Genomic DNA, 144,179 nt, shown 5'->3' with positions numbered 1-144,179 from the left:
ATAATAATAATAATAATAATAATAATAATAATAATAATAATAATAATAATAATAATAATAATAATAATAATAATAATAATAATAATAATAATAATAATAATAATAAAATAAAATAAAAAAAAAAAAAAATAATAATAATAATAATAATAATAAAATATAAATAATAATAATAATAATAATAATAATAATAATAATAATAAAATAATAATAATAAATAATAATAATAATAATAATAATAATAATAATAATAATAATAATAATAATAATAATAATAAAATAAATAAACAACAACAATAATAATAATAATAATAATAATAATAATAAATAATAATAATAACAATAATAACAACAATAATAATAATAATAATAAAAATAAAATAATAATAATAATAAAATAACAACAACAACAACAACAACAATAATAATAATAATAATAAAAAAAAAATAATAATAATAATAATAATAATAATAATAATAATAATAATAATAATAATAAATAAAAATAATAATAATAATAATAATAATAATAATAATAATAATAATAATAAAAATAACAACGACGATGACGACAATAATAATAATAATAATAATAATAATAATAATAATAATAATAATAATAATAATAAAATAATAATAAAAAAAAAAAATAATAATAATAATAATAATAATAATAAAATAAAAAAAAAAAAAAAAAAAACAACAAAATAATAATAATAATAATAAAATAAATAATAATAAAAATAACAACGACGACGACGACGATGACGACGACAATAATAACAATAATAATAATAATAATAATAATAATAATAATAATAATAATAATAATAATAATAATAATAATAATAATAAATAATTCAGTAAAATCATAAAATTTAAGATTGACATGTATACGTTTATAGAAAGCAGAAAAACAGTTCAGCATGTTTATAGACTTCAGTATAGACTATAGACAATGCAAGTAGGTAAACAGTTTGGCATGTGTATAAACAACACAGGTCTATTGTACTGTACTACACTGACCGTGCAGAATATACCGTTTCCGATGTACTATACTGTATACATTGGAAACGGTATACAGACACCCTGTACATACGGATTGTTCCATATAACATTGAAATATTCTTTCTACTTGAGTAAGGCTAAACTGTTTGGGTACAACTATAAAATCAATGCCATATGCCAAGATTTACATAGAAAACTTAAATTTGTGTCCATGGTTGTGATTGACTGTCCATAGGTAGATCAGAGAGAGTAGTGTGCTGTAGTGGACGTCTCCCTACAAACTAACTGCGTATAGCCCACCACCTGCTATCACATTCCAATGTGCCGCCTTCCCTAGCAACCAACCAGATGTTACCGTATCTTAGCAACGAAACTATTCACCGGCTATTTCGGTTTTCCCACCATGACTCATAGCGGCTGCCGGGGTATATAGCTCTGTCTTCCCTTGAGATTCAGTCGCAGAACAAAGACAAAACAAGAGATGAAGCGATCTGGTTGAGCCCAGATTCTTTCTACCTCTACTGTATTTCAGTTTCACCACTTTTCCTTCAACTCCTAATAATCTTCTTTCACCTCTTAACTAAAGACTTCTGTATCGTATCGAGATTCAGTCTGACCAATCTTCCTGAACAAGCAACACCTTCTGCCGCTGCCTGGCGACCTGCCTCTCCTCCGCCTGCCTGGCGGTCCTCCTCCCGCCAGCGAGCATGTCCTTCTGAGCTTCCTCACCAACCAACTCTCATTCTGCCCATTTTCCTGAACAAAGCAACATCTCCTCCAGCAAGCTCCACGCTGTTAACATTTCATTCAACCAGAATCCAGCAACAGGCAACATCTTCTCTAACAAGCTCCTGCACATCTACCTCCTTCAACAAGCTACTCACAGCACGTCTCTACCAAGCAGCCCCTCACCACACGGCACCTCCAGCACCAGACTGTCTATCATATAACTTATATATATTATACGCGAAACCACATCAGTTTCTTCCATCCTGAGTGCTAGACAACATTAATATCTCGATACCCCTACAGTGCCTTCAGCTACGACAGTCTACAGTATAATGGCCATATTCTTAGTCCTTTCTCTACTTGTTTAAGTCTCTTCATTGTACTGACATATTTATTTTACCCCGTCTGGTCCCGGAGATTGCTAGGGACTGTCAGTTGGTTGAAACTGTTCAAAGGAGAGCCACCAGACTGGTGCCTGCACTTCGCCACCTCAGCTATCCTGAGATTGGAGCGCCTGAACTTGCTAGCATATACTACAGACGGGCAAGGGGGACCAAATTGAAGTGTATAAGAATCTCATGGGGCGCTATTCAGTAAGTCATCACTTGGAGCTGGGAGGGCCTGCACAAGGGGTACAGCTCGGGCCGCAGGTCCAGAAAACTGTGAGGGCAAACTTTTCGGAGTGAGAGTTGAGAACTCTTGGAACAATCTACCAGAAAGTGTTGTGACGGCACCGGTAGACTCTTCAAGACCAGACTTGACCAACACTGGAGCAGGTTCAGGTACATTCAGGAGCCGGTGCATGCCCAGTATTTGCCAACAGTACGTAACAGAGACGTGACCAGTCGCCCAAGCGGCGAACAGGCCGATCAGTGGTGAAGAGGATAAAAGAAAAGAAGAAAAAGCAGAGGAGGGACGAGTCGAGGAGAAACGGGGACAGGTGTACATGGATTATATCAGGGGGAGGGAGTGGAAACAAGAGGGCCAGCACAGAGCCAGCGGTACATCCCCACACTCTACCTCCCACCTAGAGCAGAGTTGCCAACTTAGCGACTTTGTAGCTAGATCTAGAGCTTTTGTTTTCTAGCGACATTTTAGAGCGATTTGCGACTTGTCGCAAATCTAGAGATATCCACAGAAATCTAGCGACTTTCTGGATACTTTTGGACTGTCCATGAAAACTCAGTTTTCCTAATTTCGAGCCATAATATATAGCAACGGGGTTACAGGGACAATAAATAATAAGAAAAGTTTAATACATTTGAACGGGTCGTGGTACAGAAGGAGGGACACGTCTACTTGATGTCAGCCCGTCCATGGCTAATGTTGCCGTGTCGTCATTTATTTGTCTATTACCTTCGCCTTTGTAGCACCTGGGTAACTTACCTTTTTGTCAGATATGCAATATGAATTTCATTAATACGCTAAATTTTAAAGAATATTAGCAAAACATCTTATAGAATTAATTCTATCAAGCCTGCGTGGTTCCAAACTTCTCGTACGCGTCCACCATGGGTGACCCATAGACTCCATACAGTTGCCCCGCAAGTCGACCTGTGGAGGCATACAGTTACAAGATATCTGCACGAGAACCTGAACCAAGCACTTCACATGCTTCCAGCTCTACAGTTGTTCACACTGCCGACGACTACGAAGAGGACTGGGATGTAATTACTATTGAATAATAGGTAAGTGTGCACATTAAACTTTAAAAAAAATATTATTTTTATTTTTACATAATGCATTTTATTTATACTCCGTCCATTATAGTCGGCATTATGAAAATATTACTTGCATCAAATTACTGAAGGGGGGGAATAATAGCTAGCGACTTTCCATGGAAGATTTAGCGACATTTAGCTACTTTTAGGTACCAGCCTAGCGACATTTGAAAATCCGAGTTGGCAACCCTGCCTAGGAGGAGGCGAGCGCCGTGTAAATACTGTAATGACATTTATATCCACACCCTGCAAAATACAATGTATTTTGCAAATGCTGCAGCTGCTAAGAATGGAGGGGGGCCGGAGTCACTACCAAGAGCAGAGACGTTACCGAGAACAAATTCCGGCTTGAATGTCATGTACACTGACACGTTCTTTGATAAGAGAGAGGAATTTGAAACACTATTGAAGGTACACCAACCCGATATAGTAGGTGTTGTAGAACTGTTGTGCAAGAAAAGGAGAATCAACCCAGAGGAATGTGAGTTTAGCATTGACGGATATGACTTATTTACGAACCTTTCTCAAGTATCTTGCATGAGGGGTGTGGTTATCTATGCAAGGCAAAACCTTAGACCCTGCCAGGTGAGGGTACAGGGAGAAGATATTTTTTGAAAAATTCAAGTGGTGTAAAATTAAATTGAAAGGAGGAGACTTAGGTATTGTCAGGTGTATCTACAGATCCCCAAACTGTGGCCCATTAAATCACAGAAAACAGTGAAGGCAAACTTTTTCGGAGTGAGAGTTGTAAACTCTTTGAACAATCTACCAGAAAGTGTTGTGACAGCACCGAGTGTGAGCTGTTTCAAGACCAGACAGCAGGTTCAGGTACATTCAGGAGCCGGTGCATGCCCGGTGTCGTGCGACAAACCTTCCGTGCGCAAAACCTTCCGGGGTAAATGCTTAAGTAGGGTAAGATTTTGTAATGTTAGGTTAGGTCAGGATTCCTTGGGTTTGATTGGTTCATTTTTTGTGTTCTTACCCCACAATTTCCATCGACTTCAAAGCGCTGCCCACTTTGTGCTTTCATTGTCTTTGATAGTGAGTATGTTTCATATCATCCTTATACTGTAGTCAGTTTGCCCAAGATAAATGGGAAATTCATTCAAAACCTTCCGTTACCGTATTTAATAATATTTTCAGCTCTCACAAATCAACCACAAATCAATCATACATCTTAGATGTCGATAATGAACATCAGTAATTGCTGAGCCCGGAAGGTTTATCGCACCGGAAGATTTGTAGCATGACACCGGTACTTGCCAACAGTGCGTAACAGAGACGTGACCGATCGCCCAAGTGGTTAACGAGCCGATCAGTGGTGAAGAGGAAAAAAGTAAAGGAACTTTAGAGCTTAATAGACAAGGCAGCAATGCTCAAACCTAGCCGCCTCCTTATCATGGAGGACTTTAACTATGGCGACATCGACTGGAGAAACGAGTTCACCACCAAATGACTTGAATAACCCCGCTACTCTTTTTATAGAAACTCCGAGATAATTTTGTTCCAACATGTTAGAGGGGAGCAAACACCCAAGCCACTGGACCACAATCATAACAAACGAGAAGGGTATGGTGGCAGCTACCAAACAGGGAGGTACTACCGGCTGGAGAGATATTGGAAGCATAATGTATTGTCTAATGGTAGACCCTGCTGCCCTATAGCATCACGAAAATTGTGACCAAGTCCAAGTTGCTGATCTGACTTTCTCTCTCATTTACACACAATTGTTTCTCTTAATTTGACAACACAACATACTGTATATCGTTTCTGACTTCTGATCCTTTTTATTTTTTTGTAATTACTTAAGGTTATTATTATTATTATTATTATTATTATTATAACAACAGTGTTGTTATTATTATTATCATCATTATTATTTTATTGTTTTTGTTTTTATTACAAATTTTATTTATCTGAATTATTATTAATAATATTAATATTATTATTATTATACTTTTGCCACCTGGGCCCCTATGTGGGTCGGTGACCTGTGCCCGGGTGGGCTGATCCCCGTAAAAAAAAGAAAAAAAAAGAAAAAAGGAATATTTAGCCCCAGTTGACACCAGCCTCCAGGAATTCAAGGAGACCCCTACACATGAACCATGCGGAAGTCGACAAAGTAAAGAAAAAAAACAGAAATTCAAGGCGTGGATTAGGTCAAACGATGAGCAGGACAGGAGGATGTATGCAAGAGCCAGAAACCGAACAAAGTCAGCGTGTATAAGGACTGAAAAGGAGTTCCAGTGGCTGGTTGCAAGTGAGGTCATGTCAAACCCAAAGGCGTTTTACCGCTATGCAGTCTAAATTAAAAATGCGAGTAGGAGTATAGGACCTGAGGCTTGAAGATGGTAGTTACACAGAATCTGACCAGGATAAAGCTGAGGCATTGAACAGTTTCTTTTCCTCGGTGTTCACAAGAGGATGCGATTAATCTTCCTGCGTTTGAGGACAGACGGTTCGACACAGCACTGACCCACATTGTGTTCACAGAAGAGGTTATAAGAAATAAACTGTCAAAGCTAAAGGTTCATAAGAGTCCCGGCCCTGACATGGTGCATCCTAGAGTGCTAAGAGAGTTGTGCAACGAGCTTGCCGAGCCCCTGAAGATCCTGTTTTGTAAACTCCTGGATGAGTAAAAGGTCCCCATTGATTGGAAAATGGCTTATGCGAGTCCCATCTTCAAGAAGGACGATCGTCACTCCACGAATAACGATACAATTAATTTGAAAAATGCGCAATAGGTACGAAAACAATCTTAACTTTATTACCTTAGTGTTATGTCCAATGTGACAGTCGAACAGATAAGGATAAGTTCAAACTTACCTGTAACTCGGGGAAACCGGAATGTCCTAATACCGAGTGCCTGAGTTTCCCTTATTAATGAAGCAAAATCATGTATACACTACACAAAGCGTCACAAGTTACTACGCCGCAGTCAAGGGCAAAACTGCTGGCTTTGCTTAACGGGGGTTCCACACTTCCATGGAGACCTCAGTGGCCTTGAGCCATAGATGCCGATGTTCACTAGACAATTATCTTTTAAGATTACCCAAAACAAATTATTAAAACACTTTTGAGATGTAAAATCTGTGCACTACACCACATGTTTAGCAGAAATAATTTTAAAATGTATTATTGACAAACTGTTGAAAATTAATACCTAAAATTAGTTTTCCAGTCAATAAAATCGTATGTCAGTTGCATCTGGACAGGGGAATTTCCAAGGTATCTTTCTCCACGCTGGGTGGGTCCGACTAATTACCCAAATGTACCCAAATGTAGTCGCAATGAAGTCAAATAATGGTCCTAGATGAGTAAATCGGACTGCCAATCACTGCCAAATAATAATAGAGAAGTGATTCACAGCCTGAATTACGCTTGTAGGACCATCATTTGACTTCATTGCGGCTACATTTAGGTACATTTTGGTAATTAGTCGGACCGCGCTGGGTTAATAATCTAGGAAAAGATTCTTAACTTTATAATCAATAATGTAGGGGACGGTTCACATTATATTTTCATGACATTGACTTTACTTTCTCTATTTACGTTTTCATTTACTTCATTGACCTTAATTATTAATAGCGGTTTATCCTAAGGATTTTCACTGAAACGTCTGTCTTATTGCCTAAAATGCAAAACCGGTTGCAAGTAACATGAACAACGTTATCCGGCGTTCAAAATGGTGATCCGTCCCAGTTAGTTAGAATCTAACTGTTACATCACTTCTGGAGCTGTTTTTTAAACTTCAGATATACCCTGAACAGAATAGACTTCTCAGAAAAAAAAAATAATAATAATAATAATAATAATAGATATTCAATCAATTTAACCAAAGACAACTGACCAAAAGTCATGAGATTCTTGTTTCCAGTAGAGTCCTTATGCCTGTTTCCAACGTGGAATATATTTAAATTAGGGTCTGATATTGTGTTGTAGTGGATTCCTCCCCTACAAACGCTGTTTATCGCTGAGTAGCCGACCCCGCGAATTCCCCAGTGTATGCCTCGCGGTCTACGTCAACCAGCGCCGCCTTACATGACGGAGGTCAACTATTATGCCACGCCTACCTCCGCTATATAAGACCTGACCTCGTGGTATACCTCTTTCTACCTACAGCCAGTCTTCAAGTAACACCATCTCCACCGCTCCTGCCCGGCGGCCCTCGCTCCCACTAGCGTAGCTATGGGGGGTGGGTGGCCGGGGGGTTGGGGCGGTCCGCCCCAGCGTAGCGTAGCTATGGGGGGGCCAGGGGTTGGGGCGGCACTTTTGGGTCTGCTCATCACCCATATCTGCAGCTACTGGAGACGTTAATCCACCCCTTTGTATCGGCGGCAAGTTAATCCTTGTCGTGTCTGACCTAACACCTGACCCACATCATCACGGCCACGTCATGAGCTGCACCCTTGCTATGCGCCCCCCCCCCCGCCACACACACAACCTGTAACCTGTTGAGGATTAAGGAAACAACTTCAAACAAGTACGCCAGTGAGCTCATGTGGTGTGGGTCAGGTGTTAGGTCAGACACGACGAGGATTAACTTGCCGCCGATACAAAGGGAAGGATTAACGTCTCCAGTAGCTGCAAAACCATGCAGTCTCGGGTCATATCAGTTCATGTACAGCCGACCAATCCACCAGTTACAAGCAATTCACTTCAGTTCTGCACAAGTCTCCATCGTGACAAGACGAGGGGAGGCTAGACGACTTTTAAGTTCTCTTGTGTTTTCGATCCAGTTATTTACTTCGTTGGAAGACATAATACTATAAGGTAAGAAATATTAAAGTATTGGTTAAAAAATATTGATGTGACTTTTGCTGCGGTACTGAGATTAAATATTAAGATTTTGTTTCACAGCATTGCGATTTTATACTAAGACACTATCCTCACTGGGGTACAGACAAAAGCCCCCCCGACAAAAGCCACCCAGACAAAAACCCCCAGACGAAAGCCACCCAGACAAAAGTCCCCTACTTTGATCGGGGTGGCTTTTGTCTGACAACAGTAAGGGCTTTCAAAAGTTACGGACATAATTAAATAGTTGAGGGTAAAATACACTGTTCTTCTCTGTGGTTAATTATTGGTTAGGTTAGGGTTAGGTTAAGTTAAGTTAGGTTAGGTTAGGGTTGTCAGACAAAAGCCGCCCCGATCAAAGTAGGGGGCTTTTGTCTGGGTGGCTTTCGTCAGGGGGGCTTATGTCAGACATCCATTTTCACTGTACTCTGAGTCTGTAATTTTAGATTAAGTTGCTACTTTTTACATTTCCATTGTATTACATTGATACTAGTGTCACTTTTTTTTACTTTTTCCCTATCCTATATGTCGTTTTTGCTTTTTGTTTAACTGTTACTTATAAAGTTTAAGTATGTTTGGTGTGTATTTACAGCATACTATATTTGAGTATGTGAAAGTACAGTAATATTAAAATGGTACACAAACTATTTAATATATATATATATATATATATATATATGAGTGAGTCACTGCAATATCTAATTTTTTGTGGGGGCACGGGGGGGGGCGGCAAACTCAAGGGCCGCCCCGGGCGGCACACACTCTAGCTACGCCACTTGCTCGCTCTACATCACGCTTGTAACCACGCTGCCATTTCCCAGCACCAAGCTGCATTGTACATCCAATATAATATGTATACAGAGAGCACATTGTGAGTTTCCTTTCTCCATCCCATCCAGAGTGTGAACCAATATCTCATAACCCCACAGTGCATCCCAGAGATATTAATAGTATGTAACGAGACCACAGAGTTGACTCTAATAACTTTTCGTTGTCGATCATTAGTGTAATTAGTACTGTAATAAAGTATAAGCACTTGCTGAGGCGGAACATTATATAACATCAACTTTAGATTTCAGAACCGCTAAAATCGTGTTCTGCAGAAGTATGGACGAACAAATGTACCTGATGAGCAGTCGATAGCATATAAGAGTCCTGCACAGTATTAAAAAAAGTCATCGCCATCGCACGAATAATTACAGGCCGGTGAGTTTGGCTTGAATAGTGAGTAATTTACTAGAGTATACCATTGTGTTTTACGGTTTGGTGTAAAAAAAATAAGCCCTAGCGAATAATGCAGATCACAGCAGTTGTTCCTGTCCTATCTAAAAGTCAAGGTGACTTTGTGACTCGCACCACGCACGAGCAGGAAGCGTACGCCGGTATTGTGAGGGTCTCGGTGGCTGGCTTTCTTTGTGTTGTGTTGTGTTGTGTTGTGTTGCGTGTTAAGGTGTTTTGTGTTTGTGCTGTACCATGCTTTGTGGTTTTTGTTTGTGTGATGATTTTGACGTGCTTATTTACAGTCACGTTATTTTTTTTCAGGTTTCATGGTATGGCGCGCTGAATTTTCCTTTAAATAAATAATATTTCATAAATTATTTATAGTTATAGATGTGTAAAACAATTCCCTAGTTTGTCTTCAGTTAACTTTAATATTTCAGTGCAATATATATGCAGCGTCTTCCCGTTTTTTTTTAACTTTAGGCTAATAAGTTTCAAGGTCTTGTTATGTCTGAGCCGCCAACAATACTCCTATAGGAGCGGATCTAGTGGGGTCCTGACCCCCCTTTTCATCAGAAAATTCCAATACCTTTTATTTAATGCAATATTATACTCATGCATTTTGGTATAGTGAAAAGTAGTAACTACTGAACTCAGAATATCTCCTAATATCAAGTGCACATGGCCTCAAAATGCCCATGATATTGGTCGAATTAAAAAAATAAATAAATCTGGGACCTTCGCGCTCCAAAAAAAAAACTCAGTTGGGTGGGCTTGCTGTCCTAAGTTCGATTTCTCCACAGTTCGTATTTTAAATTCTATTGATAACCGAAACTGCGAATTCTTTTAAGCCATAACAATAATGGCACCCAAAACGGTATCGATATTGTATTAACACTACCTCAACCAGTTAATCTGTTAGGAGAAATATGGCGAATGATGAATCCTCCAGTTTGATCCACGACCTGCAATATGGATTAAATTATCCACTTAACTATACGATCTATGTAAATGCATTTACGGTTGAGTTTATGGTGTCCATAATATAAATATGTTTATGAAGTGGCAATTTTACCGGATTTCCGGGTGAATATTAATTTGCACTCATTCATCCTATACTGAAAAGCAGACGAAGGCACATAATACCAATATATTATTTTTGAATACATTATATATGTTCATGAAAACAACATGTCATCAATATTTGTACTGGGAATCTGGGATGAACATACCGAGTTCCAGTTCACTGCATCTTGGGTGTGTATCGCTAGTATTAATCACAGCTGTCATTGTGGATACGAGATGGGATCACAAAGTAAATTGGACCCCCTATATAAATAGATTCGTTTATAAGTACACCTTGCAGTTGGTGTCCACTGGTCAGTGGTAATCCCAGCTGAGATTAGACACCAAGGAGATGAAGCGTCTTCCTTAACAACCCAACATACAGCGTAGCTGCTCTCGTCAAGGTGCTTTATCCGCTGTTGTCAGTGACAGCGTTTGACCTGTTAATGATGGTCTTATCAATTTGAAAAAGTTGACGCTAGCAAGTCGTAAGACTCCAGAATACCACGGTAAATATCCCAAGTAAGATCATGAATTCTTAGAAGTTCATGTTCATCGAATATAACGAAATTACAATAGATATGTGAAGGTTAAGTTGTATGTAAACAATGAAAATTACACATACACACACACACACACATACACACACACACACACATGGTGCATCCTAGATAAGCGTGCTAAGAGAGTTGAGCAACGAGCTTGCTGAGCACGTAAGATTCTGTTTGGTAGATGCTCGGATAAGGAAATGTCCCCAGTGACCTGAAAATTGTTATGTGAATCCTATATCCAAGCAGAACGATCGTCACTCCTCGAATAATTAAAACCAGTGAGCCTGACCAGCATAATGTGTAAAGTAATAAGATAGCATTATAAAAGATGTCATGATGAAACATCTACTACGAAACAACCTTGTAAAGGAATGCTAACGTGGTATTATGCCGGGACGTTCCTGCTTATGTAGCTTTGAAGCTGTGCAGTAATGTACTTTATATCCCTACTGAAACAGTAGCCTGGTCAAAATAATTGCAATAAAGTGCACTGGTTAATTATCGGTGATATTTTGCTTTTATTAAATGGCGTAAAGGTGTAGAGTGTAGACTGTAGTTACCACCATCGCTCTTACTGAAGTACCGAAGGGAGTATATTTTTCTGCAAAATAATCAATGTGTAGCTTCGAAAAATTGTTCCTAGATAAAATTATGTAAAGTTATTGTTATATAACAGTTTATTTAACTAGAAAAATACAGATACAGAGTGGATAATAATAACATAAACATGGGTGAGCCAATTGAGAGCCTAAGGTCTCTTAGTTGGATGTTAATAATCTGCTGACTATATATACAGCATATTGTTTTTATTGAATAAAGTGGTGTTATCGCACAAAAAAATAAGGTGTTTTGTGTTTGTTAGGGAAAGGTTGAGGGCAAATGGAAACAAAGAAATACAAAAATTAACAAAAACTTCAAGAGAAATCCTTGAAATGTTCGGAAAAAGAAAAAGGAGATATGTTGGTCACATAATTAGGGTGAGGGGATAATAACAGACATATTAATGTTGCCCAGGGAAGGCAGAGAGTGGGATGGATAAATGAAATTAAAAATTGTCTCCAGAGGAAAAAAATAAGAGGATTGGTAAAAAAGCGGGCGAGAAAGTTTAGAGTGAAGGACTGTGGTCGCCAAGCCTCAGATATGAAAACGATAATATACTGTAATTGATTGACTGCACAATGGGTTAATGTATTATACGCGACACGACAACACCGTCGCAGAGGATAAAAAATGTAACACTGACTATAGAATCCATGAGCAAATCCAAGGCCAGGGGCTCCTAATGTAAACATATGTTTAGGAATGCCAGTCAATCAAAAATGTACACATAAGCAGTTCATTAAATGAGGTAGTGATCACGTTTAAGATAAATTTAGTTATTTTACATGGCTCAATATTTCGTTATTGAGTATGGATTTTGATTTCACCGTGGAAATTACCGCAAGCCAGTCAAGAGGAAACAATACGTTTCGTGTAGCGATACAGTAGGGTTACGTGATATTATGTTGTCTAGCACTCAGGATGGATGGATGGAAACTCTAGGTGGTGGTTTTCTTATATAAATTATATTATATACAAGACAGTCTGTTGTTTGTTCGTTTTATAAATGACATGCCTGACGTTGTACACTCCTCCGCACAAATGTTTGCCGATGAAGCCAAGTTATTTCGGGAAATCAAGAACCAAGCGGACTGTGAAGAGCTGCAGAAGGACCTCTGTGGGCTCCAAGAATGGTCGAAGAAATGGCTGCTGATATTCAATGTCACGAAGTGTAAGAGGATGCACCTGGGGCGTTCCAACGGTAAGGGGGCGTATCATATGTCCCAACGGGATGAAGAAACTGCACTATTTGAGACTGAATGTGAGAAGGACCTAGGTGTGTATGTGGACAATGAACTGAAGTTCTCGGGCCATTGCGAGAAGAAGGTAAATCAGGCTAATAAATTATTGGGTCTAAAAAGGTCGTTCAGATATCTAGACGGTCCGTCCCTCGTAACGATCTTCAAGAGTGAAGTGCTTCCTCATCTGGAGTACTGTCACCCCGTCTAGTCCCCGAGATATGCTAGGGACTGTCAGTTGGTTGAAAATGTTCAAGGGAGGGCCACCAGACTGGTGCCTGCACTTCGGCACCTCAGCTACCCTGAGAGATTGGAGCGCCTGAACTTGCCTAGCTTATACTAGACGAGCAAGGGGTGACCTAATTGAGGTGTATAAGTATCTCAAGGGGCACTACTCAGTCGTGTGTCCTTACTTGGAGTTGGCGGGCGCTCGCCCCACAAGGGGTCACAGCTCAAGATTGAAGAAGCCGCAGGTCCAGAAAACTGTGAGGGCAAACTTTTTCGGAGTGAGAGTTGTGAACTCTTGGAACAATTTACCAGAAAGTGTTGTGACGGCACCGAGTGTGAGCTCTTTCAAGACCAGACTTGACCAACACTGAAGCAGGTTCAGGTACATTCAGAAGCCGGTGCATGCCCAGTACTTGCCAACAGTGCGTTTGAGACGTGACCGATCGCCTAAGCGGCTAACGAGTCGATCATTTGGTGAAGAGGATAAAAGAAAAGGAAACCAAGCGGCTAACGAGCCGAGCAGTGGTGAAGAGGGTAAAAGTAACAGTAGCGCCAGTTCACACAAATTTTGGAGGCAGTACTTGCTAACAGTACGTAACAGAGGGGTGACAGACCGCCCAAGCGACGAAAATAAAGTACAGCAGTCTCTTAAGACGCCGTCGTTTCGTTAGATAACAGGAGCCAGTTTAAATGGGCGTATAAATTACGTCACATGCAACGTCAACACGTCATCTATGTACTAACTGATATGATTATTCGGATACTACGCTACAAAAACATATAAGATACAGTTCTTGTTTTCAGTGCTTAGAAAAGAAGACAAAGAAACAAAATAATTATAATAATAAAGTAGGTGCGAGGTTATGGGATTTCCCGCCGTCTCGGTAAAAACAATAATTCCCGGGAAGTTACGTTTCAGACAACATCCTGTGCTAGAAACCTTAGAATAAACCTTGTGGCGAGGCGCAGTAAGGTAGAATACTGATAAATTTGGTACCACCTACATAAAACGTAACTCAGTCCCAATAGAACCCTCACCGAGATGCACCAGTTGTTCTTGGCCATGGGTGATGGGTTTAAAGTTGCTAAACAATATAATAAAGCAACTCTTGCTAAGCTTAAATAAATCTCTCTTTATTCTACAGTAAGCTACCTATGACACTTGTCTTGGCTGTATTTTGAGACAACTATTGTCTTATATTTCTTGTGAATTCCATTTCATGAGAGTTAAATCCACTCTTACACGGTTAACTAGCTATGAATAACTGTTGACTGGTTATGCCTGATGGTTCCAGAGAAAACGGCCCTAGTTGAAAACCGCCCAAGTCAGAACGTCTCCTACTAAGACAGCCCTACCTTGTGACTAAAACAGCCCTACGAGTGTACAGTATGTCATATGAATAATATTTGCCACAATGTATGTTACAATATATACATTCATGAGATACCCATTATCAAATGTATTTTAATATAAACATCATCCATGTTACGAGACATGCTAAATTAGACATTTCTATTTTTTAATTATATATATATATATATATATATATATATATATATATATATATATATATATATATATAAACCTTGTCTGACTGGTGTCCTCCCGCACTATAATTTTCAAGGCCTGCTCCTTCCGGCTGTACAGTAAGTCACGCTCCACACACTCAGGACGTGTCAGGACTCCTGACACCCAGCCTCTAAACATTGAGTGAAAACCCTGACCATCTGTTAGTTCGCCAAGTTCATTTAAACAACTGAACATAGTTATAAACACCTATTAAGGTACTTAGGTAAGGTAATATGGATCACGTGGAGAATAGACACCTCGGTTTATTTTACCTGCCGATTAAACACCCTACCGCCAACTAATCTCAAGGTAGAGTAAGGTGTTTTATCACCAGATGAAACAAACTCAGTGATCCTGTGATATTTGTACAAGTTACGATGATAATTACTAAACCACGTATTTTGTTATAATAGACATTTGTCTTAATTGTGGTAAATGAATGACGAGTCTCGTAACATTTAAATGATTTTTTTGTCCAACCAGTGAAAATATTAACATCATCTCTGATAATTATTCAAGCATTATTTTGTAAGTTGGACATCCCGGTTGCCCGTGTTCATTCATTCATTGTAAAGTGGCGACTGAGGTTCACAAACACATCCACAACTTGTGATTGGTGATGCTTGACGTCGTCTGGTAGAACATATGAACGATCTGGGTGGTGGTCGATGGCGTCGGTAGGGCATCGTATACTCGAGTGTTTGTATGACTACAGTTTCCTTAATCATGAAAATTAATATAAACCTAATTGGGTCACAATCCATGATAATTTTGATGAAGAAATAAACAAACGGAATACAAATAAAAGAGGATAAAAACAAAAGCATAGAAAATAAAACTGAAAATTAAGGAGTAGAAATTATCGTCGCCGCGAGCAAGATTTACGCTTCAGCAGTGTGCCGTGACAGGACTTCGGTTATTGGAATCTTTGCGGTCAGACGTTCAATAGGTTCGTACATTATATCCCCGGAACCATACATGTATAGACTCAGTTAAGCAAATATACAAAAATGACAGCCAGAGGATTACAGACGCTCAAGCGTTAATATGTTCTTTTCCTACTTCCCATTCGGGGAAAATTTGAACGATTGGATCTGAGAATGCGGATGTGGACCCGGATAATTCACTGAACTGCGTGTGTTGAATATTTCTCGTAAGTGGAGATATGAAAATGCACCTAATTGGTTGACTTAAACTGAAGCATATTAATAACATCTAAGAAATGCATAAAATTCTCCCTGAGGCTTTACCTTAACTGGATCACCTGAAAATTAGTCCATAGTTTATTTCATCTGATGATTACCACCCTAACACTACCTAGGGAAGTTAGATTAGGTTAGCATTAGGGTGGTTAAATCTTAAAGTGAAATAAGCTGGGGGCTATCTTCAGGGATTGCCTTAACTTACTGTAGTTACGTTTACTTAGCACTAATTACGAGACGGAATTGTAAACTACCCGGTACCGACTTCAAGTTTCAGGTAGTCAGTCTTAGTGTGATTTTAATGCTCTTTTTTTATGTATTCTTTGTGTTAGTTAATTCTCACATCACTAATGGGGAACAAATGCCGTAGGATAATATGTGAATCTGAATAATTAAAATTGCTCAGTGGACTTTGAACCTGTTAGATGTGACTAAACCTGTTTGATGTAGGAGTTGATCCTTAGAGGTTACTCTGAACCTGTTAGATGACACAGTATCAATCATACTGAAAATGCACTAGATTCACCTCATGTTATGGTTCACCATATTTGATAACAGAAAACGCCTGAGATATAAGACATCTAGTTTACAGTTACAACGTAAAAATGTTGTCCATGTATTTACTCTCAATGTGTACAAAATATGACGTAATAATGTACATTGGTCATGCATGGTGTTTCTGTATTAATATTTTTAGAACACTGTAGTTGCTTTTATCTGTACGATATAGTTGATAATCCTGCTGAGCAGCTACTATGGCCTGTTCAAGTGAAACAAATTCTTATAAATAAGGTCGGGAATTGATAAATTGACAGTTTGAAATATGAGGAGCTCCCTGTTAACAAAATTATCTGTGATACTTGTGAATATTGCCACAATAATTTATGCTACCAAGTAAACCACTCAACCTGGTCGTCCTGAGGTGGTGCAACGTGGACAGCCGCTCTGAGACCTGCCGTCTGTAGCACCAGCTTCGAGGTATCGCCGAATCCATCGTGCAGCGGTGTTCCTGTGGACACCAACCTGCCGGCTAATGTCTGACGCCGAACCCTTCGTTATGAAGGGCAATAATAGCTCCTCGTGTTCCCTCTGAGGTTTATAACTGCAACGGAATTTTTATAGTAACTTAGAAGTTTTCTTTGTTGTTCAGCTTAAGCCAGTCAATTAGGAATTAAGCGCGATCTTACATCCCCATTTAAGAGAATAGTTCAGTGTGAACCTGTAAGATCTCGGGGTTACTCAAGGTCAGAAGGTAGCCTCAGGTTTTTGTTGTCACTCCCGATTTGTCCAATGTTTTCCTACTTTGCGTTTACATAATTCCACGTGTATTTATGTAACTGTATATTTCGCTTATTTCTTATAACGAGTGATTTATGCAAAGTCATCAGTCCAGTCCTGACCTCTTAGTTTTAGGGACATTTATCCATACAGGGGGGGGGGGGTTGGAGCTGGGACGGCCGACTAGTGTTATCATCATCGATACAATGGGTATATAAAAACTCAATAATTACAATGTAACTAAAATCTGCAATATCAGTTACCAATAAAGAAAAACAGCAAAGTTACCATCAAGGTACCATTGAAATTACATCTAGTTTCAACAGATATTACAGAAAATGTATTCAGAAACTTACCGAAATAGACGTCACTTAGAAATTGCAAGTGGATGACCAACTAGAGCTGCCATGTATTACTGTTTCGGAAAAAATAACAACCAGAAAGCATGTAATTACTGCTTCTTTCTTTTATTTGCTGGCCGTCAACCCACAGGGGGTCACAGCTCAAGATTGAAGAATCCACAAATCCAGAAAACTGTGAGGGGTGCAGAATTTTTTTTTGCTGACTGTACTTAAGAGCCTTAATTGACAACACAACCGCGTTCAACCCTAACCACCTCTTGTCATGGAGGACTTTAACTATGGTGACATCGACTGGAGAAATGAAACCACACCAAATGACCTAAATAACCCTGCTCTCTTATTGTAGAAACTCTGAAATAAATTTCTATTCCAACAGATTAAAGATCCGACTCATTACTGAGGAGAGCAAACACCCAAGCCACTGGACCTCATCATAACTAACAAGGAGGGTGTGGTGGCCAAGCCGGAACACCTAGCCCCCTTTGGCACCAGTCACCAGGTGACGTTGTCCTTCAGATTTGACAATTACTTGGTTCATGGTAAAATCAGGCCAAGGTTCAAATATTACAAGGGTAATTACGACGGGATGAGTAAGGAGATGAGAGGTATTCACTAGCCTGACTAAGATAAAAACACAAACACTACGCTGAATATCAAAACAAGTAAAGTGAACCATTTCATCGATAAATATATACCCAAGACCAAACCCAGTGTCTCCAGGAATACAAGGAGACCGCTACAAATGAACCATGAGGCGGCCGACACAGTTTAGAAAACTCAGAAATTCGAGACATTGGTTAAAATTTCAATCATAAGCAAGGCAGGGTGATGTACACCAGATCCAGGAACCAACCAAAGTCAGGGTGTAGAAGGGATTGAAAAAAAGTTCGAGAGGAGGATTGCGAGCGAGGTAAAGTCAAACCCAAAGGCGTTTAACCACTACGCAAAGTCGAAATTAAAACGAGTAGGCGTAACGGACTTGAAGCTTGAAGATGGTAGTTAGGCAGATTCTGACCAGGAAAAGGCGAAGGTGTTGCAGATTCTTTTCCTCGGTGTTCACAAGAGAGGATGCGAATAATCTTCCTGCGTTTGATGACAGACGGTTTGACACAGTGCTGACCCACATTATGTTCCCAGAAGAGGTTATAAGAGACAAATTGTCAAAGCTAAATGTTCAGAAGAGTCCCGTCCCTGACATGGTGCATCCCAGAACCCAGAGTGCTTAGAGAGTTGGGCAACGAGCTTGCTCATTCCCTGAAGATCCTGTTCTTTAAACGCCTGGATGAACAAAAGGTCCCCCGTGATTGGAAAATGGTTATGCGAGTCCCATCTTCAAGAAGGACGATCGTCACTCCACGAATAATTATATAGATCAGCGAGCCTGTGTCGAATAAATGGCCGCTAAGATTCAATGTCACGCAATGTAAGAGGATGCACCTGGGTCGTACCAACAGTAAGGAAGCGTACCTTATGTCCAAACAGGACGAAAAAATTGCATTATAAAGATCGAATGCGAAAAAGACGTGGGTGTGTTTGTTGACAATGAACTGAAGTTCTCGGGCCACTGTGAGAAGAAAGTAAACCAGGCAAATAAATTATTGGGTCTTATAAGAAGGTCGTTCAGATATCTAGATGGTCCGTCCCTCGTAACGATCTTCAGGAGTGAGGTTCTTCCCGGCTTGAAGTACTTTCAATTGATTGAAAATGTCCAAAGGAGGGTCACCAGACTGGTGTCTGCACTCCGGCACCTCAGTTATTCAGAGAGATTAGAGCGCCAGCAACTGCCTAGCGTATACTACAGACGGGCAGGGGGTGACCTTATTGAGGTATATAAACATCTCAAGGGGCACTACTCAGTCGAGTGTCTATACCTGGAGCTGGCGGACGCCTGCCCCACGAGGAGTCACAGCTCAAGGTTGAAGAAACCACAAGTCCAGAAAACTGTGAGGACAAACTTTTTCGGAGTGAGAATTGTAATCTCTTGGAACAATCTGCCAGATTGTGATGATGGCACCGAGTGTGAGCTGTGGTGCTTTTTCAAGACCAGACTTGACCAACACTGGGGCAGGTTCAGATATATTCAGGAGCCAGTGCAGGCCCACTACTTGCCAACAGTGTGTAACAAAGACGTAACCGCCCACCAAGCAGCTAACGAGCCGATCAGTGGCGAAAAAGATAAAAGTAAAGGTTTCAATCAGGTTAGGTTAGGTTTGGTCCTAACCCAACCTGACAAAAACATCAGTTTTACAAAACCAAAATTCTCACTCCACAAAATACACAAGCACACAGGTCACAAGAAGGGTACTGCAGGGCAGTGTATTGGGCCCGCTGATTGTTTGCTTCAAATGTTACATGCCTGACACTGTACTCTCCTCCATACAAATGTTTGCGGATGACGCCAAGTTACTTCGGGAAATTAAAAACCAAGCAGACTGTGAAGAGCTGCATTAGGATTTCTGAGCTCCAAGAATGGTCAAAGAAATGGTTACCAAGATTCAATGTCACTAAGTGCAAGAGGATGCACCTGGGACGTACCAATAAGGAGGCGTATCATATGTCCCAACGGGATGAAGATACTGCATTAATTGAGACAATGTGAAAAGGACCTAGGTGTGTATGTTGACAATGAGCCGATGCTCTTGGGCCATTTGCAAGGAAGTGGTAAATTAGGCAACTAAATTATAAGGTCATATAACGATCATGAAGAGTGAAGTGCTTCCCCATCTGGTCCCCGAGATATAATAGGGACTGTCAGTCGATTGAAAATCTCGAGAGGTCGTCCACCAGACTGGTGCCTGCACTATGGCACCTCGGCTACCCTGAGAGATTGGAGCGTCTGAACTTGCCTAGCTTATACTACAGACAGGCAAGGGGGGGACCTAATTGAAGTGTATAAGCATCTCAAGGGGCACTACTAAGTCGAGTGCCCTTACTTGGAGCTGGCGGACGCTCGCCCCACAAAGGATCACAGCTCAAGGTTGAAAAAGCAGCAAGCCCAGAAAACTGTGATAGGGGCATCTTTATTCTGAGGGAGTTGTGAACTCTTGGAACAATCTGCCAGTGTGTGTTGTGACAGCATCAAGTGTGAGCTCTATCAAAACTGGAGCAGTTCTATACATTTAGGAGCCAGTGCATGCCCAGTATCTGCCAACAATGAGTATCAGACGTGACTGATCACCCAAGCAGCTAACGAGCCGATCAGTGGTAAAGGGTTGAACAGAACTTGAGGTTGACTGTACAGTTACCCATAAAATTTCTGTCACCTCTTCTGGTGCTCCACGAACAGAGAGATTCAGTCTCATGAACTCGAAGCAGTAGACACTGAAGCACTGTTCTGTTCATAAATGCTTCGGATTCAAGAGTGAATCTTGGAGCAGCGGAAGAGACAATAGGACTTTTGTGGGTGACTGTACATCCAAAATTAACTACTGTAAGAATACAGTGAAAACAAAAAGTACAGGAATTTACACAAATTTAGCCTCCTAAATATCTGGCTCTTAATTAAAGTACAGTTTACCCATAAAGTGACCTAGATGTTAAGAATAACTGTCTGGCTACCAGAGAAGACATTGCTCACTGGCACTGTCAAAATGCCACCATGTCAGGTCATCTTCATATTGGCCTGTTTCCAGCAAGTTAAGTTTTTATAGTGTCTAGTAACATCTAGCAGGGTGACATTCGCATCATATTTAGTTTGTGTTAGAATTGGAGGAAGCAACTTGATAAGATTTGGGATGGTATATGGAATTAAAAGTGTGGGTTGTGGAGAAGGTTCTGGTTGTTTGTAATCTTGCAGTTCTTACATAGATAGTACAGTTTGCAGTTTGGGCAGTTAGTTTCCCTGTACAGCACACATTTATAGTGCTGAACTTTTGGTAGATACAGTATATTCGAAACCATCTCTGGCATTTAATTATATTTATGCCATGCCAACTTTTGGTTTTTAGGGGGTCCTTGAGTATTTTCAATATATCCTGAGGTTAAGGAAAATATGGGCATATTAACAATCAAAATGGAGTTACTTTAAGTTGCTGTACAAGCTCAGCTTGAAGTTGATATATGATTGTTAAGTTTACGGCAATGAAATGAGCAACATTGTGTCCATTCATTGGGCTTCACTAACTAGTAGCCAAAAATGAATTTTCCGAGATTCTAGGATCATCAGGAGATAACAGTGCTCCCACAGAATGCCATGTAGAGTTGCAGTTTTAGACACGCAATGTTAACTATTTTTCTTAACTTTTGTGATAGAACATTAATATCAATCTGCTTTACTCTAGAAACTTTATAAATTTGTATTTTGTAGCCGATGAATTACTAACTGGGGTAATTATTGCGTGAATTTGTGCAAACTATTGAAATACACCATCACTGAAAAAATTAAATTACAAAATGGTTGGAGGTGTGAAGATATTGATCCAGGAAGACCATTTTTTAGTCTATTTAAGCTGTGCAAATTTGACGAGCATATTCGCTGTTTAAATTTAGGGCTTACTATACTTGCCCTTACATTTTTTTTACCTTTATCCTCATCACCTCTGATCAGCTCATTTGCTGCTTGGGCAATAGGTTGCATCTGACATGCACTGGCTCCCAAATACAACTTAACCTGCTCCAGCCTGGTCTTGAAATGGCTAGCACACCATGCCGTCACAATACTCTTGCAGGTTGTTCCAATACTGTAGTTTACAATTCATTGAAAAAGTTTGCCCTCAGTTTTCTGGACTTTGTGCTTCAACCATGACCTGCGACCCCTTGTGGGGGCGGGTGTCCGCCTTTTCCAGGTTTGGACACTCGGCCGAGTAGCGCCATCAGAGAAGTTAATACACCTCAATTAGGTCGCCCCTTTCGTGTCTAGTATAAGCTAGACAGTTACATGCACCTCAATCTCTTAGGTTAGCCGAGGCACAGTAGTGAAGGCAAGGGTCTGACGGCCCTCCATTGGACATTTTCAATCAACACAGTCCCTAGCCTATCACAGGGACCAGACAGGTGACCTTACTCCAAGCAGGGAAGCACCTCACCTCACTAGATATCCGAAAGACCTCATGTATCCTGGTTTCTTAAAACGATATATACAGTTATCAGTAATCAAAAGCCAAATGAAAGTTTAACACTTGTCATTTACAATCATCTGCCAAGTTCTAAAACAGATTTGCTAGGTCTTGCCATTTCCTCAGATATGTCATGGAAGCCACACATTAATTGGTTGCTAATAAGAGGTCTGTTTAAGGATGTTGGAAGATTCTCAACAATTCCATAATTTTATGAGCATGTCAGCAGTTCAAGTAGAAGTGTTGATGAAATTGGTCGAATCATTAATTTTTGCGACACTGAAGAGGGAAGCCATTCTAGTGGACGAGAGGGTAATGTCACGCCTCCGTTTTTGGCATCGGGCAAGTAGAAAAAACAAAATTAGTCACTCAAAAGACCTGTCAAATGCCAATATATAGTATTGGTGTTAAAGTTGTCAAATAACTTGCACCGACTGCATCAATTAATACATTGCCAATTCATTTTCAATAATCCAAATACCATACTAGTTAGAAGCAAAACACCCATAAAACCACTACCATCGCCATCTGTTGGCCTTGAAGACTACTTTTCAGTGACTATGCTTGCCATTATAATTATACCTATAGATACTGTATATTGAGATTACCATTTAAATTCATGCTTCACCTTTTGAGAGCACTGTCTGACTGCGAACTTGGTTCGCATAGCCTAGTTACCAGGCGAGTTGTGGACTAGCATGTGTCCACAAGATGGCGAACTTGCAGACAGTAGCTGTCCGACAATAGACACTATCTCTCAACTAGCTCTAGTTTGGCACCCAACAAGGATCCAGCTTCATCTATATTAGTCACCAAGTTTATCTTTCCCTCATTTACTTTGGTTATGCAGTCAGAGCAGTAACAACAACGATGTCCCTTTTCTTGTCGATACAAGATGACAATGGACGATCAATTCTAATGTGTGAATCCTTGAAAACAGAACCAAAACTGCTGCACACTATATCCAAACACATTGGACCAAGGTGGCCAGATAGTTTTTTTTTTTGTACTATACAAGATTCATGAGGCCCAATGGCAATAGGATAGCAATGGAAGCAGGGTCATAAGAGAACTTTACTCCTGACATCACCATATTTATGCATTATTTGAAGCACTTCAGTACTCCAATTTGCAAATTCAAGATGTTCCAGACTAGTATGCAGTACTCATAACAGGTAAACTAAAAAAAACTCTTGAATCATAAATATATTGTTTAAACTGCAGTACATTAATTTAAAATAGAGACATGTTATGGCTATTCCAGCAGGCTGTATGGCTTGATACCCTTTATCTTGGCCCTCAGAACCAACACTCCTGGTGGGTACCAGATGGATACCACTACGTAGGTGCCACTGTGTATCTTCACAATAGCAAGTGCATAGGCATCTTTAATTAATATGGTCTGGTACAGTCTGAAGCCCTGAAAAAGAATGTGGGTGTTAATAGCATAACTTTTAAAATCAAAAGCACAGTTGATAATACATAAAAACACCAAGTTTTGTTTGATCTTGGCAGTTCCCACAAATCTCCTAGACCCAAAATGTTCAAGTTTTTTTTTACCTCCAGCATTTCTCAATGGGTTGTTTCTGACTGGAGCAAAGCTCCTGGGAGTAAATTTTTTACCTCGGTATTTCAAAGAATTTGTAGACCCCAGATTATTTCTTACAAATTTGTTTCCGATCCCCGTGTACAGTACTTTATACTTCAACTTGCCTCTGGATGGTGATATTTATACACATGTAAAGTTCCCTTTTCTGAGAGCAGCAACAAGTAGAGTGTGCAGTCTACTATGAAGGTCACTTGGTCCACCACACCAAAGGATGGAAGACATTCAAACTCCTCGAAGTTCTCAGTCTCTTCATTGTATCGGAATATCTGTTGGTTTAATTGGTCATACTTTTACTGTACTAGAATTGCTAAATCAATGGTACCTATTATTAAGGCACTTTCAATTTGACTTCCCATAATTATTGACAGTAAATTAAAAACACTTACCAATACTTTTGTGGTATATTTGAGATTATCTTCAAGTACTGGGAAGTCTGCTGCCTTAAGCTGTGCCAAAGAAATGAAGTTCTCTTCAACAGGTAGAGGAGATTTGATGAAAATTCCAGTCGTAACATAATCAGCGAGGTACTCTCCCTTTAGTTGGAACTGAAAGAAGGCATATATTTAAAAATTTTGTTCAATACACTTTTTATTGCAAATGTCAGTACAAATTCCAAACATGCCCACCTCCCTTTTACCACTCTTCCACACGTAGAGTTCAGAAGTAGCTCTATATGGATCCACCACATTGTCACTTCGGAACTCGTTTGCAACCAACAAGTACCACATTCCCTTTATCTGCAAAATAATCAATAAATTAGTCAGTGCAACTTTTCACATGGAGGTTTTGCATCCACAGTAATTAAATGGAATAGAAAATTTTAATCTACCTTTTTGTGGAAAATTCAACCACCCCAACAATACTGCAAGATCTTCCACTGTATAATCAGCAGCAGTACCGTAAACAAATATTAACAAAGGTGCAGAAACTAAAAACTAAAATTAAGAAAAACAAAAACACCAATGGGCAAAGTCATTCATAGGGCTTCAAATGGAGACAGTCTCCTGGAAAAATAATTAAAACTTTTCCTGTGTATTGTACTGGCCCAGTTCAGAAATTGTTGCATTGGTGTGTTTTGTATTAAACAAATGAAAAGTAAGAATCCTTAAGTTAAATGCCAATAATTGTCAAGAGTAACATTATGTACCAGTAATGAAACCTTTTCCAACCAATTCCCTAAATATTGGTAAGGATGGAGGAGTATTGGAATACTGTACAATAGTTTGAATGGTGGGGCTGAGCTCTTGTATTTGCAATGCAAGGGGTCCAGCTACCTTCCTAGCTACACAAAACCAGTTTTTTTTTTACCATATCAAGTTAATGCCCCCCCATCTGCTTTCTTCAAATAAATCTTGTTTACAGTTTACAATGTTAAGTGGCACAAAAATTCCAGTTAGAAAATCTGTACCTTATTTCACTCAAGTGTACCTAAACAAGGATTAGTGTATTCACGTGTTATTTTAATATAAAAAAGAAAGCTAGTTTCTAATTTTTGCAAAAACAATTTAACAGAATGAAGTAAACTTACCAAAGTCAAATCTAATTTGGAAGCACTGGAGTGGGTTTCCTTAGACCAGGCAACGACCACTTGTCGTAGGGTCAGGTCAACCATTATTGTGTGTATAATTGTTGTTCCCACCACATTTGAGGCTGCAAAATAGTAATATTAGCCAATTTCAATAAATTTTATTGGTTAATAAGTAGTCCTATCAAAAGGATAAACTAATTCAAGCCTAACCTCAATTATCCATGATGCTCAAGACCAAGTCTGAGTTTCAAACTGAATACAGTACAGAATTCTCAATGGCATAAGCAAATCTGACAATGCCAGATTAAAAATAAAAATACTTTTGTTTTTGGTGCATTACTGTCTGCCAAGAATATATGTGTGTGTGTGTGTGTGTGTGTGTAATGGTCAGCATCCTCGGCTCACAAGAGCAGACCCTGGTTCGCTCCCCAGGCAGGGAGGAACTATGGGCAAGTTTCTTTATGCCATTTGCCTCTCTACCCGGCAATACTTGGGAACCAGAATATGAATCCATTTGCGAATTGTGTTGGGGGATGGTTAGCCAGTGCAGTTGGTAGTTGTCCCGTACTTTTGGACTATTCCCGACACTGAGTCATGCAGCTCGTTAACTCGAGGTGTGGTTTGTGTTGGCAACAGCAGCTACACTTTAAATATATTCACGCCCAAGTGGCCCTTGGGCCGGCCATCCTCGCTAAACGAGGGGGCAACCATTACACATATATTGGGACAATACATTAATTACCATATGGTAGTATATCTACAATAAGTTAATTGCTTTTAGACAAAACCTTTATAAAAACTTACCATGGTCAAGGCCAGCCACAGTTACAATGTATGCAATTCCATTATCAACAAACATTCCAGCATCAGTCACTACACCTATGTTTACAGTGGCTGTGATGATATTCATTTGGGGCTTTGTAGTAGTGTCAACTGTGATGAAGGTTGGGATTCCATCTGTACACCTGTAATGAAGAAGTACTGAATATTTCCATGATCATTAATACTCGCCTGTCTCCCCTTAAGCCAAATCTATATTTGTCTATTACCTTTAGTTTTCTCCCACTTAAGCAGGAGATGAAGACAGAAGCCAAGAATGGGTGGAAACTCAGAGGCAAGGGCAAGACCCAACTGTTGGGGTGCATTTACAGGAGGCATGTTACTAGGTACCAGTGCTGACTGGTCTGTCCACTAGCCCCTTATAAGCATTGCATCAATGGCTCCACTAGCCACAAGTAACTCACCCCTAGCAGACTAGTGGACTTCCACTGGACTGAAAATTGGTAGTCTCAACTTTTCAGTCACTAATGGGATGCACATGGGTTAAAGCACCTGCCCTTTTTGTTTCCATGTCAAAAGTTGAAAATTTAAGTGCCATCAGTCTGCCCCTGACTGCATTATATTACAGTAGTACAGTATTTTGATTACTTTGAAATACAAAATTAAAAAGAAAATAAGCAGTTGTCGAATGTATTTATTTCGGTTCCAACACCGACTCGGCGGCTCACGCGCACGCACAGATGCACTCTTGCCCCAACCTGGGGCAACGTGCCCATTGAGCTAGGGTGGGCATGTCCCCCAATTTACTAGAGTATAACAATATGATAAGTGCCGAAAAATCAAACGAGCTGAAAAATAGAGCTTTCAAAAAGTAATTGTTCCTAAATAAATATACTGTACAGTATTTTATATTATAACCTAATATATTAGTGTAATTTGTAGTACAGTAGATAAAAATACTTTGTTTAATGAATTGAAAAAGCAATTCCAGAGAGGCGAGAAAATATTTTAGACCCACAGTAGCCCAGGGTTTACTGGTCAGACTAGTCATGCTGACCTTGTTACTCAGGAAAATTTATTTTTCTTCTATCCTCTTCGCCACAGATCGACTTGTTAGCCACATGGGTGATCAGTCACGTCTGCTACACTTGTTAATGTGTACTGGCTTCAGCATGTATCTGTACCCGAGTTGGTCAAGCTGTAGACTTCCCTTTATTATGGCTTAATTATGGATATCCATTACCTTTTTAGACTGAAAATTTAGCATAATTACCCAACAAACGCTGGCAATTTTTTCTATACAAATTGCTTCTTCCTAAACAGCAGCTAAAGTATGGATATTATCTTCTTCCTACCACTAATAAAAAATTTATGAGACTAGCTAAGTTGCAACCATGTTTTACATGGTTAGGCTGCAGTATGCAGGGGTCCCCAAGTTACAAATGAGTTCCGTTCCAGAGGGCTTTAAGTCGGAACACATACCCTATGTGTAATATATCATAGCCCAAGTCCTTTTATACCTCTTGAATCCCTTAACCGAGAAGAAATTGAATGAAATACAGTACAGTAAAGGAAAGTAAAAATTAAGTTTAACACTTGCATTAAAACCTGGGGCTGGCTGATCTTCCACCCATATTACTAACAATTTTTCCATTTCAATTAACAATCCACTTTGATTTGTTATCACAGTTAACTGCATTGGTGTAGATCCTTTAACATGCACAAGAATTTTCCGTTTTTTTTTTTTTTTCGAAAATTATTCCAACGGTTAACCGACTGAAGCCCAATGCTTTACCAATGACAGAGGGGGTGTTATGCCTTTTTCAGAAGGTTTAATTATATCAACTTCCACTTCCATACAAATTGTTTTCCTTTTCTAGGATGCACTACTACCATTTACATCAGGTTTGCATTTGGGAGCCATGATGAAGGCAGAAAAATTAATGTTAATAAGCAAAAAACAGGTTTGTACTAACACGTTAATTAGGCGAGGGCAAGGTGTACCAACGCTCTTTCAAGACGTGTGGCTGGGCGATGCATTACTCCCCACCTGCCACACCGCCTCGACACTACGCAAACTTTTTCTACATTAATACTACGAACCATTTGTACCTGTCGTATTCTTAAATAACGGACCTTAAGGGACCTCATTAGTATCAGCGGGTGTTCATAAGTTGGAGGTTCACATCTCCGAGAGACCTCCTGTACTATAATTCTTAAGGGGCGTTCGTATATAAAATCTGTTCTAACCAAAATGAAACATTTGAACAAAACCTGATCAGAACATTTGAAACGAGAAAAACTTAAAAATAAATAAATTGAGTAAAACATGTAATGCTCCGACTTGACTTGTGCTCAATAATAGCAGCAAACGCAAAGTATCCTGCTGGATTCCAACAGTAGAGTAACCCAACGTTGTGCCCTTACCAAAAGTCATGTATACATTTAGTTAAAAATACTTTTACAAATGTCACAAATCTGTTATCCTACCTGGTACACATTAATGAAAATTAGTGGGCTGGCAAATTTTATGCGCACTTATCGGATGTGATGCTAGGTAGCCAATCTTCAGTCATTGTAACTACCTATGATTATTTTGCCTAAGCCAAAATTATACTGCATAATGAAAACATTTATATTTTTACTACACAGCTGACATTTAGCTAACACAGACAAACCTTTGTTTTGATTGTTATGCTAGCCTTGATGTTAATTAGCAGCTTTGGTTGACAAAAAAATTTTACATCTTTTTATTTCAAATTCACTTGAATGCCAAGCTGTAGCCTCTAGTATTACTGTTGTGCATACAGGGAACCCCAGGTTATGGGATGGGTTCATTTCCCATGGACGTTCTTAAGTCAGAATTGCACTAGTGTCTGAACACGTGCTATGTGCATACAGTACTTTGAAAACGGTTTAAAATCACACTATATCATAGCTTAAATCCTTATATACATCTAAAATCACTTAAAACTAAACAAGAAATAGAATGACAAAGTACAGTAAATGAAAGTATAAAATAAGTTCAGGCAAATAAAATGCTATAAATTTAAATTCCAATCCCATTCATGTTGGCGGGCTTTCGTAAATCTGACTTTCCAAGTAGGGGGACCCCCTGTATGTGCACATTATTAATAATCAAGAGCAAAGGGGGGGGGGGGGGTTTGCCCACTTTTTTACAGTTAAGCACCTGCCCTCCTGAAAGTCTGCATAGATCTGGCTAGAGAAGCAGGCAGTTGTAATTAGCGGTGCTGGATGTTCCACTCTAAATCCTGTTCAGTTCAGTTTGAAATTGATCATATTAGTCATGTTACTATGTTTACAGGTCCTGATTATTATTTAATACAGTAATCCTCTCCAGATCTTCAACCGCTAGTTCATTTAGAACAGTAGTTGCAGCACCAAGTTGCTCCTTTTTTCAATCCACTTTCCCCCCTCCCCCCACACTCCTTTTCTATTTATTCCTTAAAATTTCAACAAGAAAACTGGTGGACATCATGAGGAGTTACCTGTAAGGCATCCTGGTGCCAACCCTCATTACTCAGATGGTACAGCTATTCCTACAAACTTATTTGCTGGTTTACATTTTCTCAAGTCCATTTTGATGTGCTTACTGAATAGAGCTAATATAATGGCTATAAGGGCCAAAACCTGCTTTTGACATTTTATGGAGAGGAATATAAAAAAGCTGAACAGCAGCACTAAGGGCAGGAGTACAGTATAGGTGCCACATGTCCATAGCCACTACTAAGCTAGTGTTGGCATGCAAAGGCTTGGCTCCTGTGCTTGCATACCAGTGACAAGCCTCATGCAAATACATCCTTATGGTGTGAAACGAGCAGAAATTATCCACACCCTTACACAGTATCCCACCTTATGTAAATGTACAAAGCGAGACAAAATAAATTAAAATGCATATTAATCTCTCAACATCCAATTCAAGTTTTTAGGCTCAAAGCTTAACCAACTTATTCTAGGTTACTTTAAACTTTGTACAGTATTTTCCATTATAAATTTGGTGGATAAAGGTAGACATTTACGCCCGTATTATTGAACAGCATCTTCCCTTTAAGAGGGTCATTGTGTTTCAACCCGACTATTAAACTGAAGGAGTCTTGAGGGACACCACAGTACAGTACTTCACAGGGTGGTGTGGCGGTAAAATTAATTCCAATATTATATATTAATTTTATTGGAATTGGTTAATTTTACCTCCACACCACTAAGTACAGTACTGTGGTGTCCCTCAGGACTCCGTTTAAAAATCGGGTTGAAACACGACGACCCTCTTCAAGGGAAGATGTTCAATAATACGGGCATTAATCTTGTATAGAACTACTGTATTTGTCCCTACTGCAATTACTGTACTGTAAATAGGATTCTCAGCGGAAAGTATGGGAGTTATTCGAGATATGGACACATTGGCAGGTTTTTTTTTTAATGCGTTTTAGATCCTCTATGCCGTGATTTTTAGATTTTATTAAAAAAATATGGGTATCTAGTGTCCTTTAAACTTTAATTTGATATAATTTGGGTATGTTCTAAAACAACAACACTAAAAATTACCTTCTGTTCAAAGTTATCTGAAGCTTCTCTGTAGTATGGTGGAGTATGAAAACTGCACCAGAGGAGTGCAAGGTAGGCTCACCAGCTATCCCAGCATCTTCGTTAACCTTTAAAGATATAGAAATATTTCTTGGACTTCTCGTATTTTCAAGATGTCCATTCTATTGAGAATGAAAATGGATTGTCCACAAAATAAAAAAATTTTAAGCTTAATTATAGGCAAAGAAAAGTACCATTGATTTTAATCATTAAGCTATTAGTTAATAAAGTTCTACAGTGATCCCTGTTAACGCGCGCCTCGGTTAACGATTTACCTTCCACAAGATTCTTAACTTCGGTTAACAAGCAATCCCTCGATTAACGAGTTTTTTACGAGCCGACTTCAACATTTTTTTCGCTTGCATTTGGCGGTCCACCAGCTGTAGTATTAGTCTGCCAATACAGTAATCGGTTTTAGGGCTTAAATTCCTTACTATTTTAGTAAATATCAAGAAGTTTATACTATTCAATAATTTTAAAAGTTTAATATTAACTTTTTTAGTCATTTTAACAATTATTGAACATAATTAAATGTAAAGAAACTAGTTTCTGGAGTGCCATCCAGCTTGTTAACACACCAGACATGAGTTAGTCTCTCTGTTTTCAGTGGATGTAACATCTTGCTTGACTCTTCAACTAAACACTTTTTCTGTGTTTCCAAGCAAATTATTGGTCACTGAAATTTATTTTACATATTGACAATATATAATGCAGTGCAGTGTTGATTTAAAGAAAATCTTGAATTACACCAAGAGAACTAAAATTTTATGGGCGAAATGGTGCCATGGGGTGACTTCTCTAACACCCCAATGCCTTCCCTTCTCCTCCACCCCCATTCTAATTCCCATCATCATCCAGGAGCCTTCTACATACACACCTTAAAGTAAGTGTACTTTCCTACCTTTTTTGTTGAATTTAGGCAATTTTCGGTGAGCTGGAACCAATTACCCAAAAACCCATTGAAACAATGGTTTCAGTTAAAGAGTTTTTCTGTTAACGAGCAACCTGCTGGAAGCGATTGTGCTCGTTAACCGAGGGATCACTGTATTTCAAACCAGAAGTAGTTTATTTATCCTCTAATTGGGACTTCAAACCTGGAAAAAGGAAGTTGCAGGAGTACAACAGAGGCAGGGACCGCCACGACTTCTGACACTAAGATAGCCGAGTGACTCGAGGTTATGGTTCACTCCAAACCACAGATGGCCAGCATGTGGCAGTATAATGAATTCCAGTTTCTCAAGGTAAGCCAGTTCAAATATTCTTTCTGGAAGAGAAAAAAACCAGTTTGCAATAAAGTCCAGAATGTGACATCTAGTTTTATACCTATGTATGTAAATGCCTAGCATTAACTCGCCAGGCCAACATACAGGCAATTAAAACCCCTAATAAATACTTATTACATAATAGGACACGTCACTACCTGGCAGTTAATAGCCATTCTCAAAACACCCTCCACCATACGCATCGCTCCGTCATCTCTTACCCTAGAGCGAGCAGTAAACAAATGTCAACTCAAGGTCGAGACAGGTGGGATGTAGACGTCGCATTCTGGACTTTACAGCTTTTTGTACAATGCAGAATGTGACCTCTAGCCTTGATTACCCAAGCAGAAGATGGTGACATTGCATATTAGGCTCCGCTAGCTTAGTTCCAGATTCTAATTATAAACTTTTTTGGAATACTGTATTTTCCAACATTAGGAACATTTACCAGAAAAAATAAAATGTTCATTAACATACTTCAATTAGGATACTCGCTATTATGATGAAGGTCCTGGTTGTGGAGATTAACTAGGTGGGGGGACCCCAGTACCACCATATGTGAAGCATTTTTCAGAGATCGATGAAAACTGCTAATTTGAAAGGTTGAATATTTCCAAAAGCCCACTTTTAATCTGACTGAGGCTCATATGCCACAAATAGGCCACAGACCCTGCACATTTCCTGGAGTCATGTGCCAAAAATTTCTTGCCAGGGTCTGCTCAACTCACTAACCGAGATGCATATTTTGTCATTTGACCAAGACAATTTCTTCCCATCCTGTGACGAGAATACACATAAGAGCCTCAATCATGGAATCTGGTTAACCATTCTTGAAGATTCTTAACTGAACGCTATATACGAGGAACCCTGGTCTCATCCATTAGCCACTTTATCCCAATGGGTTGTGAGCTTGAAAATCCTTCATATTTTTTATAAGCTCCATACTAAAAAGCATGACCTCTTCCTCAGAAAATACCAATAATGATGGAATTTGAAATCGGCTTGCCAATTCTCATACCTGTTGCTATAAGGAAGACTGCCTTCTGGAGCAATCTGTCCTGGTTCAGATTTATATTTTATTAGGCCCCCATAAGACATTTAGTAACTTTATCGGGAGACCAAGGTGGGGTTCCCATAGGGCGAAGGGGTTTCTGAATGAAAAAGGACGATCTGAGCATTTGATAAATTCTTTGGTTCAAAGTAATATTAAAACCCCACACCAGTGCCAAGATGCATAAATATCAAATACACCCCTGTAAAATAAAATCCTCGTGGCACTTAATATTTCAGCTATTACAACACAAATTAGCAGAGCCTGCTTTGTCTGTTCACAGCCAATTCGCTGGGCAAGAGATGACGGGGGCAGCGTATGATGGAGGATGCAGGAGGGGGTTTTGAGAATTGCAATTAAATGCCAGGTAGCGACATGTCCTCATATTAAGTATCAAGTAATTATTAGACGTTTTAATGGCCTGTATGTTGGCCTGGCAAGTTAATGCTAGACATTTACATTCGTAGGTATAAAGCTAGACATAGCATTCTGGATTGAACAAAAACTGTTCAATGAAAACTTTCCATTTTGTGAAATTCCAACCAATACAATGAAGCCAAGCAAGGTCAACATTACTTTAAAGTTCATAAAAAAAATACATTGGTAGAATGTGCTATATACTGATTAATTGGGAACAAGGTATATGAAGAGGAAGACTGGCAAATGAAGTCAGGAAGAGGAATGAAGAGGAAAACCAAAGCAAAATGATGCCTTAGAAGAGCCTGGCTAATGGGGAACAGTAAGATGCATCCAAGCAGCTGATCAGTGGTGAAGAGGATAAAAGTACTAATGGGGAACAGTAATATGCATCCAAGCAGCTGATCAGTGGTGAAGAGGATAAAAGCTGATCAGTGGTGAATGATAAAAGTACTAATGGGGAACAGTAAGATGCATGATCAGTGGTGAAGAGGATAAAAGTACTAATGCAGCATGCAGCTGATCAGTGGTGAAGAGGATAAAAGTACTAATGGGGACCAGTAAGATGCATCCAAGCAGCTGATCAGTGGTGAAGAGGATAAAAGTACTAATGGGGAACAGTAAGATACATCCAAGCAGCTGATCAGTGGTGAAGAGGATAAAAGTACTAATGGGGAACAGTAAGATACATCCAAGCAGCTGATCAGTGGTGAAGAGGATAAAAGTACTAATGGGGAACAGTAAGATGCATCCAAGCAGCTGATCAGTGGTGAAGAGGATAAAAGTACTAATGGGGAACAGTAAGATACATCCAAGCAGCTGATCAGTGGTGAAGAGGATAAAAGTACTAATGGGGAACAGTAAGATACATCCAAGCAGCTGATCAGTGGTGAAGAGGATAAAAGTACTAATGGGGAACAGTAAGATACATCCACGCAGCTGATCAGTGGTGAAGAGGATAAAAGTAGAGACTGCATGGAATATGTTCGTGTTCACAGGGAGAGTGGGGACAGCTTTAGTGCAGGTCCTTTTGATCTTATGCTCAATAAGTACCCCTTTTAGCCTCAAGTGCTCTAGGTCGTAAGGGTTGGATTTGAAGAATGATATGCTAAATAAATTTCCCTTCAAACTCCAGATGAAGCATGGTTTAGAACATTCCTCTGGGGGCAGAAGTTACAGGATATGGTTTTTCTTGATCTGAGAAACAAACCCCTTTAATATTGTGTAGATACCACTGTACCAATGCATATAAAACAAATTGGGGAATGCAGAATTTTATATTATTGGATAAAAGTAGCCAACTATTTTCAATATAATTTGCATACTTACCAGTGGGAAGGTTGGTCACTCTGAAGGAAGCCAAAAGGGAACGTAATCTATCAATACGCTGATATTGTTCATCTATGATTCTCTTTAGTGGTGACAAATTGTAATTCAGTTCTGACAAGTCAAAACCATTAACTGTGTGGACCACCACCACCGACTTTCTTGCCCTTACCACATACTCAAATGTCTGAAAACATTTAGGATTTGTGGTAAAATTGTTTTAGATAAACTTAACTTGTCAACTCAAATGAGGATTTGACCTTAACAGTATCCATTTTTTTAGAACCATTTTAATGTAGTTAGAAAAACATTCCTAGGTGCTTACTCACCACTACTCCAGCAATGGTCGCATCTTTATCCTTCCTCACTATGGTATTATTAATCTGTAGGATGTCCAGACCATTCAATAGTACTGTCTGTATTTTCCCCAAGACGTGAAGACCACCTGTTAGGATCTTGTGACCAGTTATCTCCTGTGATGCCCTGCCATACTTCACCACCAGGTTCGACACAACCACATCATTAATCTGTTCCACCTCCAAGTCACCTGAGGAAAAAGCATAAACAATTATGAAATACACTACAGTACAGTGGTCCCTCGATTAACGAACGGTCCAATTGACGAAATTTCTGTTAACGAATTAGCTCCCATAAGGATTTTCAATTCCAGTAGCGAAAGCCTTACGAGAAACGCACTTTGTTGTGCGCATCAGCTGATCGGCCAATACAGTAATTGGTTCTATGTTTACATTCGTTTCCAGTGGAGTAAATATCAAGAAAGTTATGCTCTAATATTTTTGCATTTTTTATATTAAAATTATTGGTCTTTCTAATTTAGTTAACATTGACAATATATGCAGTACAGGGAACAGATTTTGTGCACCCATCAGCTGATCGAATCACCCACCAACACTTCAGTTTAACTTTGTTTACAGTGGAGTGAACATCAAGTTTGTTGGTCTAATAATTATGCCTGTTTACATTAAAATTATTGGTCATTCTGAAATTTATTTCACATAATATACAATGCAGAAATTATCTTGAAACATGAAGGCATTAGAACCAATGCACTCTGTAAAGAATATGGCACGTCATCATCAACTGCCTCTACAATCAGCCGTTTGATATGTAAACAAAGCTGACTGGAATATATAACACCTCAAAGCAAGTTAAAATAATATTCTATTGCTTTTTAAATATTATTACAGTATACTGTACATTACTGTATTTAGTTTATATTTAATGTTTTGTTAATTTTATTACTGGTATACAGTACTTTGTATACTTTTTCTGTGAGTTGGAACCAATTACCCAATATCCCATTGAAATAATAAGATTGTTAAACGACTGGGTTCATTAATGGAGGGACCACTGTACAGTTGGTCCTCATATTACGCGGTCCTGCATTCCGCGTTTCACAGTTAACGTGGTGCCTTGCCAGAACCTAACATTTTCACATTCCGCGGTCGTGAACCCCATTACGCGGAGAGCGGCTGGCAAGCCGCGCCATTTTTGGATCCAAACCTCCCGCCATCCGCCATGTTGTGCGCACAAGGTCGCCCAGTCATCAAAACATGACCAGTTCTTCACCCGCCACCCACTACAGCCGGCCCAAGTCAGTGATAGTGATAATTATAGTGAGAATATGGACTTATATGAACTTTGGGGGGTTTGACAAAGAGGCCCTGCAAGCCTCTGTGGTGGATAGTGATACAATTGATACAAGTGATACAGGTGAGGGCCAATAATCTGCCCTCTGCCTCGGAACCAACCGCCCATCCCCGTGTGCCCAGCCATCTTTTCTACTAATGTAAGTGTTAAAAAACCTAATATTATTGACATTTCTCTTAATTATTAATTTTGTGTGCATGCCATCATAAAGTTAAGATAATATTTTTACTACAACATAGTTGTGTGTCGTCAAAAAGTGGAGTTAGAGATCGGCCCGGACTCCATTTCAATTAATCCCACATGTTATGTTATTCACTTTACGCGTTTCTCACTTTCCGCGGTACCCTCCGGGTTACATTAACCGCGTAATATGAGGACCAACTGTACTATGCTTGCAGGCTTTGATTCCTTGCTTGGCACTTAGGTGAAAAACAATGTTTATGGGGATGTGTACCTTCAACTCTGATGGCTTCAAATCTCCAGTTGCCATAGAAAGTTTGGTTTTGATCGAGTGTCATCCTGGTGGTGAACAAGTGTGCCAGATCTACACCATCCACCAAGCCAGACACCTGCAGAACATAACACCAAAATTAACGAATACATGTAACTATTTAATTTCTACCAAACGTAACGTTCATCAAAAAAATTACTTGGGAGGATAACTCAAGAGGCCAGGAGGAGGCAACTACTGACTTCAGCTGTACCAATGGAATTATTTCTACAAGCATAAAGTTTTGATCTGACAAAGCAAAGACGCATCAAATTATAATGGAAGAGTTGACGGTCTGAATTTTTTTTGCAAGATGGCAGATCAATAGATAAAGAAAAACTTAATTCACTATGGTCATGATATTTTTAAAATAAATTGGGACAGTTTCAAAAATAAGGGTTAAAGTTGCTAAAAAGTCAGGTGACTGCAAAGAGCTCAGATTGGTTGTGACACCACTGGTTGGTGCAAGCTTCCCAGCAGGAGGCAGCCAGCTGCAGTTGTCCAACCTTTTCGGTTGCTCGGCTCTGATAAATAGATAATTAATTGTGCTTTACTGTGCAACACAGCAACGCCAATTGGAATATATAAATATTACTAAGCACATACTAATTCAATCGATATTAGTTGCCCATACAACAAATTTCATAGATTAACATTCCAAACAATATTGGTATTTTGGTCATCTGGGGGAACCTCAATATTCTAGCTATGGGATTAAGTACTTTAAACAAGACATTATCTACAGGATTTCTGCATCAAAAATCTTTTTGATAGCACAAGAAAATACAAATCATATGTTAGGTCAGGGCATGATGAGTTATAAGGTTAGCTTAACATACATCGGTAGAGGGGGGAGGGGGTAGCAACTAGAAACTAATGATTTCCGATAGAAATGAAGGTCTAAATCTTTCATAACACATCACAAACCATCAGAAAAAACAGTCTGCATGTCTAAATACAAGGATGACCAAAACTTAAAATTTACCCAATACGTACAGGTATAGCCTATCAAATCTAAACATCAAAATACTTATTGTAGCTAAAGTAAATTTTTATCCATTAATGAATATACATAAATGATATATCCCAGTAGTTCATTAGTGAATCAAAACAATAACTATGCTGTCATGCTAACTAGCACCAGGCATTCTCAAAATGAAGTCCAAACAATGTCATTACAGTACTTCTAAATTTACTCGATCTTCATCTAGTAAGGATATACTCTGGGGAGGAGGGGCAGAAGAAAGTCTACCAGGTAAGAATACATGACAGCCAAGTTGGTGTGAACATGGGAGTTTTTTATGTCCAAAAGAACAAGAATGGAGGAAACTACAGCAGGTCTATTGGCCCATACTGGGCAGTCCCATTTATGCCCAACAAACTATGTTTGAAGCTGCTCTTCAGGATACATTTCTTCACTTCACATTTGTCCATGACTTAGACCATCCTTTCTACTCTCTCCGATTGCAGTGATGAGTTTGAAACTAACGACATCACTGCAAATGGCAGCCCCATATCTAGAGAAATGATCTTTTCGACTATTATAGCAGGACTTTACTTTAATTACAAATTATACATACCGGATCACTCTACGAACATGGCAGAGTGTAATTCTTGTGTTTACCCAGAACTCAATTCATCCATTGCACAGCAAGTACATACTGTATATATAATGTCAGTATTCTTACCATGAGGTTGCCTCTGATGGTAAGGGAACCAGTAAAGATGACATCATTTATTATGTCCCCGCTGGAAAACACCACCAAGTCTGACACCCGCACTCCACCCAGAAATCCTGCAGAAGGAAAGTTTTATTTCTTTTTTATTGCTTATCTTGCAAGTTTAGACAATTTCAGTTCAAATTCTAATACTGCACTGTCCCAAGACATTCATTCCAAGACACCACAGCCCCACCATAGCTAGTAAGAGAACATGCGCACATAGGTTGTGGAGTGTGAAGACTTGCCGGATTCATAAAAAACGAAATGCATGGAACTACAACTTGGGCAGAGAACTCTTAATAATGATCACCAAAATTACCTTGGAGACTACTCTTATCAGCAGCATGTTACATCAGAAATAAGAGAAAATGGCAACATTAGTTGGAACAAAACTGTGTAATGGAAAGCAACAGTTGTCTTAGGCCACCAAAGTCTAGGCCCCCCCCCCAAAAAAAAATAAGAGCAATAAGCCAAACATCCACTAAAACAGGGAAATAGTGAATTAGGGAAATTAGTGACTTGACTAGTGCACCATCAGGTTGCTACAGTGCCAACAGAATATCAAGATACAAATTTTAAGTGTACAGGAATTACAATAATGCATAGTGATGGTGTGGTGAGGTACACAACTACTCCTGGATACTGTAGAAAAGGAGAAAGATCTTGGTTAGGTCATTCACTGATGGATGTGCAACAAGTGGGAGCTCCTTAACTGTATAAATAATTCTGAATTTCTGTATAATCTTACACCATTATCAGTAACACCACCCACCCAACCTCCTTGACGTCGTCCACCTACCTTCTAGTCAAGACCACCTGTACCACCACCCTCACCATTATCCAGATCACCACCACCCTCACCATTATCCGTATCACCACCACCCTCACCATTATCCGTATCACCACCACCCTCACCATTATCCCTATCACCACCACCCTCACCATTATCCCTATCACCACCACCCTCACCATTATCCCTATCACCACCACCCTCACCATTATCCCTATCACCACCACCCTCACCATTATCAAATATCACCACCACCCCTCACCGTATCCATTATCACCACCACCCTCACCATTATCAAGTATCACCACCACCCTCACCATTATCCAAGTATCACCACCCTCCTGCATTATCCGTATCACCACCACCTCACCATTATCCGTATCACCACACCACCATTATCTCACCACCACCCTCACCATTATCCCTACTCACCACCACCCTCACCATTATCCCTATCACCACCACCCTCACCATTATCCCTATCACCACCACCCTCACCATTATCCCTATCACCACCACCCTCACCATTATCCCTATCACCACCACCCTCACCATTATCCCTATCACCACCACCCTCACCATTATCAGTATAAAGACTGTATCCTCACCAGTCACCACAAGATGGTGTGTGTGGAAGCCATGGATGAAGGTCTTGCGGCCTGTGATGATGAAGGTCCCACCTGTAGCCAGGACTGCTCTAGCTGCTATATCAGACACATCTACCCCATTCACCAGCACTCCTCCAGTACCACCAATACCAGACAAGGCTGTTATCACCGTCAGGCTACCCACTGATAATGTCTTCGTGAAGTCCAAGTTGCACTTTATTACCTAAAAATTTATCAATTTACTAGGACAAAACTTTAATTATAAAAAATTGCCTTCCATCCTGTTCATTTCTTATACTGTGCATGTATTTCACACATTTGTACATTGAAACTTGTTATTTTATAACTTATTTACTAATACCAAGTTGTATTACAGTACTGTAGCTTACTGACCGTGTCTACATTGTCGAGGACAGACAGCCTGAAAAGTGCATCAATGTCCACACCATCGATCATTTCCACATGAAGTTGCTGTATGTCTACATCACGAAGGAACTCTACTTCCCCTGTGAATGTTAAAAATTCAGTTACTCATTTAGCATCCATTCAGGATTTATCACTTGACTGATTTTCCACATTTTCTACACTGATAATTTAAAACAATTTACCAACCAGTAATTTCCTGATCAGATGATTTCAGGACGAGTGTGGCGAGGAAGTGCATTATATCCATATTAATGGAATCGGCAAGGATGGATCCACTGGCGGTTGCACTGCCAGTTATTGTCAATTTCCCAATCACCACTGGTAAGTTCAGGCTCGTACCACCTTTCTCACTTTTCCATATTGCATGTTCATTTGCCTGCAGTCATTACATATTGTTGAAACAAGGTACATTTACACTATTCTATCCAGAGAATGTTGAACATTCTTTTCTAATATTCAGAATCTTATAATTAGTTACCATATATGTTATACTGAAATAAAAGATAAAAACTTTTCTATGGAATACACAACCCACCTTAAGTACATCACAGCCATCCAAGACTCCTGTAGTACTGTTGAGTCCTCCAAGGAAGGTTACATTGTTAGCGAATGTGACCGTGCCTCCCACGTACCCAACTTCATTTATCAGCAAGAGGTCAGTCACATCAATGCCATCTATGATGTCAGCTGACACATCAACTGAAAGAGAGAGACTTTATTGGAATAGTCACTGCACATGGCAATAGTGTACAATACTACTGGTAATTCCCAGACAGCTGGTGCAACTTTAAGTTTCCAATGAAAGTAAAGATTTCTAAATGTCATGTTAGTGGGTGGGCCTAAACCAGAATGGGGTTTCAGCTACCTATACCTTCCATAGATTATTATTTTTTCTTAACAGTAATCTTTTTGTTTCTGCTTTCTCTGTTCTGACAGAATAATCCAAGGAATCTTAAACTTCCTAAACAATTAATGGTCCGCTGGATGCCCTTCTTATTGCCAACCAACTTTTACGAAGAGGGAACGGGGTAAGACATACAGGACTTCCAAGTGCCCTTTAGTTGCTCCCTGTGAGTTATAAGTAATCCTAGAAGATTAGCTACCCACTTTTAACAACTCTGGTTGGACCTGGAGACCAAGCTGCAGACAGCTGCTCCCAAAACTGTCCATTAACCGATGTGTTCAAGTCCAGAATTCCAATAGCCAGAATTTAAATTCTTTTACCCCAAAAATGCATTGTGTGGGAAAAAATTTCCAAGGGGTGCATTTTCTAGAAAATTAAGAAAATTTTCCAGATACCAGGGAAAATCTGGGTACGAGATATTTGGGGGGTTAGAGGTAAAAATCAGGGGCATTTTCCAAAAATTAGGGAAAACTATGGGGATGGATTTTTCTGGAAAATTCCAAGAAAAATTCCAGTACCCGGATAAATTCCGAGGATTGGGGATTTTTTTTCAGGTTCACGAGAGGTAAGGCGCAATTTCCGGAGCACCAGAGAAAAGTTTCCCGGTACACATCTTTTTCACACAAGTGCGCTGCCCCAATTGTTCTGGCTAATGGAGAGATCACTTTCACAGTCCGAGGGGAAAGTATAGAAGAAAATCTACAACTTAGGTTATTATTCAGTCAGGGATGTGGTTGACAAACTGGTTAGAACAGCCGAATATGCACGGCAATTAAGGAACAGTGGAATGCTTTTACACAAACCTACATCAACCAAGGTGTGTATACCAAGTAGGAGCTTCTCACTACAAACAAACAAGGAATGCATTATACCATTAGATAAAAGATGCATCAAATCATCAGAAAGACACACAGATGAAGGCAAATATTTTGAAGGCCTCCAGAAAAAGACCGTACAGCAAACAAAAATAAACTTTTAAGAAGTCCAGCTCTTAAAATTCTAATAAGGCATAAAGTAAGATTAATGTTAGCATAGTACAGGTGTGTCAAATGAGTCGGGGAAGAAACAGTGGTAGAGAGACCAAGAGAAAGTTTAAGAATGTCAGTTCCCCTCTCGTGTGTACAGCAAGAGAATAAAGCATCTTCCCAGCTTTGGCTAAAGTATACAGTAGGGTCGGGATATATAGACGATTTTGGTTATATCCGGCTACCAAAATTATCGACATTTTCCTCAAAGTATACACGGATAATTTTTTGTTATTATTCGTAAGGGAAATTGTGCAGAAATATTTCAAATTTATCAAAATTGTCCAATATACAGTAGACTCGCAACTTCCGCGAGGGTTACCCTCCCAAGACCTGTGCAAAGTCAGAAACCCTCCAAAATCACCCTTAAATCACTACATACAGTACATACACACGTACATACACTAGAACTCATAAATCACGACTGTAATGTGATAGTACAGGTGATCAATTTTTATCTCGTGCAAAAAAATACATAACTTTTATATTCAAATTATTAGCTGTCTTGCAAGAAGTCCAGCAAGGCAAATTATATTCTGCTAACTTTAGTCTGTGATATTATACAAGATAAAAACTTTAAGCCTAAAACCACCCAACCCTGGCTGGGAAGATATGGGGGGGATGTTTAACAGTTGGTGCCAAGGTCTAGTGCTTATTTATCTGTCCTTAACCTTTAAGCCCCAGGTTAGGGTGCTAGTGGCAGTAACCCCCACCCAGGGTTAAATCAAGAAAAATCAAATTTCCCAAAAATAATTTTTAACCTTTTAAAATGATAAAACAACAAAATAAGTAAAACTATATATTGACCTTCGAGAAATTTCTCTTGCCGCACAGAGAGAGGGAGGAGGGGGGGAAGGAGAGATAAGGAGACAAAGTTGGTTTGACAGCCGACGCTCATGGTCCCTCGGCACTTGGCAGATATTTTTAGCTCGCCGTTGTGTCCAAATTGGCCAATAATGTATGTATTTACAGATCTTAATACTTATTTGCTATAAATAATTCATTTACAATATTTTATTTGCATAATTTTCATAAAAAAGTGCTTGGCAACACTCGCCAGTCAGTCGCCAGTATGCCTGGCTGTGTTTGTTTTTGGTAGAGCAAGTAATGCATAAAATAATTCCACACAAAAACAATCATAGCAGTTTTACAGTAACACTACCCTACAATACAACTACACAACTTTTATCAACATTACAGTACGAGGTACTTTGATACAACATGATGAAATGGACAAACGATGAAAATGAAACAAACGGTAGGTAATTATGTTCAGGAAGTTTCCCTGTGGCCGAGCATGTGGTGTGAGGCAAATAGTCACACTGGAATCTGATAACCTAAGCTGGGCATTTAAACTGTGGTGGGAATAGGCACGCATTCTGGAACGTCACCCGGGGCCTAAGGGGTTAAGAGCGACTAAATTTCTTATAAAATGTCACTGAACTGACCTGGGAGAATAGAATTAACAGTACTGGAATTCTTGTAAGATAGTGACTAGTTTGAATATAAACATACTATAGTTTGCAATAGACATACAAATTTTAGTTTTAATTTAAAATTTTATTACAACGGGCTAGAATTTTTATCTTGTGCAAAATATTATGTCCGAATTCAAATTATTCGCCATCTTACAAGGATTCCAGCAATGCAGTTTATATTCTGCTAACTTTAGTCTTACCAGAAGTCAGAGAGAAGTTTATTTATTATGACAGCTGGGCCAGAACCAGACAAGGGTTACCTAGTGGTATTTATTTATGTCATAGGGGAAGTTTGTTTTTCTTATAAAATTTAAATAAATTGACTTGGAGAATATAATTAACATTGCTGGAATTCTTATAAGATAGGGATTAATTTGAAAATGAAAAACATGCTATAGTTCACAACAGACATTAAAACTTTAGTACTTAATTAGTACATAGGACAAAAAATTTCTCTTGTGCAAAATATATGAGGTCTATATTCAAATTATTCACCATCTTGCAAGGATTCCAGCAATGTAATTTATTTTCTGCTAACTTTAGACTGCCAGTTTATGTCAAGTTTAGTCACTTTTATTGGCCTCCAGAACCTAACCCTATATTCCCCATTCATTACATATTATAAATGGCAATTTAGTATACAGTATAGCAACATCCTTGGACCCTATCTCGTGATATATCTCGACCCTACTGTATATATAATGAAACCTGACTACCCAACAGTGAATGGCGTCACTGGCAATCCCTTTCCAAGGTTCCACAGGCCTGCCAACTGTTAATGGACTCCACACATGCATGTTGGATAGCTAACTATTCTGTGGGAAGATACTTCATTCTCAAACCTGTACAATATGCATGTTACAGTATTCTCCACTTGGATATGGTTATTCCCCCATTAAAACAATACAATGCAATACAGTACAGTATATACTTCATGAGGCTGTACAATGTACTTACTTGCATTGACACTGTTGCTGAAGGTGTAATGGCTAAACACAGTCTGTTCAGTTGACCTGCTGAGGATGCGCCGAGCCAAGTCGGCAACATTGATGCCATTTATTGTTACTGGATCAAAGTTTCCCCCAATTTTTAGAGCCTGATGGAATGTCTTGACACCTCTGATAATACCATTGTAATCTTGCAGAACCACCTGAAAAAAAATACATGAACTACCAGTACTGCATACTGTATAATATTGCTTAAATAGCTACATTGTCCTTGCTACTCTAAAATAATACTACAGTATATTCAAAATACAGGCATTCCTTGAACTACAGGCATTTGCATCAAGTTTTGATATACTGTATGTTAGAAAATATTACACATTGCCAAGATGCCCAGAATAAAATAATGTGGCAACAATAAATGCCTGAAGTAGCAAAGTAAAAACCAATTTTATCCACAAACCCCTCGAGTAAAATTTATATTCTCAATTTTTTGTTAGAGAGTGTACAAACTTATTACTATACAGGTACTCCTCGACTTACGACCACCCGGACATACAAAGCCGCAGTCGTACAATTTTTTTTCAAATTACGTATTTTCGAGTCCCGACGTTAGTGATCACGTGGTGTACAGACAAAATTTTTGTTTGTAATTTCCTTTAAAATGGCTGGCAAGTGTAAAAGCGAGAGTTCTCGTGGCGAGGAGAAGAAAAATACACGGATTTTAGATTTTTTATGTATTATTTTCGCATTTTTGACTTGCGACCTGGTTGTCCGTCCCTAACCCCATCATGAGTCGGGGACCGACTGTACTGTACAATGTCTGTCTTTGCTACTATTCATCATCCTCCTAGAATGTGATGTCAGGCACCTCAGGGGTCAATATAAAGTGAGAATGTTGAAGCAACAGAGGGGGGACACTTCACTCTTAGGATGGCTCATGCCTCAGCTTATTCACAAAGGTGTCCACAGCATCACAGACGCGCTCACCAAGGATAGCTTTGTTCACAATACCGTGCCTGTTCCAAAATCTGAACAACCATCCAGAGCTGGCCTTAAAATTCCAATGGCCAAGATGTTCAGCAAGATGTTCTGCGGCAGCTTGAATGTCGATACCCTGCACTGGTACACCCTTGGTGCATTGTTGTGTATCATGTGTACACAGCATCTAGGCCAACAAATGGCTGCCTTCTCTTACGAAACCCCTTTGCCTTAGACCCATATGTCAATCTTCTTTGCTATGACCGAGTTTATCCTTGGCATGAACATCATCATAGAAGGTGGACTTCTTGATCCCATACATTCGACTCCTCGCTCATACTCTTCCAACATCTCCAGCTTCACCTCCAATGACAGGTTCTTTTTTGGTGAGAGCACGAGATGTTGGAGTAGAAGCTATCAACACAAAAAGTGTGTAGTAAATCGCTAAAAGTTAGTGTAGCGAGGAGCAGCGCACTGGTGATGCACATGGCAGCGAGACTCTGACCGACGCACATACCACACACACGCATACCATTTAGACAGATTTGAGATTTTCCCGACTTTTTGTAAATTTTACGATATACTATAGAGGGGTGGTTAGAGCACCTTGGAAAGTAGAGAAAAGAGAATTGCGATATAATGACATTCGATTTATCGAGGTTCTACTGTATATTAAAAAATCTGCCTCATTTTTCTTCAGTAACACAAAGAACTTAAGTACAGTATTGGGTTACAAATTTGGTTTCATGGAAAATTTGTCCATAGGATGCTTCTTCAATTACAGTTATGTAATTGAAGTCTTGGAAGACAAGTTTATAGTCAAGAACATTCTTACAGCAAAGAATCGTTTTCATAATCCGTGGGATACAGGTACGCCACTGTTACCATTCATCAAATTACTTCTATATAAGGAGCCATTAAGGTACAGTATTCCAAGGTACTCTGCACCAGTAGTTACACCTCGGGCAACAGCACTTATTTCCTTGCCTTATAAATTTTAAGTTTATTCATTTAACATGCGTCAATTTATATTACGAGATGAGATTCCAATCTTAACATTTTACATTTGTGGAATGATCATTTAGTAAATTTTACAAAATACCAAATATATGAAAGACCTAAAAGATCTGGTCACTAATTTATTTAACTTTTAAAAGAAGCAATTTTCCTTCATAATGGGAGGATTAATTTATACATGGCAGTGATTTACAACACTGTATATACAGTATTAAAGTGTAAACAAATAATGGACTGTTCTAGTAGATTATGTACAGTTAACCCACACTTTACGCGGTCCCACATTCCGCGTTTCCACGTTTACGCTGTGCCCTGCCGGAACCCAGGATGCTCACATTCCGCGGTGCGTGTACCCCTTTACAGGGAGAGCAGCTGGCGAGCCGCGCCATTTTTGGATCCAAACCTCCCGCCATCCGCCATGTTGTGTAAGCTGCGCGAACATGGTGCGCACAAGGTCGCCCAGTCATCAAAACATTACCAGTTCTTCACCCGCCACCCACCACAGCCGGCCCAAGTCAGTGATAGTGATAATTATGGTGAGGATATGGACTTAAATGGACTTTGACAAAGAGGCCCTGCAAGCCTCTGTGGTGGATAGTAATACAATTGATACAAGTGACACAGGTGAGGACCGATAATCTGCCCTCTGCCTCGGAACCAACCGCCCATCCCCATGTGCCCAGCCATTTTTTCTCCTAATGTAAGTGTTAAAAAACCTAATATTATTGATATTTCTCTTAATTATTAATTGTGTGTGCATACCATCATAAAGTTAAGATAATATTTTTACTACAACATACAGTAGTTGTGTGTCGTCAAAAAGTGGAGTTTGGGGATCGGCCCGGACTCCATTTCAATTAATCCCATATGTTATGTTATTCACTGTACGCGTTTCTCACTTTACGCGGTACCCTCCGGGTTACATTAACCGCGTAAAGTGAGGGTTAACTGTACAAATCTTCAATTGCGTAAGTAGGAAATTTTAATAGGTTTCAAAACACATTCGTCAGCTTTTAAACATACAATATTGCAGAGCACTTACAAACTTTGCCATCATTGAAGTTTACTTCCCCATCTCTTTTCACCAGCATTTTAGCCAATAACTTACATTTGTTAGATGTGCAGTCCAGTCATTGTTGTTGACCATGTTAAGCGCAGGTCCCTGGCTGAAGTGGACGCTCTTCACTGTGATGCGTCCAGTCACCACTTGATTTACAGAGGACTTCTTGAGGGCTCGCTCTACTACAGAATTCAAGTTAATTCCATCCACAGTGCCACTGACACCCAGGTACTGAACTGAGGGAACATGATGCAAGTTAAGGAGGCAAATGCCAACTTGCTTAATGTTGCATTAAACATGGATACAGTATTTATCATTATGAAATACTGAATAGTAACCAATGAAGACTTTTAGAGGGAACTTAGTATAGTATACGAGATAGAAATGTCCTTCAGAAGAAAACCATTGTTATTCCTTGGACTAAGGCTTAGAGGTTACTGTATATGCAAGTCTTAGAAAAAAAAAAGGATTCTTACCATTTTCAGAATGTTCTATAAAGTTAGAAAACTGAACACGAATGAACTTCCCACTCAATAAGAATCAAAGCTGCCCAAATTATATATTCAGGTAAGTGGGAAAGCAGGAAACGGATATGCAATCGATTTCTTTTTTTAGCATTTAAAATCCCAAATGATTTAAAAGAATTTGATCTCGACAACCTGAGTCAAGCCATTTTTACCTCCCACACAAGTAATTCTATAGACAGTGGAGGCAAATTCACTTATGTACTGTACAACAAAAGTAGAAGTACCATTAACATCTCCAGTAAACTGGAGATCACCAATGACAGTGGAATTCTCATCATCTAGAACTAGTTGTGATGCTGCTGCTTCAACATCCATGCCATTAATAGTGTCCACCATCAGGTTACTGGATAAGGTTATACCGGTTACTACAACATCATTGCGGAACACCAGATGACCTGTGAAGAATACGAGACATGAATGAAGTCAAAATTCTTTGGGTAATGCATCACTAACATTCAATCTCACTAAAGACCATAGTAAAAACCCTTTTTGAACAAAACACTAAAGTCTATAGTACTATTAGAGCTGGAGCTGGGCCAAAATCATAAATTGTTCTGATCTTTGACCCCCCAGTAAAATGATCAAATAGAAATTCCATGAAAGTCCTGTAAAAATAGCCAAATATAATTATTCATTGGTTGAATTATGGGATAATCCAAAAACCCCAAAGGAGGCACTTATGGTCATTACCCAATAAAACTATCAAACAAATTCAATTTTGTGAAGAATATATGCATTTAGCAAAGTAGATTCCTACAAACTCTTATAAATCTACAGGTTAATAAACATCCAAACAAATACCTTTTAGGGGACTTGCCTTTACTCCTAAGATCTTTAATAAAAGTAAATATAAAACAATGTTACACTACAAGCTAGTCTACCAAAACTCAAATTAGATTGCCCAGAATACAAAGACTGATTTTTGGTTTGCAAGATGGTAAAAACTACCAACCTTTTGTGGCAAAACAAGGAGCATGACAAACCAAGCCATGATTATTACCTCTTCATTTCCAGTAGGGTCCTTTTGCCAACAGCATCTGTTCCCAAGCAGTCACCCATCCTAGTACAGTGCTGACCAGACTTAACTTTGCTTAATTCCACATATTGGATGAAAAGTGGCATTTTCAACAAGGTACTGGCCAGTTCCTTGTTCAAATTACAATAGTTTATGCTGATAAGACCATCATAAATAAAAAATCTCAAGGTTACCAGTATGGGAGAGCGCGTGATCCAGTAACATGAGGTCCGAAGGTATACGCAGTCCATTCAAGAGGCCAGTTAACACCAAGTCGCCAACAACCATAATCGAGCCACTGAAATTCTGAAATCATGGTGTAATGTACTCTATATTCATCACCATCTTTTAATGATGTCAATGTTTCCTAAAATTCTTAAATTTCCATTTTTTTTTTTTTTACTAGTTCACACATTTTCATTACACAAATACCTCCCTCCATAATGTAGAAGGATTCATAAATCCCTTTTTCTTTCACTATTCATACTACAGTACAGTAAAACCATTATCCAGCACTATAATCTTGCACATGTTGGAAACTAGCATATTCGATCTTTAACAAGAAACCAATCTATCTTTGTGGAAAGTACTATCATATTTTAGCTCCATGTGAATTCAGTATAATAAGTGATGTACACCAAGCAATCCATATACCTGCATTTGTTTGTCAATAAGGTACAAGAACACAGTGGCTGAATATCATAGCCAGTAAGGTGAACCAATTGATCCAAAAATTTATACCCAAGACCAAACCCAGTGCCTCCAGGAGTACAGCAATCTCTCCGTTAGCCAGAACAATTGGTGCAGAGCATTTCCGGGAAGGAGAGATTTCTGGGTAACGAGAAGACTCAAAGCCGAAAAAATCCCTCATCCCCGGAATTTTCCAAAACTTCCGGGTAACCGAAAGATGTTCTTGAAAGTTCCAGAAATTGCCCATTACATTATCTCTAGAACCCAGAAAAATATCCCCAATCCAGGAATTTTCAGAATTTTCCGGGTATCGGGTTAATTCTCTGAACTTCCCGGAAAATGTGCCTCTCGGAAAATCGTTCCCAAAGCCTGAATTTACAGGAATATTCCAGCTTTGGACACCATATTCCTAAAAATTTCAATTCTGGCTATCTGAGAGTTCCAGGTTTGAGGGATTCCAGCAACCGAGATATTACTGTACAAGGAGACCACTACACGAACCATGCAGAGGTCAACAAAGTTAAGAAAAATAAAAAATTAGAGATGTGGGTTAGGACAAACAATGAGCATGGCAGATCCAGGAACCAAGCACTGTCAAGGTGTAAAGGGCTGAAAGAGTTCAATAGGTAAATTGCAAGCGAGGTCAAGTCAAACTCGGAGTTATAAGGCTATAAAAAGTCTAAATTAAAAACACGCAGTGTATCAGACCTAAGGCTTGAAGAAGGTAGTACTGAAAATTCTGATCAGGACAAGGCAGAGGCATTGAAGTTTTTTCTTCAGTGTTTACAAGAGTATGTGAACATTCTTCCTGCGTTTGAGGACAGTTTGACAGCACTGACCCACATTGCATTTTCAGAAGAGGTTTCAAGAAAAATTGTCAAAGCTAAAGGTTCACAAGAGTCCTGGCCCTGACATGGTGCATCCCAGTGCCAAGAGAGTTGTGCAATGAGCTTGCAGAGTCCCTGGAGATCCTGCTCTGTAGATGCCTGGATGAGCAAAAAGACTCGAGTGATTGGAAAAGGGCATATGCAAGTCCCATTTTCAAGAAGGGAGTCACTCCACTAATAATTATAGACCAGTGAGCCTGAACCAGCATAGTATGTAATTTGAGCATTATAAGAGATGCCATGATGGAACATTACAAAACAACCTAGTAAAGGATCGCCAACACTTATGTCGGGACGCTCAGGTTTAGCACAATTACTCAAGGTACTGGCTGTTTGGATCCAAACATATTGACAAACAGTCTACCCCATGAAGTGCTGAAAATTAAACTGGAGGGGGCATGGCATTCAAGGAAGTGTCAGAGCGTGGATCTGAGACTTTCTGTACGATCGCACAGTGCGTGGTGATTAATGGTACAAAACCGTCATGTGTACCCATGACAAGCAGGGTACCACATGTATTGGGCTCAGTTTCATAAACGACATGCCAGAAGCTCTAGACGCCATACAAATGTTTGCAGAACTAAGCTTCAAGAATGGTCAAAGAAAAAGCTGCTATGATTCAATGTCACAAAGTGTAAGATGATAAATCTGGGACGTACCAACAGGAAGGTGGCGTATCTTATGTCCCAACGGGACAAAGAAACTGCATTAATAGAGACCAGATGCAAAAAGGACCTGGGTGTGTATGTTGACAATGAACTGAAATTCTCAGGCCATTTTAAGAAGAATCGATCAACTAAATTTTTAGGTCTTACAAGAGAGGTGCTTCCCCACCTGGTTCCCGAGATATGCTTAGGACAGTTTATTGAAAATGTCCAAACGAGGTCCACCATACTGGTGTCTGAACTTCAGCACCTCCACTATCCAGAGATTAGAGCACTTGCAACTGCCCAGCTTACACTAAAGACAAGCAAGGAGAGGGCGGGGACCTAATTGAGATGTATAAACATTTCAAAGGGCACTACTCGGTCGAGTGTCCTTACCTGGAGCTGGCAGATGCCTGCCCCCACAAGGGGTCATGGCTCAAGGTTGTAGAAGCCACAAGCCCAGAAAACTGTGAAGGCAAACTTTGAGTGAAAATTGCCAACGCTTGAAACAACCTGCCAGTGTGTGCTGTGACGACACTCAGTGCGAGCGGCTTCAAGACCAGATTTGACCAGTACTGGAGCAGGTTCAGATACATTCAGGATTCCGTGCAAGCCCAAGCAGCTAGCGAGCCAATCAGTGGTGAAGAGGATAAAAGAAAGGAGTAAAAGTACACTGTATTGTAACTGCTGCATTACCCTGGGTAGAGGAACTTACCTGGCACCTCCCATCCACCCTCCTCAAGTTAGAAGTTTTTACTGTATATTTTGCCTACTTGTGACAACTCATTTCTGATGTGACCAGTACAGTACTGTATGCTAATTTACCAATTTATACAAATAACTTAAAATTAACCCATTCACCGAGACGTCATTAATTACTCGGCATATCCTGTGTGATATTTGATAATTTTTTTTTATAGTATACAAGTACTGTAATGCTTTTTTTTGCCGTGTTCAACTATATACTCTATTCAACTTCGTAGAAAATTAAGTACGTACTTATAAAAGTCATTTTTACCCCTCGGACACACTCGCCAATTTTAAACCACATGATCGTATATGATACAACCGCAGCGATCTGGAAAAGTTTACTGTATCACACATAATACAGGTACTCCCTGGCTTATGACGGGGTTAGGGACCGACATCCAGGTCGTAAGTCGAAATGGTTGGAAGTCGGAAATGCTTAAACATTGAAAATAGAAAATTTGGGTCTTTCTTTTCAGCACCACAAAACTCACTTTTAATCTTGCCAGCCACTTTAAAGTGAATTACAGATGAATATTTTGTCTGTACTGACTTTGGGACTCAAAATACATAATTTTACCACATTTTGGTACACTGAGGCGGTTGTAAGTGCGGGTGGACGCAAGTCGAGTCCGTCGTAAGTTGGGGACTACCTGTACAGACGCAGCAAAAGTGTAAAATGAATGAAACTAAAATATTACACAATTAACCAAAGTAATACTAACCAACGTAAACATGGATGTCAATGTGCGAAGCACAACATGCATCCATACACAATTGCAGTAAAAAAATCCTCCATGAAACAATATAGGAGGCATCTAGCATAGCACAGATGAACTAACCAAATCAGTTTTGAGTAAACGAGACCCAAAGTTTTACAACTACGTACTATATACTACAGATCGGCACTCTTTCTCCCCAAACCACACCTATGTTTTCATGACAAGATCAAAAGATAAAGCCTGGGAAATATTAACACTATAGAGAACAGTTTTTGAAATGGGTGGGAGTTCACCTATGCTATGCTAGATGCCTCATATGACCTCACGGATGAAGGATTCAACTCTTCCGAGACAACACTCATCATATTGACTTTCGAAATTCATCATGCCCATCTAGACATACTTTTTCCCATGTGTACATGTACAGTATTACCCCGCCTAACGCTGTTTCACTTAACGCGTTTTATCATATACACGGTGCCTCGCCAGAGCTGAACTTTCACTTAACACGGATTTTTTCCACATATACGCGGTGAGTGTCCGGCTCGAGAAGCTATTTTTAGATTTGCCCCACCCTGCCTGACTGCCTGTTTTAGCTCATAAAATTCATACAAATTACCGGGCCAGAATATAATTTACATTGCTGGAATTCTTATAATCTGGTGATCATTTTGAATATAAACATCATATTTTTGCATTAGACATACAAATTTTAGATAAAAATTTTTCTCAAATTAACTATGTTATCTTTTGTGCAAAATATATGACATTTATATTCAAAATATTCCTGGTCTTACAAGGAATCCAGCAATGTCAATTATATTATCCTAACTTTAGTTTGAGGTATTATTTATTAAAATTTAGTGGTTATCCCACACATCTCCTTGGGACAGTTGGTGGGGGGTGGGGTGGGGGAGGGAGGGACCGACTGACCATCTGTTACCCTGTGAAGAATTATTTTTTTTTTATTAACTGAAGATATTTGTTTTAGCTCATAAAATTCATACAAATTATCAGGTCTGAATATAATTTACATTGCTGGAATTCTTATAATTTGATGATCATTTTGAATATAAACATCATATTTTTGCATTAGACATACAAATTTTAGATAAAAATTTTTCTCAAATTAACTGTTATCTTTTGTGCAAAATATATGACTTTTATATTCAAAATATTCCTGGTCTTACAGTGAATCCAGCAATGTCAATTATATTATCCTAACTTTAATCGGAGGTATTATTTAATACTAAATGTTAAAAACCCTGGAAGGGAGGATTGGTGGGGGGGAGGGTTGGGACTGACAGCACGGTTGGAAGAGGGGGGGAGGCAAGGTGGGGTACTTTGATTGACAGATAGTGTTGTGAAGATTATTTTTTTTTTTTTTATTAACTGAAGATATTTGTTTTAGCTCATAAAATTCATACAAATTACCCGGTCAGAATATAATTTACATTGCTGGAATTCTTATAATTTGGTGATCATTTTGAATATAAACATATATTTTTCATTAAACATACAAATTTTAGATAAAAAATTTTCTCTAGGTAACTATGTTATCTTTTGTGCAAAATATATGACATTTATATTCAAAATATTTCTGGTCTTACAAGGAATCCAGCAATGTCAATTGTATTATCCTAACTTTAGTTTGAGGTATTTATTAAAATTTAGTGGTTTTCCCCCAAAAATTTCTCTGAGAGGGAAGAGCCAGGGAGTGTAGTGTGAGAGAGGGAGGGAGTCGAGTCCATTATTTGAATGGACATTAACTTGGCGACTGTATTTCTCTTAAGTATTAATTGTGTGCATGTACCATCATAAAATTAAGATGTTATTTTTACTACAACATAGGTATGTGCCTTCAAAAAGTGGAGTTTGGGGGTCAGGCCGGTTTCTATTGGAATTAATCCCATATGTTCTGTTGTTCACTTAAAGCGATTTCACTTAACGCGGGACCCTCTGGGTTCAATTGACCGCGTTAAGTGGGGTACAACTGTACAGTCCCCTTCACTAATGCACTTACAGGGGCTAGTCAGGTTTTGTGCAGTGGCAGCCATGGGGCAAAAATATAATTAATAAATTATGAATTACTATAATATGAATAATAATAAATAATTATAATTAAAAATAATTATGCAACTCAATCCCTCTCCTCGCTAACAGTGAAAACTGGAAGTTAGTAATGTGAATAATTATTTTATCGGGAGTTGAATGAGAAGAACTCCCCGTCATGTATGGTCGTTTGATCTTCAAACAAACATCACATATTTCTGCAAAATTATTATTATTATTGTGGGCCAATACTGTAAGACAAGTTAATGATCACCAAAAACCCAAACGTCTTGCATTCTTCTGCAGAGTAATGACAATATGTTTTCACATGTGCGCACTTACATACACGGTCTTACTTTTTTACCATTTATGGTTAGCTACTCCTATTGTTCCAATTATTAATGTTAAATAACATTACTTAAAACAACCATATTAATTTTTTTTACATTAATTTTACTATAGCTACAACCAGGGTCTCATTTTCTTCAGTTTTATAAGTAGAACCAATCAGTCACTGGTTTAGCAAACATTAACGAAAACCATGCCGTCTCGTCTCCTAGTGTGTTAATATTCTACGTATCATTAATGAATTTTGTTGTTCATTTTGCACACAACATTAATTCAATCAAAAAGATATTCAGTAATAAACAATAATGAATCTTTCGTACACAAGATAAATGACGCTGTTTACACGATTGTGCATGCCTGAACTTTGGCGGGCCGCTCAAACCCTCCGAAATTCGAGTTTCGCCGTCAAAATTTGAAATTGTCTAGTTTTTTTTCCAAATAAAAAATCGCTGAATTAAAAACTCGCAAAATTTGAGAACCTACTGTACAATCTTACTTTTAGTTTTTGTTATCCTCGACGATCATAGCAAGTTGAAGTTACATAAAACCTGAGGAGCTCATAAAACTTTAATGGCCTCGTCATAATCAACCCATACTGTTCAAAGTCCTTTCTCTGCCCTTGATAAAAATGGCTCCGCTCATTCTGAACAGGATGTGACCACCTTTACTTACCAAGCACACAGCCAGATACATAGCTCCAGGCCCCCAAGGCAAAATGACACCCTACTTTTGAAGGACTTTCAACCATATTTCTAGTCTACCTAAGGGTGTGTTTACATCCAACACCAACATTTAGAGGAAGGGTGAAAAATAGTGACATCCATCAAAAAAGATGCTTTAACCCCCTTGTAATGCCGAGCACCTCAATGGAGACCCTGCAATTGTGTGTAAATGAGGCGGCAAGTAGAACCACAACCTGGGACCATCAAAATTTGTCATGCCATATGGCAGCAAGGTCTACCATTAGACAACACATTATGGAATCAAAGTAATACAATATTAAAGCAAAACGATATTAAAACAAACATCAATATGGAATGACCTGTGGAATGTTTATGACAAGCCCCTGAAAATGCACTAGTGAAGGACTGAGTGCAAGAAATTACTATGTTCAGACATTGCAATTTAGTTATTTGTCATTAATGCAACAGTTTACACAAAATACTGCATGCCCAAAATAAATTCGGCACAATCAGATAGTTATTTAGAATTACAGTGAACCCTCGCTTTACGCGGTTTCACTTTACGCGTTTCTACGTTTACGCAGTACCCTGCCAGAACAGGAATTCCCACTTTACACAGTGCATCTGCTCATATACGCGGGTGAAGTATAATTTTTTTTATTTAGCTCATAAAATTCATACAAATTATCAGGCCAGAAGATAATTTACATTGCTGGAATTCTTACAATTTGATGATCATTTTGAATATAAGCATCATAGATTTTGCATTAGACATACAAATTTTAGATCTAATGCAAGTATTTTGTTTACTCAGAAAATATGTTATCTTTTGTGATAAATATATGAAGTGTATATTCAAAATATTCCTGGTCTTGCAAGGAATCCAGCAATGTCAATTATATTATCCTAACTTTAGTCTGAAGTATTATTTATAACAAAATGTAAATATACTGTTATAACCCAATCATTTCTCTGGTAGGGAGGGAAGGTGGGGGTGAGGGGTATGGAGGGAGGGACCCAGGGAGCAGGTGGGAAGAGGGGGGAGGTGGAGTATTTTGATTGACATAGTATTTTGGTAAGTATATTTTGTTTATTTATTGAAGATATTTGTTTTAGCTCATAAAATTCATACAAATTACCCCGCCAGAATATAATTTACATTGCTGGAATTCTTACAATTTGATGATCATTGTGAATATAAACATCATAGATTTTGCATTAGACATACTAATTTTAGATCCAATGTAAGTATTTTGTTTACTCCGAGTAAATATGTTATCTTTTGTGCAAAATATGACATTTATTTTCAAAATATTCCTGGTCTTACAGGGAATCCAGCAATGTCAATTATAATATCCTAACTTTAGTTTGAGGTATTATTTATTACTATACCTTAAAATCTAGTGGTTTTCCCCAAAAAATTTCTGAGAGGGAAGAGCCAGCGAGTGTAGTGTGAGAAGAGGTGGAGGAAGTCGAGTCCATTATTTGAATGGACATTAACTTGGCAACTGTATTTCTCTAAAGTATTAATTGTGTGCATGTACCATCATAAAATTAATGTTATTTTTACTAGAACATAGGTATTGTGTCGGAAAAAGTGGAGTTTGGGGGTCAGCCGGTCTCTATTTCATTTAATCCCATATGTTATGTTGTTCACTTTACGCCTTTCTCGCTTTACGCGGGCCTCAGTGGGTTCAATTGACAGCGTAAAGTGAGGGTTCACTGTATTGTAAACAATTTATTAAAATTACAAAAAACCTACAAAATTAAACTTACCTCCCCAATTTGAAAAATACTAATGCCTTCAAAACAAGGTCATGATCCTCATGTGTTAACCCATCTAATAGACCGTGATACTTCTATAAATATGGACTATATACATTATCTATGCATTACAATCTATTAGACGGGGCTAATACATTCAAACAAACCGCAAGTACCACAGAAAAAATGCAGAAAGATAGGAGTAAACAAAGTGCCAAATGTGAGCTTTGAAGTAGAGCCAGGGAAGTGTGATGTTACCATAGGAGTTCCACATACCTGTAAGTAATTATTGTACTAATTATAGGTGGGGTGACTAAGGAAAAGTTAAGGGTGATGGGCTGGAGCAAGGATTAATAACAGGCAACATTATCTGGAAGATGCAAATTTTTTTTTTTTTGCAGTGAGCACAAACCACAAAATGTGCATTATAAATTTGACAGTATTCCAAGGAAATTTAAGGTACAGTTGCAGAAATGGGTGCCAACACCAGTGGTAATCGGTCTCCAAACGGCATTGTTACAGTATCACCCTGAATGAATGGGTATTGGACATGTAAGGACAGACATGATTAGTGAACAGGTTTGGAGACAAGGGATACTGTGGCGGGTGTAGAAACATTTCCACAACTGTACCATAAATACTGGAAACAGATGGGGCTGTCCAAGTGGCTAACTTTGCCTTATCCTCTTCACTATGGATCAACCTGTCACACTGACAAGTACTGGGCATGCAGTGGTTAGATAATATATAACCTATGCCAGTGTTGGTAAAGTCCAGTCATCAAACAACTCTCACTTGGTGCCATTACACCATTAGCAGATTATTCTAGGAGTTCACAACTCTCCAAGATAGTTTGCACTAATAATTTTCTGAAATTCTGGTTTTTTCAACCTTGGGTGGTGTTCTCTAAAGGGGTAGGTATTTGTTAGTTCCAGGTGTGAACACTCAATTGAGTACAATTTTGTCCTGAGGTGCTTCAATTCGCAGCCATTTTCCATGCTTGCATGGGTTAGCCATGGTTACCTGATGGGATCAGTTGGGTAAACTCGGAATGGGATGCTCTCTGCTCACAATAAACCCAGGGTACCAGCCCAGGAAATGCAGCCAAGATCAGGTGAAAGGCACAGCTCTGGTGATGGTTGCCATCAGACATACTGAAGTAAAGTTTTACAGCTGGATGTCCTTCCTAACACCAACTAACAGGGTGGGAACAGCTGGTAAGGCAGGGTTGCAACTGACAAGTAATCAAAGACTACCTTCCCCACCTGCAGACATTATCTAAAGATACCCGAGGAGCCTGAGTGCAGGCACCAGACGGGTTTGACCGTACCAGTAGTCCAAACGAGGAAGCGCCTCACCTTTGTAGAGCATTAGGAAGGAAAGATAATCTAGGTAGGTAGGTAGGTGTGTGTGTGTGTGTGTGTGTGTGTGTGTGTGTGAGCGGGTGTGTGTGAACATCCCAGCATCCTTGCCTCACCTCGCCAAAATTGAAACTGAAAAATTAAATACTGGAAGATTGAAAAATTTGAGGATTTGGGAATTTTGTTTGGCAAGAATGATAAACATACAGGTACATGAAAAATATGTTAAATATGGGAGGACAGTTTATGGGAGGCCAATTTGACAGCTAGGAAGTATGAAGGAAGGGAATACTACAGACTTGGAGGTAAACGACACTAGCAGTATAGTACATTACTGTACTTTCGACCTTATTCTGGTGAAGCAACGTTGCACGGAGCAATCCCCTAAAATTAAAAGCTTCAAAGTTATCTAATAACCATCTTATGTCTAATATTGGCATTAATAAATTTCAAAGTACAGATTTGTGCCATTTAAATAACATACAAATATAGAGTAAAAATTAAGTAGAAAGGGGCAAGGAGGCCATGAAAAAACTATCTAAATAGTTGGCCTCCCAGGTTTACTGTAACTTACTGGTTCTATCAATAAGTGCAAGTAAATTTACTAGCTATAGTTCAAAAGAACACGCAACTTTATAAATACTGTACCCTGTATGTGAGAATCTAATAACTATCTTGCACCAGGAACTTACAATAAATCCTTCAATGGTTTCTTCACCAAACAACTTCACTACATTCTTGTCCAGCTCGGATACATCCACTCCGTCCACTGTTTTGTAAGCTTCCATTTCCAGGTTACCCTCCACGACAACTGGCCCCTGGAACACCAGTATGTTACCATAAAAACCTACCCAGTACCTTTTTTTAAGTTATGTATTTTCACACCAATCAAATATATTGCATTTTGTCAGTTGCTGCCTTTAGGTTTGCATTAAAAATATTCCGTGTCAAGAAGAAAGTGCATGCTTTGGTTGCTAACCTTAAAGGTGTAATGACCAATGATGTATTGGAACCCAGACGTGTGAAGAAAGTCAGCCATATTATTGCCATTAATAGTAATACCAGTCACTGGACCACTGGAGGAGAATTTAATTTACAATATACATTCCTATGAGATAGAGTAGTGTTTTTATCAAGAGCAAGATCCTATAAAAACTGCCTACTAAAGGAAAACGAAGGTAAAATAATTGTATTGGCTATCTGTTAAGCAAGGGAAATGTTTTAAAAATTTAAAATAACGTTACTGCCAAGTTGGTTATTAAAGTTCTTATTAAAACTCAATGGAAAGCCCTACATGATCATTGTTAAAAATTATTATATTTACCGGAATTCTGCCCGATTAATGTGGAGTCCGACTCCAATATTCTGGTTCACAGAGCGCCTCCAGTAGCGGTCTTCTATAGCATCCAATACTAGACCATTTACAGTTGTAGCCACGACATCACCAGTACACTGAAACATTAAATTTTATACAAATTCTGCCAATTTGTCTAGTCGAGTCTACAATACAGAAGATCCTTGACATTTGCGAGGGATAGCTTCCAAGAAATGTTGCAAATTGGCAAAACTGCAAATAGCAAATTAAAATTCCTTGGTGCACTACCGTATAGTATACAGTGTATATCTATACAAAACAACTGACCAGCCGTGGCAGCACTCTTCCCCTTTTAACTTCGCTTATAAGAGAATTTTGTCAGGGTCATCACAGACTTCTGCTTTTTACATTTCACCCCCACTAGCACTGATACTAGGCAGTCTTTTAGGGGCCGCTTCATACAAACTAAGTTTTGCGAGTACAACACGAGATGCTGCGTGGGGCGACTGTGCTGCGGGAAAATAATTACAAGCTAGCCACCATCTGCTTACCAGGAATAGTTGAAATTGCAAATCGCAAACAGCAAGGGTCTACTGTGTGCATATTTATTGCTCCCAAGTTTCCATCGACATTAATATTAAACCATGTAGATTTCTGAACTACTCTGCTGCATACCAACATCAAGAATAGTTATTCAAGTAGTCGCCGACATGGGGGGTTGTCACTGACGGAGCAGGGTGGTTCCACCCAGCACACCACTGTAGCTGCCAGACACTTCCTCCATGGCGAGAAATTCAATTATGATGCTTGCGAGAGGTGACCGAGTAACTCCAGATGTATGGGCGAGTTCCCAGAACAATCCACTATCTCTTTACGAAAACTAGGCAGGAAAACTAAACCATTGGCGCAAAACAAAACCCGCTTTTAGAGACGATCACTGTCTGACACATAAGATGCATGCATTTATAAACCACTGCCATCACAAGGGTTAATGAGCTCCCAGGAGGCCCTAAAACTGCATTCTGTAGAATGAACGATAATAACTTTAAATCGGCATACGAGTCCTATACAGTCAGCCCCCAGTGTGCGCCCCCCCCCCCTTTTACACTTCAGGATGCCACTTTTTTGTGCATACTCTGGATTCACTTGGTAAGGTTTAACATAGTTGCCACCAGTGGTTGGGAAGTAAACATTTTAAATTGATGAATAATGTACTTTTAACAAAGATGTTCTGCATTTTGTTATTTGGTAGAATTTTACCTATACAACTTTTAACTTCGTGTACAAAAGCTATACAAGACTAATTTCTACACCTTCATTCTTATGGCAATGAACTTTAGCAAAGATTGCAATCTTTAAAATGGTAGCAACTTCCTTTACAAAGGCAGCTAGTGTGCATTAAATTATTGAATGTACAGCAGAGTCGCAATATACTGTACACCCATTCATAAACTTTATGGTATCTCGAAATTACACAATCAAATATTCATAATTTATGGCCGAGTGCCAGCTGCTGCATTGTATACAGTACTGTACGCCCGGATAATTCGCAGATTTTTATTTCGCTCTTTTATTTGCGGATGACACCTTGGATGAACCCAAGAATGTCTGCGGATAATTTTAAAGTTGCCAACATTTTCGCGGCCGGGACAGGGGACCATTCGTTCTAGAGACAGTAATTTCCTTTACCTGTATTGTATATAGGTGTGTGTGTAGACAAAATGGGAAAATCTTCAAATAATCATTGACAAATTTATTAACAATGACGGTCTACCCTCAAGTCTACTCCATGCTTTGTTACTAATAAAGCAAGGAGTAGACTTGAGGGTAGACTCGCATTTTTAATAAATTTGATTCGAGGATTTTCCCATTATTTTCATGCATTTTGTGCGTCTACACAGCCACACAATACAAGTAAAAGAAAGAATTGTCCTAAGGGCAAACACAAAGGGAATATACATTTTGTACACAAGAATTCCCTTATTATTTAGCTTCATTTGGTGCCAAGTTAATAAATATTACAAAAACATAAATCAACTTTCCAGAAAGTTATTGCACTTTAAATTTGCAGTATATACTTAGTTTATACTGTACAGCATGAACAGCTGACCAGCCAGCGCCACCATCCATTGTCGCGTTGCTGATCTGTTTCATCTTGTTACCAAGAGGAGGATTATGAGAAGGGAAGGGGGCAGTTTGTAACAACTACTTTTTTCACAATAAATTTTACTGTATTTTTTTCATGGATGTTAAGTTTTATTAAAGCAGTTATGTAACCATTAACACTTCGCCTCCAAAACCAAATTAATTATGTTTAAATCAACAATTATAATTTGGAATTTAGATCATGAGGTCTTCTGGCACCTAACTCACAAATTACAGCAACTCCAATGTATAGTATTACCTTAGAGGATTCCTAAATCAAAGCACAATACAGTACATACTTTTAGTGGACCATTTAAGTGAACTTCTTCATCAATGATAAGGTTGACCAGGCTGTCTGTTTTGAGATACAGCTGTGAGGGGTCTATGCCATTGACTGTACCTCCATCTTCCATCACCACACCTCTTGCCCCGGTCACCTCCACATCAGTCATGAATGTTACACGACCTGTCAACAAGGCATTAACACCGAATCATTCAACCATTGATATCCTCTACAATCCATAAAATATTCTGGAGTTTTAGGACTTAACTGTTGAACATGACTGAATTAGTTTTGAACACAATACATTTTCAAATTATTTACTGTACAGTAATTAGAATCTAACATGATAAACTTTTCATACAATGAGAAGTCATGGATGGGAAGGCAGATAGAACTAAATTTCATTCCCACCAATAGCAGAGAAAACCTTAATGGAACAAAACGATCTAAGGCTTTACCACTGACAACTACAATACAAGTTTTACAAATCTGGAAGATTAACTGTCTTTTAAAAGATTGCCCACAATGGTTAATTGCAACCAACTTGCCAATTACTTGTATACATGTAAGTTAAGCCAAACAAAAATGGACAGGTGCATGGAAAAACCTGGAACTGTACCAATGAAAGAATGATGTATGATAGCTAAATGATAAAGACATGTTCCATGTAATCTTGAGATTTCCATAAATCAAAGTTAAAACTGAAGGGTAGATGCCCACAGGTTCATCTGTTAATGTAGGATCTTCCTTCCATACTCTACAAAATACAGTACTTCTATTCATATCACTCAATACCTGGCAGTGCTCCATTCAGTCTTAAACCGACATTTACTCTTGCCACACCAAAATTTTAATTACCTCCTATACTCTTCACTTCAGACCATTTTCCACATGCCTGTACAACCTTTATATCCTTACCAATTACTTTAACATTCAATGTCTTTCCAAATGTATTTTTACCATTTCGTGTAGCTCCAAGTTTAAATGCACTTTGTAGTCATTCTATGCCAAGGTTTCCCATCTAATTAAGAAATGGCAAACCATACAAACCTACCTCATCAACAAGTTACTGGTTTTCAATGAAAATTTATTTGAAATAAATGCTCCTTTAAATTACTGCATCCATCAGTCACTCATTCCACTGAGCACATACAAAGTTAGATCCTTCAACACCTAAGTACAGTAATGTAATATTGAAATACCCAAGTCAAGACTATCAAATTTTCCATCAACACCTCTCAAATGGTTATAAAACTAAACTAAAATAATTGAAATGGCATTTTAATCCACGGATACGGTACTTTACCGACCACCTTTGTATTTAATTAATACAAAGTTAACCTTACTAAGTTAACTCACCTGTGATACTCTGCTGTGTATCAACCACCACCACGTCCTCACTCAGATCCAGTCCATTGATGTTATTGCTCCTAACTACATCGGTTACAACTGCATTAACAAAGTAGTAATTTGTCGAGACAAGGTTTGGAGAATCTAGATCCAAGAGGTCATCCCACTCCACACCATTGATGGTGGTGGCCAAGAGGTTCCCAGCCACAGTCAAACTCTCCGTGTACATCACAGGACCTGACAAAAAATGACAGCACTCAACACAAGGGTTTAATATTTTCAATCTTATTCATGCTAAATCTGTAGTCTGATTATATGAATGATTATATAATTTGAATGTTCCCTGACCTAACTTTGTTGAGTTGCAAGAGCTTTTTCCTTTCAATGAACCATTACATGAAAATCCAGTTACTGTCCATCATACCCATGTATTTCAGGAAGAGATGGGCAATGGCCCAGGCAGCAACCCACATTACCCAAGTGAGGAGTCACTAGAGCCAGTGCTCATTCACAAGCATGTGCTCAACAAATTTAATGTAACCATCAAAAAAGTTCCACCAGGTTTGTACAGCACAGTATGCCATATAGCAGCTACAGGTCGAGTTCCAAGTACAGTACAGTATCAAAATATTTAGTAAATTCTGGAGTACTAGTTATGTTCAGCATCAATTATATACAATTATACAGTTGTAGTATCAAGGATCAATACATAAACCTAGAAACATAAAAAATGGTAGGTGGGTATATGCAAAATAATTCCCAACCTCCAGGGTTGGCACAATCAAGGGCATAGAATGGAGGTGGGCAGTAATAAAGTAGTTTGCTACCAAGCTCAAACTATTTTTGAATTTACAATACTTAGAGTATCATTTCAGGCAATTGTTACAATTACTTTACCTTTTTTTTATGTTTTTTTACCTCATTACTTTATTCTGTGGGTCTCAGAAGCAAGAGATTTTATCAAGCAATCAGAACTGTGTGCAACATGCTTCCAGCTAATCAGTCCCAACTATTGAGCATATGCAGTGTTCCTAACCTGTCAAAGCAAATCATCTCTTCCTGCCACATCTTTCATATATACAGTATACCCTTAAAGCCCGCTGGGCTTAAATAAAACAGACCATGAGAAAACAAAATCCTCAAGTTTTCATGCCAGTCCCTGGAGTGTGCACAATACATACATAGCTTTATGCACATGTATAACAATGTATGCACAAGACAATATAATAAATATGAAATGATAAACAATCGTGAAATAACACTATGGACATTAGATCCAGTGATAGTTGTGGTAGTGACAATGCAAAGACAATGCTTCCAAAATGTCAGCTCATCTGGTGCACAGGATGTAAACAATCCCTGTACTGGACAGTACAGAGTGAACATGCCCGGTACCAATAAGTATCTGTAATGTGTATACAGTAGGTACCTATACTTGTATCTTTTTGTATTAAATCGGGTAAATTTTATAAATGCCAAACCTTGGATAATAAGTCAAAAAAGTGATAGCGTGTTGTGGTAGCGAGAACATGATCGCACATAACCAATGATTAGGCTTTGCCCGTACAGTTTGCTATTAAATCAGCAAAAATTATTTTTCCAAAATATACCTTGCTAATTATAGGGTGCTCTGTACGGTCCTGTAATACAGAGTAGTACTGTCCTGTACTGTCCCTGGAACACAGCCTCGGATTTAGTTTATTTTCCATGGCAATCGGCGAGTTTCCGAGGGACACAACCTTTAAAACCACGAGCTTTAAGGGAATACTGTACATGTCTGAGTGAGCACATCTGTATGCAAGCAACTCCAGTGAATAATATACATTTTGCAATCTGCATCCTCAGCAACATGACCAAAAAAACTACTCCCTTTGGCCATATTAGAATGGGATGTTCACATGCAACATATTTGTGGGGACGTATTACAATGAAGTGCTTTTGTGTCTACCCAAACTAACAAGTGGCACCTTACATCAGCTCCTTCAAAATTTAGGAACCTTATTGGTTTTTAAATATTTGGGACAAATAAAGCAGACCATTGAACACTGCACTGTATATACCTATATTTGTTATTAGGATCTTAAACCTACAGGCTATGGGCAGCCACCTGTGAATCAAATTATCTTATTTGTCAAATACTATACAGAATCAGCAATGCATTACAAGCCATACTTTACCCTTTATTTTTTATTGCAATTGTACTTTTACCTTCAGTAATTGTATGTCATAAGTTTGCTACTGGAATTAACAAAAAATAACCCCTACTTTTACTTTGTTTCTGAAGATTAACCACTTTCTCTTAGTAGCTCTTTCCAATACTTTAACAAGATTTCTTCCACTACTACATAGCAACACCATGGGTCCTTGGTCCAAGGTCTATGGGAGGGGATACGAATTCTAAAATCATGGCAAGATACATAATTATGGGGGAGGGATACATGAATACATTCCTCCCAACCATGCAAAGGTTAAGAAAAGTTTCAAGACTTCTCCAGAACTACCCAACTATTAACATTGATGAAGTAAAAACGACAATGGGGCAGTGAAAAAGGTTATAGAAAATTTTTTTTTAGGTTTCAAGGAAGCATAATGCTCTAGCACCTCAATGCATCCATGATCTTTTAAATACTGTACCTTATTACTCTAATATTCACATTGTGTAACATAGTTGGTGAAAGAATGAATGTGCTATAGCCAATTAAATATTTTATATTCTATGGCCATTTTTCCCACACAAGTGCTATGTTACAACAAAGTTCAGTTACTATGGCTTGTGACAACTGACTATACTCTTACCATGTTAACCTGGCCCGTAAGCCATGCCCCTCGTCTATAGCTACAAACAGCAGATTGGTTCTGCGGAGTGTTATACCTCCCCAGACTGCACGCATTTAGAAAGACCTTTTATGATAAATATTTAAAGTGTTCTGATATCTTCTCTGAAGTGCTAATGCCTTAAAATCATTTGCATTTTGATAGTTGATATTTAACATCTAGAAAAAGGTCTGCTTACCAATAATTGTGAACAGTGAATTTTTATTAACCAATCAGCTATTAGTATAGAAGACGGGTGTGGCTGTATGGGCCAGGTTAGCATGGAAATACTATAGGTGTTGTCTTAAGCTCTTCTGCACATCATGCAAAACTACTGTTAATAAAATGTCCAAATCTCATTCTAAGCTTATATAGCGATAACATTGTTATACGGATTACCAAAGTATTACATTATCAAACTTTAATAATTAATATTCAGTCAGTGACTAACAGCTGACAAGGCCATGAGAAGCTGGTTTCCAGTAGGGCCCTCTCAGCAGCATCTGGTGTTAGGGCTAGGTAGTCACCCAGCCAAGTACTAACCAGACAACTGATCAGACTAGAAGCAGCAATTCCAAATGTGGTACTACTGAAAATGATTGTACAGCACTAAACCTACAGGGAAGTATTCCAATAAGCCAGAATCTACATAATTTTAGCATTCTAATTGAAATGTTGAAATCGAGCATGCTGAAAGGAAGGCTTGAACTTCACTCCCATAAATTTAAATTTGTTTACATGTACAGTACTGTATTTTAAGCTTTGTTTTTGGTCATTTTAAAAAATTTCAAGGCTGTTTAAAATTATCTAATGTCAAGCTATTCTCGAGAGTTCCTTTAATATTAGACTGGGAGCCCAGAGGGTTTTATTCTTGTGAAAGACACCAAAATGTTTGGCCTCTTGAGCTGAAGGTACCCTCACCCAACATTACAAAAATGGATTGCTGCCAGATCTGGGGTGTGGCTTTGCCCCTGAAACCACCCTTAAAGTGGATAAAAAGTGGCATTTATTTAATGGAAGAGCACCAAGGATAAATCAGTGTCAAACCTTTCCTTGTGGTCCAGAGAGAAATGACCAATGAAAGCAATTTTAGGAATGGCTTTTCTCCTGCTAGCAACACCCAATTCTTGGACTATACCCATTTTAATGACCACTAATGACAAGAATGTTACCCAGTGCATTGGATGCTGTGTTTAACTAGCAGAGGAGCAGTTCATCTGAGGAAGCATCAAGCACTGACTGGGAAGTCTTACAGGAATTTTTTATCATATTCGCCACCTTATCAGCTGTTTGGGCGCTCTGTCCAGTGTTAGTACAGGAGGAAACTAGGGACTGGGAAACCTGTGGTGTTTGGTAGTGAGGGTCACACTGGATAACACCCTTCTCGACTGTCTGGGCCGAGACTCGAGCCCTTGACATATTGGCGAGATATGCGCGTTACCACTGTACCACCATTGCATCAGCTATGATTTAGTGAAACGGCTTTAGACAGAAATCGCCTACACTTGTACAGATGAAAATTGGGAAACACCAGCTGGACTCAATATGTGCAGTGGATGAGGAACAGGTACAGTATTGCTTACTAAAAATGTCCGTCTGTCCGTCCATTTATTTATTTGTCCGTCCTGTCAGAGTACATATACTGTTTATGTATTCGTGGAAATGGCGATACATGTGGTCATAATTGTGATGGTAGTGATAAAGATACCAGTGGATGGTGATAATGATGGTACTGTAGTTTAATGACAGTATTGCCGATTGGGTTGGAAGGGAACTTTACAAGGTTAGTTATGCAGTTTCGCCCAAACTAGAGCAACGCAAAACTGCATTCCTACTGTATTATCACATTGATACAGTCAAACCACCTTATAACAAAATCCTCTACAGTCTATATTAAGAAAAGACCATCAGTAATAAGGAAATCACTCGATAAAGGAACCCTCTGGTCTGAATTATTTAGCTCGAGAGGTTTCACAGATTGGATTTAGGGCCATCCAAAATACAAGAAAAATAGAAACCATGCACAGCTTTTACATCTTCATATCTCGGCGTGTGACTGGGACAACTATGATGTTAACACTGGAACCCTAGATGGCAAAAACACACTGCAGTTAACAGTGGGAATTTGCAATAAGAATGAAGTTATACCAGAGAACCACCCAGAGACTTAACCTTCAGGTTGAATACACACACCGACTGGACAGAGGAGGCGGTGGTGGAGTTCAAAGATTATTCCTCCTTATCTCACATCTTTGAAATGGTCCCAGTTCAAGCTGACCCCAACCACTGAGGTGATGGAGAACAATCTCCATCAAAAGGGCCACTTTCATATGGCTGCTTCATTCCTTCACCCAAAAGTTGCCACTTCACTGGTTTCATTTCCCAGTTTGTGGCAGATATTACTCAAACTGATCATTCATGGATCTATCTCCAAATCACCAATGAAGAACAATGTGGAACAGGAAACTATGGTGCATTTTCTCAGTGGCAAAGGAAACAAACCAGAAATATGGCAACTTAACATTAGCTCAAAGTATCCCTAAAGGCATACTCCATTCAAGCTCTATAAACTAGCTTTTGATAATCATATTGGTCAGAAACTTCCTTCTTGAGCTAGCCTTCTTCGGAGCCGTGGGAATATTTGTGGCAGATTCAGATATTTAATACCTTCTCAATGAAGCGGGTATCTTGGCCAAGGGGTCATTTACTGGATTCATGTTGGGTAAATTTTACAACAGATGTACCAGAATTCACCATATTATTGCTGCAGTGATGGAATGAACTCTTTAAGTTCCTTTTCAATAACCGACAAGATAACCCTTGGACAAGAAATAAGGTCCAACAGTAACTTAACTGCTAAATATTGTGAAACTTCCTGCAAATGCCTCATTCAAGAATCTCGGATATGAAGACTTCTTCCAAGATGTCATCAACGGACAATATGGAAGCACAGCAGCTTACTGGGCTTGCTATGTATACCTCATTAACTGTATCGAGAGCTGCAATGAGCTGTATGCACCAATGACATTGACCATTACATCCTTGCCCTCCCAGGTGTGATTGAAGAGTACAGTACTTCGCTTTGAACAGCTCCAATTACACAAGGAAGGGTTCTCTTCCTCCACAATCAGAAATTGATCCTCATGCCCGAGAGATACTGGTGCACTCTCCATTCCACATACAAGTAAATGCTAAGCAAGGTGTGCAGTTGACTTTACCTTAAGGCAAACAGTCAACAGGGATGCAGTATCTCCCATGGAAGCCATCTCGGCTTTCAGAAACTGAGCGCCTTCAGAAGTTGGTCAGTCACTCGCTCAACATGGCCCTGTCAGAGCTCCGTCAAATGGTTGGTCTCCAAGCGGGAGGAACCAACAAATCAGCTGAATAAATGGAGAATTCAGCGTGAAAATGCCGACATGGATGCCCTTGCCAAGACCTTCAGCTGCACTTGCACCATATTCTCCAGCTTCCCTTGTTAATGTGTCATCAGGGAAGAAAGCAAAGGATAAATTTCTTTGACACATTGGTACGTGGCAGAAAACTCTATACTGAAATTTGAAGGAGTGTGCAGTCCATAATTCACAATTTCCGGGTAGTGCCAAGAATCAAGATACTTAATTTTGCTGCAGAGAATCTAAACGAGGCAAAATCTACATTACGGAGTAAATAAAGAGGAAAGAGCAAGGGAAGTCTTCGAAAGACTTGGTTGTTACAATAAAGAAAAGATTCTTCGAACTTGCAACACCTACAGTGTGATCCTATTACTGCAGTACCTCTCACTCGGATTCTTTTCTTTTTATCCTCTTCACCACTGCTCGGCTCGTTAGCCGCTTGGGCGATCGGTCACGTCTGTCACACACTGTTGGCAAATACTGGGCATGCACCTGAACCCACTCCAGTGTTGGTCAAGTCATGTCTTGAAAGAGCTCTCACTCAGTGCCGTCACAACACTTTCTGGTAGATTGTTCCAAGAGTTTATAGCCCTTAAAGGTGACAGACAAAGCTATCCTCACAAAAGAACTTTAAAGTAAACAAGTTGTGTTCATGGCCAAGGCCACTATAATTGATGGTGGCAACATCCTCCATGAAACTATCTTGAAACACAGTAAGTCCACAAATGCAACCATGGCCAGTGATCTAAGAGGTTTCACTTGGAGAACAGATCCAAGAGGTATTTTAGTGGATACTCTCGCCTACACCTGCCAATTTGTCACTTACCAGCCAACCCGGCCGCGAGTTCCTCAGACCAAGCCTCGCTTTCGGACTGCGTGGCGATTGGCCAGTTCCCTCTTCACCTCGGCCAATCCGCAGCGCCACTCACTTCAGGAAGACTTGTTTAAATACCCCGAGCCTCGCCATGAAGATTATTCTACTCGACGCTCTCAAACAGACAAGGCCTCTCAAGCTCCTCACCACACATTTTAACATAATTGAAGGTAAGGAAACTAGTTTCTGGCGCACCATCCAGCCTGTTAACACACAAACAGGCGCCTCCCTCTCTCGTGGAGGTAACATATTGCTCGAGGCTCTTCAACTAAACGCTTATTTTCTGCGTTTCCAAGCAAATTATTGGTCATTTTGAAATTTATTTTACATATTGACAATATATAATGCAGTGCAGTGTTGATTTAAAGAAAATAATCTTGAATTACACAGAGAACTAAAATTTTATGGGTGAAATGGCACCATGGGGTGACTTCTCTTCCACCCCAATGCCTTCTCTTCTCTCTTCTCCTCCACCCCCATTCTAATTCCCATCATCATCCAGGAGCCTTCTACATAGACACCTCAAACTAAGTACTTTTCTGCCTTTTTTGTTGAATTTAGGCAATTTTCGGTGAGCTGGAACCAATTACCCAAAAACCCATTGAAACAATGGTTTCGGTTAACGAGTTTTTTGGTTAACGAGCAATGCTGGAACTGATTGTGTTCGTTAACCGAGGGACCACTGTATAGAAAATGCCATGGCGAGTTTCCCTTCTTGCCTCCTTCCTTAGTGCGAGATCTCCTACATTGCCTACACTACAGTATTTGACATGTAGCAGTCCCCATCCATTAAAGATTGCGAGTTAAGAACGCGTGGTTCTGGCAATTGTCAAGTACGGCATTCATCAAGTACAGCATTTGTCATTACAGGGCCTGACCAAGCCCCGAGACAAAGTGGAACAGAGCTCCTCAAAAATGGTGCATTTAAGGAAGAGTTTGCCCATTTCCTTATCGAGGAGTGGAGGATACCTCAATATGGGCCAATCATTGACAAACCATGTACAGCTCACATGGTGGAATGTGCATGGAGATGAAAATGGGGAGGATGAAAGGCAACAAACCTTGGAACCCAATCACCTTCAAGGTCAGCACGAAGCACACTTTGCATTTCAAGTAAAGAACATTCTTACTGGAAATATACTGGGAAGATCTATTAACACAGATGTCATCAGTCTTCTTGGGCTAGTAGGAAGGATGGAAGGGCTCAGTATCATGTACTATGGGTCGGGCAACCACTGGAGATACTCTAATGTGTCTGAAATAGTTACCATTCCAGGAAAAGCATTCGGGACTCACTGAAGCACTGCTAGGGCTTCATGCCATAATGTAGTGATTTTACACAATGCTTTTTTAAGAAGGGCAAAGTGAAGCCCTTTGAGCAGCTTGTAGTAGTGGAAGCTCAGTCCTGTGACGGCATTGCAATCTTACATCTGAGAAAGTTTGTTCCAGGTGTTACTAGCTTTGTCTGCTCACTGTATGGGTTCAAAACTTTCAATATAAATGAGGCAAGATACAATGTCTTCCTATGCACGAGTGGTGATAATGAGAAGGAACCTCTGGCCAAAGTTTTAAGATCAACCTGTCTTTACCCCAGTGCACCAAAACACTTCGTAATCAAATCAAAAGGGTTCAATTTGTGGCAAGGCTTTGGAAAAGGGCTGATCTGACTGGTAAAGAGAATCCCAGACTATGGATGAAAGGAAAATCAAATGTTTGGGAGCCAGACTGGCATCCAGGTAGTTAAGTCCCCAAATCCATCAGACACTAATGGATAATGTGGACAAGTGTTCTGTCAGTGGATGAAGAGGAATCCGACAATACCTGGAGCAAGAACAGTGAAGATTTATAATGTACTCAAGAGAACGTCCAATTGGAGTATTACATTTTAGGTATGTTCAGTACCACGATTATATATTGTTCAGTCAATTTCTTTAGTCAACACGAATAAAAGCGATTCGTTTAATAATCTTTGAGAAAGATAATAGTTCAACGTCTCGGTGAGCTTGTGTTGCAAGACTTGTAATTACGGTTTGAGTGCTTCAAGCTTATTTTCGTCAGTTGTAAAGTAACTAAATAAATTTAATTACTGTACCCCAGTATTCAAATTTTTTTTAATACTTAACTATGGTTTTCCAATACTTTTACTCCAATACAACTGAAAAAAATTTTTACACGTCACCAACAGTTTTTAATGTTTGTGGCAAACTAATATTTTTTTTTAAATTATTAACCATTGTAAAAGAGTTGTGTGGGTGTAAGTTAGTGTGGGTGGAGCTGTGAAAGGTACGGTGTGGGAAACCCTACGCGGTCAGATACCTAGAGGTCTCATGAGGTAACGTCAGTCAGGTCAAAGTTACCATGCCTGGACTTTCCCTTTTGGTCTTGTGTTCATGAGCACCTTAACCACCCACCTCCCTAGCCTACCCTTTTATCCCTCCCCCCCTCTCTGAATCCCCTCTTCTTCTCACCTTTCCTTCAGGGGCTTGGTCTTCCCTCAGACATCAGTTGCTCTTTGCATATACTGGACCTGTACCTAAAATGAATTTCAGAGGCTGCGACTAAAATACTTTATATACAGTAATACCTCCGTTAGTCAGAATCCCTCAAACCCGGAAATCTCCGATATCCGGAATTGAAATGTGCTCGGAAAATCATTCCCAAAGCAGGAATTATCTACAAGTTTCCGGCTTTGGGAACAAATTTTCCTGGGTTGAAGATGGAGCACTTTCTGAAAATATCATTAATAAAGACAAAAGCCAAGGTATTTTAGGGGGCACCTGACCTTACTCGTGTCAGGTGGAGGTAGGGTGGGGGATTAGTGGTCCCGTATTACTGACCTAATGATGGAATGTCAGGTCACCCTTTCTTGGGTGGGGGATTAGTGGCTTTCATGATGTGAAGATGTCTTGAATAAACAAAACCTAAAGTATTTTTAGGGAGATTGTGAGGACTAGAAGTAGAAATGAGCAAAGTTGTAGCCCTTTAACATTATATACTAAACATTGAAAAATGGATCGAGAAAGCAGAAAGGTGCAAGTGATTAGAGACGGAATGGAAAGTAGTAGTAACATGCACCAGTGTTGCCAAGCGATAAGCTCAAGAGCCGATCTTTTAATTTGCCTCCATGCAGTCACACTAGATGCCTGTTGACTTAATTCCCGTGTGTGTGTGTGTGTGTGTGTGTGTGTTTTGACCTTGCCAATCACATTGTAGGATTTGAAGTAGTTTGTTCAGGAGTCAGGTGACATGCCAAGACACTTAAACAGCACACATTAACAGCACTACTAAACCATTCTTATAACATTTTACATTATAATTTCCATTTTAATATTAACGGATACACAACACGACATGGCTACTTTTGCACAACTGGTCAATGAATAAACCAGCACAAGTGATGTCACAAAGCTTCGAACCTTTACTCAAATGTACGAAGTTAATTACTAAAATTATTATGTAGGGCACAAAATAAGTTGTTTATACTCAAATTAATAGCTATCTTGCAAGAACTCTAGCAATGCAAGTTATATTCTTGCAAGTCAATTCTGACATTTTATAAGCATTAATTAATCCTCCATGGTGGGGTGGGGGGGATAAAAGTGATGGCACCACAGGTCGTCTCACGGTCTACTGTACTTTTCTCGATACAATATTGTTTATTTGCTTTTCATTAATTAGTACAGATACATTACTGTAATAATCTGTGCTTATTAATACATGAACATTTCATATACAATACAGTATAGTACTACAGGTGCTCCTCTACTCGAGAACATTCAACTTAAACTTTCAGAGATAAACATCATCACTGAGGGGGACAGGTGTTTAAAGTGGACAAGACTGGATTATTTTGAAGAAAATTCCAGATAAAACAACCAATACCTAAGAGAAGAGCAAGCCAGGCTTTAAGGCTGTATCAAAGGGTATACGTAGCTGTACTAAATATCCATAATCTTTTCATTTTTTTTTACAAGGTTTGGGATCTACAAGGGTAAAGTTGGACTTCCAAACAAGCCTCAGGAACGTAACTTGTTCGTAAATAGAGGAGCACCTGTATGTATATACCTCATAGGTAAAAAAATAATGTCATTCAAGACATTCAGGTCATAAAACCCACTTCTCCCCATCCCAACACTAAGTGACCTGACGTTGCATCAGGTCAGGTTAGCAAAGTGACCCAATATCTCCCACCCAACCTTCATTGCAAGTGCAAGACATTAGTTATGCATTAGTCAATTGAGCGAAGTGTGTAACAGACGTGACGATTGCCCAAGCGACTAACGAGCCAATCAGTGGTGAAGATAAAAGAAACAGTTCCATTCAGACCTGTATCAGCTATTTTTTTATATACAGTGAACCCTCACTTTACGCGGTTAATTCAACCCACGGCGGCCCGCGTAAAGTGAGAAACGCGTAAAATGAACAACATAACATATGGGATTAATTGAAATAGAGACCAGGCCGACCCCCAAACTCCACTTTTTCAGACAATACCAACATTGTAGTAAAAATAACTTCTTAATTTTATGATGGTATGCACACACAATTAATAATTTAGGGAAATGTCAATAATATTAGGTTTTTTAACACTTACATTTGTAGAAAAGATGGCTGGGCACACGGGGATGGGGGTTGGTTCCGAGGCAGAGGGCAGATTATTGGCCCTCACCTGTATCACTATCGACCACAGAGGCTTGCAGGGCCTCTTAGTCAAACCCCTCAAAGTCCATACAAGTCCATATCCTCACTATCATTATCACTGACTTGGGCCGGCTGTGGTGGGTGGCAGGTGAAGAACTCCGTAATGTTTTGATGACTGGGCGACCTTGTGCGCACCCTGCTCGCGCCGCTCTCCGCGTAAAAGGGTACACACCGCGGAAAGTGAGCATTCTGGTTTCGGCAGGGTACCGCATAAACGTGGAAACGCGTTAAGTGGGACCGCGTAAAGCGAGGGTTGACTGTATATTTATTTAACCAAACTTTAAGATAAAGTATTCAGGATTATTTTGATAAAAAATGGTGTAAAGAAATTAGAACTGATTATACTGACTCTGGTATCAACATTTCTTAGGGTTTTTTTTTTTAATTTTTATATAAAAGAACGGAATTCCCATCACTATCAGAAATATTTCGTCTAAGGATGTCTTATTGGAAACATTTTGTAGAGAATTTATGAAGGATCATTATGGTATTAAATTCATCTCGTCACAATTTGCCACGCTTGAGAGGAAAGGGGGAGAAAGTGACAGGGCAACCCATCCCCCACCAAAAAAAAAAGTTCACCTACCACACCATCACCACTCCTACCCCTAACAAGAGAATTAAGACAGCAGACAAGGAGTGAAGGTCTTATTGTGCAAGAAATTTGTGTGTGTGTGTTAAATATCAGCTGTTGGAGAGTGCTTGCCAACACTTATTTCCACTCCATCTCTAATTACCCACCTTTCTGCTTTCTCACTCCATATTTCAAAATGTTATGTAATAGGGATACAACTTTGCTCATTTATACTTATACTTATCACAATCTCTAAAAATACTTTAGGTTTCATGTTTATTCAAGACATCTTCAGGTCACGAGACCCACTAATCCCCCGGCCAAGAAAGGGCGACCCGACATTCCATCAAAAGGTCCGTAATTTGAGACCACTAATCCCACACTCTACCTCCACCTGACATTGTGTCAGGACATGTACACGAGATCCACTAATCCCCCACAGCTCCATGGGAGTGGAAAATACCAGTCAATACTGTAACAGTTTCATTCACACCCATATCATAAATTTTTAATTTTCAAATATTTATTTTACAATTCTTTCAGATAAACTTTTCTGGATTATTATAGTAAAGAAATAGAGTTTCTAACTTAATTAGAACTGCAATTACAGACTCCAGTAGTTTAGACTATATGAAAACATCCCAGCACCCAGAAACAGCCTGGGGAAGTGGGTAAGTGCCTGTGTGCAAGAGGTCTAATTTAGACAAACTTTTCCCAGTAACCGGAGAATATTCTGGGGATAAAGAATCTTTCCGGGTTTGTGAAAGTTATCTGGTTAGCTGGAAATCTCTCATCCCCAGAAGTGCTCTCCACCAATTGTTCCGGCTAATGGGGATATCACGAATTCCATCTCGGATACGAAGCCTATATCTATACATGTGCGAGAGACGCCGTATTTAAAATTCTGCTTAAATAACCAAGTACCACATATGGAGAATTGAAATTGAAAGCATATGTTTTACATTAAGTTAGACAAGTCTACGTACAGATAAAACATTCAAGATCCTTGCGAGTGATGAAAATTTCAGCTGTATTTACTTTTAGTAAAATTGTCTAAGTTCAATGTAAAGTTTGCCAGTTGTAGTGATTTATTCTGAGGTATGCCCTGAGTTTCCAATTGCTACTGAAGTTAGATAATTTTGATTCCCAATCATCAGAGAATCTGATGGTATTCAAATAATTCAGTTTTGTACTTTAGAAAGTAATTAATCTGAAAGACTATGTCCGTCTCTTATCGCCCTATGATCTAACGACAATCTCGGTACACCCTTGTTCAGGCTTTGACGAGGTCGTAAGAAGACGTTATCAGCTTGTGTGACATCAATTTCACTATTGCCCGACAAGCTTGATCCCTGGTTAGATTGTAAAGCAGATTTAAATTGATCTGACCAAGAACACCAATTTCCATCGCCAAATGTACAGCAACAGATTTAAATGAATATGTATGCAAGTGCGTGAATTAATACCTTCGACGTGCCCGAGTTGCCATCTGCCTCGTATAAAACTGCGTGCACGAGAGGGAAAGTCACTTTACAGACACTGGTCATCTCGGGCAAGGTGTGTGTTTTAGCCGATACCCACAGCTACCAAGGAGCAGTAGCTGCCTACCAGCAAGAAATCCAAGGCAGGAGGTCTAATTCAGCAAGATTAAAACCAGGGAGTAACACACCCTGGGAGTTAACCCCAGGAGAGTGGGCTCATCTAGCACCAGTCACTGGAATTTAGTGAGGCTACAGCTGAGAGCATGTTTGAAAACCAGCTGAGTGAGACTGGTGTACTAATCCGTTATATGTGCAAAGGAGTGTTCTTATACATAATTGGGGATTAATTAGCAGAAATATAACTGTCCCAGGTAGAGTGTGGAAACCATAAATATTGCTATTACCAGTACCCATTCGAGTTTATGGGTAAACCAATGTGTACCAACGGAGATGCTGGTACACATTTCTCATTCAATAACAGGATGTTGCAAGTAATGTGGCAATATCACAGCAATTGGCAAGTGTGTAAGTTACCATCTTTGTCAATGACCTATAATAATACCCTTAAAAGAGGTACAAGTATTTAATACTAATAGATCTATTTCGTACTTGTCAAATAGGACCTAGTGGTCCATTCTTGTCCAAGTGTTAGGAAAGTAATCAGTGAACCTAGTTTTTGCTGTTGTGGATATAGGTTCAAATTGTCATTCAAATTTGATTTTAATAAATATCGTTTAGTAGTGCGAGCATCGCCATTCCTTCCATTCTAACAATTGGTTCTCAGAAAATAAGCACTTAACTCACGTGCCCAAGCTAATCTACCACACTACCTAACGTGTAATGATATTACTTATATTCTGCATATAAGCTTGGGTGGTAGCAGTCTACTGTGCAATACAATAATATATCCCTTAGCCGGAATCCCTCAAACCCGGAGCTCTCCAATAGCCGGAATTCCTCCAACCCGGAGCTCTCAGATAGCTGAAAATGAAATTCTCGGAAAATCATTCCCAAAGCTAGAATTTTCCGGAAATATGGGGAAAAGGGGGTGTCTTTCCTGTTTGAGAGATGAAAATCCGGCACATTATCCAGAAATTCAGAGACAAATTTTCCAGTGCAGTAGAATGTCAATTTAACACGAGATAGGTTCCAAGAGAGGTCGCTTTAAACCTATTCGAAGTGTTTCAATGGAATAATTTAGTTTGGTATTTGAGAAACAAAATACGAGAGACATTCTACCCAGATGCACCTCAGCCCATCTCCTAGAATAAACAAAACCTTGCTTTTTGAAAGATTGTTAAAAGAAACTCTTAAATCAATACATTTAGAATTAAGGGATGCAAAACGGTCTGTTTACTGGCTGGGAAGATGGAGGGAGGTGAGGTGATATGTTTGACAGCTGATGCCAAGGTCTAGTGCTTATTTATTTATCTGTCCTTAAGAGTGACCAAGTTTTTCATATAAAAGGTCACTGAACTAATATGGGAGATTATAATTAACTTTGCCGTTATTCTTATAACATGGGGATCAATTTGAATATAAGCATACTATAGCTTGCACTTGACAAATTGTAGTCATCATTTGGTACATTTTGAGTACATGTACAGTACAGCTTTGCCCTTAGGACAGTGTAGCGTGCCCAGAGAAACATTAGGCGCAAAATTTTAAATGATGTGCCACACAGACTCGAGAAAATAGGAATGATTCACTTTTAAATTAAAACGTTGTCCTTAATTGTGGGTGCCGCTTTAAATCAATAATCTTAAATCAATTTGCTTTAAATTGACATTCTACGGTACCAGGAAGACTCCTGGGAAGTTTTTCTGGTTCAAGAGATGATGTAATGAGCCATTTCTGGAACTAGATAATTTTTCTGTTACCCAGAAAATTCCAGGGATGAGGGAATTTTTTCTGGCTTTGAGAGTCGTCTCGTTAACAGGATATCGCTCATTCCCATAAGTGCTTTGCACCAATTGTTTCTCTCCCCCTCCCCCCCCCCCTTTACAGTGTCTTCAGCCCACAAGGCCCAGCATTTTGGCATTTTTCACATGAATAAAACCCTATGGACTCCCACTCTACAGTATATGCTTGACAAGGTTTGAAAATTTGCAGGTTATCAACTGTAAACCAAACTAGACCATGCACTCAGTGTGCAAGTCATTATGCCAATAAAACCAACCTTGTAAGGTGAAATCTCCAGTAGATTTAACAACAGTTGACTCTAGGTTCCTTAAGTTGACACCATTGATGTTGGAAACATCAATATTACCATCCACTTGTACAGAGGCTAGAGAGTAGACTCCAGACAGTGTCTGCTGCTGTGTTGTATCAGTGTACACCACTCTGCTGGTCAGTCTGCTCATGTCCACCTGATAAAACAACATTACTGTCATAGACGAACTTTATGAACTCGTAAATACACTAGCTATAATTTTAATGTACTGGCATCTGCTACAATAAAAGACTTACATTATTCAGAAGACCAGCATTTGCATGTCCAACAATTATCAGGTTATTGAAGTCCTTATGATCATGGAAGGTGACGTTTTTTCCTTTTCTGACTATTGTTGAAGAGTCGATCCCATTGAACAAGATGGGTCTTCTCTCATCCACTGCATGTATGATATTACCAGATACTATGGAGGTATATTTGTGATCTCCTGTCACTTTTTGTTCACCGACACTCTTCCTCATATACTCTGAAATTTGTTAATGCTCTAAATTAGATTAATCATAAACCACACTGAAGTACAAGATTTACTTTATAAACATGACATGGTAAAATATTTTACCTGTGGTGGTGCTACTGTGGTGTATAATACAATTTTATATTCCAGTTACACATGGCAGTTCCTATTGTAGGGAAATCATTTATATATCTTCAAATTCAGCTCAAGTTTAGCATCATAACCGCTATAAATTGCCAACAATAATATCTGCACATGCTCACTGCCCACCCTTTGACAAGGTGGTAAACATAAAATTTGAAAAATTTTCTTGCATAGTTATGATTAGAGCCAATTCGGGCATGAAAAAATAAATTACTTGCCATTTGTACGTATGCCATTGATTGTGCCCGTCGGAAACTGATTGCGTGTGGTGAAGGAGTCCGCCGTTATCTTAGTCACAGCAAATTCAGATGTAATGGTCTGGTCAAGGCCATCTATCATAAACACTTCCACAAAGGATGTCAATGGGATGCCATTCACCTGCATAGACAGTACCAGTATATCAAAGTAATGCAATAAAAATATAAAAGACTCGGGATAAAGAAGGGTTCCATTCCTGGAGGCTATCCATAAACTGGAAGTGACCTATCTATAGGTAATAATTGAACACGCACCATACACAATGTACAATACAGTACAGTATATACAAGTACTATACAGTACAGTTATGGGACCTGGGGGGTTGCCATAGTTTTTTCTGGAATATGAAGAACCAGGCCAAAAAAATGTACAATTGGCTGGAATCAAACCTACTATAAATGCAATTCTAAATTGATGACATTTGTCAGGGTTTATGGAATAGGAATAATTTTGTGCCAAGTCCCTGAAATTAAGAATAGAAGTGCAATAAACAAAACTTTACACTTTGATAAACAGCGGTCCCTCGACTAACTAGTGGTTCACTTTAAGAGAATTCCATTAGCTCCCGTAAGGACTTCAGTTCGACTAACTAGTACAACTTCTATTAACGACAGCCTTACAAAAAACACACTTTGGCGAGTGCATCAGCTGATCTGCCAATAATGAGTTCTATGTTTAAGTTTGTTTCCAGTAGAGTACAGTAAATATTGAAAGTTGTGCTCTAATATTTTAGCATTTTATATTAAAAGTATTGGTAATTCTGAGATTCAGTTAACCCACTATGTACATTAACCAAAACAACTATCTGTAGGTGGGGGTGGATATGCTCAGAAATTTTACGTGTGCCTAGTGACAGCCCTCGTACCAAAATTTATCTTCCATTGTCTAGTATTGTTTCCCACAAAGTATGCACAGATCGTCATCTTGGCTACTGTACAGTATATACAGTTTTGGTGAATGCCTCAGCCGATCGACTCGCCCGCCAAGGCAGCAATGCTTTAGTTTAACTGTTTCCAGTGGAGTAAACAGTTTGTTCTGCTCTTTAATAGTTTTGCATTTTTACATTAAAATTATTGGTCATTCTGAAATTTAGTTAACATTGATAACAGTGCAGAAATTATTAAGAAATATGAAGGCATTAGAACCAATGCACTCTAAATAATATGGCATGTCGTCATCGATTCTACAATCAGCTATCTGTGCTGCCGCTAAGTATACAAAGTCACCGGGAATACTACATACACCAGAACAAGTTAAAATTTTATTTTTTATTTATCTGTTTATTATTGTACAATATACTGTACAGTACATTACTGTATTTTGTTTAGATTTAATGTTTTGTTAATTCTATTACCAGTATACAGTACTTTGTATGTACTTTTTCTGTAAGTTGGAACCAATTCCCCAATATCTCATTGAAATACATTCAGTTAACGACCGACTGTGGAACCAATTGTGTTCGTTAATCAAGGGACCACTGTACAAGGATGGACATAGGTGTTTGCTTGAGATTTTGCCACCCTTTAACTCTTTTCTCCCAAATCTGCATATTCATTTGCCATCTTGCAAACAATTTGCCGTTTAACTCTAACTTAATTGCAGGTTCATGCTTTTAGGTTCCCTAGGATTTTGTTTTTTACTTCAGTATTTTATAGAACTCATGACACTAATAACCATGATCTCTCACCTTCTGTATCTGCAAAACATCTATTTCTAATTTGTCAGCTGTAAGAGTGGAGGCAGTGATAGGGCCGTTTATGGTTTGATCACCCGAGTGGTACAAGAGGTTATCTAAATCTTCAGCCAGGTCTTCTACAGAGGACTGTTAAATTAAAGACATTTTAGGACATCTTTACCTGTTACTATATCTGTACTAATCAATACATTTTATGTAATACAGTATTTCAGTTTAAGTAAAATTTGAAGTATAGTTTTTATACCTTTAAGTCATCTATGTCTGAAAACAACTTTGCCAGTGATCCAGAAGTTGGTACAATGTTGCCAGAGGGCTTAATGTCAACTCTGTTGTTGAAAGTGGTGGTTCCGGTAACAGTGAGACCCCTGCTGAACGTCACTAATCCAGTCCATGTCTGACCAAGAAATAGTAAGAGTTTACTTTTAATTCAGGAATAAGATCCACTTGCATTTATGTTAAATTATAAATAAGCTTACTGACCTGTGGCCCATTAACAGTCATCATGGATCCAGAAATAGTCAGATCCGCAAGGTATGTTATGTTGGGTTTCCTACTATCTAAGAGCATGTCAGCTTTATCCAGGCAATGTAGAAGGTCATCTGCTGTTGTCTCCAATTCAGCTGGAGAAAAAACACAAATTACTTGGAAATCAATTCAAACCTTTCAATATATTCAAGGAACAACAGATGCTGGTTTCATACCTAGTTTCAGTTCTTCCAAGATCAGGCTTCTGGCTTGAAGGCTGATAGCAGTACCATCCACACCAAGGCAGATATAGGTGATAACATAGTCTGGACCCATCTTCATCCCTCGTAGATCCTGAACTGTGTGGCACCCAGTGTCGATTGTAAATGTAGGGAAGTAATGGCCAGTCATGTCATCCGAGTAGAGGGTAATCTTTCCCTGAAGAAATTTTTGCATAAAAAGCAACAATCCACAAACGATGGTCGCCAAAACAGTAATCATTCATAGTAATGGGTGCAATGTTTATTAAATATGTATGCAAGCAACCAAGGCATTGGCAACATTCTAAAGCTCCACTTCCAGTAGTTCTTATTAAGTTTCACAATTTTACTTCAAAATTGTAGCTTGTAGTCTTCCAATACTGAACCATTTAAAATTTAATATAAAAGGCAGACATTTGTTATACCTGTAATTTTTTCACCCAAATATTTTTATATTTTGAGCGACTATTGTACAGTCTCGTTCAGGATTCTTCGAACACTGCTGGAGACAGCTGGCAACTCGAGGCCATAGTATAATATAATACGTAACAAAGCCCAACCATTAAATTAAGCAACGGGGAACTAAGTAACCAATCATCGATCACTTGCATTTATTCATTATATTTACTACATACTATAATAAACTGCCTCGAGTTACCAGCTGCCTCCAGCAGTGCTCAAAGAATCTTGAACGAGACTACATAAACTCTACACCTCCATGGTCTATGTACAGTAGCCAAATCAACTACCTGTGCAGGTGGGGGTTGATATGCTCCCAAATTTTACATTCGACTAGTGACAGCCTTCATATACCAAAACTTATCCATGGTCTCATTGTTTCCCACAAAGTATTCACAGAGTTGTTTTAGCTACTGTACATGCTACACTGTACATCTGCACAGTATGTGTGACGAACCATTTTTAAACATGGCACATTACCATTTTCACCAATCCACTTTAGCCATTTGGTCTATCCAGTGTTACTACTGGAGTAATCTAGATGGTAGTTGTCCATCAAACAAGTGTCACTGGATTTCCGCCCAGGCTATAACCTCACCAACAGCCAGTATTAATACAGTACAGGGGGCCCTCATAAGTGGTTACTAGGGACTAGAAAAAAGCCACGGATAATGAACCCACTTATATAGGGGAATTAATTCCCATAATAATTAATAGGAATATTGTCTAATTGGGACCATCACATTGTAAGCGACACTCCATGTTTAATTTGGTACAGTAGAACATCTATTTAAAGCTATTCAATTAAATATCGATTTAAAGCAACACCCACAATTAAGGACCGCTTTAATTTAAAGTGAATCTTCCCAATATTGCAGGAGTCAATCTGTCAAATCATATTTTAAATTACATCCTGTTACCCACACACTGTCCTAAGGGCAAAGCTGTACTGTACATGTACTCGAAATAATGTACTAAATGATAACTAATATTTGTGTCTAGTGCAAACTATAGCATGTTTATATTTAAATTAATTACCATCTTCTAAGAATCCCAACAATGCAAATTATATTCTCCGACCACATCTGACATTTTATAAGCAAAAACCTACTTTAAAGGACATATATAAACAAATAAATACTTCACTAGACCTTTGGCCCTAACTGTCAAACATTTCACCCCTCTCTTCCCAGCCAGGGTTGGGTGGTTATAGGCTTAGTTTTTATCTTAAACAATATCAGACTAAAGTTTGAATATAATTTGCATTGCTAGAATCATTGCAAGACCAAATAATTTGAATACAGTATAAACATCATATTTTGCACAAGAAAAATTTTAGCCCTTTGTAATAAAATTACTTATTAAAACTAAAATTTAAGTGCAAACTTTATCATATTTATATTTAAACTAATCTCTATCTTGTAAGAATTCCAGCAATGTTAATTATATTCCTGGTCAGTTCGGTGACATTTAATAAGAGAAAAACTTAAGTCACTCTTGAGGACATGTATAAATAAACACTAGACCTTGGCAACAACTGTCAAACATTACCTTACCTTACCTCACCTTGCCTCCCTTCCATCTTCCCAGCCAGTAAACAGACCATTCCGCATCCCTTAATTTCAGGAGTGTCAATTTATGTTTATTCCAGATGGGCCGAGGTGCATCTGGGTAAGCTCTCCATCTTTTTATTATTTTGCATTTCTCTCTAGTACCAAACTAAATTGTTCCATTGAAACCCTTCATTTAGTGCAAATTCGGTTTAAAGAGACCTCTTGGAACGTATCTATATCGACGTTCTACTGTACCTTTGAACATTCTTATATACCTATACCTTAGAAACCTTTAAGACATTTTATTATGCCATTTCATAAACTTAATTTTATACTTATTTAAGGTACTTAAAGTTGTTTGGGGTCCGTGTGTTGTGGTGCAACCTACCTAACCACACTCTCGCATGCTCATTTCAGTGGTTCATCGAGACCCGCTCACCACTTTTACATGTAAATTGTAATTTCGCATCCATCCCATAGCTACTACACTTCCTTTTAGCCACAACACCACCTTGCTTCGGTTTGAAACCAATTGCTACAAAAATAAACCACCAATGTCAAATGCAACAAAGTTGTTAATTATAGTTCTTCGAGCACTTCAAAATAATGCCAGTGGACACATGCAGGTGAGAAGGATGACTAAGAGAATGGGAGGCAGGCAGGAATTTTAATAGCTCAAACGCTTGTGCGACCAAATACGAACGTTTTTCTGCTTTAAAATCCTCTCAACTATGGGGACTTTTTATGTGTATGTCCACAATTATTTGACCACTTAAGTGCAAAACCACATATGAGCACCCCTGTATATTAGTACAGCTCCCATTGTAATAATCAAAATGGACCACTTCGGAACACTTTCCCTGAAAAGCTCAAGGACGAGTAGCTGTGTACCTTGTTAACTAACCAAGACAAGTAACAAGACCCGGTCCACCAACACTCCGTTAGAAACCAAAGGGTGTGAAGGATCCACATTTCGTCCAAACTACTGTAGATGCAATTTCTGAAGACTAGTCCTTTGTATATAATTGGGAACAAGTCTGAGAAAACCCATGTATCCAAAGACTAGCTAAAAACAAGGGAGGTGGCAGTAAAATTTACTCCCAATGCCACTACAGAACTTGTGGCTGAACTCCTGAAATTAATTAAATTTTACAGTAAGGAATTAGTACTTTGAAAATATTACTCCTATATTCTACACAATATTCCTGTATAGGGAATCTCCTAGCCGCACCAAACAAGACCCTGTTAAAGACCATGCAACAGCTGAAGTATTCTCAAGGCACATGCCTTTGATGAAGTAAAGCCCAAAAAGACATCCAAATCTTAATTTTCCCCAAATTAAACTCGCCAAGGTCAACATTTAGCTTTAAGTACTCATTGACTACTCCAGTACTTGGTACAGTATAATCTTACGCACCTTTGCAGCAGTCTAATGGATATATTGTTTACCTCCTGTCCAGGGATCAGTGGTTCAATTCCCGGGGAAGTGAATGTGGTCGAGTGCAGTACCGGCCATACTGCCCCCGTGTATTGACTTCGTATAGTGTGTATGCGTGTGCTGGCCCTAATGAGCAGTCATTCCTATGGGACCCACTTTCACCAGGTAGTAAAAGGAAGTGTCCTCCAGTTTAAGAGTATTTTCTTCACAAGATTATAAGACTGCCAAAACAATTGCCCAGCTAAGACCAAGGCAAACAACAAAGCTAGATACTATTAAAATAAGGAGCACCGCTACCCGAATCCACAGCCAACAAGAAAAATGCTTTCACTAAATCCATCACATGTTCAATCTCGGATAGCAAGTTTACTCCAGGTACTGTACCGTGGTGTGGTGGGGGTTTCCTCTTGTACCAACAAGGAAGGTCATGCATAAGAACTGAATGACTGCCCAAACAGGTAGTAAATTGTCAAGTGGTGGAAAGGTTCAATTACAGACCTTCCATAACCAGCATTCCAATTGTCAAGGAACCCCAGAACACATTTAAAGGACCAAGTTAGTCCTCTATAAAAGGATCTAGGTTAAATCCTTAACAGTCTGGCTAATAAGCACGCACACACACACACACATTGGTGAAGTAATAGACAAGTCAACATTCCTTTAGATATGAATCAAGCAATTCATTACTGAAGACATAACACCTAATTTATTTTTTCCTTTCTACTAACCAGTCAACCCAATTGATTAACTGCCTTCTCATGCACTATCTCACAAGATTTTTCCATTCTTCAAAAAAAAATTAAATCTCAATTTTTAAATTCCCAAATTCTTTAATATTTAAAGTAACCTTATTTCCTTAAAACTATAGTTTATCTTCATACACAAGGCGGTTTAAGGTTAAAATTTGCCTCGGAATACCAAGAAAAACCTACTCCTTGGCTGATGAATATCAAGTTCTCCAAGTTCTCCAGTGTCAAGAAGCCCACAGAGCAGCAAGGCCCAAAGCCCCCTTCAGTCTGTAATGTCTGCCACTCCTTAAGCTGCTGATCTGCCAAGTCAAGAAGACACCATCAACAGGAGATATCATAAGCCAAAGTTTAATATTAATCTAAAGACACTTAACATTATCAGCCTCAAGGTATAATTTAACATTGGTAATTATGTACCCTCATGTTGCATAAAGCTAGGAGAATTGTGGTTTTAATTTGGGTTGAACAAATTAAACAGCCTGAAAATGCATTGCTGTACATTATCTAATACAGTGTTATACTGGCCTAAAATACAAAACACGCAAGATACTTACTGGACCATCGGTAAATCTTTGTGAAGGCATTGGTGTCGATTATAAGAATGTAGTTTGTGCCATCATGATAGTCAACAAAGTGTAGCATTTGCATGACATTGTCAGGGAGCACTTGAATGAGGCTAATGGAGTCTACCAGCATGTCAAACTGATACACTTGCAAACCACCTTCCTGAGCCAAATTATAAATACATACTTTTAGAACAAACGTATAATTCACTGTATAAAATCAAACTCCCAAAATTTTAAACACCTGACATGTTCCCAAACTTAATTCAAATTATTATGGAAAGAAGGGAGGACTACCTTTTGATACTTAAATACAGTATTTCCATTTTTTTAAATTCTAGGATGGAATATAAAATTAAAATTGTGCTACATACATTACATGGTATCCATATTACATAAGAAATGTACTAATGGAACAGAAGTAAAACTATTCAACTTAATATTTGTACCCTTTGGATAAATACTCACTGCCTTACAAGAAAATACATTCCCAATGAAAAAACCTCTATCACTTAAAACTTGTGCCAATGGCTGTGGTTCGAGTAAAAAAAAAAACAGAAGAATTCCATTTCACTTCCCAGGAATAAAGAACTTCTTACGGACCACTTTTTACCTTTTTTACAGTATGTATTTAGGATGGTGTGTGCATGCAAAGGAGTAAAAATAAATGAAAATTCCTAAATATACTGAAAAATAATTTGAAAAAACATGCACAGTACTTAAATGTACTTTAGGGACTAAAATTTTTATCTCTTGCAGAATACAGTACAGTATATGATTACTGTATATTCATATTGGCCATCTTGCAAGGATTCCAGCAATGCAATTTATATTCTGCTAACTTTAGTCTGCCATTTTATAAGAATAAATTCTAGCCTAAACCACCTTCAATCTCGCCGGAAGTGTGGAGGGGGAGGCGATGTATTATGACAGCTGGCGCCAGCCCACCAAGGTTACCTAGTGGTATTTATTTATCTGTCAAGTAGAGGAGTTTTAAGTTTTATAAAATCTCAATGAATGACTTGATAGTAAAGCATACAAGCACCTCACCTGGCATCACACAAGTTTGGAATTTATGTACTGTACAGATATATGTAATGTATTTCATGGGGCAAAGGGATGATCAGGAACGTAACTCCATTTTACGTATTTCTTATGGGGAAAATTGACCCGCTTAACGTTTCGTATAACATCACATTTTCAGGAATGTAACCCCGACGTTAAGCTAGGACTTGCTGCATCTTTCAGGAGGGGTTTAAAGAAATTCTAATTTAACATTCCTGTTGTCTTGCTAGGCCTAATTTTGTCATTTCATTTGAAATATAAAGTTTGTTGCAATATGATTGAACATTATGCCTCATGGGAAGCCTTGTTCATGGTGTCATTATGTTTCAAGGATTGTGAAGACTTTTTTTTACTGTGTACATAGGAACAAACTATGTCCACTTTACCTGGTGCAAGTACTCATCCAACCGGATGGTATCTGGGCACGACGTACTCTTAGCATAAACTACCCGGTATGTAATAATTCACAGCCCCGGTTGGAATAATATGGGTTACCTTAAAGGGTTAAAAATTTCATGTTTGAACAAAACTGTTCATGTGAAGTACCTTAAAGTTTGTACCCTATTAGTAGTTTTGTAAATTTCCAGACTTTACCAAAGTAATGTTTAAAGGAGAACTTCAGATGAAGGGATCTTTCAAAATTATATCTATACAGTCCCAAATTGCTTTCAACTTCACCAAACAGTATGAACCAACATTTTTTTAATTTAGGCTTTATATACACTATTTATATTCCAGCAAAAGTTTATTTGCTTGAGGTAGCCTAGACCACAGAAAATTTTCATAATTTAACTAATGGATCAGTTAAATAAATTTCAAATACAGTACCGATCCAATACTTTAGCACATTTGAATAATGCAAGAAAGTTTTGAATAGGTAACCCCAGACTAAGGTAGTCCAGCCAAGGGAATCTAGATGGCAAGTGTCACTGGCAAGTAGCTTTACAGTAATTATGCATTCTCAAATTAAATACCATCTTAAAATTTAATTCATGTAAATTTGAAATGGATACAGTAGTTTAATTTTGACCTGTAACTACTGAAGTGAAAGTTCTGCCTATCTCCATTTGATGAAAATGCAATCTATTACAGGAATAATGCAAGATTTTTGTATTCTAACTTTGTAGCTCTAAATCATGACAATTTTAGCCTTAAATTTTCTTGGGACCTGACTTACGTTCATGTATACACTAAATTGCCACTGGATATCGTATTTAGGTGCACTTTGTAGCAACAACCAAACATCTGGTACAGTATGTCCATAACCACAGCTGGCCACTACACATACCTGAGGCCCAGAACCAAACACTAAGTAATAGAAGCTCTTGCTGTCTGTGAAGCCAGTAATGTCTTGTACACCCTTCATCTTTAACTGTACATCATCTCGACGGTCAAAATAGTTGTCAATCAGCACGTACAACCTGTTGGGCAACTACACTAAGTAACTCAAGTTTATGTAAAATTAATTTGGGTTATTTCATGCAGACAGCTTTGGAGAACACATTAAAAGTGCAGTACTTAAAAGAATAAGGTAATACAGTAATGTACAGTACCATAAACTGGTACAATATATGGCATTCCTTAGACATTCTAGTCAAGTGTATATTTAAAGTATTTCTAGGAGCTAAAGATAAACTTTCGTCTACAGTGTTACACCCATAATTATGGATATATAAAATGTCAAAAAGGTTTAGAATTTGACCAATCAGAAAACTGGCTTTGATGTAGGTTTTACAATCCATAAAAAATTCTGATATTTGTCATATCTGGGCTCAAAATCAATAAGATACAATTGCCCCAAAAACCTATTTGTTAAAAATAGTAATATCTTACACAACATCAGAATCGACTACAAAGTTGGCCTGGGCTCCCACGGCCAGAAACAGTTGCTTGTTGACCATGAACATGTTAAGTGCTCTCAGCTCCCCTTGGACAGTAATCTCCTGAGTGATGACCCAGCGGCCTGTCTTCATGTTAACACAGGCTATGGTCACTAGACTGCTGGATGCTGACCCAAGTGCCATCCACATTAACCCCATGTTGAAACCACCCTGAAAATATACAGTACAGTATTGCTATTAAGCTTAAGAAACTTGAATACACAAGCAGTCCCCGGATTACATAAGAGATCAGTTCCTATGGACGTTCTGAAGTCAAACATATCCTGGATGCATACCATACTTACAGAATAATGTTTAAAATCCCACTATATCATAGCCTAAGTACTCGTACATCTAAAATCATTTATTTACAAGAAAAATTAAAATGACAGTTAATGAAAGTAAAAAAGTAAGTCCTCGGGTAAACGTAGTAAGAAGTAAGCAGCTATCAAATGGAGGTACTACCACCTGGGAAGATATTGAAAGCATCAGGTGTTGTCCGATGCACCCGGGTTGGCTAATCCCCATTAAAAAAATAAGTTTATGGGACCTTTTTCGTATTGGTGGATGTTCTTAAGTTAGACGTAAGTAACCCAGGAACTTCCTGTACTCTTCTACTCCAATGGGGAGTATCAAAGGGCAGATAAACAATGATGAAAATATAGCAGTGATAGGAAAATTAAAAACATGAAAGGGCTAAAAGTTGAAGAATCCACACAATTTTTATAATGGAGTTGCATGCAGTGTAAATAAGCGAGTGATTAGCCTCGACTTACAATAGACATCCATCACTTCCCTGTACTTTACATGCCAAGTCACTACAGTACTGCACTGTACTCTTGAAAATTCAAACATTTTACTACAAGTTTCAACAGACCCACCGTAATCCTGTCTATCTTGTCAATGGCGATACTCTCCAACCGAAACTTTGCCAAAAGCTTTATTCTGTAATCTAGTCTGGACATTTCTATAACAGACTGCCATCCACTCCTGGTGGAAGTGAAAATAATCATTTTCAGTAAGGCATTGGAGAAGTGTTGGTGTTAATTCATGTTTTGCAGTGTCAACCATTTTTTAAGGAAAAAATACAAGCGTGTTTTACATTAACACACAAGACAGACACAGTTATAGAAGTCAACAGTCTGTTATCAGTGATGGTGTACAGCCTAAGAAAGAACATGAACACCTCTAGGGAACTATTTTCTTGGTTATGCGATAGTTTGGTTCGAATGAGAAAAACTAGACGTTGCATTCTGGACTATCACATTAATGTTTTTGTTTTTAGAAGATTAACACTAAACACAAGCAGACTTTCATACATCTGTGATAGGACAATACAGTAATACATTGTGTACATACCTTGGATAACCCAAAATCCAGTATACTTTTTCTGGTGTTGCGAGTAGCTGACGTCCACTCACTCTCTCCAGGGAGGCGGCATTAAATTCAGTTGGGTTGAAAAAATTGAAGTTATATATCTGGGTCCCAGTAACTGTCACGGATGTCACATCAAGAGCTAAAATGCATAATGTAACTTGCAATTAAACAATTGCCACAACTTAGTCGAAGTAATTTCATAACATGACTGCAATGTTGAAAATGACAAAACTAGGGTGATACTCCAAATAAATATGCATTAGGCAACATTTTATTGGAATACAGCCTCTCCTGCACGTCTATCAAAAGGGCAAGACTCCCAACAATCTCCCAGCAGTATAATGCTTGTCGAATTAAAAACTTCCACCATTACTCATCGAGACATACAGGTATTATGGATTTGAGACCAAGCATAAGCCAAAACAAAGAACCTCCTGGAAATCAGCACCTGACAGCTTTGTCAACTATCCTTTGTTAAATAAAATTACTCTATCCTTAAATATCTTTTGATTAAGTATTAATACTGGTATTTTTGGAACACTATTCTTATTGTACCACCAAAACCATTATATCATTGTCAGATAGAAATTACCATCGCAATAATTATTTGCCTTCAAGACATGATCCTTACTATACGTCCTTGTTTCGCTTTAATAAACAATGTTGTATTGCTTCCCTCACTTGTATTGTATATCAACACTAAAATGTGTATATACACTGTAATCGTATGTCGACACTAAAATATGTATATACTGTACTTATAATATTTGTTAAAAACAAATATCAAATAGTTGTGGTAACATTCTCGTAGGTTCTTGCTAACACCACATTCCGTGTACTATTCCAGATACTAAAGGTTATACAGGACTGAGAAATATACAGTATATATCAGGTGCCACCATGAGTTCAGGTTCTCAATTGGCTCAGCCATGTTTATTACCAATACCAACTATATTAATGGCAAAATAAACTTTCAATATACCCCCCATAATTATTTTCACCAGTGATCAGCTCATTAGCTGCTTGGGCAGTCTGTCACATTGTTGACATATACTGGCTCAAGAATGTATCTACCTACACCAGTGTTGATCAAGTCTCGAATAGGGGCGCCAGTGGGTAAAACGGTACCGCTCTTGCCTCGCAAGCAAGATGTCACGGGTTCGATTCCCGGGCCGGTGGAAAGTTGTTCGGACACACTTCCCAGCCTCCCTTGGTCCCTGTTCACCTAGCAGCAAAGTAGGCACCTGCTGTAAATCGAAATTTGCACATTCATATTCAGGGACAAGTTGTTAGAGCTTCCAATAACTTGCTAGACAAACCAATGACTCGCCAGGCTTCTACGCCCTTAACTCGTGAGACAAAGGCAAGCATGAACTTGGCATGCTTCCCTGTTGGGCACTGTAAACGCTTCGGCACACCACCTTACACAAGGATGTAGGGGGTGAAAAAAAGAGTAACAAGCTCACACTGCTGTCACAATGCTGGCAGATTGTTCCTAAAGTTGAGAACACATCTCCAAAAAGTTTGCCCTGACATTTTCCAAACTTTTTGGTATTCCTTTACCAGGTTGCTTCATAGAGGTTTCATCATGGTATCTTCTAATGCTTTAGTACTTTACAAACTATGCTGGTCAACCTCACCAGTCTATTTACTTTTATCCTCTTCACCACAGATCAGCTTGTTAGCCACTTGGGTGATCGGTCACATCTGTCAAGTACTGGTCATGCACTTACTCCTGAATGTATCAACCTGCCCCAGAACACAGGCAGATTGTTCCACAAGTTCACAATTCTCACTCAGAAAAAGTTACCCCTCAGTTTTCTGGGCTTGCAGCTTCAACCTTGAGCTGTGACCCCTTGTGGGGCACATATCCACCAGCTCCAGGTAACGGCACTTTAATGAGTAGTGCCCTTTGAGATGTTAATACACCTCAATTAGGTCCCCCCCTCGCCTATCTGCAGTATAAGCTAGGCAATTTCAGGCACTAAACTCAGGGTAGCTAAGGAACAATAGAGCAGGCACCAGTCTGGTGGCCCGCCTTTGGACACATACTATCTAGCAACAAATGACGACATGCCGAGTTGTAACATTTCCTGTGTTGAATGTCCAAGTGAATGCTCCAACTCTAAGTACAGTACATTTCTCCGTCCTCTGTTGCTATATGTCAGTACAGTAAATATTTTTAACTCCATTCAGATTGGAAAATTTAATTTATTGGTCTTCATACAACTGAAAACTGTCCATTCGGATCCCCAAAAATGCTACATTTCACAAGTTGACAATATGTCCTCAATCTCAGCCTTTCATATTGTACATTTTATTTAACTTCACACCCACATCAAATACATTAAATTAAATTAAATAAAGGTACAGTACTTCACTCGCCACAGACCGTCCCACCCTCAGTCACATCCTCCATTCACTCCAATTATTTCATTAAACTTAACAGGTTTCTCAAGCCTTATCCAAGCTAAGTATATAACCAAGATATAAGGAATTCTGTGAAGCCATACCTCTCTTGTATCTGTGGGTGTGGGCTGTGAAAGCTTTCTCAAGGTACAGGTCTGCCAAGTCCATGAGGGAAGTCATGAAGGCATCAACATCTGCCAGCGTCTCGAAGGGTTGATCCGGCACAGAGTCCATCTACCGAACAGTACATTAAAATTATAGTAGTGTTCAACCTCTTGTCACGTCTCGCCACCACATTTTGGCGAGAAAAACACTGCCGACACATGGGCGTCAGTCATCCTGGCATCCTCCTCCGAGTCATCTATCGGCCAATTGATACATACGAGGAGTGATCTAATAATTACGCGTACTTTTCTGATGCTGTACTTAAATTCACTGGGAACACCAAATTGTTCACAATAGGAATATCTAGTTAACTTTCATAAAGTATCCCTTGTTGGTACACTGAGCAAACTAAATTGTTGACTAGATTTCCCTCGTACTGTATGTAACATTTTGATATGTTATTCCAAAATACAAACTGTTAGCATACGTGTTATAGAAATCAAAGTTTTAAATGCTTTCCAGATAGGGGTAGGTAATGTTAAGTATAAGTTAGAATCCCAAAATGCTTAAGATTCTGATGAGGCATACAAATCATGTAGGCGACATGTGCCACCATCAACCTGATAGAACGGGCAACTATTTGATTATCTGAATTGTCAAGTGTCCAGTTTTAATACACTAAACAGCTCCTCCGACTTATGATGGGGATAGAGACCCAAATCCAGGTCGTAAGTCGAAATGGTCATGTCGGAAATACTTAAATATTATAGAAAATGTAAAATGGGTGTCATTCGTCTCCGCACCACAAAACTCACTTAAGCTTGCCAACCATTTTAAAGTGAATTGGAAACAAAAATTTTGTCTGTACAGACTTTGGGACTTTAAAATACGTAATTTGACCCAATTTTGATACAACTGAGGCAGGTCGTAAGTTGGGAGGAGCTGTAGTCTATACTATAACAGACGAACAATTAAAGTCAACTAATGTCCAGTATACATCTGTGACGTTGGCAATTTTAACACCAAAGATAAATTCAGCAGTCCTGCTAACTCATTCATCACCTGCAATGAAGGAAACCGTCAAGTTGCTTAGTACAGTACTAATAAACTGTACTAGAAATGGTCAGTGTTGATATTCTATGTGGTGCTGGATAACTTGCTAGGAGTAAAGAAACTTGTCCTGCTCATTAAGATGATATTTATCTACCTCAATACTGTACTGTATACAGGTATAGGAAGCCTAACGAAGACATTAACTAAATTCTTTTGAGTTGCCCCTTACCCTTGGCAAATCTCAAGTTTCCCAATGGGAAGTTTAATTTTCGCTGTTTACAGGGAATGGAGACTCCCAAAATTGAGCCTGTGAGTGGTACCCCATAGAATAAAAATGGCAGGTAAATCTATAGGAAAGAAAATTACACTTTCAACATCTGCTACAAAATATAAAATTTAATGCACTAGCTGGTTTGTATATACAGTAGCACTGTACTCAACGAGAGGTTCTACAAGAAACAGTTCAGGCCACATACCAAGTCTTCAATAGAAGGTAGACCTGGAAGGGCCATGTGAGGAGTGTCAAAATCCACTGCAGTGATGGTTGCGCTGGCAGTGATGATAGTTGCCCACATGAACATCCCCAGCAGGGTTGTCGAGCATACCCTGCCTCGTCTCCTGTACATCTTCTCTGTTGCTGCTCTCCTTGCCTGTGCAGGTATCAATATATTTCTGACAATACAAGTATTAAACAAGGTGAACCTAAATCTGAAGGATTGGGAAGTGATAGCTACCATGAGGGTCATTGACCACTTCCCATCCAGTCTCATGGCATTTGACAAGCCAGTAGGTCAATTGTCATGAAAGAACCAGTCTGTGGAAATGGGAGGAGTCCCCACCAGTATTGAAAACTCCCAGGTCTTCATCCTCCACCTTGGTAAGAAAGTTGCCCTATGGGTTGCAAGAGTTGTCTACCAACAGAGGATGTCGACTAAAGGCATTTTTTATAAAGCATTCCAGATGCAAGGAAGAGCAAATGCGTTACCTGCACAGGACACTTTCAGAGGGAAAAGGAAACGCCTTGATCAGGCTTTTGCAGCAACCCCCAAATAGTGAACAACCAATCGGTGATTTCTTCCTGTGAAAACACGCGGATAAGCCGCTTGGAGAATATTTTTATTAATACTGATGAGTTGGGGGTGTGCAAGGCAATAAAAACCGATAATAAAAATTATATAAACGGTAGTATAGTGGATAGGACCAAAAACAAAGCCCAATGCATGAAAGAATTGAAGATTGCACCTAGTTGATACCTGTTCAAGCTCTGCTGTTGGTGACTTTGGTTTAACAAATTTGATAATTACAGGTTGACAACCCTTTATCCGAAATTCCGAAAACCGAAAAAAAATTGTGGATCAATATTTTTTTTAAACCGGGATTAGCCCATCCAAGCATAGATCACTAACCCACATCAGGGCCTGGGGGGCAAAAAAGTAATAGTAATACTGTATTAATTATTATAATAATACTAGTTATAATAATAATTATTCATAGTAAATAATTTTAATTAAAAAAATACACCAAAATAAAATAATAAAATATAAAATTTATAATAATAATAATGTATTAAAATAATAATAAAGAAAAACAAGAATGAAAAAAGTGAGAAACACAACCTAGACCTATGAATCATCATCATCATCATTATTATTATTATTATTATATTTTCGCCCCCCAGACCCCAATGGGGGTCAGTGACTTGTGCCCAGGTGGGCTAAAAAACTAACCATTCTGAAAACCGAAAAATTCCGAAAAGCCTCTGACCCCAAGGATTTCGGATAAGGAATTGTCAACCTGTACTCAAATATGATTATCACTGATATTACTCAAAAGCTACTTTAAATAAGGGTGAACAAGTGGATTAAAGTTCTCCATGTGCAAATACCAAGGCTTAAACGAACCTGAAATTCGTCGTATTACATGAACAAATGTGAACACAGCCACAAGAATTCTTGTGCTTTTGGAGTCCTTTACAACGAGCCCATGTTTTGGGGTTATTATTTATTGTTTACCGACTTTTTCCTTGGTCTTTCTTTCCATAATTTTCTATACATTTTCTTCACTATTTCTTTCTGTATTGTGTCCAAATAAAAGTTCTAATTTTATTGTTCTCTGAAGACTGTTGTACAACAGTTATTCCCAAGAAGCAGTACAACGTCTTATTATTTAACGACAGTCTGGGAAAGCCAAAGCGTTAGCTATTCCTTGCATCTTAAAATGCCTTAAGTCATCAGTGGACGAGCTCTCTGCACTCAAGACAAGGCGAGCAGCAACACTGATGGCTCACCTGGCACTTATCCTATCTAGTACAATTTGTGACAAAATATTACTATAACTGTAGCAGCTAATACTGAAGCTCATGGGCATGGCAAGAGGAGGGCAGTGGGTGGGAGCAAGGCAGGGCTAGAGTGGTACAGTAGGGGTATTACAGGCAGTTGCTGGGAACCTGCCAAGTTGCCTGGTCGAGCAAGACCAGCGAGGATTTGGGTATGCCATTCTGGAAGATGAATAACCATTTAACTTACTCATCTCAGTTTACAAAGTTTCCCAACAACATTATTCCTAAAATTATATGCACGTCAGTTCAGGTTTCGTGTCCTCCAATAATCTACTACTGAATACTGTATATATCCAGTATTCCTGCTCTGAAATTTATTTATCCAGGAAAACAAGCAAGTATTTCTACACTAGCCTGGACCATAAGCCACACCCCCTCTTCTATACAGTACTAATACCTGTAACAGATTGGTTCATAGAAAATTCAAACCGTGTGTTCACATTTGGTAAGCAGACCTGTTACCTAAAATAACGCAGAGGATTTCAAGGCATTAGCACTTCAGAGAAGATGTTAGAAAATTTTAAAGATTTATCATGGGGGTAGATATAGATGTGCCCTTGTACATGCGCAGTCCGGAGGCAGGTAAATAGCTCGGGGGAACCAATCCGCTATTTGTAGCTATAGACGAGGGGCGTGGCTTACGGGCCAGCTTAGTGTGGAAAGGGTATAGTTGCAGCAGATGCGAGGTGGTTAGCACCAGAAATAATTTATGGAATTTAACCAAATCTCTGCTTTATGATCTTAAGATCTTTGCAGGATATTGAACACGAAAATGTTAACTATAATACACAGAACCTATTAGAACCTGACCTAACCTTTCCTAACTTCCTAACCTGTGCCTTGTCATTTACATTTTCTTATCCAAACACCTAGAAAAAATGAATGAATTATATCCAATACAAACAAAATTCCGATGATAGTCCATTTCTCAAGTAAACAAAAACTGCACACTCTTGGATAGCAAACTTAGTTAACCAAAACATGGGCGCCACGGGAGATCTGACGGAGCTATAATTACGTTTATATACAGCATATTCATATTTTCTAGTTTTCTATGATACCGCTTGTCAATTTATATTACAATAAATAAATTTATATACTGTACTTTAGTTTTTATCAAGTTGAGACAAGAAGATTTTCATCCACTAACACTTCTGGAGCATTTTACCCGTAACATATCAACTAGTATCAGGAAACTACTATAAATGACAAATGTACCAGGGTATCCATGGGGGTGGAGTCCCCAGTTAGGTCAAGTAATTTTAGGTCATTAGAGAGGAAAACAAGTCTTAAAATTGTCAAAACCATAGGAAAAACACATTGCTCAACTCTAGAGCCGTGGTTGGTTGAAACTATAAATTGTCCGTAATTTCACTTCTAGGTGTTTTGTAGGCAGCAAACACAAGTAATAGTTTAATTTCGTTAATTCTTTCCACAGGTGTTCTTTGGATGACAAAGTAATAAAAATGATAAAACAATTCACAGAACCTAATAGAACCTGACCTAGCCAACAAAACCTTTTTCTTAGACAAGGTGCAGAGGCAGAAAACTATTTGATATCCAGTACCAATGGATGCAACTACCTTTAATTAACATGGTGCAATTTTAATTTTTTGTGGACGTGATGAGGAAGTCATTGAAATGCAATATGGTTTCTCCCTCATTCCTCCTCTAGGAATGAATAATAGGTATAGAAACAGTTCATTTATTAACCAATGCTCCTTACAAGGCATTTTAAATAAATCAAAACCTATGTGAATTTCAATTCCAGCAGAAATATTCAGGGAGGTACAGATACACTGTGGAGCTAGTATACTGTACATGCCAACATTGCATAATAAACGCAACTGACCACCCAAGCAGCTACCGAGCCAATCAGTGATGAGGTAAAAGCCATCATTCGTAAATTTAATAGGTTTAAGAACCTATTGAGCAGAAAGGAAAATATAGGGGATTTGTGCATGTATAGACACCCTACTCTGGACACTAATGGCTAAAAAGAAAAGCATTCAAGTAATCTCAGATATGACACTCCATCCTTTGTTGACAATTTAAGCAAGAACAAAATCTAAATTTACAGTATTTTCTCAATTTAGCAAACTAATTTGAGCCACACCCCCTTTCGATCAAATTGAAAATTCCTCTAAATTGCATTTTATATTTTTGTTCTACTTACCAAAGTAGTTCACTAAATCTAGCAAGATTCCATTAAATATAACACTAAATTGAGGATGGATCCAGAAATATCAAAAAGGGGTCCAAGAAGTTTGGGGCAAGGGAACATGGAGAACAGAGAGCCCACCCAGCTGGGGTTAACCCCCCCCCCCCCAGATATTTTTTGGAAATATGATCAATATCATTAGCATTTTGAGGCCATGTGCACATATTAGAAGATATTCTAAGGTCAATAGTGATTATTTTTTACTATAAAAAGTCCAAGTACAATACTGCATTAAGGAAAAAGTATTTGAATTCCCAATGAAAAGTAGGGGTCAGAACCCCCAGGAGCCCTGGAACCGCCTTTGCAAATACGCCACTGGGAGCATAGGGTTTGTTTACATCCTCTGTGTCCCACAAACACTGCATGTGTTGTTCACTGCTACCTCTCGGTCTACCTGTTAGTCAACTAACTACTGTGCTTAGACATGCCAAAATTCTCAAAAGCCTCAAAAAGAGGTGAGGGAGAAAGTCAAAAGTACTCGCTAACAATTTAAAAAATGTTTGGAAATAGAAAAAATTGAAAAACATCCAAGACCCTAGTTTACAGCAAGCCATGAATAGTGTTTCTAACGATTCTATGTAAGCATGCATGCATGCGTGCATGTCCAAAATTTTGCCGTAAGTGCGAATATATTAATTTATCTATTCAGCAGACTAGTTCACTAAATCATGTGAAAAATAAAAATAAATTTCTACCACTAAATCGAGAATTCGTCATATCAGATTCTGTTAAATCGAGAGTATACCAATTGTTTACAACTGGAAGAGAACATGCCGAAACGCCAGAATTAAATTTATGTACAAAACAGACTATTTTAGCGTCGCAGGGTAAGATAAGGGTTTTTATCCCACAATTTCCCTCCTCCATGCCCTGCTCACTACAGTGGATTTACAGTCAGAAAGTGAAAAATTTTAAAAGAAAAGTTTTTTTATTACCATCATCCAAAGAATGTGAAACAATTAAAGAAGTCCAACAAGTTAACCGTATGCTCCACAATTACCTTCGCATTCTAAGACAATAAGCGTATAGAATTTAAATCCTTCAGTCAACACCAAAACTCATTGACAGGATGGTTCTCAAAGCTTCATACAGATCAACTCATTGCACAAGTAAACTAAAGGTGGAACAAATTCAAAAACACAGTCCATCGAGACCACTTCAACCATTTCTTTCGAACGCCAAGACAGTGGACATTAATATATTGGAAAAATCTTGGGTAGCCAGATACCCTTCTTTCACAAGAATTATTTAGGTTTAGGGTATTTAGGACAAATAAGCAATGTTCTTTGTGTGGCTCTGGGCTATGTATACAATGCATGATAAAATTACTCCAGTATATTTGTTAGCCACCAATATCACAGCTCAATGCATATAGAAAACCCAAAGTCTAGTAATATTTTATGAATTAAACTAAAGGGAACCTACCCTAACCCTCTGTTCAGTTAATATGCAATATTTGCCAACACTTCTATATCAAGTCATACGGAGAAACAAAACTAATTTATTCTATGTAGTTAACTTCGGAAATGTAATTTTTTTTTTAATAATTTATTCAAGAAGACTACCAACAAAATTAGTTCAATGTGGGCAGGGTTTTGAAGCAGATGAAGAAATGGGGTAAAATACAAAAAATAAATAATTAGAAACCTTACCTAACCAACTCATTTGTAAAAAGGTCAAGAATCACTTTCTAGTTTGAGTCTCTCGTCTGAACACCGTTTGGGATTTTTATAGATTAGGACAGGTTGGGTAAGGTTTTTTTTTTCGTATTTTAACCCCATATTTTCCCTCTAACTCAAAGCCCTGCCCACTTTGAACAATTAATATGGTTGGAAACGGTATAGAAGAAATTTAGTTGATTTTTCCCGGTCTCCATACAAGACCCAAATAAAAGTAAGTGTTAACTACAACTAAATATTAACCCAGGTTTTAATTTTTTTTCTAAAAAAATACCCGGTAACTGACAAACTCAGACAAATAACCGGGAAAACTACAGGGCAAAAATACACTCAAAACAAATATTAAATATAGTTTTAAAATTAGTCTACGATATTAGCTGTACAGGACTATGGTCACCAAACCTGGGATATGAAAATTGTACTCTTTAAGGACTGATTATATTAGCCGTGTTATACACTCAGCCGAGATCCCCACCCGTCTTCACAAACTGTTCACGTTAAATGGAGGAGGAACTCTGCTACACAGGGAACTGTATTATTATCACTGTTCTCTCTTTAGTTTATCCCACAAATATGAGGATTTCCTTATACTTGAAACCTAACACCTCTCGCCTACACTGCTTACCTTGATAGAAGCTAAAATGCGGACCCCTCGAAGAATGACACACGAGATGTAGTGAAGGGGGTTCACACTGGCCGCCACGTATTTATCAGCTCGGTGGCGTTTTCTGTGTCCAGCAAACATCACCAGCCAATCAACGCTTGCCATTCTTTACGGCATTTAATAAACAGCTGTTGGACTAAAACGGTAGTTAGAGTAATGCACGACATTAACTATTTCTAGTGAGACTGCAAGTGATTTTAAAGATTTGCCTAAGAATAGACAAGATATGTAAAAAAAACAAAAAAACAAAGTTATATCCTCAATATTCGGAAACAGTACGAATACGATTTTTTTTAATATACAGCATACTGTATAAATAAACTGAAACGAAAGCGTTATATTTTCTTTCGATTTTTAACATAAGAGTGACTGACACATGCAACAATTTACAGCACAAAATAACCCAATATTTTGTATGGTGCTACCGCCTGGGATGAATAGGAAGCACCTGCACTTATTGCTAAATGAAAACAGCCTTCAAGATCTAGCAATAACCGCAGTAAAAACTTATCGACTGTCATTAAGTAACGATGTACTGTAGTTGAATGTATATTTTTCCATGCTACAAATGTGAAAAGGATCGTACAAAATACTTTTAATCAATTTATTATCTTATATCAAGATAATCAAAACAAGACTGAACTTCAGTAACAACTGTTGCAAGGAATCTTAAGTTACTCAGGAGATGCCGAGTTTGTTTTTGACATGTATGCAACATCTGCAAGTTCTGATGTAATCAACAAGAGACAACAACGATGATTTTTTTATTTCAAAATAATCAATGTGTTTCTTTGAGAATTTATTACAGGATAAGTAAAGTTGGGTGTCATTAACCTACTGACTATATGTTTACTTTTTACTTTTACTTTTTAAATTGTTTTTATTGAATAATCTGGTGTTATCGCACAATATTGTGGGGTATGAAATTGTTTGGTGTTCACTCAGGATGGAATGGAGAAAGGAAACTCACAATGTGCTCTCATGTATACATGTTGTATTGGATGTACAATGCAGCTTGGTGCTGGGAAGGCAGCATGGTTACAAGCGTGATGTAGAGAGAGCTGGTTGGTGAGGATGCTCAGAGGAGGACAGCTTGTGGGTCGCCATGCTCGCCGGCGGGAGAGAGGACTGCCAGGCAGGCGGAGGAGGAGCGAGGGCCGCCAGGCAGGTGGAGGAGGAGCGAGGGCCGCCAAGCAGCGGCGGAGGAGGTGTGTTGCTGGCTGCGGCTGTAGGTAGAAAGAGACAGGTCGATACGATACGAAGTCTTTAGTTAAGAGGTGAAAGAAGATTATTAGGAGTTGAAGGAAAAGTGGTGAAACTGAAATACAGTAGGAGTAGAAAGAATCTGGGCTCAACCAGATCGCTTCATCTTTCTTATTGGTGTTTTGTCTTTGTTCTGCTCCCTTGGGTCGTCAGACCTTTGTATTAATATTGGTTTATTTATATAATGCTGCTTATTATTATTATTTGTTATTGTTGGAGTTAGTGAGCCACGAGGTCAGGTCTTAAATAGCGGGGGTAGGCGTGGCTTAGTAGTTGACCCCGCTCCGTGATGTATGGCGGCGCTGGTTGACCTAGACCACGAGGCATACACTGGGGAATTGGTGGGGTCGGCTACTCAGCGACAAACAGCGTTTGTAGGGGAGTAATCCACTACAATATCATCTAAGACACAATGGGATTGATTGATTGATTATGGTAATTACATCCTTGGCGATACTGTAGTGGAGGCCTCCCCTATGCGGTTCAGTTCTGGTGCCCCTATTATAGAATGGATATCAATTCACTAGAGTCGGTGCAGCGAAGAATGACAAAAATGATTCCGGGACTTAGAAACCTTCCATATCAGGATAGGTTAAAGAAACTTAACTTACATTCCCTAGAAAGACGAAGAGTGCGGGGAGATATGACAGAAGTATTTAAGTGGGTGAAAGGAATCAATAAAGGGGATATAGATAAAGTTCTTATAATATCCGAGCAGGATAGGACTCGGAGCAACGGATTCAAGTTGGATAAGTTTAGGTTTAGGAGGGAGATAGGAAGAAACTGGTTCACAAATAGGGTGGTGGACGAGTGGAACAAGCTTAGCAACTTTGTAGTAAGTGCGGGAACTTTGGAAAGTTTCAAAAGGAGGCTGGATAGATTCATGGATGATAGAGAGTGGTAGTAACTCTCGACAGGAGCTGCCATGCACAGGCCAACCGGCCTATTGCAGACTCCTTATTTTCTTATGTTCTTATGTAAACGCCGTGTGTCACTGACTGGCCGACCCCCCGCGAATCTGCCGGCGTATCCATCGTGGTCAAGGTCAGGTAACCAGCGACGCCGAACAAAGCGGGGGCCTTCCATCAAGCCACGCCTACCGCGGTTATATAAGACTTCACCTGACCTTTATCGCCCTCTTTCTACTTACCGCCACCAACAAGCAACATTCCTCACCAGCTCCATACACACCCCCCCTCAGAAAGCTCCTCGCCCTACAGGAACTCTGAGCAAGCTTCGCCCGACTTCGTATCTCTTTAACACTGTGCTGTGCAACAATATACATACGAGAAACATTGTGATTTTCTATTTCTACCTCAATCCTGAGTGTTGGATATATTTCATGTACGTACGTTGTGAGGCCAAATAAGAGACCCTGACAACCTGCCACGACAGTACGCTACAATACAACATCTTAGGTCATATGCAAGGTAAAAAACAAAACAAAATAAATAGCATAAAACTTTCGTTAAAACCATTTAAACGTTAATAGACAAAACTCAAAGCTTATGTAGAAGGCCGGCTTCCTCCACATGTCATGGTCACGTTTGTTCACTTGGTCCGTTCTACACATAATTATTCATATTATGCTACAGTGCCCACAAAACATGTGAAACGTTTTAGTTCCCCAGTAGAGACGTCCGTCCTCTATCCATTTCAGGATGTCGTAGTTCCTCCGTTTCGTTTTGGGTACTCGCTCAGTAACTCGGGTATTTTTTTTTAACTAACTCGGGATGTTCAGGGAATTTGAAATTGCGAGTGAATGAATTTATTTTACAGTCAATTCGGTACACTCACAGTAATATAAAAGAGTCTAGATGTATTGAGTATATGTTGGAGGTATCTTGTATCTAATATGTAGAGTATTTTGTGTTAAGAGATGTGTTGAGAACTCTGTTTACCAGCTGTAAACCTTATGTACCGTTTGTTTTTACGCGGCGTCCGTTCGAAATTGAAGTTACTCTGTTTTGATTTTGAACATCAGAGAACCCGATTGAAACATAGTAAGTGTTGTCAGTCTTGTATTAAGGAAGTTAGATAATTATCTGAAATGTAAACACAAACATACTCACCCAAATAAAACCGGGGCGGGTCGGGTTGTGGGGTACAAGATGTTGGTTCACACTCAGGATGGGATGGAGAAAGGAAACTCACAATGTGCTCTCTGTATACATATTGTATTGGATGTACAATGCAGCTTGGTGCTGGGAAGGCAGCATGGTTACAAGCAGGGCCGGCTTAAGACTTTCGTAGGCCTTAGGCACCTCCAAGATATGGGGCCCCATTTGACAGCATATTCACTAACAAGCTCTTGAACCTGGACAATAAGGTCATGAACCTGGACAACGAGGTCAAAAACCTGGACAACAAGGTCATGAACCTGAACAACAAGGTAATGAACCTAGACAACAAGGTCATGAACCTAGACAACAAGGTAATGAACCTAGACAACAAGGTCATGAACCTGGACAACAAGGTAATGAACCTAGACAACAAGGTCATGAACCTAGACAACAAGGTCATGAACCTAGACAACAAGGTCATGAACCTGGACAACAAGGTCATGAACCTAGACAAAAAGGTCATGAACCTGGACAACAAGGTCATGAACCTAGACAACAAGGTCTTGAACCTGGACAACAAGGTTATGAACCTAGACAACAAGGTTATGAACCTGGACAACAAGGTTATGAACCTAGACAACAAGGTTATGAACCTGGACAACAGGGTCATGAACCTGGACAACAAGGTTATGAACCTAGACAACAAGGTTATGAACCTGGACAACAGGGTCATGAACCTGGACAACAAGGTTATGAACCTAGACAACAAGGTCATGAACCTAGACAACAAGGTAATGAACCTAGACAACAAGGTCATGAACTTGGACAACAAGGTCATGAACCTGGACAACAAGGTCAGTAACCTGGACAACAAGGTCATGATTTGGACAAGGTCCCAAACCTGCACAACAAGGTCATGAACCTGGATAACAGGGTCATGAACCTGGACAACAGGGTCATGAACCTGGACAACAAGGTCATGAACCTGGATAACAGAGTCATGAACCTGGACAACAAGGTCATGAACCTAGACAACAAGGTCATGATTTGGACAAGGTCCCAAACCTGCACAACAAGGTCATGAACCTGGATAACAGGGTCATGAACCTGGACAACAGGGTCATGAACCTGGACAACAGGGTCATGAACCTGGACAACAATGTCATGATTTGGACAAGGTCCCAAACCTTGGGGTACAAGCCAAACAGGGTCAAGGAACCTGGACAACAGGGTCATGAACTCGACAACAAGGTCATGAACCTGGACAAGGTCAGTGATTTGGACAAGGTCCCAAACCTGCACAACAACAGGGTCATGAACTGACAACAAGGTCATGAACTCCTAGACAACAAGGTCATGAATCCTGGGACAACAGGGCCGTGAACCTGGACAACAAGGTCATGAACCTGACAACAAGGTCATGAACTCAGACAACAAGGTCATGAACCTGAAAACAAGGTCATGAACCTGGACAACAAGGTCATGAACCTGGACAACAAGGTCATGATTTGGACAAGGTCCCAAACCTGCACAAGCTCATGAACCTGATAACAAGGTCATGAACTGATAACAGGGTCATGAATTTGGACAAGGTCATGAACCTGGACAACAAGGTTATGACCCTAGATAACAGAGTCATGAATCTGGACAACAAGGTCATGAACCTGATTAACAAGGTCATGATTCTGGACAACAGGGTTATGACCCTAGATAACAGAGTCATGAATCTGGACAACAAGGTCATGAACCTGATTAACAAGGTCATGATTCTGGACAACAGGGTTATGATACTAGACAGCAAGGTCATGAACCTGGACAACAAGGTCATGAACCTGATTAACAAGGTCATGAATCTGGACAACAGGGTTATGATACTAGACAGCAAGGTCATGAACCTGGACAACAAGGTTATGAACCTGGACAACAAGGTTATGATACTAGACAGCAAGGTCATGAACCTGGACAACAAGGTCATGAACCTGGACAACAAGGTCATGAACCTGGACAACAAGGTTATGATACTAGACAGCAAGGTCATGAACCTGGACAGCAAGGTCATGAACCTGATTAACAAGGTCATGAACGTGGACAACAAGGTTATGATACTAGACAGCAAGGTCATGAACCTGGACAACAAGGTCATGAACCTGGACAACAAGGTTATGAACCTGGACAACAAGGTTATGATACTAGACAGCAAGGTCATGAACCTCGACAACAAGGTCATGAACCTGATTAACAAGGTCATGAACTCCAGATAACAGTCATGAACCTGAACAAACAAGGTGAACCCAGATAACAGAGTCATGAAACTGGAACAACATGGTCATGAACTCGACAAGGTCATGAACCCGACAACAAGGTCATTCAACCTGAATAAATAAGGTCATGAACCTGACAACAAGGTCATGAACCCCAACAACAAGGTTATGAACCTAGACAAGGTTATGAACCTGGACAACAAGGTTATGAACTCCAGATAACAGAGTCATGAACCTGGACAACAAGGTCATGAACCTGGACAACAAGGTTATGATACTAGACAGCAAGGTCATGAACCTGGACAACAAGGTCATGAACCTCATTAACAAGGTCATGAACCTGGATAACAAGGTTATGATACTAGACAGCAAGGTCATGAACCTGGACAACAAGGTCATGAAGCTGGACAACAAGGTCATGAACCTGATTAACAAGGTCATGAACCTGGATAACAAGGTTATGATACTAGACAGCAAGGTCATGAACCTGGACAACAAGGTTATGATACTAGACAGCAAGGTCATGAACCTGGACAACAAGGTCATGAACCTGGACAACAAGGTTATGATACTAGACAGCAAGGTCATGAACCTGGACAACAAGGTCATGAACCTGGACAACAAGGTCATGAACCTCATTAACAAGGTCATGAACCTGGACAACAAGGTTATGAACCTAGACAACAAGGTTATGAACCTGGACAACAAGGTTATGAACCTAGATAACAGAGTCATGAACCTGGACAACAAGGTTATGAACCTGGACAACAAGGTTATGAACCTGGACAACAAGGTCATGAACGTGGATAACAAGGTTATGAACCTAGATAACAGAGTCATGAACCTGGACAGCAAGGTCATGAACCTGGACAACAAGGTTATGAACCTGGACAACAAGGTTATGAACCTAGATAACAGAGTCATGAACCTGGACAACAAGGTCATGAACTTGGACAACAAGGTCATGAACCTGGACAACAAGGTCATGAACCTGGATAACAAGGTTATGATACTAGACAGCAAGGTCATGAACCTGGACAACAAGGTCATGAACCTGATTAACAAGGTCATGAATCTGGACAACAGGTTATGATACTAGACAGCAAGGTCATGAACCTGGACAACAAGGTCATGAACCTGATTAACAAGGTCATGAACCTGGACAACAAGGTTATGATACTAGACAGCAAGGTCATGAACCTGGACAACAAGGTCATGAACCTGATTAACAAGGTCATGAATCTGGACAACAAGGTCATGAACCAGGACAACAAGGTTATGAACCTGGACAACAAAGTTATGAACCTAGATAACAGAGTCATGAACCTGGACAACAAGGTTATGATACTAGACAGCAAGGTCATGAACCTGGACAACAAGGTTATGATACTAGACAGCAAGGTCATGAACCTGGACAACAAGGTCATGAACCTAACAAGGTTATGATACTAGGACAGCAAGGTCATGAACCTGGACAAGAAGGTCATGAACCTGATTAACAAGGTCATGAACCTGGACAACAGGGTTATGATACTAGACAGCAAGGTCATGAACCTGGACAACAAGGTTATGATACTAGACAGCAAGGTCATGAACCTGGACAACAAGGTAATGAACCTGGACAACAAGGTCATGAACATGGACAACAAGGTCATGAACCTGGACAACAAGGGTATGATACTAGACAGCAAGGTCATGAACTTGGACAACAAGGTCATGAACCTGATTAACAAGGTCATGAACCTGGACAACAAGGTCATGAACCTGGACAACAAGGTCATGAACATGGACAACAAGGTCATGAACCTGGACAAGGTCATGAACCTGATTAACAAGGTCATGAACCTGGACAACAAGGTTATGACCCTAGATAACAGAGTCATGAATCTGGACAACAAGGTCATGAACCTGGACAACAAGGTTATGACCCTAGATAACAGAGTCATGAATCTGGACAACAAGGTCATGAACCTGATTAACAAGGTCATGATTCTGGACAACAGGGTTATGACCCTAGATAACAGAGTCATGAATCTGGACAACAAGGTCATGAACCTGATTAACAAGGTCATGATTCTGGACAACAGGGTTATGATACTAGACAGCAAGGTCATGAACCTGGACAACAAGGTCATGAACCTGATTAACAAGGTCATGAATCTGGACAACAGGGTTATGATACTAGACAGCAAGGTCATGAACCTGGACAACAAGGTTATGAACCTGGACAACAAGGTTATGATACTAGACAGCAAGGTCATGAACCTGGACAACAAGGTCATGAACCTGGACAACAAGGTCATGAACCTGGACAACAAGGTTATGATACTAGACAGCAAGGTCATGAACCTGGACAGCAAGGTCATGAACCTGATTAACAAGGTCATGAACGTGGACAACAAGGTTATGATACTAGACAGCAAGGTCATGAACCTGGACAACAAGGTCATGAACCTGGACAACAAGGTTATGAACCTGGACAACAAGGTTATGATACTAGACAGCAAGGTCATGAACCTCGACAACAAGGTCATGAACCTGATTAACAAGGTCATGAACCTGGACAACAAGGTTATGATACTAGACAGCAAGGTCATGAACCTGGACAAAAAGGTCATGATACTAGACAGCAAGGTCATGAACCTGGACAACAAGGTCATGAACCTGGAAAACAAGGTTATGATACTAGACAGCAAGGTCATGAACCTGGACAACAAGGTCATGAACCTGGACAACAGGTTATGAACCTAGATAACAGAGTCATGAACCTGGACAACAAGGTCATGAACCTGGACAACAAGGTCATGAACCTGGACAACAAGGTCATGAACCTGGACAAGGTTATGATACTAGACAGCAAGGTCATGAACCTGGACAACAAGGTGCATGAACCTGATTAACAAGGTCATGAACCTGGACAACAAGGTAATGAAGCTGATTAACAAGGTCATAAAATCTGGACAACAAGGTCATGAACCTGGACAACAAGGTCATGAACCTGGACAACAAGGTCATGAACCTGGACAACAGGTTATGAACCTAGATAACAGAGTCATGAACCTGGACAACAAAGGTCATGAACCTGGACAACAAGGTCATGAACCTGGACAACAAGGTCATGAACCTGGACAACAAGGTTATGATACTAGACAGCAAGGTCATGAACACGGACAACAAGGTCATGAACCTGATTAACAAGGTCATGAATCTGGACAACAGGGTTATGATGCCTAGACAACAAAGAAGGTCATGAACCTGGACAACAAGGTCATGAACCTGATTAACAAGGTCATAGCCTGGACAACAAGGTTATGATACTGAGCAGCAAGGTCATGAACCTGGACAACAAGTTTATGATACTAGACAGCAAGGTCATGAACCTGGACAACAAAGGTCATGAACCTGGACAACAAGGTCATGAACCTGGACAACAAGGTTATGATACTAGACAGCAAGGTCATGAACCTGGACAACAAGGTCATGAACCTGATTAACAAGGTCACGAATCTGGACAACAAGGTTATGATACTAGACAGCAAGGTCAAGAACCTGGACAAGAAGGTCATGAACCTGATTAACAAGGTCATGAACCTGGACAACAGGGTTATGATACTAGACAGCAAGGTCATGAACCTGGACAACAAGGTCATGAACCTGGACAACAAGGTCATGAACCTGGAGAACTAGGTTATGAATCTGGACAACAGGGTCATGAACCTAGACAACAAGGTCATGAACCCTGTACAACAAGGTCATGAACCTGGAACCAATTAACAAGGTTATATGATACTGGACAACAAGGTCATGAACCTGGACAACAAGGTCATGAACCTGATTAACCTGTACAACAAGGTCATGAACCTAGACAACAAGGTCATGGACAAGGTCATGAACCTGGACAAAGTCATGAACCTGGACAACAAGGTCATGAACCTGGACAACAAGTCACAGACAACAAGTTATGTAGACAGCAAGGTCATGAACCTGACAACAAGGTCATGGACAACAAGGTCATGAACCTGGACAGCAAGGTCATGAACCTGGACAACATTGGTCATGAATCTGGACAACAAGGTCATGAACCTGGACAGCAAGGTATGAACCTAGACAAGGACATGAACCTGGACAACAGGTCATGAACCCGATTAAGGACAACAAGGTCATATACCTAGACAAGGTCATGAACCTGGACAACAATGATACTAGGACATGAACCTGGACAACAAGGTCATGAACCTGGACAACAAGGTCATGAACCTGATTAAAAAGGTCATGAACCTGGTCATGTGAACCAACAAGAATGTGAATCTCATGACACAAGGTCATGAACCAACAAGGTCAAGGTTATGACCTGGACAACAAGGTCATGAACCTGGACAACAAGGTCATGAACCTGGAGAACTAGGTTATGATACTAGACAACAACTGAACCTGTACAGGTCCTTGAACACCAACACAACAAGGTCATGAACCTGGACAACAAGGTCATGAACCTGGACCCAGCAAGGACATGAACAACATGGACAACAAGGTCATGAACCTGGACAACAAGGTCATGAACCTGGACAGCAAGGTCATGAACCTGGACAAAGGTTATGAACCTAGATAACAGAGTCATGAACCTGGACAGCAAGGTCATGAACCTGGACAACAAGGTCATGAACCTGGACAACAAGGTCATGAACCTAGACAGCAAGGTCATATACCTAGACAAGGTCATGAACCTGGACAACAGGGTCATTAACCTGGATAACAAGGTCATGAACCTAGACAGCAACGTCATGAACCTGGACAACAAGGTCATGAATCTGGACAACAAGGTCATGAACCTGGACAACAAGGTCATGAACCTAGACAGCAACGTCATGAACCTGGACAACAAGGTCATGAACCTGGACAACAAGGTCATGAACTTGGACAACAGGGTCATGAACCTGGACAACAAGGTCATAAACCTAGTCAATAAGGTCATAAACCTAGTCAATAAGGTCATGAACCTGGAAAAACAATGTCATAAATTTGGGACATCAATTATGCCATTAAACTGAACACTAAGGAATTTTATGGACTACACAGCCAGAAAATTTAAGAAAATTACATCCACCAGCACTTAAGATACGTCTCTACACAGCATTTCTATTATTATTCCTCTATCATAATGATCATACATTAATGGGATTTCTACAAGAGGAATTATCGACAACATTCTCTTGAGGATGCAGCTCAGTGTTTCTAATTCTAAGCTTTTTGTACTAAAAGGGGAGCAAGTTTGCAGGAACTAAAAAAAAATTCTACATACAAAATAAAACTTACTTTTTATTAAATTTATATACAGAATAATAATTTGCATATAATGGATTTTTTAACAAGGATAAAGAGCTATCAAATTACAGTAACCCCTTGCCAGTCGTTGGTGTACAAATGAGCATTTTTTTTTAACTATTTTACCAACCGCAGTCTCCAGTTTCGAATCCTGTATTTTTGTTTCCAAGAAAGTTCAAGCCCAGCAGAGCAAAAGTGATCACTGGATCGGGTAGTTGTTTTGTTCAATACATCGTGTGTTCCTCAAATGACAATTGATCATCATCTACAATGCCAAGATCCTCTCCCCTCTCAGCTCCTTAAATCAATTTATTTCTTTTCATTCTTCATATTATACACTATAGAGTATGGCTTTCTACTGTCCAGGCAGTAATCATCGCTTAAGCAATAATCATCACTTAGGTAATACTTTTAGGTTCAGGGGGTTGGGGAGATAGTTGCACCTAGAGTCCCTACATACTGAGAGTAGCGACATAGGTGGTCCTGTGTTTAAATAGAAAACGCGGCTACTGGGCGCCATCTTGATGCCACCGAACCACCACCGTTCACGTTGAGCTGTGGAGTCACGCAGATCATATTCCTGGTTGGAAGTGGACATACTGTAGTGTGTAATGTGTAACGCATGCTGCTGTGCCATTGGTTGTACTAATAGATCGGAGAAGGGATTTAAACTGTACAGATTTCCTCAAAACCCAGAAAGAAGGAAAATTTAGGTAAACAAAGTCAGTCATCTGGACTGGAAACGGTATTATTGCATTTTCACACCCCACAGTCCCACCACTAATCTATTATCATATTCAAATAAGATGTCTAAATATAAGATAATTTTTTTCTATTACATTGCCGTCGCAAATGTATAATAACGGAGATAGCATATCCCAAATTTTCTCTATTTTCTTCCATTAATCTTCCGCCATTATCGCCTACCTGGCCTCCCACACAGCTGTCTCCATAAATCATCACGCGCATGCGTTCCCGTACACATCACGCGGCCAATCAATTTTTTTTTTTTTTTAACCAATTAAAATGATTTTTGGTTTAATTCGTGGTATTTTTGGCCCAATCAAATTCGATTTTTATTTTGGGTCTGTAGTGGACGTCTCCCCTACAACTGCGTATCGCATTCCGACGCGCTGCCGTCTCCTAGCAACCAAGCGAGAGCTGACGCCAGATGGTACGGTAGCCTAGCAACAAAACTAGTCACCGGCGACTTTCTGGGTTTTCCCAACATGATTCATAGAGGACTGGCGGCTGCTGCTGGGTATATAAGCTCTGTTTCTCCATTGAGATTCATTCTGCCCATCTTCCTGAAAAAGCAACACCTCCTCCAGCAAGCTCCACGCTGTCAGCATTCATTCAACCAGGAGGCCAGCAACAGGCAACATCTTCTCTAACGAAGCTCCTGCACATCTACCTCCTTCAACACGCTACTCACCGAACGTCTCTACTGAGCAGCTCCTCACCACACGGCACCTCCAGCACCAGACTGTCTATCATATAACTTATATTATATAAGAAAACCACATTAGAGTTTCCTTCCATCCCGAGTGCTAGACAACATTAATATCTCGATACCCCTACAATGGTGACTCCCGGAGATAAGCACTCACACAGGATGGAGGATGGACGGATCTCTCTGCCGACTTTCAACCACAACGTCGAGGACTGGCTAGACCATGTGGAAGCAGCCCTCGCCGGCTCACGAGCGACCGACGAGCAAAAGTATTGCGCCCTGCTCTGTGCCTTGCCCACGGAAGTGGCCACGCGGGTCTCACAAACCATTTCCAACCCTCCAGATGACAACAAATTCGCTACCCTGCGGGCTGCCTTGAAGACGTGTTATCAACAGACCAGCCCCAATCTCCTGCAAGATCTATCCTCTACCTCCCTCGGGAACTCAACCCCGGGACGTCTCTGGGAGGAGATGTGTCGACTGAACTCCCGTCACACAGACAGACTCCCCGACTCTATCCTGCGCCAGCTTCACGCACAAAAGCTACCCACAGAAGTACGCAACATCCTGTCCACAGTAGATTGCTCTACGAGACCGGAACTATATACAACCGCGGCAGATAGAATTTTTAACGAGTGCGCTGCTGCACCCCTTGCCGCCACGGTCACACCAGTACCTACCATCGAACTTGTAAGCCGGGTCAACACCCCTCAGCCGAGCAATACCTCTCAAGACATCAAGGACCTGTTGCAAATTTTGAACCGCAGGATGGACACCATTGAGCAGTTCTGCTCCTCCATACCCGCTACTGCGCCGGTTCCTGACTCACACACTACGCCCTACAAGTTCCGACACACAGCAGCCAACCCCCAGCACAACAAATTTACCCTCTGCTGGTATCACCAGACTTTCGGCTGCAATGCTCGAAACTGTGAGCCCTATTGCACCTATTCGGGAAACGGCAACACCGGAGGCTGGTAGACGCCTCAGCCTCCGTCCCTCCAGGCGTCTCATTACTGCGTGTCACCGACCGCACCTCCGGCAAGAAGGTCCTCATCGACACCGGTTCATCGGTCAGCCTCATCCCTCCCTCACTACGAGACAAGTCAAAGCAACCTTCTTATGACCTGTTCGCTGCCAACGGTACCTCCATCGCCTCCTACGGCGTACGCACCCTCGCCTTAGACCTCGGTCTGCCCAAGACTCTGCGTTGGTTATTCGTGATAGCAGACGTGTCTCAACCCATCCTTGGTTTCGACTTCCTCACCTTCCACAAGCTCGGCGTCAAACCAAGTCATCTATGCCTCATCCATGAGCCTACAGCACGCAAGATCCAGGGTTCTCGTGCCAGACACACCGACACTATCACCTGTCTTGCGCCTTCCAACGAGTTCTCCTCCCTGCTCGACGAATTCAAGGAGCTTTTCTCACCCCGAGTCTCCCTACCCCCACCACCTACATCGGGAATTTTCCACCACATCGAAACCAAAGGACCACCAGTCTTTTCACGCCCTCGCCGCCTGCGCCCTGAGCTCCTGTACACAGCCAAAGTAGAATTCAACAAACTACTGCAAGACGGCATCATTCGCCCTTCAAGGAGTCCCTGGGCATCGCCTCTTCACATGGTTCCTAAGCGAACACCCGGCGAGTGGAGGGTGTGTGGCGACTACAGAGCCCTGAATCTCGTCACCAAACCTGACAGGTACCCTATTCCGCATGTCCAGGACTTTCACCACAAACTTCATTGCAAGACTATCTTCTCGAAGATCGACTTGGAGCGCGCCTTCCACCAGATCCCAGTAGCGCCGGCAGATACCCAGAAGACAGCCATCACCACTCCGTTCAGACTCTTCGAGTACACTTTCATGAGTTTTGGCTTACGTAATGCAGCACAGACTTTCCAGAGGTTCATGGACCATATGCTTCGCGACCTCGATTTTGTCACCGTCTACATTGACGACATCCTCGTCGCATCTTCGACGCCTGCCGAGCACCGCCACCAACTACAACTCCTTCTCCAACGCCTGCAGAACAACAACATGAAAGTTCATCCTGCTAAGTGCGTCTTTGGAACCTCGGCCATCGATTTCCTCGGTCACAGAGTCTCGCCCAGTGGCATACAACCCCTACCACAGAAGATAAACGCGATTAGGGAGTTCCCCAAACCTGAAACGGCGAAGAAACTCCGAGAATTCCTGGGTTTAGTCAACTACTACCACCGCTTCATTGACAAAGCTGCCACCGTCCTAGCCCCCCTACACGACCTTCTCAAGGGACGCCCAAAGAAGTCTCACAAGTCTCTCATGTGGACTCAAGAGGCTACTACGGCATTCACCACTATCAAACAGCACATCACACGCCTCACCCTCCTGGCCCACCCCGCACCTAACGCCCGGACCACTCTCACAACAGACGCTTCTTCTACTGCAGTGGGCGCCGTCTTACAGCAGGAGATCAACGGAATTTTCATGCCCGTTGCTTTCTTCTCACAACGGCTTCAACCACCACACCTCAAGTACAGCGCTTTTGATCGAGAACTCCTGGCCATATACTTGGCTGTCAGACATTTCCAGCACTTCCTCGAGGCCCGTCAGTTCACCATCTTCACTGATCACAAGCCCCTCGTCCACGCCTTCGCTTCAGCTTCCCAATCACATACACCTCGTGTCCTGCGCCACTTGGCTTACATCTCGGAGTTCTCCAGCGACGTCCAACACATTAAAGGCAGCCACAACGAGATCGCCGACGCCCTCTCTCGTTGTATATCCACCATTCTTCCCTCATCTCCACCCATTGATTATGGGCAGCTAGCCGTGGCTCAAGAGAAAGACGAAGACCTGGCAGCATACAAGACATCCCCCTCAAGCCTCATACTCCAAGAACTCCCTGTTCCTGGCACAAAGATAAAATTGTGGTGCGACGTATCCTGTGGACAGCCTAGACCGTTCGTGCCTCACGTCCACCGCCACGCTGTTTTCGACTGCATCCATGGTCTCAGCCACCCGGGTGTGCGGGCCTCCCAGCGCCTCCTCACGCAACGTGTCGTCTGGCCTGGCATCAAGTCTGATACTAAGAAATGGGCTGCCCAGTGCCTGGCCTGCCAGTCCTCCAAAATACATCGTCACATACGGGCCCCCTTACAAGCCTTTCCTATTCCCAAAGGACGTTTTCAAGTAGTACACCTCGACATCGTGGGACCTCTTCCATCATCCTACGGTAGCACCTACATCTTCACCTGCATCGACCGTTTCACCAGGTGGACAGAAGCAATTCCCATGCCCAACGCTACAGCAGAGACTACTGTCCGCGCCTTCATGTCCGGTTGGGTTTCCCGTTTTGGCCCCCCCGCAACCGTAATCACTGACCGAGGAGTACAGTTTGAGTCACAACTCTGGCAGCACCTCCTACAGTTCCTCGGCACGTCTAGACAATGCACTACAGCATACCACCCTCAAGCCGCAGCAAGCTACACCACCTCCTCCGCCGCTGCCTGGCGGCCCTCGCTCCCGCCGCCATTGTTATATAAGACACCATAAAAGTTACGGAAATATTATTTTAATGCTATAATGCAATTTAGAAATAAAGAAAATAAACTAATAAAAATAAAAACAATTTAAAGTGGGAAGTGAATTGTGTGGGATAGGTGAGAGGTAGTGGGTTGGGTGGCTGGACAACTCCACCCTTGACCACCTTAACATGACAGTATGCAATTTCACCATAATACTGTACTCATATAATTTATGTTCATTTGGTGCTGGGCTAATATATCGTAAAATAATACATCTTCCTGAAAAAATCCCATACCCAACCTCAGACGAGTTATTGCATTCTAATATATTTTAGCAATTGTTTACAAAACCCACCAGCTGACCGTCATCAGCGGCCTCCCTCCAAGCAGTGTTGCCAATGCTCTACTTCTCTTGTGCATTTCTTCTGTCACTGCTCAAGATGGTTAGAGCTTACCACAGCAACTGTCATCAACTCTTGAATTGAATCTTTTCATTTCCAATATGAATATTTACTATGCATTTACTGTACTGTATTTTAAGAGAGATGACATTAATTACACTGAACTTCATTATTATTATTAATATTTTTTTATTAAATTTTTAACTTGAATCTTTGACTAATTTCAACAACATAACAGACAGGTACCAGCACTTTCCATCTGGATGGGTGAGATGAAATTAGTTTATCTCCCTTGTGTCGACGGGCATGTTAGAAACGGGCAGCAGACGTTTCCCGATTCACACACGACATCCACCAAACGGGCCGGTATGTCATCGATTGCTATGTGACATCAGACATGGCCATCAAAAAGGGGTAGTGATGCAAAACTACTTTTAGTAATAAAATATATTATAATAATATGGAAATGCTTTTATTTTTACAAATTAAAGGAAATTAATTCATATACAGTACCATAAACCCTTGCTATTTGCGAAGGTTAGGTTCCAAGAATGGCGCAAAATGGGAAATCCACGAATAGCAACTTATGCTACCTTAGTGCACTACTGTATACCTGTACTGTGTATGAGAAGCTTAAGTTTGGAGCTTGATGAAGTGTACTGTACAGAAGGATGAAATCTGGTTACTGAAGCTTAAGGAGATCATCAGGATCACTGTTGGAAGAGGGTGATGCAGTGTTGGTTGATGGTGAGGCGAGTGGCGCGGAGACTGGTGAAGTGGCGGCAGCAGCCGACTGAATAGGTGAGGGAGACAAATCAGCTGGTTCTTTCTTGAAAAACATCGTGATTGGTAGGCGTTTCCTCTTGGCATTGGGGTCTCTAAATGTTTCACTCCACTTGCACTGACACTAGGCAGTCTTTTAAGGACCATTTCACACAGAAATACTAAAATTTTGAGTACAACACAAGAGACACTGCATCGCAGGAAATAGTTGAGTGCAAACAGAGGGAGAGGAGACACTGCGGGAGCATGGGGGTGACTCGTTGAGCTGCGGGAGAGGCTCGTAAGCTTGCCAACATCTGCCTACTGTGAATAGTCGAAACCGCAAATCACAAACCCATGAATAGCAAGGGTTTACTGTACATTTTATTTTTAAATATTTCTTAAAAAAATGGGAGGGGGGAATAATATATTTTATGGTAGAGAGATTTTACATTTTCATATGCTAACAAAACTTTTCATTTAAATAGAAGCATAAATAAAATTAAGAAAACAAATTAGTCTAATAGAACAAAATTGAACCCCCAAAATATAAGAAATAAACACAAATATGTACGAAGCAGATATGATCCCACTCTGATGGGCCCCAGCTCTTGTGAATGTTCTCTGCCTCTGTCAAAAAAACAAAAATATTTGGAAATACTGTCCTGTACACTGTTCATACACACATGACAACCTTGTAGGATACAAATACTTTACACAGGTGGTCCTTACTATACGAAATGGTTGTATTCCACAGAAGTGAGTAAAGCAAAAATTCATTTACCCCAAGTGACTTTCCTAGAAAAACTTATAAACAGAAAATACATTACTGGGGTTGATTTTCAGGCAACTTACACAACTAAAACTAACCTACTGGTAATAGTCTGTTCACTCAATGCTTGCAATTGTAGCCTGGGGTCAGTTTGTAGCAAGGCAGCTGATTGGTTGACTGACAGACACCCGAAGAATCGCAACAATTCTTCAGTAGTGTTTAATCTCTAGTATTTACACCCTGATATTTTAATCTGTGTTGATCTCTGATAATTTCCCTAACTTAAGAAAGAAAAAATTAGCATGTGAAATGCTCTGGTAACATAAAAACCTTGATCAAAACAAAAATACAAAATTTGGGCACCATTCTCCACCACGCTGTGTGACATCATGCAGCGAGGAGTTTCCGTCCCAGAATTTGTTTATAATGTGCGTTCATATGCTAATTTTTGCTTCACCTAGTGTGGAAATCATCAAAGATCAACATAGAAAGGTTATTACCCCTTAAAATATCATAATATAAATACAATAGATTAAATACTAAAGAACTGTAGTGGCTCTTCGGGTTGTCTGTTCGCCAACCAATAAGCTGCCTTGCTACGAATTGACCCTAGGCCTCAGTTGCAAGCTTCGAGTGAACAGACTATAAGTAAAGAAGACATAATAACACAATAAATCGATTATCATGAAGAGTAAACACTTTCACGCTAAATTATAGGCTTAGTATAGTTTAGGTTAGGGTAACATTAAGGCATTTAATCATCTGATAAAATAAGTGGAGTTCTTAATTTTAATGAGATCCAATTAATCAATAAAGTATAATTAAATAAATATAGGAAGCTCCCATGTCATTTGTCAGAATTCGGAACACAATTTTTCCTAGCAACAATATTACAAATAGTGGTTAGTTCCCAAGCCAGTTAATAAAAACCTCTTTAACCCATAATGATGTTGAAATATTGTACATCTGCGGTGAACAGTGCAGCTTTGTAGAGAATCTGGTTGTGAGAAAATCAAGAATATGAGAAAACCAAACAAGCCAAACCAAACCTACATGAACTCTACCCAACCCAACACGAACCAACGTAAACTCAACCTGCATGAACTCTACCCAACCCAACCCGACCTAAACCTGCATGAACTCTACCCAACCCAACCACGGATGAGCTCTTAGAACATAATCCCCATGGTTGGTGAAAGATTACTGTAATGTGAAAATTAACTAGTGAAATTTTCTTTCAATGACAGTGCTATTATATAATGATCATACCAATAATTCAACTAGCTACCTCACATTCAGTATAAAAAGTATCATGTTATATAAATCTCAAACATCTAGGATAGGATTATTCTTACCTTTAATGAATTTAGTTTAATATCATTTATCATTCATTTTCCTTAGGTGAGAGAGTCCCTTACTAATTGCTTCTTCCATGGCTGCATACTTGGGTCTAGCATGACGGTTTCTGCTCTTATGCCCTGAAGTTCCATAATATTCAAAGGTAGGCGGTGGTGCAAAGGCATGATCTCTTTCCTCTCTGGGATCATCTCCACTGTTATCATCTGTACATGTTTTCGCATGATTTGAACATTCTGTCGCATGGTCATGTTTATTCCACATATTTGATTGAGTAGTAATGTGAGAACCTGTGGGATATACATGATCTTTTTTATGTGACGGTGCTACTCCATCTTCTTCTTGCTGGCCATGTTTACGCTTCTTTTGTGATTCATAGAACGAGGGTGGAGCAAATTCATCGTTTCTCTGAATTCTCTGACGTTCAACCCATTGTTCTTGTGATAGAGTTGAAGTTACCCCTTCCTTTCCAAAGTCCCATTCTCTGACATAGGTAATTTTTTCCTTTGATTCTGAGTCTTCTAAACTTGCACTGCTAGGTTTGTCTTCTTGTATTATTCCTGATAGAGGTGGTGGTCCTATTAAATCCCCATTCTCCTCCTCATCATCTGAAGCTGGTGGGGTTTTCAGCTTATCATCTGTTTGTGGCATAAAAAGGAAAATAAGAAAGCTACTTTCTTTTTTACACGAGAAACTTACGACTGGCAAAAACTTACAGTAAAACCTTAGTATTATAAAATGATACCTCATTTAAATAAAATATGTTATAAAGTGTACTCACATTTTACCAATCCATTTCATTCTATACAAATAGTATTTTGTTTAAGTATTCTCTTTTCATGTATCTGTTTCAAGTATACAGTGAAAATGTATTAAAACCCATTAAAAACCGTTCAATCACTAAAACAAGAGCAAAGCTCTCAAAGATTATAACAAATCATACCTGTGATAGGCAACCCCATCTTTAGTCTCTTTCTTTGACGAACTTTCTCAAGACGGGTTTGTAAAATCTTTTTTTTTTTGGAGGCAGAAGCAGCTTTGGCAGCATTTCCCCGCTGTGTCTCATCTCTCAATTCTTTCAGTAGGTCCATCTGCTCCTTTCTCTCTTTTTCATCTCTTGAAAATTTCATAAAACCAGCACCATGTGTTCGTGCCTCTGTTGGAGTAGATTTAAAGCGGCATATATAACAAATAAGGTTATGATCTTCATGAAGCAACATAAAGAAAGAATCTAGGGTTATAGTAGGAAAGCCCAGGATAAAGGAGCTTACTGGTAAGGATAGCCTATGACAAGCATGTACCGGGTAGCTATCATTTACTATCAATGACTCACAAAAATGCATGAATTTTATAATATATCCAGAACTTATGATAACCTACTGTATTCCAATATATAATGTATTTTCCAGGACATTCACAAAATCTAATGTTTTTCCCCTAAAACAAAATAACTTTCAATGTATGTTCAATGAATTGTACAATTTTCCCCAAAGAATTTCCTTGTAAAATAGGGGTGTATCTTACAGGCCAACAAATACGGTATAGTATTTCACTACATGTTACATTTAGAAATATTTGTTTTCAGACTATGAAGGAAAAATAAATAAATTTAAATGTAAATATAGCATACAGTACTAACCTTCAAACAAAACATCTTGATAGTGTAAGTCTTTTTTAAGGGCATTAGCTTCTTCCTCCCGCTCCCACTTTTGTCGCTGTATCTCTCGACGAACATCCTCTGACAAGAGATCTGGTTTGTCTGAGGTGCCATCCTGTTGGGTGATATTTACTATTATATTACTGCACTAAAGACTTCATACTTTATGATGAATAAGATTTAAGAATGATTTTTCAAAAGAAGTTTTTGACAACCTGTACTGGAATCTTTCTACCTTTATTCAATTTACGCTTTCAACAATTTTCTCACTCTAGAGCAAGGTACATGGAATCAAGAGAAACAAAGGATTTCCCTTCTTTTGTTGTCACTTGTTCCAAATGGCCAGCTATGGTGTTTCCCTTCCACAACAAAGCTCCACAATTTCTATCTGGTTAACCTGTCATTTCATTCATTCCCAGCATCACTAATCAGAAGCATGTCCATCCCAACCGACTACTCCACATCATGCTCTGTAATCATCCACACATACTGTTGCTTTCTGAATGTCCATCACTCTCTCGTCTAGTAACTGCCTCTACCCCTCTTTCCACATCCTACTTGGTCTTCTGTCTCACTCTTGCCAACCATTGGTGCATTAAACACTCTTCACCAATCTCTTGTTTCCTGTTCTCTCAAAGTATATTCGTACATACATACCACCTTAGTATATCTACAGTAGATCGACTGTCTGTCTGAAACTCCTTCCATTTCCAAAGCTTCTAGTTTACGTGTTTTTCATTCTTTATATATATATATAATGTTATGGTAAATATCATAAACACACATAGGCATGGCTAGGTTTATTACAAAGTGATGAAAAGGATATGCTCAATACTGTACAGTGGGTAGTCCACAAAACATGAAGCCATGTCTCTTTATTTGAGTGCCCCATCATAGGAGTCCGTTTTCTCTCACTTCAGGACGCCTGAGTCGTCCGTTTTCTCTTAATCTTAGAGTGCAGTGTACCAGAGACTTCGTTATTCCTTAGTAATGACACAGAATTTGAAATTGCAACCCCAACTGTACAGCCTGATAAGGAATGTGTAAATAGGTATATTTTAATCAAATAGTTTCTACAATAGAAAACTTAGTTGAAATTTATGAACAAAATTCTTTTAGATTTCATTCATGAAAAAAACAGCATACATGGCAAACAACTTACTTCATTAATGTCTCTGGCAAGTTCCTTATCATACTCCAACATTGCTGGCAAATCTTTCCTCAAACATTCACGGGTTCGTCCAAAAGCATCTGTGTATTCCACCCTGCCAAAAAAGGCACAAGGAAAAGGTTAGTTAGAACTACCCGAGTTGAAAATAAAATGTCACAAATTTCAATTACAATTCCTAATAGCACTCAGCACTTCTGGCATAAGTGAAAATCTTCCTCTCTGTTGCTAAGTCAGAGAGTGGTTGGAGACTTGGTCTCACACCTCTGTCCAAAACCTTCAAGTTGAGCATTTCTTGTTGGGTGTGAATGTAGTATCTCTTTTGTTTTCTTTGTTTCGATAAGATCCGTATCAACCGGCACTTTGACTTTTCTGGGACAGAGCCAAATTGCTGTGAATCTTATTAGGTCCTTACCTAATAAGGCATTTTTGAGAGGAAAAGGTCATGCAGTTCAAGAAAAGACCAGAATTTTGTATAGATAATGGGCAGTTTGTAAGGTGAATATGTTTCCCATTTTATATTGAAAGCAACTCCCCAATAAGGTACAGCCCTACAGCATCTTAAGAGCGTATTTCCACTTTCTTCCTTTTGTTAGCTGAATCCAGATTCACAGGTCACTCACAAGTAGCACCAAGTTGTGTCTGAAGCCAGAGACCATGAAATCAAGTAAACTCTACCCAATATTACAAAAGACTCTTTTAAGATCTCATTGGGATGGATTTGATTTTGTTTGATGTTGTCTGCTGAAATAAATGGTTTATCCTTGCACTGTTCACAAGACTGAGGCATTTTCAGTTTCATACGAGTAAACCTATTCCATCATATTTCATAAGCTTTCATTATTTCTAAATTATTCAGGCAGGGTGGATTGTTCTTTCTAGGTAATAACAAATAAAGTGTGAGATTTTGTAAGAAAATTCTGCTTAATAGCTTTGAACCACCAATATGAGCTATACTTTAACTTGGAAACAGAAATACTTCATAGTTTCAAGATAGATAGGCACAGAGGAAGTGACCTTGTTCAGAAAAATGGAAATTGCACAAATTTGGCAGGCTTTCAGCTTTAACAATCCTGGATATCCAAGGTAATACATGTAATGTACTGAGAACAAAAGTGAAAGACCTGTTAATAGTTCTTAAGAAACTAATAGTAGAAGGGAAAAAGAAAGGCCAAGAAGAACATGAAAGGGTTAGGAATGCTCTGATAGTAAGGGCGACAAACTTCTAAGAAGGTTCAGTATAGATAAATGATATAAGAGTATGATATCGAGTAGTTTATGGGGATATTATAGCAGTAAGAGCAAGTGAATAATGAAATTGAAGGAAGACTCTGTGTTTGCTTTTGGTTCTGGCCTTTGAAAATATAGCAAGAAAAGGCATACATGACAGAAACATTTAATAATACAGTATTAGTTACTTGTATTACAGTACGAGTATATTCTCGATTTAATGGAATTCGATATAACAAACTCAAATTAGAGGTAGGAATTTTTCCGTTATTTTTCGGTCGATTCAGTGAACTAGTTCACAAAATCGAGATTAATTTCGTTAATATGCTCACATATATGGAGACACCTCAGACACGTGATATGCACATAGAAACATTATAAAATTATCCATGGTTTCCCTTAAACTAGGGGGTTCGGTGTTTGTTTTAAATTTTTTCTATAATTCCAAACTTTTTTCAATTGATAGCTACACTCTTTTGACTTTCTCCCCCACACCACTTCCTTAAGGGGACTTTTGAGAGACTTTCGGCATGATGTCTAAGCATAGTAGTTTGTTGACCGAGATGTAGCAGTGAACAGCACACGTGGTGGCGGCAGAACACAGACTGAGCAGAAGTAGACAAACCCCACGCTCCATGCTGTGCATTTGAAGCGGAATTGAATGGATTCACGCTCGATTTAGTGAACTAGTTCGCTAAATCAAGCAAAATAACGGAAAGTCTGATTTAGCAAAAATTTTGATTTAATGGAAAGGGGTGGCTCAAATAAGTTCATTAAATCGAGAAAATACTGTATTAGTAGCATTACAAGTTATACCACAAATGATAATCAGGGTTGACATCCTTGCGTGTATTTACAGCTGATTCGCCAGGCAAGAAGATGACGGTAGCATGCAATTAAATGCCAGGTAGCGATGTGTCCTAATATTACGTATTTAGTAATTATTGCCTGTATGTTGGCCTGGCGAGTTAATGTTTGACATTTACATACCTAGATATTAAGCTAGACGTCGCATTCTGGACTATATCACAAAACTTTTTTTTTCTAACTCAAATCACACTTCTATTAAAATGGTGTGGACATGTGGACTGTATGGTAGGAAAGATAACTGTAAGTAGGGTCTATGACAGCACAGTTGAAGGCGCAGGAATAAGAGGAAAACTGAGAATGGAATTAACATGATACAGTATATGGTACAGTACTGTATAAGTGATTTTGTGAGGGAATGATTGTAGATCAGGTAGAATGGAGTAATTTTATGTGACAATAATGGTATGAATAAATATGAAAACTTGACTCGACTACTTGTAAATACTTTGGAGGTCTTGGTGCATGGTGTTCAAGGTGGACCACAGCCACCATATACTTCTGTGCCAAATTTCATTACATTATTTCCTTCAAACGACATGAATTTTATATTAAGCAATTTACTACACGATCTCCAGACATTACATACAATACACTACCATGATAAACAGCAGTATTTGTACAGTATTTGATCATCAATCTCAAACAAATGTTGTAATGCTATAATGTAAAACAAATGTGAGTGCAGGTGGCATGGCTTTATTCATGCTAAGATGAACTCATGGCTTGATGAATTTACAAAGGGTGAGATCAGTTAGAGCTGTCCACACTCCCTGCAAGTGTTCCTGATGATCATGGTGAGAGGGTCAAGCACTCACCCAGACCAACATGACCAATTATAAAAGACACCACCAACAACAACTACCAACGACACCAACAACCGTCTCTCCCACCACCAAATATCTGCACCAATACCACAATTATATACATGGCCAATACCACCATCCATCTGATAGCTGCAGCCAAATACACAAAACTATAAGGTCACATTGATCATACTTTTCAAAAACAAATCAGTGAGCTGACAAACTATAAGCAAAATTTAGTGAAGCCAGGTTGTGCAGATCAGCAGTGCCCAAAAGTCTGAATGTGCCTGGACAAGATTTTTCATGCTTATGTGAGTCTGGCACTTGCCCAGCAGACCACTTTATATCTTGAGAGGACAATATCCAGATGGGTATTTGTCTGGTGTCATGTGACCCCCACCTCAACGTATACAGCACGTGTGACCAGTGAGGTCCATCAACTAGCGGTGATGGGAGGAAGGGGGATCATGACAAATGACAAGGACAGATGACAACAGCAGGTACACAACTGTTCCCATCTTAGCCTTTGATGGAATAGGGAGCCTCACCAGGTTCATGAAGGAATCTACCATGAAGTTGGTTGTGATCTCAGGAACAAAGACAGCAGACATGGTCAAGAGCAAGAAAGATAGAAGGGCCAGGGAAAATAGTGTGGTGTACAGGATACGACGTACCTCCTGTGAAAAATATTACCAAAAGTAGGGAATACATGGTTGAAGTCAGACATCATAGGACCTCCAATGCATTCGTCATTCACACTGGTACAGTATTTAATTATTTTAAAGAAAAAAGAAAATAACCTCTGCGCTTACCAAAAAATATCCTCTTCCAATCTGAAGATTCCTAAAATGTAATGTACAGTAGATGAATTAAGTGCTATCTGGGGCAGTTGAAGCAAGAAGAGTCGAGATACAAAAGTTGAATGGGATATTATCACTTTCAGCAAGAAGTGGCCTTTTACCACTCTTATCATTGCTAATATCATAACCACAGTCACCAGCAACCAAGATAGTTATAGAAGAACACTTAAGATACTTTAAGATGACAAATTTTATACACAAGTTCCAGCTGTTATACTGTCTCAAAAATGGTTGCTGTGAGGCAAAAGGTACATGGTACAGTGAAGAAAAAATATTGTCAACTCAAGTAGTACAATGATTTTGTGAACAGTTCTTACAAGGCAGTTAACCAACTGTTGTCATGTGTTGCTCACACAGTAGTCCTTGGGCTAGGTCTTGACTGATACATGTAGTAAACAAAGAATTAAATTATGTTTCTATTGGAAAAAGATGTATGATCAGCAGCAATAGACTCAAAAACTGGTTACAATTATCAAATGGCTATTTACATGAGTTAAAATTAACATAACATAAAGCAATACACACCACTCATCCTCATCATTACAAGTTTTATAATCATCAGGGTGTGCAGTCTCTGCCTTGCTTTGTTCCTTTCTTCTATTTTCTTCTAGGGTTCTTATCTTCTTTTTCTCCAAAACTTCATCTACAATCTTCTTCTGCAAGATAAGAAGGATTGCAGCATAAAAATATAATTTTATGACCCAAGATACAAAAGAGAGACCTATAAGATACATAGTTGCCTCCACATTAATGTACTACAGCCTGGGAGTGTGTGAGAGCTCAAGTACAAGATGAGGCAAAGCAGCACAGTACAGTAGTCATGGCTGAATGAATGGGCGTGAAACAGTGAAATTACCCTGGTTGTGTGGCTGCACATCAGTGCTGAAGAACAATTTTTACAGGGATGCTTAATTTAAGTTATGTTATGCAGCATTGTGTGCAGCCACGACCAAGTGACGAGGACTGAACTACGGTTTCACGCCTGTATGTATATTATGTATGCTGTATTATATATTATGCTATGTATATTATGTATGTGCTCCCTTTATATATATTATTTATTCAGCCTAGCTAGTAGCGTGTGGCAATATATTTAAGATGACCCACATGCCTAATTAACGTGCCTGGCGACGTATGGAAGCTGTTATGTATCACTTGCCATACGTCGTCTATAGAGCAGTTGACCAGCAGACAGGTTGAGGAGCGCTACTCCCCTTGTGTACATATCTCTTATCCAGTAAATAGAACCTATACAGGTGTTTGTGTTCACTCCTGTATATTGAACTTATTACCCAGAACACGAACAACGCCCATGACTACGGCGCTACATTGCCACATCTCATACCTGTGCCCTCATACACTCCCGGGCTGTGGCACCATCATGTGGAGGCAACTGTACCACTGCCAAGCATCTCACAGGTAAAGTATTAGATCCTCAGAGCTTTGTGAAAAGATACTAAGCTAGCACTTAGGTCCTTGCAATTTTAGAATTTCACTCAAGGGAGGAAGATGGGAATTCATTTTTCACCATGTCTCCTAAACTAGAAAATGAAATCCCATATTTCAATCCTCAATTTATGGTATATGGAGCCTCATCAAAGACAGTGAGACCTCAACAAATCTGACAGAAAAAAAGGTCACAATGTCTCTGAGTCATGAGAGAGGTCAAGTTGCTGCATTAGAATATTCCTCATGTCAGCCAATAAGTGTACCACATTAACCCCACACCCTGTTCTCAGCCAATACGTGTACCACATTAACCCCACACCCTGTTCTCAGCCAATAAGTGCACCACATTAACCCCACACCCTGTTCTCAGCCAATAAGTGTACCACATTAACCCCACACCCTGTTCTCAGCCAATAAGTGTACCACATTAACCCCACACCCTGTTCTCAGCCAATAAGTGTACCACATTAACCCCACACCCTGTTCTCAGCCAATAAGTGTACCACATTAACCCCACACCCTGTTCTCAGCCAATAAGTGTACCACATTAACCCCACACCCTGTTCTCAGCCAATAAGTGTACCACATTACACCCTGTTCTCAGCCAATAAGTGTGTTCTCAGCCAATAAGTGTACCACATGTTCTCAGCCAATAAGTGTACCACATTAACCCCACACCCTGTTCTCAGCCAATAAGTGTACCACATTAACCCCACACCCTGTTCTCAGCCAATAAGTGTACCACATTAACCCCACACCCTGTTCTCAGCCAATAAGTGTACCACATTAACCCCACACCCTGTTCTCAGCCAATAAGTGTACCACATTAACCCCACACCCTGTTCTCAGCCAATAAGTGTACTACATTAACCCCATACCCTGTTCTCAGCCAATAAGTGCTCCACATTAACCACACACCCTGTTCTCAGCCAATCACCGCACTGTTCAGTAGTCCCAACCCACACTGCCCAGCCACTCCAATTACTTGCTGTATCTTCTCACACTACCATTTCTCTGTCTGTTTCTGTGTTTTTTCTTGTCGATGTTAGTGGATTAGTGAACCAATACCATGGGTGATACTGTACTTAAAGTTTCCTCTTCTATTGTCTCACCATCTGGTGCCAAGAAATGCCCTTGTAACCCTGAAGATTGACTTGAAAACAAGGCCAAAAGTCAGTGGAATCTCAGTGTGTAGCTGCAAGTGGCAGTGTTTTGAGAAGATCGTAAAAGCAGACATCAAAATGGTTTTTGAAAATTTTTGGAAGACAGGTGACTTCAATCTGCAAAATGCCTCTCTCCACAAGCAAGTGATGAATTTTGATGTAATAAAGGAGCCGTATCACTGGACACAAAGAGAACTGTTGCAAGGAATCTTGCAAATACATATTACATCACCATTCACCAGATATGTTTGCAAGTGTGCATGAAAGCAGTCCTCAAGATACATGGGATAAGTGAAAAATGGGTGAGGAATGTGAAGAGCAAGACCAGTGCTTTAGGTTCTTCTAAGAAGGATGCACATGTTACTATGTGCAACAAACCAAGGATTGCAGATGAGAGATTGCATTTTTTTTTTTTACGGGGATTAGCCCACCCGGGCACAGGTCACTGACCCACATCGGGGCCTGGGGGGCAATAATAATACTACTACTACTAATAATAATAATAATAATAATAATAATAATAATAATAATAATAATAATAATAATAAATAATAAATAAAATTTATGATAAAACAAACAAAAATAAAATAAAATAATGATGATAATAATACAGTAACTGTAACAATAATAATAATATTAATAATAAAGAACTATAAATACAAAAATGAAAAAAAAAGATCAAAAGTGAGAAACAATATATGTATGTTGTGTTGTCAATGGTAAGAGAAACAATTGAGACCCTGCAATTGCGTGTAAATGAAGCAGAAAGTCAGATCAGCAACCTGGGACTTGGTCACAATGGCAGCAGGGTCTACCATTAGACAACACATTATGCTTCCAATATCTTCCCAGGCGGTAGTACCTCCCTGTTTGGTAGCTGCCTACTACCTACTACTACCAGTTCAAGAGCACCTAAGTTCCTTCCCCACTGAGATGCTCCATTATTTCATGCCATTCTTTATCCAAAGTGAAATACAGGCGTACCCCAAAAACCAGCATCCCGTTGACTGCTGCTTCGCAAGTTTCATTGATACCCCGGAGATCTGATGATTGGCAGAGCTGTTTTGAATTTGACAGGTGGCAAATTCTTGCCACCAGAGGGCTCTGCACACTGTCCTGACTCATTCCTGTCAACTTTACTCTTGTTTACACTTACTATGTGTCTTTGACTTCGTGTTTTTTCGTTATTTCCGACTTGGTGTGTTATTCAGTCATGCCTATATGCACCAGTGATAGTTCCTCTTGTGCTGGGCAACTTTATGTGTTGTGATAAGGTGTAATAAGAGTGGTGATGGACCAGCAAAGTTTGGTAGAGACTTGAACTTGCCACCCTAGACTGTTTCTACCATCCAAAACACAGATAAATATCAGCCTCAATTTATGCTTTACATTTGTTATGTTCTTATGAGATTAATTACTTCGATAACTGTTGATTTACTAACCAACAACTTTTCCTGGTCCCTATTTGCGTCAATTATAGGGGGTACACCTGTACCTCCCTGAAGGCATTAGGCAAATTCCAAGCATGACCTATATGGCCTGTACAGCACTTGAGGGCCAGGAACCAGTCAGTGTATACTTTTACAATGACTGCATCAAGATGTTCCATCCTGACCTCAGTTTGATCATGCTCAAGTGTGATTCCTATTCTTTGCAGTTGCAGGATAAAGACATCACAGATGAGTTGAGGACACATCTTTTACTTAAAAAAAACACTTGCACCACACCAAAGCTGAGAAGGGATTTAAGATGCCCAATCTGATTTGTGAGCGTCAGGAGGACAATGTCAGGATCATTTGTATGGACCTTCAACTACAGTATTCATCTTGGCAAAGGTTAAGACTTAATGGATTTAATATAGGTACCTCTGCCTTGTGTTGTAAACTTAAATCTTCTTAACCCATACAGCGTCAACAGCGTAACAGTTACGCCGCAATGTTTCTGTACTCCCAGCATCAAAGGCATAACAGTTACGCCGATATACTTTCAAGATAAATGAATAAGTACTGTAAAATCTATACTTAAAATGCAAAAGTAAAACAAAATAAAAAATAAATAATTATAAAATCATACAAAAAAAAATACGTATTGGTGAAAATTGTAATGAAAATGAGTGTAAATAATATGAATAAGGATAAATATATTGATGTTCCAAAATCGAGATAAACGATAAATAAAGAAAAAACAGCTACAGACAGTGAAAACTAATGGTAATTAGCATAATTCCACGCACAAACGATGAAAAACTTCAACACCCGTAAACCTCTATGGGTTCTACGCGTCAACTTTAAATGCCGCAACACGTTCACCCATGGGCGTAACTACACCCTCCATGGTCCGGTGAGTTGCTAAATGATGTTTTTTCCTTCATTATATGATAGCATAAGTCCATTTCAGCCAAAATCCAAAAGTAAAAAAATTGCCGACACCAGCCGAACATAATTACTGTACAGTGACCCCTCGTTTAACGAACGCCTCGGTTAACGAACTGCCTTCCATAAGGACCTTCAATTCGGTTAACGAACAAAAATTCGGTTAACGAATTTCTTACGAACCGACCTCAACATGTTTTCACTTGCACTGACCGGGCAACCAGCTTTATTATCAGTCCGCCAATACATTAATCGGTTCTAGGGCTTAAATTCCTTACTATTTTAGTAAATATCAAGAAGTTTATACTATTCAATAATTTTAAAAGTTTAATATTCAATTTTTTATTCATTTTAACAATTATTGAACATAATTGAAGGTAAAGTGACTAGTTTAATGCGCGGCATCCAGCCTCTTAACACAGCAAACAGGCGTTAGTCTCTCTCTGTTTTCACTGGAGGTAACATCTTGCTTGAGACTCTCTTCAACTAAACGCTTTTTTCTGTGTTTCCAAGCAAATTATTGGTCATTTTGAAATATATTTTACATATTGACAATATATAATGCAGTGCAGTGTTGATTTAAAGAAAATAATCTTGAAATACACCAAGAGAACTAAAATTTTATGGGTGAAATGGTGCCATGGGGTGACTTCTCTTCCACCCCAATGCCTTCTCTTCTTCCTTCTCCTCCACCCCCATTCTAATTCCCATCATCATCATCATCATCATCCAGGAGCCTTCTACATACACACCTCAAAGTAAGTAAACTTTTCTACCATTTTTGTTGAATTTAGGAAATTTTCGGTGAGCTGGAACCAATTACCCAAAAACCCATTGAAACAATGGTTTCGGTTAACAAACGACCTTCTGGAACGGATTGAGTTCGTTAACTGATGCCGTACGGGTTAAAGAGAAATACAGTACTGTAAATTACTTTTCCTTCCTGATAAATACAATAACCCTTAATGAATATTTTATAAATAAATATCATAAGAATGTTGCGTTATATAAACTATTGTGGGCAAGAGACTAATAAATCACTTTATTATAAATTACTTACCTGAAAATTAACAAGAAATTTTTGATTGATAACGTCATTTTCCAATGCCTCTACTCCGCCCTGCAGCCTCTCATACAAGGCAGCCTTCTTCTCCAGCATTGATCTGTTCAACAATTAATACAAGGTTACCCTCAAGTTCTCCATGCAAGTGAATTTTTGGTATCTCTTCCATAAACTTTGTTCAGTAATGCATTAGAATTAAAAATGCTTATCTTTATTATGGCACAATTCTTATATGCAATCTTACATGCTTATTCTTTTATTGTTATTATGTCATAGGAATGGTAAAACTGGGTGTAGATGATAGTGGTATGTACAGTATATTCTCAATTTAATGGAATTCAATATAACAAACTCTCAATTTAGAAGAAAGCATTTTTTTCGTTATTTTTCTCTCGATTTAGTGAACCAGTTCGCCAAATCGAGATTAATTCCGTTAAGACACTCACACCTACGGAATGAAGTGACATGCCAATACACTTAACATCACTACTAAACTATAGTCTTATAACATTTTACTTTATAATTTCTATATCAAAATTAATTGACACATGATGGCTCGATCTGGCTACTTTTGCACTTAGACAACTGATCAGTGAATAAACCGGGATATATGGAGATGCATTATACACTAGTGATGTCAAGAAGCTTCGCAACTGCAACCATAACACATAAATTATCATAACCTCTACTCAAGTGCACTAAGTTAAATACTAAAAAATTTTAAGTCTAGTGCAAACCATGGGATGTTTATACTTAAATTTATTACTATCTTGCAAGAATTTTAGCAATGCAAGTTATATTCTGATAAGTCAAGTCGGTGACATTTTATGAGAAAAAATTAAACTCCCTGTCTTTTACAATCCTGAGACCCCTCCACTGATAACTATGCACCCAGTAATCTCCCCTCCTGACTGTCAACACCCCACTTCCCCCTCCTCCCAGCCAGCAGGGGGGGGGCGAGATGGCAGTGGGGATTTTATACGATGAAAATGGTTTTAGGCTTAAAGTTTTTCAGTACAGTAATATGTTGCTCAAAATTATGACTTTTCCACAGGAATAAGTATGTTTAACTAAACCCAGTGGTCAGGATATTAAGGCACTGAATGTTACAGAGTATTTCAAATAAATTCTTTGTTTAGTTCTGTAACATAAACTGGTGGTGGAGGAGGGATGGAGACCCTTATAGGGAGAAACTGGCCACTCACAAACCCCCTCTGTCATTTATACTGTAACTCGACAAAATATTGTTTATTTGTTATTTATTATTTAGTAAATATATGTAACTAATAGTTTGAGCTTATCAATACCAGTACCCTTCATATACAGTAACGTACCGTATATACTCATGTATAGTTCGAGTTTTTAAGACCAATTTTTTAGGCAAAAAATTGGGGGTTGTCCTATACATGCGTAATAGTTTTGTTAAGTTGAACCCGTGCATGGTGGGAAGGGCAAGGAGCAACTTTTAGCTTCAGACTTGAAAAATATTTACCATTTACTGCCAGTAAACAATGGAAACGTAAAATATGTACCAATTAGTAATGAAAAGTTGTGCAGTTCCTTCAGCAAATGAAGCTCACCAACTTACAATAGGCTAAATTACCTTACAACGTGCTTTCAGTAGTGTATGTTGAAGTTCTTAGCACAGGCTAACTTATCTTATCATATACGGTATCACAGTTCTCATTGATCTACAAAAAATACCGGCAATAAAAACCTTTTCGATATTTCACACTTAATATAATACCCGGTAATCTACTTCAACCTCCTATTGTTTACAACGACGCATGACGCACCACCAACTGTATCAGCTAGACGGTACACGTGTTTTTCGAATCGTTTTCAGTTAAAAAACTGTTACATCACATGTATATTTTACTTTAACTGTGCCTGAATGAATATATTCTCGGAAATAAATAGTAGTTTTGCTGAAACGTGATATATTTTAATGTAAAATATGATAAAATACATGAAGAAAACAAAAGATTTTACCTAACCTTCCGATGTTCAAGAGAAGTTACTCGTTTTTTTCATCGTTTTTGGTTAAAATATTGTTATATTACAATGGTATTCTATTCATACTGTGCTTGATATAATGCATTCACGGAAATGTAATATTTTTGCCGAAATGACGTACGTATTACAGTGGAAAGTGGGATAAAATCGTGAAGAAAACAATGACTTTCGCTTTCTTTCGTTCAAAAGATGTTACCGTAATCGCTTTTCGAATGGTTCAGTTAAAAACTGTTGTATTAATAATATTCCCTCCTAATTGACTTGAATAAATACTGAATGGAAATATACAATATTTTTGTTGAAACTACCCGCATTTCAGTGTAAAGTGTCGTAATAATAAATGGTAAACAATTTGCCTTCGGCACTCGTGTTTCAGGCACGGCGAGCCACAGTTTATAGGACGTACAGCGTTTTTAGTGAAGGTTTTGTTGTTCCATTACCCTCAAAAATGTGGGTCGAACTATAAACGAGGAATATCGTAAAATAACGATTTCTTGGTCAAAAAATCAGGGTCGACCTATAAACGAGGGGGGGGTTATAGACGAGTATATACGGTACAGTCAACCCTCACTTTACGCGGTTAATGTAACCCACAGGGTACCGCGGAAAGTGAGAAACGCGTAAAGTGAATAACATAACATATGGGATTAAATGAAATAGAAACCAGCTGACCCCCAAACTCCACTTTTTCCAACACAATACCTATGTTCTAGTAAAAATAACATCATAATTTTATGATGGTACATGCACACAATTAATACTTAAGAGAAATAGAGAAATACAGTCGCCAAGTTAATGTCCATTCAAATAATGGACACGACTCCCTCCCCCTCTTCTCACACTACACTGCTGGCTCTTCCCTCTGAGAAATTTTGGGGGGAAAACCAGGTATAGTAATAAATAATACCTCAAACTAAAGTTAGGATAATATAATTGACATTGCTGGATTCCTTGTAAGACCAGGAATATTTTGAATATAAATGTCATATATTTTTCACAAAAGATAACATATTTACTCAGATTAAAAATTTTATCTAAAATTTGTATGTCTAATGCAAAATATATGATGTTTATATTCAAAATGATCACCAAATTGTAAGAATTCCAGCAATGTAAATTATATTCTGGCCGGGTAATTTGTATGAATTTTATGAGCTAAAACAAATATCTTCAGTTAATAAAAAAAAAAATATTCTTCACGACACTATCTGTCAATCAAAGTACCCCACCTTGCCTCCCCCCCTCTTCCAACCGTGCGGTCAGTCCCAACCCTCCCCCTCCAACCCCCACCAATCCTCCCTTCAAGAGAAAGGTTGGGTGGAAAAAATAAATTTTAACATTTTGTATTAAATAATACCTCAGATTAAAGTTAGGATAATATAACTGACATTGCTGGATTCCTTGTAAGACCAGGAATATTTTGAATATAAACGTCATATATTTTGCACAAAAGATAACATACTTACTCAGAGTGAACATTTTATCTAAAAATTTTATGTCTAATGCAAAATATATGATGTTTATATTCAAAATGATCATCAAATTGTAAGAATTCCAGCAATGTAAATTATATTCTGGCCGGGTAATTTGTATGAATTTTATGAGCTAAAATAAAAATCTTCAGTTAATAAAAAAAAAAATATTCTTCACACGGTAACAGATGGTCGGTCGCCGGTCCCTCCCTCCCTCCCCCCCACCCCCCACCAACGTCCCTACTAGATAAATGTGTGGGAATACCAGACTGTTTACCTTTTTAGTAATAAATAATAAATCAGACTAAAGTTAGGATAATATAATTGACATTGCTGGATTCCTTGTAAGACCAGGAATATTTTGAATATAAATATCATATATTTTGCACAAAAGATAACATATTTACTCAAGAGTAAACATTATATCTAAAATTTGTATGTCTAATGCAAAATCTATGATGTTTATATTCAAAATGATCATCAAATTGTAAGAATTCCAGCAATGTAAATTATATTCTGGCCGGATAATTTGTATGAATTTTATGAGCTAAATAAAAAAATTATACTTCACCATGTAAAGGGGTACACCCACTGCGGAATGTGAGCATCCTGGGTTCTGGCAGGGCACCGCGTAAACGTGGAAACGCAGAATGTGGGACCGCGTAAAGTGAGGGTTGACTGTACTTATTTTTACCTTTTTATTGGCTTGTCACAAAATTTTTATGCAAATTACTGATCATATATTGTATTTTTTCAATAGTAGTATCAAATATTTTATATTATCTATGATAAAACATACACCATAAGAGGCTGATCATACAAAAATATATAATAATAAATGTTGGAGGGTGTGTGCTGGTGGTGTTAAGGGTGTGTGTATGTGATGTTGATGTGTATCCTCTCACTCACACACACACACACACACACGGGAATTAGAACAACACGTGCATCCAGTGAGGGTTGTGTTGTGTGACTGCCTGGAGGCGAGATAAATATCAGCTGTTGAGGAGCGCTTGGCAACACGGTGCATGTTACCATTCCATCTCTCTAATCACCCACACTTTTCTGCTTTCTCACTCCATATTTTAAAATGTTATGTAAAATAATGTTGAAGGGGTACAACTTTTTTCATTTATACTTATACTTATCACAATCTCCCTAAAAATACTTTAGCTTTCAACTTTATTCAAGGCATCTTCAGGTTATGAGACCCATTAATACCCCACCCAAGAAAGGGTGACCTGATATTCCATCCCAGTAAATTCAGTTGCCTCTGAAGATGTCTTGAATAAAGACAAAAGCTAAGGAGCTCCAGTGTATACTTAATTGACTGAGAACTCGATTTAGCGGAAATTTCGATTTAACAAATGGGTGGCTCAAATTAGGTCATTAAATCAAGAAAATACTGTAGCTGTTCCAGTACAGTGGCAGGTTGTCAGTTGACGAATATTCTAGACATGCAAAGATACTTCAGTTAACGCATGGCCAAGAGAAGGAACACACACACACACTTCTCAACTGCATTTTATATTGTATCTCATCTCATTACCGGTATATACTGGTATGAATTTCACGTTCTGTTTTGTTTTACAAATTTTTAGGTCTTTCCATACAAAAAATCAATCCAAGTACTGTCTCTATGTACACATGATCGCAGATACAGTATGTACGGGCAGCCATAGATCCAGCAACCCATCCTTTGCTTTCGTATTCGCTACTCTATCTGGTAATACTTGGTGAAGAAAGGCTAGAGGATCCATTTTCGGCTTTATCACTGTCAGGATAAATATTAACAATCCAAAGACATGAAGCCTTTTTGCAACATTACTCTTCAACATGTGAGGCCTGCACGGACGTTTAAGGCCCCATGAAGGCCCAGCCTCAGGTTCACTCGCCTCACTTTCACTCACAACAGGGGCTGGGTTATCCACATATGACACACTTGTGATAGAGGAAACCTTGTTGAAACTTTCTATAGTGGTAACTCGATTTCAGGAATGGTGGCGCTTGTGCCCTTATTACAGCGGCGGCCTCCTCTTAAAAGAATAGTTTTGGTGTTACTATAGCATGCACTCTACAAAGACATCTTTAGTCTAACCTAAATATCTTGTAGACCAGATGCTATGGTAGCACCATATATATCTTTGTTTTGTTTTAGCTTAAGTTAAAGCAGTGTACATACTGTACAGTACTGTGCAGTCAGTCCTCGACTTACGATGGGGATAGGGACCGACGACCAGGCCGTAAGTCAAAAATGCGAAAACAATACAAAGAAAATCTAAAATGGGTTTCTTTTTCTTCTCGGCACTTCGAGAACTCTCACTTTTACGCTTGCCAGCAATTTTAAAGGGAATTGCAAATGAAAATTTTGACAGTACACTGCGCGATCACTAACGTCGGGACTCGAAAATACGTAATTTGAAAAATATCTTATTCGACTGCGGCGGTTGTATGTCCGGGTGGTCGTACGTCGAGTAGGTCGTAAGTCGAGGAGTAGCTGTACTTGGAAACTAAGGCTCAATGACACATGTAGGCTAACTAGAAACAATGTTTGTGTATTAAAGGTACAGTGCATATATTGGTGCAATTTGAATCTCAACTGAACATTTTATTTAATATACTGTAGGCATCTGATCACATATAGACAAGTAGTGCAATGTGTCTGTAAGTTCTAGAGTCCAGTGTTTACCACACAGGACATTAAAAAGTATAATGTAATCATAGAAAGATATGTAAATAATTAACTCTATCCTACTATACTGTGGATTAGCTGCTAATTCATAAACTTATGGGTAGTTACAACATACCTTGATTTTTCTTGAGTTATTGTTTCCTCTTCTTGTTGTTGTTTATCTCTGGCATCTCTATCACTGACACCAGCATTGAAAGACTGAAAGGATGTCGACTTTTTTTGTTTGCCACCATCCCTCTTAGTTTGGCCTTTCTGTCCAGCTCCAAACTTGCTTGCCTCTGCACGTTTCTTATGGAGTTCTGCGCGCAATCCAACGAGCTGGTGGGTGGAACTCTCTTGGTTACAAGGAAAACATAAGAGATTTATCTTTGGGGCAAATCACTTTTTCTTTTAGTTAGATTAGGTTAGGTTGGTTGGCTCCTTTGGAATGAGAATAGGTTAATTTTGATGTTTTATTCAAATCTCAAAGCCATTCTTGTGCAAATTAGCGGTTTCTGTTAAAATGAAAATGTTAATTTTTAGCCCAAAAATGCTAATTTGCACAAAAATGGAGGTCAGATTTGAGTAAAACACCAAAAATAACCTATTCTCATGCCAAAGTAACCAACCAACCAATCTAACCTAACCTATTCTCATGCCAAAGTAACCAACCAACCAATCTAACCTAACATATTCTCATACCAAAAGAACCAAACTAACCTAACCCAACTTAAATAAAAAAAAAAAAATAAATAAAAAAGAAGTGATTTGCCCCAAAGATAAATGTCAGAATCATATAAAACAGCAGGAAAACTTGCATAAAAAATAATAATAAATAAATAAAAAAAAAATTTTTCATGTGAAAAAAGGTGATGGGTGGTTAATTAAAAATGACCGAGGACACTGTTGTAGTTTGTGCAAATACCTCCAAGAATGTTAAAGGTAACATAACCTATATCTAAAGTCCAAATAGCAAAATATGGTCAATTTATAGTCTTGCACCGGTCTTTCTTTCGCTGTTATTAATATGCATTTCGTAATGTTTAGACAATTCTAAGACCTTTTTCTTCTTTGTTATTTCCACCGGAAATTAAAGATAACCGAGATATTAATTTGGTATTACAGTGTATTTTATTTTCGGACATAGTGCCGCAAAAGTTATGAACCACTGAAACATTTAGATCTCGCTATTCTGAGCATTTTAAACCCCATATATACATGGGGGAAATGGATAATGGCGACACAATTGAATTTAATTGATTTTAAGTAGTTTCCAGTCTTTGTCTATGTGAGATTGTGTTATCGGCTCATCACACATGCGCAATTTTCACTGACATCATGCAGTCGTGACTAATGATGTATTGATATCTTCATGCATTTTTTTTCGACCAATCACATTTTTTTTCAAAGGAAGCAGCCTGGGTAATTTCATTGACCAGTCTCACAATGGCCGTGGTGGAGGTTGGTTGTCATTTGTTCTCCTACGATAATTTTAAGTTTATTGCTGAGTTTTACGAGAAAGACGATCATTCTATCCAATTCTTACAAATCCCTGGTCCTTCCACTTCTAACTATGGTATTGTACTTTCGGACATGGCACGTCCCAAAGTTTTCAATTACTGAAACAATTAAGGTTAGTTTAAGCTAAGGGTCTGGTTAGGCTTACCAGGGGTTTGGGGGGCGGAGCTCCCTGCCAGGAGTTAGTTTAGTAAGGTCAGATGACCCGTTTTCGTTTTCTCCCCCACATAAAAACCTCCGCAAATAATGAAGGTCAGATTCGTTTAAAACAAACCAAAATACACTGGGAAAGATATTGGTCAACCCCTAGGGACTGTCCTAAAGTAAAAATTTACCATTAATTTTTCAATATTATTACAATCTTTAGTCACAAGTTTCGCCATGTCTTGTTTACTTTTGGTGGAAATCACTAGTTTTTGAGATTAACCCCCCCCCCCCCTCAACAATCATAACGTTGAAAGTTGGATTTTTTCTCAAATAAATCACATAAATAAAATGCCAACCAACAAAACCTGACTTAACCTAACCAGGGGTATCAGACTCGGCCAAAAGTAAACAAGACATGGCAAAACTCGGTCCGACTAATTACCCAAATGTACCCAAATGTTTGGTATCCAAATATTGCAAAATGTAGCCGCAATGAAGTCAAATAATGGTCTTACATGAATAAATCGGACTGCTAATCACTTCTCGACTAGTATTTGGTGTCACAAAGTCAAAAAAATTGGAAAACTTAATTTAATCTGAGTTAATAGATCGCGTGCGTGTATCGAGGGAGCGAGTAATTACCCAAATGTAGTTGCAATATGAAGAAAGACTGAAAAGCTTAGGCTTGCATTCATTAGAGAGGCGTAGAGTTAGGGGAGATATGATAGAGGTGTTCAAGTGGGTAAGTGGGAGTAACAAGGGTAAAATGGAAGATGTTCTGAAGCTCAGTAATAACGAAATAACTAGAAC

The 144,179-nt window shown here is 39.2% G+C and overlaps 2 protein-coding genes across 4 annotated transcripts in view; both read right to left on the bottom strand.

Annotated features, from left to right (window-relative positions):
* Nucleotides 1-23,812: 23,812 nt before the first annotated feature.
* LOC121863747 lies at nt 23,813-103,789 on the bottom strand. The gene is made up of 41 exons (XM_042362514.1): nt 103,711-103,789; nt 97,324-97,497; nt 95,794-95,923; nt 93,263-93,419; nt 92,785-92,893; nt 91,857-92,074; nt 91,312-91,444; nt 88,950-89,121; nt 88,579-88,694; nt 84,173-84,374; nt 83,952-84,091; nt 83,716-83,865; nt 83,463-83,597; nt 81,736-81,895; nt 81,156-81,385; nt 80,866-81,055; nt 64,860-65,087; nt 63,517-63,683; nt 61,082-61,209; nt 60,737-60,833; nt 60,450-60,575; nt 50,051-50,162; nt 49,066-49,236; nt 48,363-48,550; nt 45,270-45,462; nt 41,441-41,604; nt 41,092-41,281; nt 40,873-40,985; nt 40,480-40,702; nt 39,049-39,155; nt 37,325-37,439; nt 35,529-35,746; nt 35,203-35,386; nt 32,238-32,407; nt 31,105-31,211; nt 26,563-26,723; nt 25,759-25,880; nt 24,857-24,967; nt 24,617-24,775; nt 24,335-24,496; nt 23,813-24,041 (listed from the first exon to the last, which is right to left on the bottom strand). The coding sequence occupies exons 2-41, from the start codon at nt 97,471-97,473 to the stop codon at nt 23,877-23,879; spliced, it is 6,273 nt and encodes a 2,090-aa protein (XP_042218448.1). The 5' UTR covers nt 97,474-97,497; nt 103,711-103,789; the 3' UTR covers nt 23,813-23,876.
* A 16,684-nt stretch (nt 103,790-120,473) lies between these two features.
* The window catches only part of LOC121863746 (coiled-coil domain-containing protein 174-like), a 24,667-nt gene continuing 961 nt past the window's right edge, over nt 120,474-144,179 (bottom strand). Inside the window, exons 2-9 of one of the 3 annotated variants that reach the window (XM_042362512.1) lie at nt 141,841-142,043; nt 135,543-135,645; nt 130,024-130,154; nt 125,730-125,832; nt 124,550-124,682; nt 123,854-124,066; nt 122,910-123,548; nt 120,474-122,551 (exon numbers count right to left, since the gene is read on the bottom strand). In XM_042362512.1, coding sequence (XP_042218446.1) covers nt 122,932-123,548; nt 123,854-124,066; nt 124,550-124,682; nt 125,730-125,832; nt 130,024-130,154; nt 135,543-135,645; nt 141,841-142,043 — 1,503 coding nt within the window. In that variant the 3' untranslated portion in view covers nt 120,474-122,551; nt 122,910-122,931. The remainder of the gene's footprint in view (nt 122,552-122,909; nt 123,549-123,853; nt 124,067-124,549; nt 124,683-125,729; nt 125,833-130,023; nt 130,155-135,542; nt 135,646-141,840; nt 142,044-144,179) is intronic. The other 2 variants (XM_042362511.1, XM_042362513.1) reach the window with 2 other exon arrangements.

Source organism: Homarus americanus, unplaced genomic scaffold (genome assembly GCF_018991925.1).
Source record: "Homarus americanus isolate GMGI-L3 unplaced genomic scaffold, GMGI_Hamer_2.0 scaffold48354, whole genome shotgun sequence".
Taxonomy (NCBI): domain Eukaryota; kingdom Metazoa; phylum Arthropoda; class Malacostraca; order Decapoda; family Nephropidae; genus Homarus; species Homarus americanus.
The sequence above is the reverse complement of the archived record's forward strand: the minus strand, read 5'-3'. Positions and strand labels throughout refer to the sequence as shown.

Bases quoted from the DNA above. Each gene is read 5' to 3' on its own strand.
- LOC121863747 (XM_042362514.1), bottom strand. From the start codon at position 97,473: ATGTACAGGAGACGAGGCAGGGTATGCTCGACAACCCTGCTGGGGATG. The intron at 83,598-83,715 runs GTATAAAAACTA...TTAATTTAACAG, and splicing joins CAGACATAGATGACTTAAAG to TCCTCTGTAGAAGACCTGGC. The intron at 49,237-50,050 runs GTAACCTTGAGA...TATTCTTCACAG, and splicing joins TCACGCGCTCTCCCATACTG to GTCATCTGGTGTTCCGCAAT.